The 104681-nt window shown below is 38.0% G+C and overlaps 6 protein-coding genes across 6 annotated transcripts; 3 read left to right on the top strand and 3 right to left on the bottom strand.

Moving 5' to 3' along the window:
- Nucleotides 1-20186: 20186 nt before the first annotated feature.
- LOC148156019 (heat shock protein 30-like) lies at nt 20187-20925 on the bottom strand. Its single transcript, XM_088010678.1, has one exon. It carries the CDS (start codon nt 20802-20804, stop codon nt 20190-20192), a length of 615 nt encoding a protein of 204 aa, XP_087866804.1. The 5' UTR covers nt 20805-20925; the 3' UTR covers nt 20187-20189.
- Nucleotides 20926-21736: 811 nt separating this feature from the next.
- LOC148156018 (heat shock protein 30-like) lies at nt 21737-22738 on the top strand. Its single transcript, XM_088010677.1, has one exon. The coding sequence runs from the start codon at nt 21810-21812 to the stop codon at nt 22422-22424; it is 615 nt and encodes a 204-aa protein (XP_087866803.1). The 5' UTR covers nt 21737-21809; the 3' UTR covers nt 22425-22738.
- A 1342-nt stretch (nt 22739-24080) lies between these two features.
- LOC106921621 (heat shock protein 30-like) lies at nt 24081-25343 on the bottom strand. The gene has a single exon (XM_088011044.1). It carries the CDS (start codon nt 24776-24778, stop codon nt 24170-24172), a length of 609 nt encoding a protein of 202 aa, XP_087867170.1. The 5' UTR covers nt 24779-25343; the 3' UTR covers nt 24081-24169.
- A 205-nt stretch (nt 25344-25548) lies between these two features.
- Nucleotides 25549-30651, top strand: stbd1 (starch binding domain 1). The gene is made up of 3 exons (XM_014993405.2): nt 25549-25840; nt 27272-27630; nt 27740-30651. The coding sequence occupies exons 1-3, from the start codon at nt 25549-25551 to the stop codon at nt 29717-29719; spliced, it is 2631 nt and encodes an 876-aa protein (XP_014848891.2). The 3' UTR covers nt 29720-30651.
- A 3317-nt stretch (nt 30652-33968) lies between these two features.
- LOC106921622 (phospholipid-transporting ATPase ID-like) lies at nt 33969-45635 on the bottom strand. Its single transcript, XM_014993412.2, has 26 exons — nt 45564-45635; nt 45094-45207; nt 44735-44833; nt 44560-44621; nt 44361-44433; nt 44134-44204; nt 43961-44043; nt 43444-43602; nt 42738-42826; nt 42271-42464; nt 41947-42155; nt 41817-41860; nt 41563-41728; nt 41024-41212; nt 40735-40850; nt 40482-40646; nt 40273-40384; nt 39028-39133; nt 38629-38779; nt 37890-38073; nt 37591-37814; nt 37388-37471; nt 37046-37291; nt 36494-36632; nt 35590-35720; nt 33969-35458 (listed from the first exon to the last, which is right to left on the bottom strand). Exons 1-26 carry the CDS (start codon nt 45633-45635, stop codon nt 35231-35233), a joined length of 3510 nt encoding a protein of 1169 aa, XP_014848898.2. The 3' UTR covers nt 33969-35230.
- Nucleotides 45636-68419: 22784 nt separating this feature from the next.
- On the top strand, nt 68420-101943 carry lpar1 (lysophosphatidic acid receptor 1). The gene is made up of 3 exons (XM_014993420.2): nt 68420-69144; nt 88302-89057; nt 101464-101943. Exons 2-3 carry the CDS (start codon nt 88319-88321, stop codon nt 101778-101780), a joined length of 1056 nt encoding a protein of 351 aa, XP_014848906.1. The 5' UTR covers nt 68420-69144; nt 88302-88318; the 3' UTR covers nt 101781-101943.
- Nucleotides 101944-104681: the final 2738 nt, after the last annotated feature.

Below are 104681 nucleotides of genomic sequence, written 5' to 3'. Positions count from 1 at the left end.
GATCAGAGAGTGGGCTGCAGCGCTTTGGAACCCTGTCGAGATAATTTAGAGAAGAGGCATCATGCACATAACCGATCAATCTTCTGTAACGTTGCTGCTTTCAGAAACAGAATGTTTTTTGGGTCTCGTACAACAGCCCCATATGTTGGCATAACGTCATTCTCACTCAGAACGTCAAAGAAACAAATATCCTCCAGTGCAAAAGCACAAGTTACATCCTGAAATGTCCTTAATACTTTCCAGATTATTACACTTGTCATACTTAAAGGGAATGCATTATGTATTTTCCACATACTGTAGTGCCATTTTGTAGCTAAATCAAGAAAATATGTCACCTTCAGTTGTAATAAAAACCCCGTGCATAACAAAAATAACAAAAGAAATTTGATTACCTAACGCCTTGAAATATGCCTCTGTCTCTTTAAGAAGCTCTTACTCTGCTTTCAGCAAGTCTTCACAACACTTAGAATAAGTCTAAATTATTTGCTTAAATAAATAAACAATGCATGCACATATAAAACACACATACTGTGGACGGCTCAGAAAGTTGAAAGCTGGGTCAGTGTCATTAGAGCCATTTAAAAAGCCTGTCTTCCTGCACCAGTTCACAGAACAATGTGTGGCTAATGTATGCACATCTGAATACACTGTGCTGCACTTTGTTGTTCCATAACTGCTCGCCTTAAATGGAGAAACATACATTATTAATAAAGCCTTGAGTGCAGACTGACCCTTGGTTTTTAGTGTAATTGCTCACTTTTCTCTTTGGAAGGGGAAAAAAAAAGAAAAGAAAAGAAATGGTAATCTGCAATGTGGTCATGCAGTGCAGGAAATGTTTTCAGATTCTGTTCCTTCGCTGTAGTTATTTTAAATTCTGACACCTCTAATTTTGCACGTTCCTGTTTTCTAAAACCTGCATTGCACAGTATGCTGTCATGACTGGGAACAAAGCATGGACCAACGCTCAGAAAAGACATCAAGGCTTGAAAGATCTTCACAATGCTTGAAAAAGTTATTTTTCAGAACGGTCTTTGAAGTGATTTGTAGAACATGTAAAAAAAATTTTTTTAAAAGTACAGTCAGAAAGAGTCTTTGAAAATGAAAGAAATTAGAAATATATTAAAAATCTTTTGAAGAGTACAGCCGGAGCTTATTTTTGGTGCAAAGTTTATAAGGAGCCTGTAAGAGCTGTTCAGCCTTGCAAAAACATTTACAGATGGGAGCAAACGAGCGGATACAGCGAGAACATGCAAAATAAATGTAAAGATGGACTGCGGGTTAGGGCAAATTCAGAATTTATGTGATTTATTTATATGAGGTGGAGAAACAGGATGCAAGGTTTTCAAAAGTATTTAGCGAGAACGATCTGAAAACTGTGGCAAACATTCATTTCTTCTGGCTTGATCAATTCTCGAATCACCCTTCATTGCATTTACAGCTGGAAGTCTTTTGGGGTATGTCTCTGCCAGTGAATCATATGTGGAGACTAAACTTTTTGTCTTTGCAAAATGGCTCAAGAGCCACCAGATGTGCTAGAGTCAATGAACATCAGTTTTTAAGATGTGGCATTGAACGCCTGGACAGTTTATCGTGTTATACATGTATGTGTTTGGCTGCTCTACTCCGGCTGAAGAGAAGTATCCCCCAACATGACACAGCTTGTATAGTTTGTCTAAAACAGAAGTAGATCCATTTTAGAATCATAGAAGTTTGTCTTTTAACCCTAAGAATCTTTCCTCGAGCTTTGATCGTTAACACATATATTTGGTACTTTACGGAGTAAAAACTGAATTCTCTAAACTCTTTCAAAAGGCTTTTAACAAATGGCTCTTTATCAAAGACAAATGTTAGTTGTGGTGTCAGTCTTGGAACCTCTTTTTTTGTCCCCTGAATGGCAAAAGCTAGGAAACCAAACTATAATGGTCTCAGTTCCTCTGGCAGAAGTGGCATAATAGCCTCAGTCGGCCGGTCTGTCAGCATTAACAGTCCATTCACAGTGTAGCTGGAGCTTAATAGCATTCCAGTGGAGTTGGATTTGGAGTTGGATCTTTGGACGCTGCAATCAAAACCTTTTCAGAGCAGAATTATTTTCTCTTCAGGAATAAGAAGAAGCCTGATGGCATCTCATTTTGCAACTAAAGTGAGAAGAAATGTGTCTTTTTAAGGCTAACCATTTATTTTTTTTCTATTTCTGAGGCATAGGGAACCAATCAGTTATTGCAATACAATATGATGTTATGAGCTACTTATGGAGACATGGACATGCAGCGCATCCAGAAAGTATGTACAGCACTTCACGTTTTCCACTCTTTGCTGTTAAAGTCTTATTTCAAATTTCATTAAACTTTACACACAAATATTCCATTATGATGATGTGGAAAACAAATTTTGAGTTTTTTGCATATTTATAAAAAATAATAATAATAAATCTCATTTACATAAGTTAGTATTTAAGTGTAGAATTTGAGGAAAGAGATTAATTTAATAGAGGTTGGAATAAAGCTGAGACATAACCAAGGGTGGGGAAAGTGAAGTGCTGTGAATAATTTCTCGATACGCTGCACATTTGTTAGTAAAAATTTTAAAAGTACATAACTTGATAGCATATGTAAAAATCTCCAAATTTTTTTGTAGAGGTATTCAAGCAATTTTTAAATGAAAGAAACGACCATTTCCTCATGTCATTAAGTTCTCAGAGACGGTCCGGTTTATTCAGATGAAGAAATGATTATGTACTGTGTAATCATTGTTTTTTTCTTTAAGACTACCAATATCTTTGAGCTTATCCCACTGTCGTGGTTTCACTACACATTGAAATGAAGTAGTAATTGGATTTTAATCTCTGTGTCAAAATCCGATAGACTGCTGCCAAATTCTAATATGCTGTCCACCAGCCCATCTCTGGAAAACTAATAACGACGACCACAGACTCATCTGGCTGCAGGTCTGATACTCGAGCGCAGCTGCTTTTTGTCACACTGTTGTGCTAATTCAGTGACATGTGACTTACTCTCTTACTAAGCGCAGTTGGAGGGATTTTATCCAGATGCTCCTGGTAAACGATGTTGCCTCAGCTTTCTCAGTAAATCAATTATTTTACAGAAATTCTGTCCTTTCATGGGGTTAGGGTTAGGGTAGTAAGTAGCAGATTTCCCTGCTACATATCAGGGGAAATCTAGGGATTTGCTGTGACAGAGGACCATTGTTTATTTTACTTTTTTTTTTTTTTTTCTGCTTTAAAAAAATTACACCATCCCAGCTTGTTCTAAATTGAAAATATAGTATGCAAGCTCATGGTCACTTCATCAACTCCTGACGTCAGTTAAATATTTCTGTTTCTCAGACAATTTGCCATCTTCTAGCAGAGCAGATTCATTATGAGTGTTGACAGTGGCCAATTATTCAGCATTGTTCCTCAGAGCTGACACAACGTGTTTGACGTCAAGCCATTACGAACCACAAGGATCCATTAGGACTACGAGAAGGGATTGCAAAACACAACAACTGACAGCTTGAGCTTTGAATCTAATTAAATGTGTCACAGGTTTCTGCCTATTTATGGCCTGGGAGAAGCAGTAGGGGCAGCCTGAGACTCTCGCCAGCACAGCAAGTAAATTTACTTAATTTAGTTCCCACTGTGCAGCAAGCCTACTGCAAAAAATTGAATGCTTGAAATGCAGAACTGAAAAGAGAACTTGTTTGCATAATAAGGAAAAATAGGGAGAGGATAAAATGCATTTTCATGGTGATATGTTTACTGAATACACTTGCAACTTAAGTTTCTCTGGGCTTTATGTTTTTTTTTTTTTTGCTTTGTTTTTGTTTTGCTTCTTTGCAGGTAAAGTAAAAAGCAGATGGGAAATAATGATGGCTCTAAAACGGATACACAAAAATGATTCAAAGTCTCGACCCAAAATCAAAATGACCATCTGTGGCTCAACTTTTAATATATATCACAGTTTTTTTTGGTGGCTGTGAACCACACACTTCAAATGCAAAAATTGCACTGCATATTTGAGTGAGAAGTCATGCAGCACCAAGTAACAGAGATTGTGTTTTCCAATGTGCAAGTTTCTGAATTTTGATAGCTGGACACACATAAACTTCAAGGTTTGGAGATATTGCCCACAAAAGTAGTCATTCTGAAACACACTTGCCATCACATAAATTATTCAAACTGACTAAATTTAACTTAAAAGTAAGACTCTTGGAGACTTAGACTTTTGGGAGCCACAGGAGCTGACTCTACTAAGTTAACTGAGAGAGAATGGGTGTATTTTTCACTTTCCCTCAGTAACCCTCACACCATGATGCTGCCACTCCCATGCTTCTCATTGGGTCCATGGTAATGTGCACTACAGATAGTACTGTACTTTGCTGTCAGACCTGAAAGTCAAAATTGGGTTTCATCTAATCAGAGCACATTCATTTACATATTTTGGGTGTCTCCAAAACGTAATGTTTCAAACTTTAAATAGGACTTTTGAAGATATTTCTTTTTTTACAGTAGCTTGCTCCCCTTTGGTAGAAAAGAGATTTGTGGATATCTGCAGAGTAATCAACTGTCTCTTGGTTGCTTCTCTGATTAATTCCTCCTTTGTAGTACTGCATTTAGGGCATGCTATTTCTATTTTCAGATGATGGAGTGTGGCCTGTGAGAAAACTTGGGGTATTGTTTCATAAGCGTCTCTACACATTTTCCACTAACATATATGTATCTATATATAGAATAAAAGAGAAGAAAATGGTGAAAGAGATGAAAGGAGATTACGTTCCTTTTGTGTGTCCCAACCGAATCCTGCGATGCCACTACTGAGGACTGTAAAAGACCAGACAGGTTTAATTAATAAGGCATGAGGTGACAGAAACGGAGCGTCTGTAGCCAGCAGTCAGGTGGAGATTCTATTTTCTTTTTACTGCCAGAAACCAGAAGAATAAGCGTGGGGGAAAGGTTTCATCTGTTTGTTTGTTTTTTTTTTTGTTGTTGTTTTTTTTTTTGTCCCTTGTTTATGAAGACTTTTCATACTACGGCTGATTTCAGAGCCCCACAAGGAAGACAGTAATGAAAGGAAAAGCCATTAGCTGTGTGCATAAGAACCACCTCCCTGTTTATTTCATGAGTAGATAATCAGTCTGAAATCAGACAGAGATAATGTTTGCAGTCCATATTTCCATGGCAGCTGCCCAACAGAGCATTTTAGCATGATTTAATATTTGATAAGGCTCCTTTTGTAATGGAAACATCACATTTTGTTTGGAGAAGATCCTAACTGGGCAGACTGGGCTGCTGCCATCTCATGGTGTCACACATTTCATAGAGTTTGAGGAAGACAAGAAGCAAAGAAGCAATGCAAGTATTGATTTTCTCATCTTCATCCCAGAAGCTAATGAAAAACATCAAACTATTCAGAAATCTCCACCTAAATTAAATTACTTATTGCTTTATGCTGTATGTACCCCAGTGAGAGGCAATCCCTATGAGTACTGAATAAAATCACATCCAATACCTAATGAATGGAAATCATCCAGTGCTGAGTTAATTATCAGTCACAAATAAATACATAATTGAACCTCTGTGCAGATGAACAGGGGCCTGACACACCCATTTAGAAGAAAGTAATGAAAACCAGACAGCTGGAGGCAAAACACAATGTCTCAATGATCTAATTATTTTCTTACGCACATCCTCCACAATTACAGTGCAGCTGCCTCCCCAAATCACTGGACATGTCAGCATGGACCGTAGCTCATGTTGCATGAGGAACAAGTGAACTCCAAAATACCTGATTTAACTATAATAATTAAAAAATATCAGGTAAGACTTTATATTGCATCTTTATTACCTTTTCATATATCAGGCTGTAAAAACACGATTTGCCTCATTTCACAATTCTTCTATTTCTTTTTTTGTCACACTTCAATGTTTCAGATCACCAAAACAATTTAAATGACAAAAAAAACATTAAAAAGTATCAATATGTTGTTGTGGCCTAGTCAAAGCCAAACCTCAAACTGACCTAAATATGGAATGACCTTAAGAGAACTGCACTGAAATGGTAAACTGGTGCTGTGTCGTAAGCAAATGGTAGGCAAAGTTACTCCTTACTTTTAACTGACAGTAAAAAGTTATTTCATCTATAAAATCTTGGTCATCATCCATTCAGCTCAAAACATCAATGCTTTTCCTCTCATATCCAAAATTTTATCTTGCATCAACATTGTTAGATTTAAATATCCAGTTAATTTATTATATTTTCTTATCTGTTATGCTTTATTGGATGATATTTCAGAAAGAACATCCTGTCTGCCTTGTGCCTTTGCAGACTTTTAACACAGGAGTGTTAAAGGAGTTTGAACTGAAACTGTTTTCTACTCTTTCTGTAAGCTGGATTAATCAACATATTCATAATTTTTAACAGTTAAGCCATAGAAAATTGCAAACAGGCAAAATAAATCTGCCTTGCACTGCTAGCAACCGAACAACGATGGTGCAGTCAGAATTAGGAATCACATGAGGTGTCTGAGGAGCCCAAAGGATATTAGAAGTCAGAGATCATGCTGTCGGCTGCTTGGTTCTGACGCTGTCATCTGCTCTGAAGCATCAGCTGTCATGTCTCCTGACTCTGAAACACAGTTTTTCCTAAAGTCATGAAAATATTTGACTCATCATAGACATCCGGATGGATCTGACCTGGTTGTTAAAGTAAGAAACGTTGGTTGTGGCTGGAAGTGAGGTAACAAATACATTCTTGAATGCAATCCAAAAATAGAGTTGTAATAATCTGAGCTCTGTAGCAGCAGTAGTATGCTCTTCCTTGACGATCTGAGCTGAAATGCGACAAAAATTATATATAATCAGAGAAAATCTAAAAAAAAAATTGAAGGGGTGGTCAAATTTTTGCAGTTCACAACATTGTGGCACAGAGCTGCAATGAGCATGTGTCGAGCAGAAGGTATAGTTAAAGTAAAGGTTTCACCCACAGTTAAACATGTTGTCATTACTGATTAAACTCAAAGCTGCCACGGTGACTTCAGTACCATTTAGAAGACACCTTGATATTAAAATCCAAAAATCTTGGCTCCACATTATGGCAACAGGCCGCTGTACTTGTGCATGCTCGAGTAAGAAAGGCGCGCTTAGCCTGCATGCATAATTGATCAAGTCACCGGGTTAGATAAAAGACGGATATGCCTTTGTACAAAGTGAGGAGGCGGATGAAAACACTTTCCTTTATACCAAGTCTTGATGTGAAAGGAAATGGACACCCACTTATGTCAGTAACAGTGCGAAGGATGTTGTGTTGCTTTTTCTGTCGCCAAAATGGCTACGCACTGGTGAAATAGTCAATAGGGTTTCCAAATGGAGCTCTCTACGAAACCTGATGGAGAAGATCTGAGCACTTATTTAATTAGGGCCGTCGTTTACAACAGCACATGCAGGAAGTTCCGAATCGGGGGGGGGTTCCATGTTTTCAGAGCATCGTCAGGTTAAATCCTGCTGCATGGTGTGTGTTGTTGTACAATGACGCTGTCATTCAATATCAAAACAAAAAATAAAAAAAATAACTAGTGAAAGTTTATACAGCCACAAAGATTCTGATATATTTTAGATTGATTATATTTGACACATTGAAGCAAAGTTGTACATAACTGAAGTGCAAAGAAAAGCTTTACTGGATGTTGAAGGACTTTAGAGTTTTACAGTTTAATGTAATTCACTGTGTGACTTTGCATCCATTATGTTTGCTTTTTGACAAAGTTTTTGAGGAAAATCCATGAACACTTGAATGTTTTTTTTTTTTTTTTTCAGCTAGAATTTCCAGAACTGTTTCTCATCCGTCATCACGGTACTATAGCGAATGTGCTTTTGTCCAGTTCTGGGCAACCTGTCATTCTTATGCCCACCGGCTCTATGTATTTTTGTTGATATTACCCCATAAAGGGAATTTGGGAGGTACGTTGGAGATAAAAGTGCCTGAATAATGTCCTATAAAGTTATTTTTCCAACATTTGACATACTGTTGCAGGAAAACTAAAATAAAAAAGAACAAAATTGACAAATATTTTCTTCTTCATTAAAAAAAAAAACATTTGTAGATTACAGTAATCAGATTAGAATAAATTAGATTAGAGTAATAGATGTGAGGAATAATATTTTCCCTTGATAAATGGAGGATGTCTGCCTTTATTTATAGCTCAGGCTAGTTCTGCAGCTACTGCCATGCACTTTCCACTCATCATATTGTGACAAAAAGACAAATTCACCAGTGTTGTGGCTTCTGGGAAAATGCAATTTGTCTGTGAACTCCTTCAGCTCTGCTATCCGTATGTGTGGTGAGGCCTTTAAATCAAATAAATTGAGTAAAGCTGAAAATTTACATCGTCGAAATCATCAATTTGTGTCTGGTTTGCCATTTTCTTCGGCTCTGCCTGGAAATATGAAACAGGTGAGATAATGGAAACCATTATTGCTGACAGATTGTTTCCGACCTTGATATGATAAATTCTCCGTATTTCAACCTGGAAAATTGACGACACGTTTTACTTTAAGTGCTCAAGTATTTAGACGTAGAGTTATTCCATAAAAGGTTAGGTTCCTTTTTTATTACTCTACACTTTGCTTAGTTTCGAGGTGACACGTGTGATGGCCTTGCTTTGGATTAATCACCACTAAAACTGTACAGTCGTGACATTTTCTGTCAAACTGATCCTAAATGAAGTAGAGGTTGCTCATTTCAAAAAGGCACACACAGTAGATATGTATTATTAAATAAAATCAAAACAGAAATCGAATATGAATATGGGCAAAAATAGAGTATTTTGAATTTGTTTCTGTGGTTATTTCCCACTGAGTGGAATACAAGCCCACACGACTCATCAGAGTGCTTTTAATTCCCTGCACACCATGCCAGTTTGGTAGGTCTTAAAAGCACTTTTCTGTGACAAATCTCCTTACTTCCTAGCATCCTCATTGGAGAAAGTGCCGAATACATGTTTGCTTAACTGAACTAAATTTGAGTTTAGTTTTGGATCCCTGAGTTTGGCATTGCAAAAAAGAAAAAAAGAAAAAAAACATTAATCCTCAGCTAGTTTTAGATATGTTTTGGCTGCTCCCTTAGCTTCATACCGCCATACTTTTTCTACTATTTACAATGAATGTTGTTATTAAACACTTTGTTTCTCTAGTTCATGTTTAAAAGAGATTTTTGTGAGCTTTTGCAGTCTCCACATCGGTCCAATAAGAAGAACTTTTGTCCTTGTGCTTTCTCTCAAAAATATAGCCTAAGCTCTACTGAGATTACAACTTTTATTGGGGTTATCATGTTTAGCTGAGCAGAAGCTGCTAGGCTGCAAAGCCTTGCTGGTAGTGGGATATTTTCAGGTAAGCAATTAGACACACTCTTCAAAAAAAAAACAAAAAAAAAAAATATATATATATATATATATATTTCTTTTTTGAAAAATGTCACTTCCCTCCGAGACAAATTAGCATGCCATCCACATTGCTGAGAATATCCACACATGCAGTTAGCCTGTAAAATATAAATTCTGGATTCCACCAAATGGAGGGAAAAAAAATATGTTTTATCTGTGACCAGGCCACCAGAAATGTCTGTGACCCATTGAAGCAGCGCCTGTGATTCCCTCAGGGAAGCCGTGGTACATTTTCAGAGGCATCCAAGAAGCTTTTTTGTTGCTCTCAACTGGGCTAAAAATATGTGCTCAGTTTATTTCCAATGGAAGCTGGGTGAAGCTCCATATTGCAGATGACTCAGAGGAAGTCAGACAGATGAATGCCATATTGATTTCAGTCCATTTTTAGGCAATACATAATGTAGAGACTTTTAAACGTTGGTTCACTAGAACACCTAAATGACTGGATGAGGTTAGAAATCAAGCAAACAGAGGATGCTTACCATAGAAACATTTTCTTAATTCTGAACTTAAGAAAACAATGAACTATGACGTATTACCAGAGGTTGTGAAATTATTAATTTTAATGTTTTTTTTTTAGAGATTTCACCACATTACAAAATTAATGGGCATAATTTTTGAGGGCATATATGAGCACAAAAATGTATGGATGGTGATGAGACATCAGAAGACGTTGATGTGTTGGCAGAGGATGTTTAAGCCTTGATTGACGGCCCTCAGCAAAACCTTTAAAAATGAAGGAGACATTTCAATACAAGCCTCAGAAAAACACTTTAAAATACCTTAATCATTTTAATCTTAACGTTAACATTAAACAGTCAGTTTTTAAAATCCTAACTTGGCTGTTAATCATAATTAATGCATAAACAGAAATCCCTTTCACGTTCTTAATTAAAAAGAAAATCCAATCAGTGTGAATAACCAAAAAATAATTAGTAATTTTCCTGTCAGACCTCAAGGCCTCAGCTCTGCACATGATGAAAGCCACACATTTTCTTCAGGTTGTAATTTAGGACTCTATAGATTTACAGTCCGTGCTTTAGAAAAGCAACGTCAAAGCTGTCACATTTCGAGAGGTGTATAAAACCAAAGCAGTGAAGTGGATGGAAATTGTTTTTAAACTTTATGCCAAATAAAGATCTGAAAAGTTTCTTTTTTGTTAAGTTTTTTCCCTCTCTACATTTTTTTTTATTTTTATTTTTTTTAAATTGTGCCCTACTTATGTTCCATTAAATAGTCGATGATAATTCATGGAACTGAGGATGTGACATGACAAAATCAAAAAAAGTTCAGTTTGTTTAAAGCACTTTTAAGGTTTGTTTAAATCTTGTTTAAAACAGATAACCAAAAACAAAGTAGGAGGATAAATTGCAAAAGGTGGAAGTATCATGTGAATGCCATCAGATACCACAGAAAATCAGTTTTGCCTTGCTGAACTGAATCATTTTATTTGCATAGTTGAGCCGACGACATGCTGTGCAGCTAAAATGGTTCAGATGTAACATGAAGAAAGCGTGAGCGATGGAGCTGAGCTGCTTTGTAACAGATATATGGCACTTTTTCTTTTTTTTACAGTGGGTGGAGGTGAAAAAGTACAAACATAGCATTCTCACTTGTGAAATCAATAGCGCAGAATATAATTTCCTAGTTTCAAAGGTAGAAAAAAAAAACAAGACTGAAAGAAGAAACGGAGCAGATTTCTGCGTGATGGATCATTCCTCTCACTTTAGTAAATCTCACTAACTTTATCGACCCTCTCTCTGTGGAAACTGACTGGCTATGGTGAGAGATCCTCCTCTCTGCTGTGTTGCTGTCAGCTGCCAACCACTGCAGTGGTAATATGGATGTGGCAGACAGCTCTGTGGTGTCCCCATCTCCCCAACGCTTGGACTTTGTTGTGATTATAGCTCCCCAAGGCTGTGTGAGATTGGGATCGGCTATGTGAATGTCATGTCATGACTTTCTAGATGAAAGAAGAAGAAGGAGGAAATAAGGAAATAAGTGACCCATTATTATTATTTTTAACTAGAAAAACCTAGTTAAAAATATTGCCTGACAAAAAGAAAAAAATCTATTATGTGCCATTTGTCCTCTAACATTTGACTCCTAAGAACAGTGACTGCATTAAGTCACTGTTCTAACATTAATGCCCCACTGAGTGATAAAAGCTGGAATTAGAAAGAAACTGAAGTCTGGTTTTTATTTATTTTTTTTTATAAAAAGGAAAATAAACACTGACTTGTCTATTTAAATATTGTTCTCCTAATCAATATTACATTCAACTGTGAAGCTTCAATGGAACAGACATTAAAACTTGCTAGGCATTAAAAGGATCTTGCCAGGTTGAAAAAAAAGGAAATCCACTAGAATTCCTTGAGGAAAAAGACTTCAACAACAGAATACCGGCACACACCTCCAAATTGTGCATAGTTTAGTTGCTGAGCCTGAATAATGTTTGTTATTCAGGCTGAAGTTTAGATACTAAATATAAAGAGTATCTCAATGATCTACCAAAGACAAGTCCTGCCATTGTCCTGCCATTGTGTTTAGCCATGAAGAGAACAATGAGAGCATTTTTGGGGGGGGGTTTGGAGAAAAAAAATTAGATTAAGAGCCTCGGTGTGAAAATCAGCCACATTCTGGGTTTTGTTTGACTGGATTTGCAAGGATTATGAGCACAGTGCTCAGCATCATCAAGTTAAAATTGCTGCACAGTGAGGCCCAGTCAGCAATGAGGAGCACTGTGGACAGACAACCTCATCAATTATTCTGTTATATTGATGATTAGGTGATGAAGGTGTTGATGTTGGTTATCACTCAGTGTTAAGGAATAGAAACCTCATGTATTCATGTATTCACATTACTGGTGCATATCTATTCTACTGCAATGGAATAGCAATTATGGTAAATAAAAGTACTGCTGGGAAGTCAGCGTGTGAATATGTTTTGATAAGAGCAGGTCTGAGTGGTCAGAAATATGTCATCTAAGTTAAACTTAAAGTTATGTCATTGTTTTTACCATAAAGTGTAGTAAAATCTGACTTTTCTGTATTCTTCTGGTTTTGACATTTATTATTCAACTGGAACCGTGAAGCATTAATGAAGCTCTCATCATCAAAACCTCGCAATGAGTAAAACTGACACTAATGTTGATTTCTGTGACTGCTGCTGGAAGCAAAATCTGGGCAAAAAAAAAAAAAAAAAAAAATCTGGAAAACGAGGCGAAGAAAACCTTGATATTTAGTTCAAGCTTGTGAAATAAACTGTTTGTGCCACTGTTACTAATGATTAAACTACAGCCTAAGCAGACAAACAACAAATCAGTTATTTGGCTGACAGAGTTCCCATTGGCCCTCTGCTGTCAGGTCGGGGCGCAGTGATGTCCCACGATAACAGCCGTGGTCCTTGTCTCGTCTCAGAAAGACGATTCTCTAAATACTCTAAATTAAAAGCCATTCTTCGCCCAGATAGACATTTTACTGCAGACCAAATAATTGTGCTTTTCATCCTTTCTGAGTGCAGATTCAATTTGAGTTGAACAGAAAACCTTCAACAGAAGCGCACTGCAGACACACTTCTTGTTTTTAAACGTTGCTGCCAATAGGTTTAATTTTAAGGTCTTCCCAAAATGTTGTAATAAAAATCTTACTTGAAAGTCATCATGAAATTAAACCCAAAAATAATAATGAAATTTGATTTGTTTTAAAATGTAGATACCACTTTATTTACATTTTCCAATTTCTGTGCAACTCTTCAGTCAGTGAAATTGTTCACTGAGCTTAGTTAAATCTATTTGACAATATTTATGGCATGATATTAACCTCCTCCAGGTGAGGAGTGGATACTCTTCAAAGTTGCGCCCCTAAAAGCATCTAGTGTATTCTCAAAGGAAGGTTAGCAATTGTCCGGCTTGCCTTGGAAGGTAGATGCATTAATGTGCAGAGGTTGGAGATGGAGTTTGGAGACTGTGGGGGCCGACAACCAGTCCATTGACATCATCCATTAGCCTAATGTATTTTTTTTTCCCCCACTCAGTACCCAATCCTCTCAATGCTGCAAGGTCTGCTTTATCCTGTGCTCATCTCCCTTCACTTTCCTGTTTTGCTTAGGGATATAAAATTAAAAAACAACAAACATTAAATCGTAAAAGGGAGCTATGCCTCTTCACTCAACAAAAGTTAATGTTCACATGCTCCCGTTGCTTTCTCAACTTTGCAGTAACACACAGAAACTTCAAAGTATTTAAGTAGAGGCATTTTGAGGTGGAGGTATTTTGCAAACATAAATTCTAAGGAATTCTGTGTCTAGATTTATAAAGCTGTTAGAGAAGTCACAACTAAATCTTACATATTTTTCCTTCAGTCTCAAGTCATGTACCAATGTGAGTCCAAACTGAATCCACAGTCAAGATGTCGAGTGAAGCCCAAGTCCTAAACTGTAAATTTTAACTAAACAAGCTCTTTGACTAAAAATGTAACCTGAACACAGAAAAATAATTAATATTTCACAGCATTTAGAAAGTATTATTACTATTATTATTTGGATTATGTTAACCAAAGACAATACAAACATACTTGTGACACTCTGATTGTGTTTCATAAACTTTTTCTCAAATGGAAAATCTGCATTCTGCTTCTTTAAAGTTGGGCAGATTTTTACTTGCGTCTTCTTACACAAATAACTCCCTAAATTATTAATATGGAATTCCACTTTTGTTCATACAGTGTGACAGCCCAAGCGTCTCCCCATGAGCTGTGGCTGCAGCAGCATATGCTTCACAGATGTCGGTGCAGCTGCGTGGTTGGCTCTTAGTGCTTCTCATCATAAATATGCAAAGACGGGATGGATAGGCATGCAAGACAGGAACTTCCCTTAGACAACCTTTACCTTCCTTCTGTGGCACCAAATCCAGTCATATGATGCATTCCTATGTGTGTTTGTTTGTTTTTCTTCGTTTTACTTTAATGGTAACGTTTGCCTGCAGGTATGTTTTCTACCTTTAAGTAACAGATAAAAACCTAGCAAAATGTTTCCGCTCCAAATAAAGGCTGGTCTCTAGCTACACCAGCTACACCAGCTAGAGACTGGAGGTTACTAATGTTATAAGCCAAAATTAAAGAAATATAATTTTACAACTATTAAGGTTTTGACAGTCTTTAGTTTTTAACCTTGATAGCAAACTCTGAGCATTCAACCTCAGGGTTTTAGAGGTTATATGCAGCAATAATGCACAGTTTGAAACATATACACACATAAAATCCATTACATTCATTCTGATATAAACCTCTACAGTCTAGCTCTGTTTATTTTGCCAGTTGTTAGAAAGTTTTCTGAAGAAGGGAAGCCTACTGGCTGCATCGCCACTGACTTTGTGGTAAAACCAAGCATGTAGCTACATTAGAGCATTGGCTGTGCCTTGCTGCTGACTGTGTAGCAATCCTTCACTCTGTGCGGAAAAGAGAAAAGGAAAGCTCCCCATTAAAAGAAGGAAACCTACAGCAGAACCTGGCTTAATGAGAACGTCCTTCTGCCACAACCGACTGGAGGTTTGAAAAGGCAGAGCGGACACAGTAAACGTCTGAGCATGGTCTGCAAAACGGAACTGCCTTAGTAGCTTATTTTTTTTATTTCTAAACAAGCAAATACTATTTAATGAACTAATTAGAACTATCGTTGCTAGATTTGCTGAAGGCAACAGACATCTGTACTGTGCAGAGTCTCTGAATCTTGACTAGGAAGGCTCGGAGAATTAACATTTCCCCCCCGGAGAAGAAGACACAGCAGCTGAGGCCAGTTTGTCAGATATTACCTCGCAGCTGGGGAAACTGGAACATACTTAATAACCCCAGAGTTTTGCTTTCCCATTAGTTACATTTCTAATCCATATTCATGTTTTCGTGGAGTGTGGGCTCGTTTATTTCACAGGTGTTGATGCCGTGGTGTTGGTGGCAAAATAAGGCAGCTTTTACTTTAATGACTCTTATTTAAAGACTCATTTTCTTTTCAAAGTCACATGTGATAAAAGTAAAACGGCACAGACTCTGGAGCTTCCAGAGAAAACTGACTCCTATCAGGAGGTTGGGTAATAAACAGTCACATTATACAATATTGCATGCTTTATACGGTAAGTAATGCAAATGCAGACATCAAATACTGTTTTGAGCAAAGTCAGGGAGTTTTGATTCAAATAGCTGTACATTTTATTTGAGACTTTTGACGTCAACAAGTCATCTCAAGAAATTGCAATTCATATAAAATTACGCTGAAACATATGTAATAGTGTATATTACTATGTTGGTAATAGTGGGAGCCATTAGGATTAGACGTTTTAATGACATGTTTGGTTCTCCCAAAGGGGGCAGTGTGTGGCATCTATGAAGAAAGGGCCTTTGGAGGTAATATGGTAAATGTATCTTGCCATGTTGTGGTGGTTCGAAGGAAACTGTGAGATCTCTTTTGAGTCTGCATGCCACTGAAATCGTCTCTCAGTGGCCTTTTTCATAGAAAGGTCTATGATTTGTCCCGACAGGAGGAGCGCAGGTGTGGCACAAAACATTAACAATGGATCCCGTCTGTGTGCCAGGAAAACCCCGGCGCACAGAAGAGGCTGACAGGGACCCCGCATGCCCGGCGCCAGGCTGGTGGAACTGGACCTTGTCAAATCTGCTAGATGAGCAGAACCTTTTTCTTTTTTGTTGTTCGTTTTTAGCAGATATTTCGACGCCCTTTGCCGTTGTGGTTTTCTTGTTTACTTTGATAACAGTTGGGCAGATTAGCTGCTTCATGCACAGTTTATCCATATTAAATTGCAGGCTGCTTTTACTGACATTCTAGCTCGTCCATTATTGAGCATTTCTGGCAGCTCCAAAGGAAACAACACAAGAGGCTCAGTAGTTTTCTCCCAGGCATAATAAAGACAAGCTTTCTGAATCTTCTGCATCCAAATATTTGGCTCACTTTTGTGGTGGAAGTAAAGGGGAAAATCTCCTACTGACACACAGTGCCTTACAGCAGTATTGGCTATTTTGTTACCTCAGACTCCAATCTGTTTTATTGGGATTTTACGTGTAGCATCAACACAAAGTAGCAAATGAATTGGTGAAGGCTGGAGGGAAATTCAAACATGTGTGGTGTACTGTGGTCGTCTTCAAGATGATGCTTCAGGAATTAAAGCTCTGCTTGCAGGGTTTCAGCTGAATGGTGAAGATTTCATTTCTAAGTGTAGCCCCAGTTAGAACAGCCAGGTTGTGAGTAAATCTTGGCCCGGTTGTAGAAAATCTACACACAGTCGCTTTTAGAGAAATTTTAGCAACATGTATTCAATACAGCATTTGGGATTTCCCATCATGTAGACCTTACAGAGGTTTTCGCATTCATACTTTGTTGGTTCTCTTCAATTCCAACATGTCGACCGCAAGCATTTCCACTCTGAAAAGTGCGGTATGTATTAAATACTCACTTCTTCCAAGTCAAAAATCTATAGAGCCACCTTTTGCTTCAACTACAGTTGAAAGTCTTTTGTGGCAGCACGTCCCCCCCCCCCCCCACGCTCTTCGGTTTGCAAAATAGCTACAGCTCTCTCAGATTGGACTAAGAGCACCTGTGAACATCAGTTTTCAAGTTTTGTGACAGATTCTTAACTAGATTTAAGTCTGGAATTTGAAAGTGATCAAAAACAAGAATTTAATTTGGTACAAACCCTTCAACTGTACAGTTGCTCTTGATGTATGTTTAAGGTAGAGCAGGGTGTAACCTCGTAATTCCATAAAATTGATTTAGTTTGTCTATAAGCTTAAAGACTTTATGATAAAATGTTAAAAGAAAGCCTTGTTACTAAGACTGGAATGCAAAGTAATGATTTTTCTCATCTAAAAGTATCCTAACTGTGCAGGTCTCAAATGGCTTCAGGCGTTACATTGACTTTAGACTGGTATTCTTAACTTTTATGATTTCTCTTTTCACTGGGAATGTAAACACAGGATTTTGTAGAGTCTTTTCTTAACGGCTATGAAACGTGGCAAAAACACTTTCTTGTGTGTGCCTCCAAGAGCTGAGTGTAAGGGTGTGCAACCGAGTGATAAGGATATGGTGTGAAGAGCCAGAGCCCCCGAACGAGAATCGAGCTCAAACGAACTAACCCAGTCTGAGTCAACTTGGTTAAAAAACCCATGCGTTTTTGTTTTTTTTTATCAACTACATTCTGTATTCTGTCAGTAAGATACACTTTCGGATTGCTTATCTTTGATTCTACATCCTAGGAGAGTAAGAGTCAAACATTCACTGAGCTAACATCCTGAGCAAAAGCTTAACTTGGTTCCCAGAGCGAACAGCTTCTGACCCACCTGGAGGATCTGTCTGTTCTCTCCTTTAGGCTGTTTACTGGCACCTCCAGGACGTCTTCTGCTGGGAATCCTCTCATGAATTCTTCCACACTTTCTACTAGATTCCAGACAGAAAATCCAAATTATGTGCATTCACTGTGTTTCCCTTTTCACTGAGAGAGAAAAGGTAAAAACCACACCTAAACAATTCCTCTCTAACTCATTTAGGAACTTGCTTCTCCTTGTATTGTGTTTGATAGATTACTTGAACTAGCTGGGAAACATCTGCCTCAAAACAGCTTGCTGTGAATGTTAGGGGTGTCAGAGTAGAAGGGGTCAATGTCAATGCACAACTAAAATATTAATATATTTATTTGTAAAAAAAATCTTGGAGACTATATGTCATTTTTCCTTAAGATATGTTAATGCATTTAATAAAAGAATGCATGCAGTTGTAATGTGAAAAAAAATGAAGAAATGTAAATGAGTAAGAACTGTACAGTTGTATGAGATTTACAGATCCATTTATTCATGATTCGTGTTTCTATTCAAGGTAATAGAAACACATCAAACGGATTTTATTTGTTCTAATTTGGTTCAGTGTAGTGTTTTGGAGTTGTTAGTTTAAGACAAGAAGAAGAATTTCAACAAGTATCAGTCACATGTTTTTTTTTCTTCTTCTTCTTCTTCTTTCTTGCTGTCTTTCCTCATCATCTGCTAACACAGCAGCTGCTTTGCTCCTCAGTTTCATGACCTTTAAAGAAAGGGAAACAGAGAAAAGCTGAATCCTCCTACATGCAAGGGGATCCTCAGTGGTTTATAAAGGCTGTCACCAACTGTTTTCACCAGCCACACACACATCAGTGGATGAAAAAACAACAAATCTCATATTAAGATTCATTTTCACATCCAAAGCGCCTTTGTTCATGCTAACACAGTTCTTCCTGTTTATTCAGTTTTTGGAAAAAACTGGTGTTAAACATATAAAACGTTGCTCCTCTGGCGCACTTAGATGAATAAACATAAATATATATATTTGTATTGAGTGACAATTTTTGCCCCAGGAATATGTCTGTCATTTCTGAAAAACGTTGAGAAAAAAACAAAACAAAACAAAGGACAGCAAAATGTTTTAAAGGAGATTATACAATCATCTGATTAAGAAAAAAAAGATTGTGTAGACTTAATGCAAACAGGTTTGATGGAAAACAAACATCTAGTGGTGGTAAGAGTTATATTTTGTGGTTCCTTACCATCACTTTCCGTTTTGACAATCAGGGACTGATAATCGGAGATTCTTTACAGTCTTGACTCGGTGACATGTGGTCTCCTAATCACATTTCACCATTTAGGTCCAAATTAAACATTTCCTTTAGGGTGCTTAATTGTTTTGTCAGAGGTTTACATGGATCTGGTCCAATCACCTCCAACACTGACAGTTTATTGCTGCCATCTTGTGGAGGGATAAAAAACTGTGGTTGCTCGGTATTTTACCGTGAAAATACTGTAACCTTTTAATTTTTTTTTTTTACAGTGTAGTGTTCACCATGCTTGTTTCAAATTCTCTACTTGATTCTGGAGATTAACTGTTGGGATAATTCCTGACCCAATTTAGTCCTCAGAGTCCACCACAATTTTTTGTCTTCTGTTTATCCACCAGCTTTCACCAACCATGGTTTATCAAAGATGTGGAAAGTTTCCTAGTCAAAGGTTCAATATTTTTGCTTTATTGCTTGTGTTTTGTATCAGCATGTCTCATTCACAATAATTAGGATTGTTTTTGTCAACTGATTTCATTTATTATGTTTTGAGATCTACATTCTGGCCTTAATCAACTTAAGCATTAATTACGTCCTCCTCCGATTCAAGCTGAATATGAACATTTTATTTTTATGTTTGCTTGTTATTCTTACTTTTATTTTCTTATTATTTTTCTGTCTTTATCGACTGATGTTTAATGTTTTTTATCACTTTACTTATATAAACATGCTACAGACTTAGTTTGTACTTTCACTTTTTTTATGTAGAAGTTTTATTTAGTCTATTATTGATGTATTCTGACATTTGTCAACACATTTAAAATGAATATTTGTTTTTAACAAATGAAAAACTTATAAATTATGTTTCATTTCATAATAAATCTTTGATCTGTTCCTTAAATTCATGCTGTAAGTTTAATTGATTTAAGCCCATGTCTTATTTAACTGCAGAAAAGGTTAATTTCAACATTTGCTTGAAGTATTATTTGATTTATTAGACTTGTATTTAATAACACATTGACATGACAGAAACAAGGAACTTTCACAACTTTTTATAATTACTTTTACAGTTTATTTTACAAAAGTTAGTTTTTTCTTTGCTATAAAATGGAAGAGTTACATTCATCTTTCCATAGCAAAGGCAACTTATTACACCATGTAAATTAATTGATTTTTATGATCCATTCTGTGTTTCTGCTCTGCTGTCCTTTTCCTGTGAACACACACTCTGCTGTGGTTCCTCCTCTGAGCTCCTCTTGATAGTCAGCTCTCTCTCTGTTCCCTCGATACAAGGAACTTTGGCCGCCTGGATGTGGAGCTTTCCATCAGGAGAAAGGTGGCAGCTGACGTCTTCATGGTTCACCCCTTCAGGCAGATCAAACTCCTGTCTGAACTCCTGCAGGCTGTAGGAGTAGGAGCCTTTCCCGTCCTCTTGTTTCTTCTTCGTCTTCCCGCTGACTCTCAGCTTCCTGCCCACCTGCCGGACTGACAGATCTTCTGGAGAAAAGCCCTGAGTGTCCAGGGTTAGGCCAAAGTGCTCTCCTTCTTTGTCCAGCTGGTAGGAGACTGGCTGCAGAGCCACGCTGCTCCTGAAAGGCTCTGTGTCCTCCAGGATCTGGCGTTGAAGTTTGTCCATCAGCTGCAGACTGCTGCGCAGCTCCTGTAGGTCTCTCTGCATGACATGCTGCTGGTAGAACAGAGGTCTGACCTCTGGCCACAGACTGCGAACAGGCCAGGAGAAGTCCATGAATGGACTGAGGGCAGACGGGAATCCATGAGAGCACAGCATCTTTCTTCTGTTTAGTCTTGAGTCTTCTTGTTGTTCAGGCGTCTCTTCACTCCTGTGTTTCTTGTGCAGCTTTCTGTCAGTCAGTGGGGCTGTCCCAGCTTTATATTCTAGAGGAGGCACTCCAGAGGCTTCAGGAAGTTTCTGGTAATTACCACACATTTCCACTGGGTGGAGCTGTTTCACAGATTTTATCAGGTCACTTTTTTCTCAACCTCCACTCCAAACAGTATAAATGTATTATTATTGGTGGCCCTTCTCTGTTTTGAGAGGCTATCAATATATTTTGTACGTTACATTTCTGACACGAGATGCACATGAACTATTACGTAAATATCATCCAGATTATAAATAAATTAATTAGACCACAATTTTATCTTTTTTAACAAATAAGTCACAAAATAATGACAATCAAATTAAGTCTCACATATAAAACATTGCATAATAAGAGGTATTTTTTTTTACCACTGTTTATTTACATATTTAAATTATCACACAATGTTTTGTTGTGGAGAAAAAAGAAGCACTGCATGTTGGAATCATCTTTACAACTTACAATCCAAAAGTTTTAAATTGTAAAAATGATATTAAACTTTATTTGTAGAATTGTGGTTAAAACAAAACAATTATTGTGGACAGTTTAATCTTTCTCTTTGCATGTTTTCGTTTCATGTAGAAAATGATGATCACAACTCTGACACACAAAGACAAAAAAATGGATTTCACATGATAATCAGATGTTTATTCGCATCGACAGAGTTTATTTAAGCATCATTAATTAATCATGCTGCTGAAAACGGAAATAACAATGACTTGACAAAATCTGTGAAACAGCTCCACCCAGTGGAAATGTGTGGTAATTACCAGAAACTTCCTGAAGCCTCTGGAGCGCCTCCTCTAGAATATAAAGCTGGGACAGCCCCACTGACTGACAGAAAGCTGCACAAGAAACACAGGAGTGAAGAGACGCCTGAACAACAAGAAGACTCAAGACTAAACAGAAGAAAGATGCTGTGCTCTCATGGATTCCCGTCTGCCCTCAGTCCATTCATGGACTTCTCCTGGCCTGTTCGCAGTCTGTGGCCAGAGGTCAGACCTCTGTTCTACCAGCAGCATGTCATGCAGAGAGACCTACAGGAGCTGCGCAGCAGTCTGCAGCTGATGGACAAACTTCAACGTCAGATCCTGGAGGACACAGAGCCTTTCAGGAGCAGCGTGGCTCTGCAGCCAGTCTCCTACCAGCTGGACAAAGAGGGAGAGCACTTTGGCCTAACCCTGGACACTCAGGGCTTTTCTCCAGAAGATCTGTCAGTCCGGCAGGTGGGCAGGAAGCTGAGAGTCAGCGGGAAGACGGAGAAGAAACAAGAGGACGGGAAAGGCTTCTACTCCTACAGCCTGCAGGAGTTCAGACAGGAGTTTGATCTGCCTGAAGGGGTGAACCATGAAGACGTCAGCTGCCACCTTTCTCCTGATGGAAAGCTCCACATCCAGGCGGCCAAAGTTCCTTGTATCGAGGGAACAGAGAGAGAGCTGACTATCAAGAGGAGCTCAGAGGAGGAACCACAGCAGAGTGTGTGTTCACAGGAAAAGGACAGCAGAGCAGAAACACAGAATGGATCATAAACAAACCTGAAAATATGAACTCACATACATGTTGACATGCCAATAACAAGTTTTCTTGTTTTTCAATGTTGACTTTCTACTTTTTGCATTGAAGAAAATACTTTGTCAAAATTAGGATTAATACCATTTATGGTGGAATTTTTGTCATTTTTTTAGTTTTTAGCTTTGTATTGTAAAAAATTGAAAGTTTAAAATGATAATTTAACAGAAGACATATGAGGAATATATAAAACTAAAGTAATCCATAAATAAAACTGTTTAATATGATTTATGAAATCTTCTAAAAAATAAAGTGTTTACAGTGTTAAAATCCACTTTGTTCATGTAAATCATATGTTCTTTATTTAAGGATCACCATTATACATTAAGCACTGCTGTAACAGTTTATACTGCAGGCTGTTTCATAAACTCATGATATTTTTTTTGTTTTTGTAACATAGACATATAAAGAGATAATGTTCAATCATATTTTAGTATAAACACATCTTAACATAATAGCTTAAAGTGAAATTATTGAATTATTCATGGTATGAGGGCTGCACAGTGGCGCAGTTGGTAGAGCTGTTGCCTTGCAGCAACAAGGTTCTGGGTTCAATTCCTGGCCCTGGACTTTCTGCATGGAGTTTACTTGTTCTCCCTGTGCATGTGTGGGTTTTCTCTGGGTACTCTGGCTTCCTCCCACAGTCCAAAAACATGACTGTTAGGTTAAGTGGTCTGTCTAAATTCTCCCTAGGTGTGAATGTGTGTGTGCATGGTTGTGTGTCTCTGTGTTGCCCTGTGTCAGATTGGTGATCTGTCCAGGGTGTACCCTGCCTCTCACCTGGCACGTTAGCTGGAGATAGGCACCAGCACCTCTCCTGACCCCACTAAGGGATAAGGGTGTAAAGAAGATGGATGGATGGACTCATGGTATGAATTTTTTGTTTGTATCTAATGGATGTTTTTGTCATCTCTACATTTGCACCCAGTTTCATTACAATTTCAGACCAGCTTTGTTTCCACTATAAAATGAGTTAGTTGTGGTGGTTAGAGCATCTGATCAGGATGACCTGTTGGTACCGCCAAGGTTTTCCAGGCACAGTCCACTTGGAAGAAACCTCAGACAAGACCCTCAACTTCCTTGAGGGACTACTACCCTGGGGAGACCTCAGAATGGACTCAAACTTTGCAAAGCAACATACCATGGGCAGATGGATGGATGTATTGGACATTCTTACTCATGACTCCATGTGAATTTTCACATTTTGTTATTTTTTCAACACATATTTGTCACAGATTTGGTCTGTTTTTATTTGTTTTTACTTTTATTTCAGATGCGTAGGATTTTAATTTCATGTTTAAGTGAATTTCACAATTGGTTGGACTTAAACAGTCTTCATTTATAAGCTGGATATCTTATTTTTATTTTAACACAAGTGAGATTTTTGTAGTAAAAAAAAGAAAGAAAAGCACATGTCTTCATTGAAAGTTGATCATCATGTTGCTTGACTTTTCAAATTTTCAGGTTTAAATAAATTGTTCCCTTGTGTTTATATTTACCTCTACTGCAAAATAAAAACATTTTCAAAATGTTATGTTTCAAAATGTACATAAATTAGTATTTCATAATGGAAGATGGTGGGACAAAAGTAAATAACCATGACTTATTTCTTAAAACAAAGTTTAAACTTTATTTAAAAAAGGTTTTTTCCCCAAACAATTAAAAGTACAAAATCAGCACTTAAAAACAAACAACTAAAACGTAATTATATTTCTTTCTCTGCTCTGCTGTCCTTTTCCTGTGAACACACACTCTGCTGTGGTTCCTCCTCTGAGCTCCTCTTGATAGTCAGCTCTCTCTCTGTTCCCTCGATACAAGGAACTTTGGCCGCCTGAATGTGGAGCTTTCCATCAGGAGAAAGGTGGCAGCTGACGTCTTCATGGTTCACCCCTTCAGGCAGATCAAACTCCTGTCTGAACTCCTGCAGGCTGTAGGAGTAGGAGCCTTTCCCGTCCTCTTGTTTCTTCTCCGTCGTCCTGCTGACTCTCAGCTTCCTGCCCACCTGCCGGACTGACAGATCTTCTGGAGAAAAGCCCTGAGTGTCCAGGGTTAGGCCAAAGTGCTCTCCCTCTTTGTCCAGCTGGTAGGAGACTGGCTGCAGAGCCACGCTGCTCCTGAAAGGCTCTGTGTCCTCCAGGATCTGACGTTGAAGTTTGTCCATCAGCTGCAGACTGCTGCGCAGCTCCTGTAGGTCTCTCTGCATGACATGCTGCTGGTAGAACAGAGGTCTGACCTCTGGCCACAGACTGCGAACAGGCCAGGAGAAGTCCATGAATGGACTGAGGGCAGACGGGAATCCATGAGAGCACAGCATCTTTCTTCTGTTTAGTCTTGAGTCTTCTTGTTGTTCAGGCGTCTCTTCACTCCTGTGTTTCTTGTGCAGCTTTCTGTCAGTCAGTGGGGCTGTCCCAGCTTTATATTCTAGAGGAGGCACTCCAGAGGCTTCAGGAAGTTTCTGGTAATTACTACAGAACTCCACTGGGTGGAGCTGTTTGACTGGGAGGATGATATCGCTCTTCCAGACCTAAACGTCTTTATGTGACTATTGATATCAACAGATGCGCAGTAAAATTTTAAATAGTCTTTATTCATAATTTACTCTTGCCAGATTTGCAATTGGTTAGTTTAGTTTTTTTTTATCAAATACATAATTTTTGGGCTACTATAGAAGGTCTAATATTTTACCTTTTGCTTTATTTAATAATTTTTTTCTAAAAGCATGACGTCACCTGTAGTTAAATTAACTATGAACTGATAACATCTGAATAAATTGTGTATCAAATTCAAAAGAAGTCTTACTTTTGATGAAAATTGATGGAATAATCAATGAGACACAATTTGCACACATTGGAGTGATTCCTAAACGCCAGTTCTTTCATTTATTTCATCAATGAAATCAGTTCCCCGTGACTAAGTTCAGCCAATGAGCTGATCGCACCTGCAGCCACTCACAGCTTTTTAGGAGCAATTAGGAGCTTCCATTCACTGACTGCTGGGGCAGACAGGAGCCGGGATCCACGGTTGCCTGCTGCAGGAGGCATCTACACGCGTTTAAACGGGACTCGGGTTTAGTCGAACACTGTAATGCAGCTGAAACATAACAACCCGATGGAGAAACGCACGGACCTGCCCTCGCTGTTCTGCATGATCGGGCGCCACGGACCCGCCGTGGCCGTGGCTGTGATTGCCGTGGTATCGGTAGTGGCAGGGTTCATTATCTACCGGACCGTGAAGGGGAAGCGGAGGAAGGCCGAGGCTGGAGCCGGAGACGTGAGCGGCGGCAGCAGCAGCAGCCAGGGTGCGCCTAGAGACGCGGTGCAGCCGGAGAAGGAGTCGAGTCCGGAGCATGAGGCAAGCAGCCGTGTGGAGTCAACAGGTACAGTCACTGGTGGAGAGGAGGAAAACAAAAAACTGTTGCCTTTTAAAGGTAACAAAAAATATAAGTTTTTGTTTAAATGTCTTTTGAACTACATGGGTCATTTGTACCCTACAACTCTATCCCGCTTGTCTCTGAGCATGATGGAAGTGGTGAGAGGTTTCCTAATTTCCTCGTAGTATTAACTAATTTTAACTGATTGATAATCCGGGGCAAACGATTTATTTTTTTCCCCTGTAGTCCAGTTGGCACGGACACAACTTGGGCTTCTCCTTTGATCTCCTTAAACCTGAAGTTATTCACTTCCTCTATGAAGATGTGCATTTCAAATGCTTAAGGAAAACGATATAGATTACAACTTTTCAAAGTAAACGGTTGTAGATGTAATGACTTCTTTTTTAAAAGAAATTCATTTGACAAATACTGTAGTGCAATTAAGATTATGCCTCTGTCAAAGTTGCAACCATTGATGCAAAATTTATTAAACCATTCATCTAGAATGAATTTATTTTAGTTTCAGTTAAGTTTTTTCAAAGAACTTTTTGACTTTTGATAACAGCTCCTGTGACTTACTAGTAACTTTCATATTAACTTTTCAAGTAAATGTGGAATATTTTAGCTAATGTTTCTTGTTGCTCAGAAAATATTTAATGACCAAATCATGCAATTATGTGAAAACCCACCCCAGGACAAATGCCATCCAGAGCCTTCACTTGGCAAACAATTGAAGCAAACCGTGGCTCACTTTTTGATTTAAATCCATTTATTTTGTGGTCTGGAATACAAAGGCAAACATTAAGTTTTAAAAAGACAAAATGCAGATTATCTTTTTTCAAAGCTGGGCAAATAACATTTTATAAACAGACTGGGTCAAACATTTTGTCAAAAGGACCCAATATGATTAAAAAATATCCTAACATGGGAGTTTATTTCTTTAATGTAGACCTAACTGGTCATTCCTGAAAAGAACCTGAAGTCACAATTTGCTTCCAAAAAAAAGTTTGTCCTCACCTTTGATGCCTTTCCATCATAATTGTGCAGATATTTGCTAAAGATGTTAAAAGTTGGGCAATGGCAATATTTTATAAACTTGCAGTTTTAATCAAATTGAATACTGATTTTATAAATGCATGGAAAATAAATGATGTAATTGACTCTTGTTTAAAGTAGCAAATAACTTTTGTTGGCTATTTGCTCTTAAATTATTTGCATCATAATTAGGAGTCGGTGATATTTTAAACTTAATGCTCAACTTTATTCTTCTAGAAACTTTGACATCATCACAAATCTGAAACTGGCCAACTTTTGATGTAGATTGAGTTGAATACATGGGTTAAGTTAAAGTTCAGTCACCACATCTGAAGTTGTAGTCTCAAGATTGCAACCTAAACATCTGTTGAAGTTAAAATGGCTTTCATTTTTGTTTTCTAGATGTGTGTAAGGAGGTTTCAAATGCGGGGGATGGAGCTGTAATTCGAAGTCGCCGTAAACTGAAGAATCGCCGTGCCACTGCTAAGGAAAGTCCTCGGTCTTCTAGTCCGCTTAAAGAAGTAAAACCAGAGAAACTCCAGAATGCCTTGAAGGTGGAGGACACTTCCGGTGTTACTCAAACAGCTGTGGAGGAGACCATGAAGAGCCTGCAAGATGGCACTTGTGAAGTTGGGAATTTGAATGTGGAAGATGAAGGCTACAAACATAATCTTGTTGAAAGGCCAAATGATGCAGAGGGAAAACATAATGGGTCCTTGGAGCCTGTAGTGGTTTCTGAGAATCTTGCAAATGAAGAAAAGGTGAGTACCAAATTTAGACAATTGTCATGATCTGATGTTGGTGGGAGACCAATTGCACTGTGGTATACTTGGCCTGTAACTAATTGGGTGTAAATTTTTTGCTGTTTAGGTACAAAGATCACAGAAAGAGGAGGTAACTGTGGAAGATGTGTCAACTGAAATTCCCTGTAAGGATGAAGAAAATCTGTGTGCTTTGAACAGTCCAATCTGCCTTGAAGAAAATGCTTCAGTGAGTTCAAATGGAAACTATAAACTAAATCAGGCCACCTCAGATTCAATCAAGCCTGAGGGTTACTTTGAAGAGCCTGCCGTACACATGGATGAGTCCATCTCTACCAAAAATGAAGATGAGATTTCAGTACTTGGCATCGCTGGCTTAAATAAACCACACCCTGCCAGTGAAGACTCTCAAAATGTGGCACTGCAGAAGCACATCAGTAACCAACATATGACTAGTCCAGCCATTGACTGTGCAACTTCTAAACAGAGTCCAAATAGTGATGCAACTGAAAACAATCTTGTAGAGTTGTCAGCTAACTGTGCTGTTCTACTGTCTAGCAAAGAACTGAAACTTGAACAAGATTCTTCTACCTGCAGTAAGAATGCTGAGGATGTTAAGATGGCTTCATTTAGTGAATCACAGGAAACTGCTGTCGTGTTAAGTCATGTCCCATCATGTTTGTCAGTTGAGCCAGAAACTATTAATCATGAATATCAAGCCCTGCCACTAATTGGTCTACTGCCAGAAGACAAAATTAAAGATGACGTTACTTCTGAATTGGCTAAAGCAACAATTGATGCCCTCTGTGGTCTTGCATGTCCTCAAGGTGAAGTTGATGAAACTACAAATGGCATCCTGTTTTCTAAAGAAAATGTGGAAATTCTGTCTTCACCTGATGCAGCTGTTGGTGATGTCGGTTCTGCTGCATCTTTGTCGTCTCGTCCAGATGACAATGTCTTGTCGTCTTTCCAAGACCAAGAAGGTGAACAAATGCAAAATGCAGATCTTGAGGTCCCTAGTGATCCTGCCCCTGTCATGGCTGAGACTGTGGAACCTCAGCCTGAGGAAGTCAAACCGATTTATGAAAATCCATGGAAATTATCTTGGTATGATTTTGGAGTAGAGAGCGGGATTTCGAGCATGGCCGTCAGCCCTGATTTGCCTGATGTTGAGAGTCCCTTAATCTCTGAAGTCTTGTTGCCAGTGACTGTTCCTCTACCATCTGAGGGCCAGGCTGAACTTCAAACTACAATGGCCGAGTCATGTGCTGTCATCAAAGAACCAACAGATGCAATACCTGAATCTTCAAATGATTCACAACCCCACATCAAGAACACCGATGAAGCCAATGATGACTCTTGTACAGTCAGTGAGACATGCTGCGAGATTGAAAGTTTCAACACAACAGTTGGGAAACTTGCAAAAGATGCAACCACTGATTTCTGCTTGAATGTAGACCTGGGAAATATGGGCACAAAGATGGTCATTGAAGGTAAGCGTGAGGTAGAAGGCAAGGAAGAGGACAAAACCACAGAAATTAATATCATGGAGGCAACTATGGACAACAATGAGTGGATCACAGATGGTACTGATCAAGTCCTTCCTTGGATGAAACCTCCCAGTTCACAAATCAATCCAGTGTCTATAGAAAATGTTCAAGTTTCCTCTTCTGTAGATGTCACACATGCAGATGTTCCACCTGTCAATGAGTGTGAAGAAGACAACACGGTTCCCCTTTCTGACGAAGCCACAGAACCTGGCAAGAGGGTGCTGGCAGTTCAGCCTATGCCCCAAAATGTCAGCGTGACCTTCCAGATCCACTATCTCACGCACTCTCCATACCAGAAAGTGGCTATCGCAGGAAACCATTTTGAGTTGGGGAACTGGAAGGATTTTGTTCCCCTAGAAAAGGTGAAAGATGGGTTTTGGGCCACTGTGGTCAGCCTGCCTGCAGAGAGTCATGTGGAGTGGAAGTTTGTAATAGTGGAGAGGGGAGAAGTGTGCCGCTGGGAGGAGTGTGGCAATCGCTTATTGGATACAGGCAACAGAGAGACTCTGCTTGTGCACAAATGTTGGGGTTTCTTGTAAGAGGTGTTAAGGCAAAAACTAAAGACACAAACACTGAGGCTAGAAGGATCGATGAGCTTATGGACTGGACCAGGTAAATGATTCATTTACTCATTGATTTTTAAATTCGACCAAGCATTGGTTTTTGAGTAACATTTCCTGAAAACTGGGCCAGATCTGGTTGAAAGAATTCTCTGGCTTGCTTGTAAATGTCATTTCAAAAGTTAAGTTGGTGTATTAGGGCTCAATCAATTACACTCACAATAGTTTTTAAAACTTTCAACATTTGAGTTGTCTTAGACTACACTTGTTCTACCATAGGGATGATTTTATAGATGTATGATCAAATTCCCATAATGTTCACTTTATATACACTTTCTCTTGAGTTGTATCTTTATAATGGTACATTCGAGGTTTTTCTATTGTACATTTCAACCAGACTTGGCCCATCAGTATTAAAAGGAATATCCCTACATGCCGTACTGATGGGATGTCTTAGAATTTTGTACATTGAGAATGGTGGGTTCTGTTTGAACTGGTAACATGTACTACAAAGTCCCTGCTGTGGCAATATCTATAATTATGCAAACGGTTCTTTTTAAAATGTGTCTTGCAACTGTTTAGCTTCAGACTGTGTTCTACATGCTGCTTCACTTACTGTGAGAAATGCACATAGTTCACTTTTATTACAGCAATAATCAAAGCAATAATTGTTCTATATGCTGTGACAGGTGTTAAATCAGGTACAATGTGTTTACCACTGAACTGTGGAGGTGCAACTACTGCTTTTATTTAATGGGGTTTTGTGCATGCACATACATCCCCCTATTCTGTAGGTGCACCTTTTAAGTCATTTGTCATTACAACTTTATTGAATTGCTGTTAACATTTGTCCTTGTCTTGGAATATGTTGAATGTAATTAAACTTAAATAAACTAATCTTTTCAAATCTGCATGTTGTCACTGAAACATGACTGGGAGGGTGTAATTTTATGTGACTCACCAAATAAACTCTGGTTTTAACCTTTACACTGCTTGATGGGTGGGATATGTGATCCCTAGTGCAAACCTATTAAAGTGCTAACGTGAGCTGATGCATCTGAAGATCAGGAAATGATTAACGAATGTCGAAATGGACTAAAACGACCCCAAGCATTGTGAGCGGACTCGCTAAGAAAACCTCAGCCAATGTTCAAACAAAGGGACATGGTTCTGTCCTTGTTTTGAGTCCAGCTGGCTTGAAAAAGGCTCACAAAGGGAAGAGACCATAATTGGCAAATATTTTCATGTCCTGCTCAAATCTTCTGCCTGCCAAAGGTAACAATCAGGGAGGGGGAAAGTGCTTTTTCTCATTCACCATCGCTAACTGGGTTTCCTGGAGTATTCATGTAGTTTGTTTTAGAGCTGGGTGCATGATAGAATTCCCTGTTTAAAGGGTACAAAACTGAATTTTAAATGACCCAAAACTGAAAAGTTTCTATTTATAGTTTTCTGGCAGACTAATTGGGAAATCATGCACAATAATTCCAAACAAAAGCCTTTCAAAATGTTTCAAAGCTACACTGTTCAATGAGGGGGGTGGGAGGAAAAACACTCCTGTTATAAAGGGACTGCAATTTGTGTGGTGTCAACATGTGTTCAGTCTGTGAAATGTGATATTTTTAGTGGTATCGCATGTGGAAGTCTCCTAGGTCCAAAGGGAGCTCCCCCTCCAAGCGCCAAGTGGAAAACGGATCAATATTGTGTACCTCTCAGCCAAACGAGGCCTCAGAATCTTTTGACCTCATTTCAAATGAGGACATGGCCTGGCTGGAAGCCACCCGATTCTTCTGGTCATTTGGGTTTCATGCTTCAATCATGCTTTATTTATCTAGACTCCTTTGAGAGGCATTCACTTTCAAGTGCGTCAGTAGAAATGACAAAAGGTAGCTAATGTAAATTAAAAACTGATAAAGGGGATAGCTCTGTGCAAAACAAAACAAAAATCCAAATTTAACACGAGGATTTGAAATCACACACACAAACTTGCATGCTCATTGGAAGAAAAGACAGAAGGGACATTTGCAGCACAGAAACAGGCAGATGTATCAAAACATTTTATAGAAGTGATAAAACCAGTTGAAAATGTAGGCTTAAAAGATTAGCTTTGAAGTTTTGTTTTTTTTAAGTCCTGACTAATAAAAAAGTACAAATGAATGAAATGCCACAAGTGACAAGATCTCAATGCAAGTTAAAAGACAAAAAAAAACTCTTCTACATGAATGCTGATTCTGTATGTGGATCAATCCCCCCACTCACCCCAGGCTGGTGCTAATGTGGCAGGTGGTTGGGTTGTCTTTCCACAGCTAACGGTAAATTGTACAAGGATTACAGCTGACATTTGCATTCACTTTCTCTCAGCTATATTTATACATCTGTCATACAGACCTCTTAGGCCCTTGTCAATGCACTGGTTAATCTCAGAGCAGTTAATAAAGGAGTCTTCCCATCTCTCCCCTTTTCCCCCTTCTTTACATTCAGATTTAGATTCATAAGAGGGAACAAAGCCTTCAGATCAACACCCTAAAATGATTTTTCAGCTGTTGTGCGTCCCTGTCATCGGTATCCATGTGCCGTGGAGCATAAATAGTGCATCACATGCAAATGGAGCTATTTGAGACTATGGTTTACAATTATTGTGTAAGTGAATCCTCCAAATGGCATCTAATAAAATGTGAATGCCTGTGGATGAGAAAAAAACAGAACTGATTCAGTTAGCTTTGATCAAATCGAATGTAAATTCAGCAATACTGCTTTCTGAAATTTTTTTTAGAAAACTGGAATATTTTACCAATGCTTTCAGTAAGATGAGAAACTGTTTTCTCAAATTTTATCCAAAATTGTATCAATGTTGACCTGATGCACAATTTGCCTAAGCTCTCTATGTTGGTATTTAGTATTCACCTTTGTCTTCCCTTAACCGATCCAGTTATTTACTAACAGGAATCTGCCTTAAATTATTTGTTTCACAGTCCATGACTAAACTCAACTCCCAAACTAGTTATTGGTGTACTTACTACGTTTGATTTTTATGTCAGCTCCATCGATTTTAAGGTGCATGGCTTGAAAACCTGCATTACTGGCCATCCACATATCCTTGATCAAACAAATCTGAGTTTTCCAAACCGTCGTAAAGTTTTTTCCACCTTTACAATGACAGTCATTGTAACAGAGAGACCATACTGGTTGGTTCAAGTTGATGTGTGTCAGTGACACGACCTGCACTGTGCAAAATTTGCCAAAACCCAAAGCGCATGCATAAACATCAGAACATTTTTTCCCATGTTTTGTCCACAGATGACTGATACACCCTCTCTCCATTGTCTGATAAAGGCCACTGGAAATGTAGCATGAATGCAGGTTAACTCAACAAAATATAACATTTTATTATGAGAATGATCAGTTCTCATCTTTCCAGTGGTCTGCTTTTACTACAGAAAAACAATAAATGAGAAGAAAAAAAAAACATTTGGCATAAACTTTGAATATGAATTGCCCCTCTATGTTTTCAGAGTCTAATATTGTTCCCTCAGAGCAGCTCCCTCTTCTAGTGAGGCTATAATGTATCAGTCCAGCTTGGACTGCTATGTGTGAAATTCTCTTTCTCTTATATATAAGACCACTGGATCTTCTTACGCTCAGTAAAAACCAGGCTGCTGCTTTTCTCTTGATCTTTGACCTAGACAGATTGTGTAATACTATCAGAGAGACTCCCTGTATCTGTGAGTGCTCATGTTCATTTGGACTTTACTTTGTCATTGCAATATCTTGCCTTTGGTCCCCCCACCCCCCCAAAAAAACAAACAAACAAAAAAAAAAAAACCCTGCTGCTGTCTCTTTCAGTCCCCCTTTTTTTCTTATCCATCCTACTTTCTAAAGCTGCACGTTGGTGTTTTAAGACATGAATAATTTTCTTCCAGGTTACAAAAACATAGTAAAACCCATAAAATTATATTTTATTTGCTATTTTTACAATGCTTCCTTTGGAAAAATGAGGAAGATCGCTGTTGTAATTCATGTCATTGATAGGGAAGTGCTACACGTGGAGGCTATTAATACAACATGCCAGTTCTCATTCCTATTTCATTCTAGGGGATCACACAGTGACCTTCACTGGAGACAGTCAACCCTGCTGACAGTGCTACATGACCAGATGGGAAGGAGTAATGAGTGGGGCTTATGCTAAATGGAGGAAAAAAATGTTATATAAATTCATGAAAAACATTTAACATTTTTGTATTTAAGTCAATGTTTTTATTGCTAGATGACATATAAACCTTGACGCTGGTGTCTTTTGTCTGCCAACCGAGACCTCGCTGTGTTTCTTCATTATGCATGTCTGCACAGCGCCATAAAGTGTGATCTACACCATCTGCTCTGGCGAAGCTGCGAGCAAAATGAAAGCTCTTCTGGATGTGTGCCATAGCGGGACAGCTTCCACCAGTGAGGTCATCACTTACTGGCTTAGAGGACACTGCAGTTGTGGGCTGAATGGAGTTATGAGCGGCTCTGCAAATGCACAGTGCAGTAAGGATATGTGGGAGGAGATGGAGGGAACAGAGTGAGTGGGAGAGGAGAAAGAACAGGGAAGAGAGCTTGTAGCTGCATGCAGTATGCAAAAAAAAAAAAAAAAAAGCCTAGCGGAGCTATTGTGTATTGGTTTTCCAAACAATATCTTGTTCATAAATCTTTATGATAACCAAACAAAATTTCCGGTGCTTTCATCAGTCAGCCTACATCAATGGAAAAAAAACAAAACAAACAGAATCGATTTTGTGGAAGAAGAAAAAAAATGTTCATGAATAAGCTTCAGCTAAAACGTGTAGTAAATGTAATAATCTTTTATAATCCAATAGAAAATGAATCAGTAAAAGTGGCAATATATTGGTTTCTGTATGAAACAAAGATTTATGATGAAACAAGATTGAACATACACTAAACCAGAAGAATGACATGCAGTTTGTTGGAGGCATTATTTAACAGGATGAAAATTAAACTTTAGTTCATCTACATTTCCGATGTAATAGGCTTAAAATCGAGTTGGAAAGACAATACTGCCCCCTGTCTGTGGTTTAGAAACACAATCACTGTTCTACATGGTCACGTTACAACTTCTTTAACAGTATTAGATTAGAATAAACAAAAGAAAAATACAAAACATTAACACACAGTTGTGTCTCAAGTATTATTAGGAACAATATATGTTTTTTCTTACATGTCTGGTATGTTTTGAAAGAGTTTAATAGTGATGCACTCTGCAGGAAATGGAAGATAAACCAGTAAAAACAAACCATACTAGAACTAACACTTAAGGCGTTAGGTTTTCACGGTGATGCCATTCATTGCAAAAGAAACATTAAGCATAAACTGTTCCAACCAATGTACCCAGTATATCCAGTGTTTGTTACATAAATACTACTAGTATCAGTTTTCTGCAAGATGTTAGTCCCTACATGATTTTTCCTAATTCTGGGATCTCTGTGAGCCCTCTTGTTACTCTGGAATGGGACGGAAGAGCTGAGGCCGAGGCGTTTCTGTTTGGGCAGAAAAGGCAAGAAGACCTTTCAGGGGTCGCTTAAACAGGAACCTTTCTGAAGTGACCAAAGCACCGTAGCCTTGAGAATGGGAGAAGGCGTAGCCTGATCGCCGGGTGCTGACACGCCTCACTGGACGGCGAGGAGCAGGTGCTGGCGGCGCTTCCACTTGCGTCTTATATCTCACCTGTAGAAGAATTAAAAGCAATACGACTTTCTGTAAAAACACATCCTTTCTTAGGTTTGTTGTGGCTCATTAGGCTGTATTCATAACCACAGAATGCATAAACAATATTCGGTCTCGGGTGTTTTTCTCACCTTGTCATTGATAGTTGGACGAATCTGCATGAGGATGAAGCGCAGAGCCACCACAGGCAGCACGCAGAGAAGGGAAGTCAGGAATATGGTCAACCAGACATTTGGCTGACTTAAGGAATTCCTTACGGTTCCTAAAGTCAATGAAAGAAAAGCCAAGAAAAAAAAAATCCTTAAGCATTACAAACTTAGCAGGTGGAAAAAAGCAGTTCCAATCAACCGTGTCTCATTTAGGCAAGATCTCAACAATTTTGTTACTTTCTGACGTGCTCTTGTTAAGTTATCTCAAATAACTTAAGTACTGGAAGTATTGAACTTGAGAATAGATACGAATAGATCGAAAGGTCTGGTATAGGAAGTACCAGTATTTCAGTATCAATCCGCACATCACTAGTTGTGAAGGGGTAGAGTTGTTGAAGGTGCTGCAAAACTAAAGGTTAAGGCTCACAAATTCCAACCAAATGAATAATAATTTCGCCTACATAGTGGCTGAGTCACTGCTTTTAAATTTAGTGTCCATAAATCATAACTTTTGCATTACATTGTAATGACAACAAAAATAAGGGTGCAAAGAGTGATCAGACATTTAAAGTACAAGTAATATTCCATATTCCTGTTTTATACTTACTTGTAACTACATACATATTAAAACCAGTTCAGAATTTTTTATTTTATTTTGTTAGGATATCTTGTCTATTATGACACCTTTTTTTACACACTTGAATTCTCATGTTTGCTTATAGTAAACTTCAAAGATCTCTTTGTCATGTCTTGAAAATATTTGTTGCTGATGAGAAAGAACATCATGAAAGACAACATATACAAATTCTTGAGGTTACTTTCTCATATGCAAACAGATGTACCAGAAGCTATTGTTATATGTGATATTTGTGCTAAATGTACTCACCAATGAAGGGGAAGACGGAGGTGAAGATCAGAAACATGCCATTGCTGTACATGGTGAACGTGATAGCTAAGTAGGCAAACAAGCTACCCCACACAAAAAACTGGTTTACGGTTGTCCAGGCATAGGTGTCAATACATAGCTGAAATATTAAAGTTGGAGTTGTTCAATCTTTTTTTTTTTACATGCATAGAAAATTATACAAGCATTACATTTAAAGAGCCATTTAAAAAAATGCTAGTTCTCACTAAACAGTTGTTGCCAAAGGTTTTGATTTAAGGAGATCTTGCTCAGTACAAACATCATAGCACTACTTTCCATTGACCATAGGTTGCAAAGACATTACAGAAAATTCCTGATTTAAAGCACCCAACTGTTTCTGCACATTCCACGTTTTCAGGGAGTTGGTTCTTGAGACTGAAGACAACAGACAAGAAATGCTGCCTCCATTTGTGTAAAAGACCTTCGGCCACAGCTGTGTCTTTTCCGTAACACTCATCCTTCAACTCTCATCATCATTTAGAATGTCCCGAGACAAGAACTGTTTTTTCTCACCTGAATGCTCACCACGACAAGCAGACAGGTTTGCGCCAGCAAAGCAAATGACTGGTAGTCTGCAAGATCTCTGCCGTCATCTCTGACTGTGTCGTGAATTGCTCCCCAGGGGATAAAGAAGAGGACCAGGGAGCAGTAGCAGCTGTGCACCATGCAGTGAACGAATGCTTTTTTACTGAAGTACATGTTGAGCTGGCCAGGAGAGTAGAGCTGAGGATACTCAAAACTCCAGCGGTCATTTACGTCCTGCAGAAAAGAGAAAATAGGGTGTTAAACCTTGAATAAAATCATGGAATTTCTTATAGTTTTCAGGAAACTACTTATTTTCTATTTATTGTATACCTGGTCAAATAGGCCCAAACTGAGGATTGGGAGAGATGTGTAGACCAAGTTGTACAAAGTGATGAACCATTCATCATACACAGTCTAGCAAAGACATTTAAATCATTAGTAAACATTAGACTTGTAGATCTTATATGGAGTCCATTTTTTGTAGAAAGACAGAATATGAACCTTAAAGCTATGCCTCAACACGTTTCACTTACCTGGGCAGAGAATCCACAAAAGAAGGCATACCAGAAGTGTACAAATGTGAAGGTGAAGTTTTTGTAAAAGAAATATTGTAGGAACTTGCACATGCGAAGGTACGACCAGCGCCCGTGCACCAGCAGGAGGCGCTGAAGGTAACGGAACTGGGCAAAGGAGAAATCACTGGAGAGAACTGCCTGCATACCCTCTTGACCGCTAATTCCTACACCAATATGAGCAGCTGAAAGACAAAAGAACAAGATAAATTATAAGATTTGCCATAGCCTTTTGGCACAACTGAAAATACAAATTTTACCCTTGATCATGCTGACATCATTAGCTCCATCTCCAATAGCCAGAGTGATGGCCTGCTTGTATTTCTTGACCAGCTCAACAACCTGGGCTTTCTGCAGAGGAGTGACCCTGCAGCAAATCACGGTCTGACACATGCATGCTGTTCTCAGCAACTCTAACTCCAAGTCCTTCTCCAGTGCAAAGGCCTAAAGATGAAACAGGAAGAGGACATACAGTTATACAGACTTAATTTTAGGGAGGTAAAGAGATCTAAAAATATGGCCATAATGACGTGTCTAGGACAGTGCAGTCCAGTCACTATCATGATCTCTGGTGAACTAAGTCTAAGCTAGTTAATGTTCTACTAATATACACTCCACCGTCCAAGTCCCAAAGTAGCATTAAAGGATTAGATGAGTGCAGGCCCTTCGCCCTGACATCTGTGATCATGCAATCCTTTGAGCGACTGGTGTTGAACCCTCTGAAGAACGTTACAGGACCCCTGCTACATCACGGGCAAACAGGTCAGCGGTTTATGCACTCAATTTGAGATAACACGTTTTCTTTCACCAATTTAACCACCCAGGAATGTACACCAGGATCCTTTTTGTGTCAACTCAGCCTTCAACATCATCAAGAAGAAACTTACCTAGAATGGCTATCAAACATCAAACATAGTTTGACACACTACTATTGACTTGGATGGTTTTAAACACATTTTCGGAGATTTAAAGACAAATAAAACAAAACTGTATATCTACCAAGCTGTGTCCATTTATTATCAGAGCATAATCCCCTTCAACTTGTTCATCCTGCACCGTCTCTGTTTTCTGAAGCCAGAACAGGCCTGCACGAGCTTTAGTCACAGATGGCTCCTCTGCTGATTCGGGACACATTTTCCTTCTGGCATACCTGGAAAAAGTTGTCTTATTTTACAAACAATTACTCAACAAAAACAATTCTGTTGGAATTCAAGTTTGGGGGTATTTTGTGGTGTTTTTATCTTTAGAACAACAAGGTATAAAATTATGAAAATAACTTAATTTGCAGTGGTTCATTCAAACAATTTTTAGGAATACAGGCTTAGTGGGGCTGAGACAACAACATTTTTTAAATGTTACACACACTTCATTGCGATAGTAAGTTAAGGATTGACTTACTGGAGCTCCTGTTTGACCCCGTCAGGTGTATTGGCAGCCACAATAAAAACCTCCTTCATCTCCTCCCTTAGCATGTTGCAAGAGTAACCAATGTTTTCTGCTGTCTCTGTTTAAAGAATGACAATGAAAGTAATTGTGGTATGAGTAATTCCCCAGCTTTGGAAACTGTATAGGTGTTGAACATTTGTTCCGTTGTAGTTTATGACATATACCAGCAAAGTTTTACCAATCCTTAAATACTTGATGTAATTAGTTATATGTATTAGGGCTGAAACGATTCCTCGTTTTGAGTACCTCGATTATTAAAATATCTCCAGGAAATTTTATCTGCCTCGAAGCTTCGTTAAATTATGTTTTATTATTTAATGTTCCGACCGGGTTATTAATTGCGTTGCACAGCGCTCTCACTTCCGCCCGGGTTGTTGACGAAAGCTTAGTGCTAGCAGCATAACGTCCAATTTTCAAGTTCGACCTGGGAGGATTTTATTGTCGTTTTTCGGGGGAGCAATAAGCATCCTTAAAATGACGGGGACGATGCTTGGAGTACGGCAGCTTTTCTCCTCCCGGAGCTGCTGGTTCAGAGCGAACGGCGGGGACGAGCACGGCGGGATTATTTATACAGGTGAGCGGATACACTGAACACTGCGGGGTGCTGTGCTTTAGATGTAGCTTTACTGACTATCCCGAAAATATTTCAAATCATCCCGGTCGCAGCAAATGGTGGCGTAGCGCATCGTGACGGTACTTAGCTGGTAGATGTGTTTCTGTGTGCGACAAATGCAGCCAGGTGTCAAATCCCGTTGCTAACATGAACACAAAAGCTATAAATGGCTGAGAAAGGTGAGAATTCATATATTAAATTGACTGAAGATGAATTCATAAACCGAAATCTGGAGTATAGACATTTTTTTATAAGCCTATATTTGTGAGCCTGCCTCTTTATAATTAAATTGAATATAATTTCTGATTTTTGTATAACTTTTCTTCAGGTTAACTTATAAAGTGAGCTATTATTGTTACAAGTTAATTTTCTAAACTACATAAAGGTTGTTGTTAGGGATGCTCAATTGTGAAAAATTGGACTAATGTTGATATCCGATATCAACATTAATACTGCTGTTAGATTTACCAATGTTTTATTTAATCCTTTTTAAAAAAAATCAGATTAATTGTAAGAATAATCGATAGATTACTCGATTGCTAAAATATTCGTTTACAACAGCTCTAATATGTAGCAACTCATACCTTGTTTATCGCCAGTCAGCACCCAGATTTTGATGTCTGCTTTAGCCAGCTGCTCAATAGTCTGTGGTACACCGTCTTGCAACTTGTCTTCAACAGCTGTCGCTCCCAAAAGCTGGAAACCAAAGGTTAATAGGAAGTGAGATCGTGATGGAAATTGGGTTTAGCCTTTTATTACAACTATTTAAACTATACTCTGGAGATGAACTAACAATCATGTCTTTCTCAATCTCTTCATAAAGTTGATCGAGTCTCTCCTCTCGTCCTTCCAGGGCTGTGCTGGCCTCATGGTGGCGCTGTGTCCACTCCTCCATGTAGTTCTCCTTCAAGTGCTTGTAGGCCAGAACAAGAGTGCGTAGCCCATCTCCTGCATATTCCTAGATTGTTTATAGAATTCAGAGGACTTAAAAAGAAGCAAAACATATAAGAAGTTCAAATAAGAATCACAAAAAATGCATAGCTTACATTTAGGTGTCCTGTTGTAACTTTCATCAACCTTTTACAAGAGTGGTCTAATCTTTCATAGATGATGGTGTCAGCACCTTTGCAGTAGAGTGTCATCTTCCCATCAGGGCCGCGTACTAAGAAAAATAACAAAAAATACTTGACAAAAATATAACAAAATACTCTGATTCTGATTAGTTCCTGACTTTAAAATGCAGCTGTTGAACGCTACATAATACTATCTTACATAGAGGTGGTAAATGCAGGAAATATATTTTCTGTACATAAAAATTTGACAATTTTCTCTGACCTATTACTGACATCCTCTTCCGTACATTATTAAAGTCCAGAACAGCCAGAAGTTCGTATGTGACTTTCTCGCCCATTTCCATGATGGTGATCGTCTCGGGTGTGCGAGAGCGGAACACAAATCCAAAGTTCCTTGCTGCGGTGACCAGAGCGCCCTCATCAGGAGACTGCGCCTGGTAGTTTAGCTCACCTACCAGGTTGTTAAGGAGACAAGACCGGAAACTTTGTGAGGAGAGAGGCCAAAAAAAATTAATAAATAAATAAAAGTTGTATATTTTAAAATTATACTTGACTCCACTCATTCTGTAAAGATTATAATCATATTAAAGGCTTCTCTCACTAAATATCAATTTCATGGTGCACTGTCAGGTCATTTATTCTACCAGATAAGTTACTAAAAGATTTAAAGGATTTATGTCACAAAAATGTTTATATGTGTTTCTTCTCTTTAGACCCCTTTTTAAATGTCTTTAATATTGACCTCAAGGAATTTCTCCTTTTAAAAAATAGTGCTGTTTATAAAAACTGTGATAATCTGACCCTCTTTCTTTTCTTCAGGCATGACGGTGTGGCACAGAGCCAGCAGGCGGAAGAAGGCCTGAGCTTCAGGGTTTCCCTCTCTCACAGTCTCCACTAGATTATAATCATGGAAGTCAAACTTCGGATCTGCCAGCTTGTTCCAGGAGAAGTCCACTTTTTGTGTTTTCTACACACAAAAAAAAGGTATAATGAGGCAATATTGTTAGATCCTGTTAAATAAATTCATGAAGAAACACTGGAATGTGCCTACTTGCCTCTGTTATTTCAACTCTTTGTCCAGAAAAATCATACAGCTCCCCTAAATAAGAGAGACATACTGTATGTTAAAGAATCAGACATCCAGCCAACCCGAGTGTGACTTTGGTGTTTATTCAAACTGCCTACCATAGTTTTTTCCATTGATGGAGCACTTGTTGAATGTCATGATGTTCTGTGTCAGAGTGCCAGTCTTGTCACTGAAGATGTATTTAATCTGGCCTAACTCCTCGTTGAGTGTGGTGGTCCTGGCCTGAGCAGGAGTGTCGTTCTTGGGATAATACATCTTCCTGTCCCAGTTTATGAAGAAGCTGTTCCCAAGACGGATAACCTCCACACTGACATTCATGCACAACCAGATGTTAAAATCCCAGACGCAGAAATGGAAAAGTATAATAAGGACTAAATTCACTACGTGTTTCTGTTTGACTCTCTTTCTGTTTTAAAGTGTACCTGACATAGAGGGAAATGGGCACCACTGCGTTGAGGACAATGACATAGGACCAGAAGGAGAGGAAGGATGAGAGAGCAGCATTAACACCCGGTTCCCGTGGAAGGAACACAGTGAACACGGAGCCCTCCTTCACCTCCCAGACCGCATTGCCGATGGCCAGAATGAAGCACAAGGTAAACAGGAAACCAAAGATCTAGTGAAGTAGACACATTGCTAAACTTATTATTGTAAAAAAACAAAAAAAAAACATGCACAGCTCACATAGATGAAATAAAAAATACTTTCAACTTGACAATAACAAAATCAGAAGTATAATTGGACGTATTCTCATACTAACTTCATTTCAAAGTGTTGAGAAGTCATTACTATTTCAGACATACTCTGCTGATGTTAGCTGTTTTTTGGTAAATGCGTAGTGGCACAGAAATACAATAGCTTCAGTGTATTTGTGTGTGCAGACACTTACACACAACACAAGGATGTTCATCAGATGATCAATGCTGGTGCGCTTGAATTTTGTCTTTCCACTGTTTTGCATTAGCTTGGTGTCGGGACCTAAGAACATTCTCCGTTAGGATCAGACATGCACATGATTCTGCAGAGGACGTCCAATCCTTTTTTTGCTAGTAATTTTATGTTTTTGTTAAATATAGAATAAAATTACCTTTTTTTTTAATTTTTTATTTTTTGTGTTTTGGTTTTTATTACTGGTTTCTAATGAGAACACAACTGTCAAAAACATGCATTGATTGATCTGCTCAGCACTTGATGACGTTACTTGTTTCCATATTTCCAAAGTACACATTTAAAGTACAGTATACATTTAATTATTTAGTACTCAAACATAAATAATAATAACAAAACATGCCTTGAATTATTGCTACCTGAATTTTTACCTTAATTGGTTCCTCAAAAGCACATGAGCATTCCAGTATAGCATTAGTGCCCTCTGGTGGGCCCATGTAGACTTGACGAGTAAGAGAAGAGATTTGGTTTCTTTTCCCCACATTGGGATTGCCAAGATTCTTATCTTGAACAGCTAAGCTCAAACAAGTGTATCTCTCAGCGAAATGAGACACTACACAACAAGCCCTTTTTCACTTGAGGAATTTTGACTTTGCATAGTAGGACAAGCAGGTGTGTCAATGAGGGCTGCATTTCAGTAGATTTACCTCCAAAGATGACCAGACCGAAGCACCACTCTGTGTTTCTCAGAGTGCATCCTCTCAGCAGTATCTTATCATTGTCCAAGCCATAATTCTGTCCATTCACGGTCAAGGTTCCCTTGAATTTGTCTAAGCGATTGTTTGGAGGCTCACATCGCACTTCACCTGAAAACCATAGATCCCATCATTATGTTGTACACAACGGTTATCAATCAAAAAGGCCCATCATAAATACTCTCACAGGTATGCTAAGTGAGGTTTATGTTTTTTTTTTTGGTTTGTTTTTTTATAGCTGCTAAGCTAACATTTATATAATTAGCATTGCTCCAAATTCCAGGAAAACCCTAATAATTTGGTCTGCATCTTGAAGAAGAAAGTTCATTTCTCCTTTTATTGATCTTGCTTTATTCTCTTTAAAATGTAGGTCAGATTTATACATAGTACATCATTGTTGATTTTTTTTTTTTTGCCTTGATATTTGTTCTGAATCTTGAATTCATGATTACATGAGGTCATTTCTTACCTTTGAAGGCAGAAAGAGCTTCAATGGAGTCTCCCATCTCTCCTGTGAGAGTCAAGGCTTGTTTCACTTTCAGGTTTGTTTCACTGGGGATCACCGATATGGGATGTAAGAAGTTTGCAACTAAAGGGAAATCATATAATCTGTGAAAGGAAAGCAGCTTGCACCATACTCACCCATCTAACTCAGCCGTTTCCACATAGACTAGATTGAGAGGTTCACTGCTGGACAGCAACAGGAGGTCTGCCTGAAAGATAATAGTCTTTATGAATGCTTTTATTGAAACTTAATATAAAAGTTCAGTTGACATTAATAAAGTCAGTATTGTAGGGTGAGTGACATGGGTTAGCTTTTTCTAAAAATTAAAAATCTCTTTTCCAGGTTTGATTAAGCCAATACTTACTGTAACAAACTGATTGCTCTCAAGTTTAACTATGTCCCCAACCTGAACATTCATCCATTTTTCATTTTTCAGTCTGTAAAGAAAAAGCAAAACGAATTCAAAAAGGTACTGAACATGTCCCGTTTAATAAATACTTCCTCATAAACTGTAAATAATTAACACATCTGTAATCTAATGTTTGACTATTAAAATGACTCACACTCCATCGATGAGGACGTTCACCATGCGGTTGTTCACTTGCCGATCACTTTTGTGTCTGTTCTGTTCAGTTGGCAGAAAAAAAATAATAAAATATTTGCTCAGATGTTTGTTCTTTCATCTTTGAGCAGGTTAGGGTTAGAACGATCTTTTAAACTGGAATGCTTTTATCTTACTATGTCATCATTGGCATCTTTGACCGCTGTCATGGACAGCACCAAAATTAACGGCAGAGCTGTGGTGAACCAGGACAGAGAGGATATTTGTGGGATTAACTGTGAATACAGGAAACAAGGCAGAGTTAGTACTTTGCTCCATTTACAACAAATGTAAAACGCTAAGAGAAAATGTGAAATGTATTAACTTGAAATGAAAAAAAAAGTTTCACTCACAAAACGATCAATTTATGCTTATGTTAGAAAATGTTTCTTTGAAAATACAGAAACTAATTTGTATCAATAATCAGTGGCGTACTGACATTTAATGATAAAGTCTGATGTTGAAATGCAGAGATAGAGAAAGGGGAAAAAGGTACCTGGAGGATGAGGAGGAAGAGGAAGTAGGCATTAGCCAGCCTCCTGAACTGCTCAAACAAATTAAGAGGCAGAAAGGTGATTATGTTGTACTTGGAGGTCCGGATGGCATTGTTCTGAGAAAGAGGAAGTGACATAATCGTCAGTTAATCAGAAAATACCTACAGCGCACATCATAGTATATGAATACTTAGGACTTTTCAAAAGTATTTATGCCCTACTAACCTTTAACATTTTGCTACAACCATAAACCTTTTTGACATTTTATGCAGCAAACAGACACAAAACAGTGGATAATTGTGGACTGCAAGGAATATGTGGTTTTTACGTTTTGTGTGTGTGTGGGGGTTACTACTCATGTGCTTGAGTCTTTGCAAATAATATGTAGCTATGTCATATTGGGTAGAGAAAATCAGAAAAAAAAATGAATTAAATGTTAAAGGTGTAAATCCTTCCAGTAGTGGGGACTTACAGCGTAGTTATAAGACAAGTTGGAAGGTCTGTCATTGGCTCGAACATATCTCTCCTCCTCTGAGAAAAACATGAGCAACAGTGGGATTAAGGTGCTTAACAGCAGCAGCAGGAAGACAAATGCTAATTTTAATCTCAGCTGACAGAAATTTACTATATATATCAAAAGCCTTATTGCAATGATGAATACTTAATTGACATGTAATACAAAAGTAGACCTTACCTTGCTTTTTCTCTTTTACACACAAGCTGCCAAAATGTGACTGCACTGATCCCATCTTTAGCTCAGATTTCCATTATTTACCCCTAAAAAAAAGCACAAGTATTTACATCAATATAATTGCACAGGACACTGTGATCTGAGGCGTCTGCAGTTCTGGAAGTGACTGATTGCTCTACTTCTTCTTTAAGAACGATAGAAAAATTAACATTTGAATTCTTACCATGGAGGGTGGAGTAGCAATGCCCTAGATGTACCATACAACAGTTCAATTGAAAATAAAAACCTTTAACATTGTCTTCAGTTAAATAGAAAGAGCAATAACTATAACTTGGACATAACTTTCATCACTTTCTCTTGATCTTTCTACTTCTCAGAAAAATCAATGCTAACTCAAACCCAATCTCATGTTTTATACGTTATATGACTCAAACAATTCAGGATGACGACTTATCACAATATATGACATCAATGTTTTTCTAGAGTTATAAACTAATTAAATTCACTGTCTTACCTCGAGGAAAAAATGTGGATTTCCTTTCAGACCTGTGCACATGGGCACTGGGTCAAACAAAGATGAGGAAGTGTCTCAGGTCTCCACCCTCCCTTTGCTTGTGTCTGGCACCAAATTGGCTCAACACGGTAAAAGTCGTTTTATTGACCCTCTGGCAAAATCTAAGTTGGTGCGGTTAACTGCTGAGATGCTACAGAGGTCGATAGAAGCACCTTATGAGTTAGACGAGCAACGAACCAGAATCCTTCTGCCCCTAGCAGCTCAGGCCTAGAGCAAACAATGCAGCGATCTTTGGACCAGGATGGTGAGTCAGTGAAAAGGCGGTAACAGAAGGGAAAGAGTGAAGTGCTGTGGCCAATCAGAGCCAACACCTCGCTTGCAGTCAGGTGTGTTATTCACCCTTTGAACGACACGCATGCTGTAATGAACTACTTTTACAACAAACTTCAACGGTTTAAATACTTTTCTCTGAAAACAGTGTTAAACTAAATATATCTCAACACTTTCTAAAAAAACCCACATTATTAAGAAGTTATTTAGCAGTTAACAATGGTCCTTCGTTATCCCATTTAAAACTGTTCCCCAGAGCGTTGGACTAAGAAGTATTTTCCATGATAAGCTCAACAGGTGTGCACTTCCTCCAGGTGTTTGCTAATAGCTGCTGCTGCTAGTCTGGAGGAGCTTGTTTGAAAAAGGTTTGGGGGAAGGGTGAGGCAGAAGCTGTGTTAAATAGGCAGCGTTTGTGTGAGGAAGTGTTTCTACCCGTGAGCGGTTGCCACAGGAGATTCAAGAATTAATCCCCCAAAATGTAGGCTGTATTTGACAAACTGGTGCATTTTAAGGATTAACTATATTCTTAAATAGGGTTGTATAGGTTATAGAATTTACTCGCTTTCTGAAATCTGAAAAGTGAAACGTGGAGGCACGGAGCTAGAAGAAAATTAATTTCATTAGCCTGTCTGTAGCTCATTTAAGTCAGATAGTGGCATTTTTCATTCTCGTTTAGTATGTGAAATATTATAACTTCCTCTGACTGCGTTTTAATTCAGTCGTTTTGATATTAGACTTTTTTTCGTTGCACTTTAAGCTTAGTTTGTTTATTTTATGAGGATGCATTCATTTTATTTGCTGAGACCTGAAAAGTAATAAAAATTAAAAGTTCTTAAGATGCCAGGGTTCAACCTCGTCTGTCCTTTCACACTTTGCAAATAATAAATTGTTCACAATATTTGTTTCATGAAATTAAGATTTAATTATGTAATTTCCTGTCTCAAAATGTGTCAAAATTCACAAACATAAAGTGGTAGAATATAGTTTTCTTCTAAGCTTCGTGCACGTTAAATAAATCCGATTTGTTCAATATTTGTTGTTTCATCTTTATTAGATATCCGATTTGGATCTTGGATATGTACTTTGAGAACGTATGGGGAGAATCAAAGTTCTAGTGATCAATAAATGGCCACTAGATGTCAGGCATATGCAAACATGTTATTGGGAGAGCTGGGAAACTTCTCCAAAACTTGTATAACAACTGCTTGAGATGGCGAAATAACACTGAACAACCTCTCCCACTAGAGGTCATGGCAAAACGTGGGTTTTTTCAATAAAAAACCCACTAATATTAGAATCAAAGTCTTTGTATTCAAAATTGTATATTTTTTTCCCTCGAGTCAGTTCTGCTACTACATCTCGGATAGAAACTTTCTTACAGATATCAGCTTTTTTTTTTTTTTTTTTTTTTTTCCTTTCCTAACAACACAATTAACTTATTCAGGACAATACACAGAAGTTTAATCCCTGATGGGAACACCCATTGCTTCTCGCAACACAACATAACACGGCCCACCCATTTTTCTCTGACTTGAACTCCATTGTTCCAAAGTTAATGTCAGCCATTACCACGGGTGCTTTGGCTCTCTCTGGCTCCCATCAGGCCGTCAGGGCTCGTCTGTTCCAAGAATAGATGGATTGCCCCGTAAACGTGGCAGAACTGAGTTGGATGAGGGGAACTGCATTTAGTTCCAGCTTTCTATGTATTTTCTATTTGTGGAACTGGCCTTTGTTTTTCACTACGGTGCTGGTGGAATGTTTATTTATACTTTTAAATATCAGAATTCTGTTTTTTTTTTCCTCCCTCAGTTTCTCCATTTCTCCCAGTGGAGTATTTTGTTCCTACCTCCTTGCATGTGCTCCTGCTGTCAGTACTCTCAGGAAATCAGGTCCACACCATTGCTTAATCTTGCAAGTTGCATATTATTTTTTGCTATTCACTTGCAGCATGAGTTTTTTTTATATTTTCAGATGTCTTCTGCCATTTTCCTCTACAGCTAAATAATTATCTTTATCACCCCATTTCTTAAATTATCAGTTTTTTCTCACCTTTTGCCTTTTTAACCCTGTTGTTAGACAAATGAACTGACTCTTACATAACAGGATGTGTTTGAGCCAGACGGCTTTTATTCACGCTGCAAACCTCCATGTGTCTAACTTGTTTTTAACAGTGCAGTTTTGTGTGGTTTCTGTCCTTACTTATAAACAGTTATCCAGATAGCATGGGAAAACCATGCCAGATGGCATACAGTTCAGTGTTTGGAGTTCACATCTGAAGTTGTCCCGAATGCATGTGAAACGGGCCCCAAAGTTCCGAATGCATATAAAGCCACAAAACCCTGCAGCGTCTGACACGTGCTCTTTGCAGTTTGATGACCAATATCACACCTAATAAAGCCGTCAGTTTGGCTTTCCTCCAGAACGGTGACGACAACGATAAAAGGCTTGAATGTTTGAGAACCGTGTCAGAGGGAAGTGTAATGTTGCAGGTCTTCAGATTATCGTCACACGGAAACAGTTCTCGTCGTAGTTACCAGAATTCTGTGAATTTTCTTCAGTTTTAGCAAGTAAATGGTAGTTGAACAATTAGTCTCTGTCCCACTCTCATGATATTTCAAAGGGATCTCGACACAAAGGAATTAAAATAAATTAAAAACTTAAACTGTTACTTTGTTCTTTAATGTATTCAAAATGTGTACTTTAACTGGGAGTCAACACACTCATAAAAGTACACAACAGACACATAGCTGTGTCCAGCATATTGAAGACCTGAACAAAAACATAATGAAAAATAACCCACACCAAGCAAAGAATTAAATTAATAAAACACAAGCCAGGCAAATGTTATGTAACTTGAATAAACATATTCAAGTTACAGGGCAACCAGCTGCTTTCAGGACTCACCTAATGGGTATAATTTCATCTTAGTAAAAATACACATGTACTATAAAAACCCCAGAAATCTCTTTGAGGACATTTATGAACTTACAACATCATGAAGATCAGGAAACACACCAATGCTACATATCAAGAGTTTAATTACTTTTGTAGAAAAAAACAACAACTTGACATTCTCACAAAATACATAAAATGAAATGATCAGTTTCCCAGTGTTTGAGTAACTTTGTTTTTTTACAAAACAGTTTTACTTTTTTTTTGGGGGGGGGTGGGGGGGGGTAATTTGTTGGATGGCTATCTTGTACAATTGTATCAATGTTTTTTGAAAGAATTCTGAGTTTTGCTGCTTAAGCTTAGATAAAAACAAAATAATTCAGAAAGGAATATTCTGAGACAGTCATGTGACCTAGACATAGCCTGTAGAGAACAATAGGGTGGTAAAAGTAGCCATACAACAAAATTTATTTTTAAACAAATAGGCCATTCTCTGTGGAGCAGTACTGCAATGACACAATGTGTGCAGGGTTAGATGAAATCCTACTTCCATCAGGGGAGAAGTGGAGGTGGCAGAGAAAAATACATACCGTGGAGTTCATGTGGACAACAGACTGGACTGAAGACCCAATAGTGAAGCGTCTACAAGAAAAGACGAAGCAGGCCGTACCTTTTGAGGAAGTCAAGATCCTTCAAGACTTGCACCAAGAAGCTACATAAAAAAGAAAGTATTTTTGAATAAAATTCTATTAAATTGAACTGCCATTGATCATCTGTTTTGGTTTATGCTTAATAAAAATCATACTAATATCTCTGCACAGTGCTCCAACTGTTTGACCTTATCTCTTTGCACCACTGCTATTGTGTCGTCTGCTAATTTACAATCCGTTTTTCTCACGCATCTCATCTGTTTGCAGTGTGAACCGCAGTGGACCGGGCACCCAACCCTGAGGGGTCCCAGTAAGGAATTATTGTGGTTTCACAGTAGCAAAGTTCAGAATCAAGAGACAAGAAGCAGTGTTCAGACTAAAAGAAAAGTGTCAAAGCAACCTTTAGTCGTCAGTGATGTGCTTTCTCAGCATTAGTGTGCTGTTTTTTTTCTTTCACCGCATGTAGATGACTAGTTTTCTGTAGTTTTGTGGGAACAGGTTGTGCAGTGAAAGGTCAAATAATTTTATAATCTGCTCTCACAAAGAACCTATTCTGTATCATTCACACACACATGCATATATGTGCTCTCATTTCCTGTGAGGCTTTGACAGCCTTTGGTATTTGAACAGATGTGGGCAGACTAAGTGTGGGTATATCTCCCCTCCTTTCTGACCCGAAGGTGCACTTCCTGCTCCGAAAGCTAACACCCAGAGAGAACAATCATAGTCTGTACCTTCTGAACACACACACACACACACAGTGTGCCCAAACACCGGCAGTCAATGTCGCATATTGGGCCGCTATGTGCAAGCCATAAACACACGCTAAAACAATCTTTTACAAAGGAGTTACTGTGTGTAAATCTTTCATGAGGTGGAAGTCGGAGGGAATCAGAATTACTCTCCCAAGATGCTCACCTCACATTTCATTATGTAATATTCTTTTTTTATTAGCTATCTGTGGGTCTTCTGTTGTGCTTTGTGGTTTTGAACTCAAATATAGAGACAAAAACACCTCAAGTGTGTGCTCATATTTATGTTGGCTTTTGTTAAATGTCAAGGGAAGTTCTTAGTGGCTGACATGGTTCAGCTCGCTTCTACCTTAAACAGAAGCAAATTGTACTGTGCCGGCCAAGAGAGTAAAGAAAACTGAAGCAAGGGAGGCGGCACCGATTTGAAAAAAACACCTAGCCAGGTCAAAGAAGCTTTCTCCCTCCTCCTGATTAACAAATGTGCTGCTGAAATCACTACGACATGCTATTGAGTCAATGAAGAGTCAGCTATATGAATGGCCTAGTCAAAACATTTTCCTTGAGATTTTTTTAGTTTTGTAAAGCCATTTTGCCCCCCAAAATTCAGAATCAGTAACTACATCAAAAAAGGGCATTCTACAAAGTATTGACACATGGTGGACACAGGCATTTGTATGCCACACTTTAAGATTTTGTTTTCAAGATATTTCTATAATATATAACAATAAGGGATATTTTTATTGCTTAAATTTTATATTAAATGTATTGAACTTCAAAGTTGTAATGTGAAACAATGTGAGATGTTAAATCCTAACGTTTTTCTCCATAAATGATTCCACGTGTTTGTGTTTTGAGGATGGAAAGGGTAAAGAGAATAATATAAGCAAGCACACCTGAGGTTACAGCATGTGGATTGGTGGCCCCCAGAAAGAGTGTGAGCCGAGCAGACATGAAAAAAAAACTTTGAAAGAAAACAACATATAATGCAAAAGATAAGTTTGATAATGGAGACAAAAACAAAGACGAATATGAAAGAATGAAAGAAAACCACAAGCAGCAGGAAAATAACAGAGAGGTCATGGACTGTAAAATAAAACTGGCAGTTGAGGGAATTTAAATGTCTGGTCCAACAACAACAGCAGGGTAAAAAAAAATTAACAGCATAAAGATATTAGCAGAAGAAGAAGCAGGGGGGAAAATGGCTGCAGCAGGATACAGGCCGATCTTGGAAGAAGACTTGTTAGAGACTACAGAGGAACGGATCAAAGGGATGTTCCTGGCATTGCTTTCAGTCTCATGAAAGCAGATGTAACTTTTCAGTAAGAGAAAAAACATCTTGTTTCTTAATGTGAATTAAGCAACTGTGCACATTTCTTTTTCAACCTGTTGTGTTAGTCAGAGAGCAAATGTCTGTCAAAACCAAACTTAAATGCTGGAGCCTCAAAGGCGACACGCTACATCACAGGAGGAACCAATATTCTGCTTCTTTAACTGATTTAACTGCCTTATTTTCCAGTGTTTCGCTAATTGCCACTGGTTTATTGGATCTTCAAGTTCAACTTCAAATTAAGGCAGTTTCAAACAGTTGTAGCAAAGTATTTCTATAAAATGCTTAAGACATTATTTATAAAAGGCAGAACGTTGACAGGAAAATGGCTGATTCCATTAAGTGCTTTCAAATTCAGATTATTGAAGTCAGTTATTCAAGTATTTCACACTTGTTTAATTTACTAATTAAGAATCCATTTTTGTATCACATCGTGTTTTTTTGCGTGTTCACCTGGTGTTTCAGTTGTGTCATTTTATCAGTTGTGTTACACTATTCTGTCTTTCTTGCAAATTTTCTGATCTCATTTGTTAAAATACTTTGCAGTTTCTCAAATGTAGGATAAGTTAGCTTGAATGTTGCTTGAATGGTGAAATTATTCAGCTGACTGCTTTTCATATTTTGTTCAAATAATAATGTCAAAACATTAAAAAAAATACAGTGTACTTCTTGGATAACAGACTATTTTTCTGTGGTTAAGCACGCTCAGATTAATTGCATTGTGAAACATTCCTCCACAAACACTCTAATAAAGTCTCCAACAATAAAACAAGGCTGTATACAGCTCAGCTGAAGGCTATGTTAATGACATTAACAGAGTGTTTGCTAGAAGAAGCTGATTTATACAGACGATGCTCGTGTGTTTGCACATGCTTGAGTGCATGAGAGAATGAAAAGTAGATTACCGTGACATCACTGTTTTCCACAGGAAATCATGTTTCCAAAACCCTGGTTTTTCACTCATGGTCTACCTCATACGCGACCTTTTTCTCTGACTATACTCTCTTCCCTGTGAATATTGTTGCACAGTAGATCATGTATCTCAGATTTCTTGGGCTCGGTCAGCAGAGAAGATGATGGAAAGTTTTCTTTTTTTATGTGCATAAATAACACGACCCCCTTCAGACTTATTCCTATCCCCAGTAAAGATGTGTAAATACTTCATACTGATAAAGCTTTTTTTTTTTTTTTTGAAGTGTTAGAATTGAACATCAAATACAAAAAAAAAATTATTAATTAAAAAAAAACAACTTTTAAGTCCTTAAAAGAATTTGGACTCTAATAAAATACTTTCTGTGAAATAAATGTTGCGTAAAACATTTCAAGTTTATTATGTAATACTTGATGTGCTTATCATACAAAGTACTTCTCAGTCCAACTTTCCTCATTATGGAAAGTTATTGTTGTCATGACGTTTTGAAGGCGGGGTCTCGGGAAAGAGCAGGAGTTTCTTAAAGCAACAATTTCAATGCATCAAATTGCAACATCAAATTTCTAAGTAATGTTTGACATATATTTCTCATTTTTATAACAACTAAAGGTAACATAGTTACTTAATTGTGCTATAAAATGACACTACGTGCCTGGAAAATACATAACGCTGCCCCTTTAACATCTGCCAGATGGCTGAAAATAGGTTTCTAATAGGTCTTTCAGTACAACATGGTCCTCTGGTTCATCGGACATAAAACCAATATCTTTCTGTGGTCAGCCAAATCCTCAAGTTCCTAACCCTAAAAGATTCCTCCCCTTGTCTGTCTTTTCTTGAAACATGTAAAATCGTACAGGTAACGCCTATTACTGTTATATGGGTGAAAGAAACTTTGTTTTTGCACATAAACTCTTTTTCTACACTCATCAGGACTCCTGCTTGGACAAGGAAAAAAGCACACCAATAATATAGTTCACAACATATTACGTTCATATGCAACAGCAATTTGAAAACAAATGAGTTTTATGTTTTGTATTTTTTTTACATTTTCACCAGGGGCATCAATGAGTGTGGAAGGGACATTAATAGAGGAATATAGCATTTATTTTTCTCTTTTTTTTGTTATTTTTGCAGAAGTGATGGGAGAAAATGTAGAGGATATGCATTTCATATTCCTGACATTGTTTTTGTAACTCTTACACAAACAGCAGAGACATGAAAACATCAAACTGATCTGTGACTGATGGTCCAATAACGTCTAGTTGAAACAAACCCTGGATATCGGTCATTTGTGTATGAAGCTGATGTGTGAAATGGAACCTGCAATCACCTGACCATGTAATGAATGCTTAGTTCATCCTAGTAACACTTGAATAATATCTGGTTACTTTGTGCAGCTGATTCAGGGGTTTTCTTCTCTGTGAAAGATGAGCTCTGGGTGAGACATGGCAGATGGTGGTGGAAAGTAAAACAGAGGGGAAGGGAGGGTGGAGCAAATTCAGCTAAACGAGTGGCGTGCTGTCCTGTAGTTCCTGACACAGCAACTGATTGAACAGTTAAGTGTCTCCAGAGTGGCAACTGAGGAGAATCCCAAAGGAAAACCAGATGTATCCTAGTTGGGTGGAAAAAAACAACCAAATAACAAACAGTGGGAACAAGGAAAATAATGTTACAGTGGGATTGCTACATGATTACTGATGTTATTTTAATCAAATCCATTTTATTTTATTGCACTTTCTTAGTTTTGTCCATACTTTTTTGATTTATGGACTTTTTTTTCCTTTGTGATAAAAAAAAAAGATTACAAGATTTAGACAGTTTCCTTTAGACTGTATAGCATTTTAACTACACAATATCAATAAATCTCAACAAAACTTGCATATTCATATTTTAACCCTTTATCTTTGTATTGCATTTGATAATCTAAAGATTTTACACAAAAACCTTTTGCATACTGTATAAAATGTTATAAGTTGGTGAAAAAAAACCCATTAAATGCTTTACAATCTTTCCATGTTTGTCTGCAACTCATTGTTATAGCACTTCCTCCATTAATGACAGATTTTTTTTAATATATGCATTTGCATCTTCTCAATACAATATTAGTAGCAGAGATTATTTAGAAAGGACAGTTTTTATATGCCAGGGGTTGCCTGCTGTGTGCAGCTCCCTCACTGTGAGCAGAGTTAGGCTGTAAAACAGTATTCCTGTAATTATCCTTGGGTTTGCTGTGTGTGTGTGTGGTCTTCTTGCTGTTAGATAAAATAGCTAAATCAAAAGCAACACAGCACTCTGCCTGAAATAATGTACTGCTTCGTGAGAGTAACTTGCAAATTTTTCTTGCTGACCTTGATTTGCAGTGAGGGAGGACAGTTGATCGATAAATAAGTTTTTATATAAAGTAGTCTTTTGGAGTGTTTTTTCTAGAATAAGGGGTTATTCTCAGTCTCAGTCATTTCCGGTGTGATGATGACTTCATAAGTTATTGTGGCTGTTACATTTGTTCTGATAAAATCTTCTACCTTCATTCTTTTGTCTCTCTTTCTATTAGCTGGTGAGCACATCTTCATGAAATTTTATTCAGACCGTCTATGTCAGGTTCACTTTTATTCTATGTTTATGGAATCCATATTGGTACAACGCCGTAGTTCTTATCTTAAAAGGCAGTCAGTCACACTCCCATGTTCCCAAATCTTGAGAAAGCTCGTACAAGGCCGGATGAATAAATTTAGATGGAAAGTCAGGTTTCTGTCTGTCTGGACTCTCAGAAACCAAATGCGCATACGGGAAACTAAGCTAGGAAGGATGCATGAGTTTTTCTCTGTAAATATTTACAGTTCTGCTATATAACATGATTGTTGTAGCCAAAAAGAGTTGTTTGGGTCAAACAGACTTCCAAGCCAAACCCCAAACTCGGCTAACCTAATCAGATTTCCTTTCTAATTAAATCTACGTTTGCTATGAGTTGCTCTGGGACAAAGGTTTGCCTTGCTTGGATGCCTTCAGTAAGATGTGCAACAATATGAACTGGTTCCTGGGGAATCTAAAGTGGTTTAGCACAATCCAAAGGATAAATTACAATAATATTTCATTTGTGTCCCTTAAGTGGGACTGAACACATATTTAGAACCATATTTTGGGCTTTCTGGAGGTTGTATAAAGGTTTTTCGGTGTGATTGACTGTCTCAGAGGTATGGGTTTTGTTGGCTTAGCCTCTTAAGACCGAGTTGTGAGATACTGAAAAGGAGCAGTGCTGCTGCAATGAAAATAAAGAAGGGCGACGAGACAAAAGGTACAGTCTCAAAGGTATTCCTTATTGAAATGACTGTTGGAACAGGAACAACACTGTAACCCCATGTTTACCTCTTTAGTCTGTGTGTGGAAATGGAAATAAATCGGTCAGTTGCTACAATATTGATGGAAAACTTTACATGTACCATTGAAAGCTAATTTTAACAGAGAACTATGAAGACATACTCCTACTTCCTTCCTCTTCTCTAATAAAGACCTCACACTTGCAAACACACATGCAAAAGAATGAGTGACATTCTCATCTTCACTTTGTCAGTGGGTGTTCTGACCGGGTTGACCTCTTATTGAAGCAAAGAGCAAAATGTCACTACTTTGATGTATCGGCAAAGCCCCTCCTCTGCTTGCGCATGTCTGTGTGTAAAAATTTATGTCTGCCAAACTATTGAACTACTTGTAGATATTCTTACCAATTTTGGGGTACCACAGAAAAACATGACTACATGACTCCTGAGTCAACCCCCAGACTGACTAGTCTAGACTTGGTCTCTATAGAATCAATCTGTTTGAACAATAGAGATCAAGGATGCTACAAACAGACTGTACTCATATGTCCATGCTTCAAAAGAAGATAGAAGATTCTTCTGCATTCTAATAAGTTGTTGGCCCAATCAAGAACCTACAAGCCAGAAACTCCCAAATCCTTAAAAAAAGCAAGAAGGCCTTCTGTTCAGGCACGTGAGATTAGTTGTGATACCATTTTAGGTACTGCTGGCAGTCAACCCGGGTTAGTGCAATTGACTGGACCGCCCTGGAGCATTTTTATCCCGTCTGAAACACTGCAGGGAAGGAAAATCTCTCAGCGGCTGTTTGATCAAGCAATCTTATACAAGTAATACGTTTCTTGAATCCTCAAATATGTTCTATTTTGTTTACTTTTCTATGCATCAGTTTGACTTTTGCATATTATTTTACCCAATATATTGCATTTAGGTGGGATTTTAATTAAAACATTGCTGAATGCTACACATCTAAAGCAACGCAACACTTACTTGCAGGGCTTGGTTAATAGGTTTAAACTGTATGTTTAGCTGGGTAAGATTATTTATGTAGTTCACTGATCAACTCAAGTGACATCAGATATCAAATATTTATTTTTCAGCCGGGCCAATTCATTCTGCCATCTTACATAGAACTTGTCAAATTTGACTTTTGGAGAATAAGAACAACAATATCTTGTTGTATATAGTGATGCTGAAACAAATATGAAACACTGGGGAAAGTGGAATAAGTGAAAACCTGTAATAAAGTGACTGAATTAGAAGAGAGCTGAAATGTTGCTTTGTTGAAACAGACAAGGGTTTCTTTTACCTCTTTGGGCAGGGATCATTTCCTCTTCCTCGTCTTCCTCCTCCTCCCTTCTTCTCACACTCCCATAATTTCTCTTTTATATCTGTCGGCTCCTTAAACCTTGTTTTTTTGTGCCATCTGCCATCTATTGACTTCAAGTCTTCCTGTGTCTGTCAGCATTTTGATAGGCTGACTCCATTTAGTTTGCTGGCATGCATGCAGACAATCTAAACTTAAGTCAATGGGCTCTCTGTCAGATTTGTGTGGGTCGGTTAGATGTTCTGAGGTCGGTTCAACTTCAAAGCTGAAACTGGAGTCTTTCCACCGTCTGCAACTTCTCTCTTCATCTCATTAACTGTACGGCAGGGGACACATATATTTACCTGTCCACAGCCACTACAAAGAAGCAGGGGAGGACTTGGTGAAAAATATATTGAAATGCAAACAAATACTGTAGGAAGATGCAAAGAGGTGGAGGATAAACCAAAATTTAAATCCAAGAGAGGGTCAGACTAGAATTAAATAGAGAAGATGAAAGAGTAGTGTAACATGAGAAAAAAAGCCAGCCTTTCATTAAATTTCCCATAGAATAAACAGGGTGTTGCCAGTCAAGCCCTAAGTAATTTTATTTTTGCAGCAAGAATCTCACTACTTCTATGTTGCTATGCAGCCAAATGAAACATATCTTGTGAGGCAAAATCATTTCTCCTGATGGGAGACGAAGCAAAATGATGGATAGTATTTGAATCATTCATCCTGAGCATCTGTGGCAGAACTAACCTTAATGTTTACACATATTCTTAATCCAATTTGACCGGGTTTGAACAATTTTGCAAAAAAAAAAAAAAAAAATGTCCAAAAACGTTATGCTCTAAATGTGAATATCTAGCAGGGACATACCCCAAACGGATTAGCAGCCACACATTTTAGATTGTTTTTTTCTTGTAAAAAGAAAAACTGAACGGCTCTACCATTTTCCTTCCTTATCGTAACCCTGCAGTCCTTTGTGACGGCGTGTCGCAGTGAAATACATGTTTTCGCTGCGATTTTACAACGTGTGAAAAAGTTCAAGAGGTGTGACTACTTTTTTCCAGCTGTTTCTGTGCAGTGTACGCGCAGTCGAGTGTCTGCAAAGTACATTTTTAAGGGCCAATTTTCGACACACATTATCAGAGAACTGCAGAAGTCAGCAGACAAACACAATGGGAGGCAGATACACATCCACCCGTCTGCTAGTAAAACAGCTGCTCTTTGTCCAAGCTTGTGTGTGTTTTCGTGAGCGCTTTTTTTTTTCTGAAGGAAAGGTTTATAAAATAGTACTTGGTCTGTACTTGAAATATAGAGTGCTTTTAGTCTTTCAGTATGTCTCTTAAAGCACACAGATCTGTTTTTATTTTTGAATTTATTTACTCTGACACAAACCAGAGAGAAGAGAGTGAAATGAAAGGCTGAAAACTGGAGGATTAGAGCCTCATCCAACCGCAGTGCCTAAACCTTTTCTCTTCATCGCAAAAAATGTTTAGAGGAAAAATAAATAAATAAGAAATACATTTAAACAGAAAAAAATGTGGAGCTCCTTGTTAAGTCTTTTTTATTATCCTTTTAAGTGACAAATACATATTTCAAATTTTAAGCTGCGTCTTCACTATCAGAGCTGGTAGGAAATGTTCACATCAAATGACAAAAACAAAATAGAGCCACTTTGCCAATTAAAGCAAAAGAAAGACGAAGTGAAAAAGAAACACAGACAGAACAGTAAGTACCATGTGGAGTGTGAGAATTGCCACAACTATACCACAGAGCGGTACGCTCGTTGCTCACATGCTACCAAACCACAAGGCTTTTTGCCACAGATTGCCACAGAACTGCTCCGTGTGTCTTGGTGTGCAGTCTATCCAGTTTTACTGAAACAGTGACCACATGTAAACCCTTTGATTTTATTGCTAAAACCCTGTTTTGGCTAAGTTAGGGGCTAATTTTCTTTCCCAGGCAGGTGAAGTCTGGGCCACAAGGCCTCCCAGTCGTGTGTCAATCATTAGTGATGCTGCTAAAAGCCTGTGTATTTGGAAGTTTCACCAGAAATAGAAGCATAATTGTGTGCTTTTGCAAGTGAGCCGATGTGACGTTTTGAAGTATTTTATTTTTAAGTAAATAGCTTAAAAGTATAACGTAAGTTCAAATTTCTTGTAAAGATTTGTGCAAAAGTATAAAAATAATTTGTACTTTTCCTGATTTAGTGATGCGAAGATGCAAAAATCCTTCGTCTTTTCCCATAGAGCAGGCTTCTCCTCAGTTTTTTGGCACATTAGCTTTATATGGCATAAAATATTCTGTGAAGTCTTTCCTTGGTTTTGAAAAAGTATTTCATAACCTTCTATTTTGGCGAGATTTCCCTTCTAAATGTGTCCGTCTGAAAAGAATTTATGACCCAAACTGATGTTTTCCTGGGTTTTCTGGGCTCTCCAGCATGTGCTAGTTGGACATCACTAAGATGACACTTGAAAAGGCTCATCCAATCAGTTTTTTAGATTTTGCGACTCCACATATCCTCACAAAAAGAAATTATCAGCAGACGGGAAGAGCTTACACAATATTTCCAAGAAGTGACTAATCCCATGTTCTGACAAAGCATGGTGACCTTCATAAGGGATCTGAAGAATGTTGTGTGAAAGTCTGCGTTAGACTGAAACAGCTGAGTTGCATTAAACCAAATGTTCAGCAGAGAACAATTTATCTCCTTTTGGGAGTGCAGGTGGAAGCTGCACTCCCAATAGAGAAAAGTTAGGAATACCATCAATATTTATTTATTTATTTATTACAATTGAAGCTTGGGAAAAAGGAAACATTTAGTAAGAAAATAAAAAAAATCTGTTGCATATCGAGTTATTCACTCAGAGCAACATTCATGCAAAAACCACAAATTAGATGTTATAACATAGAAATCTAAAGCAGTGTAAAAAATGTCCAGTTTGGTGGAACGGGAGAAAATTGGGAAAGTCTGGAACTACTTCCAGTTTTTTTTTTTTAATTACTGAAAAATTAAGGGAAACATACAGTGTAAGGTGAGCTAGCAGGATAGGGTGGGGTAGAAAAGAGTGGAAGCACATTTTAGGGAGAGACAGGAAGGAAAAAGGAGGGTTTGCTTAAAAAAAAAAAAGTAGAGCCAGCAGGACAGAAGGCAACAGACAGGGAAGAAGACAGGAAGGAAAAGAAGGAAAAGACCTTTAAAAGATGGGAACACTGCTGAGAGACAGAGAAAAGGTGGGGGAGGGATGCAGAAGAAGGTGGGCGGGGGAAGGGGTCTGCATCTGCTCTCTGAAGACGGCAGTTGTAGGTAATTGATTCCTGATGTGAACCTGAGCTCAGCTCTCCAAATAAAAGGCCTTTCTATCAGCTGTAATGGCTTTTCCATGCCACACTGCTCTAGTGGGGGCTACGTTAGAACCTTTGCCTGGCAATAAGGAGAAAAACAGAAAAAAAAACCAGCCGCTCTCATTGGCATGATTAGCATCTTGCTCTGATGACGTTATCGAACACGGTGGTAACTAAGTAAATGGTCGAAGCGTTACTTCAGATACGGCTGTGCAACAACATACAGCTGCTACGACGCAGCACTGATGGATTCTGCAGGTTTTGTTGCTATGTTTGGTGTTTTGTAGCAAAGTATTGTTTGGGAAAGTTTATTATGTCATCAGAAAAGATGGATGGAAGGAATGTCAAGTTTGTTTGTTTGCGGATGGCCTGTGGGAATGATCCAAAGGAAAAACAAGTCACAAAAACTAACAAACCTGCAGTTTTTTTTCTGTCCTGATTTATCAGTATCTCTATAGGAATATGCCTGTACTGTGATGCCTCTACATTACACCAATAATTATATATTTTCATGTTGACAAAATTTGTAATCATGTTATATTTTGATAGCATTCTTGTTTTATGCTTCGCATGTAAAATCTGTTAGGATAAATAAAATAAAATATTTGAATTGAAGTCTAGCTTACCGTTTTGATTCCGGCAAGGGCTGGGAAGGCTATATTCTGAAATAGTTAAAAAGGAAATGGCTAAGCGTGTGTGAACATTACACACACACTAAAGTGAAGTGACCCCGAAGCCACAATGAAAGTTTGAGCCACAAACACCAGACCCCACTGACCTTACTGACTCGATAACAAACAGCTGTCATGCCAGCAGCCTGTGTGTGTGTGTTTCAGTGTGTGCAGCAGTGTGCATTCACACGTGGTTAAGTGCTTGGGTTCTTCGCTGTGAACGCAAATTGATTAATGAATAAGATGCACATATACGCACATTTATGTTTTTGGATTGAAGAGAGTCGAAAAAAAATGATCATGTGATAAAGATGCTATCAGAATAAATGATACAGTTGTTATAACCTTTTTTTTTGTGATGAAAAATGTCCAAAAGAAATCATTTTAAAACATTTAACGTATGGTGTGACATTTAATTTAGTGTTATACAATGACATTTATGCAAGTGGAGATTCTGAATCTTCCAAATAATAATGCAAAATGGCACAAAACTGATAGACTGTCCCTGTCATGATTCGTGTTTCTATGTATTTATTTTAAGGTTTTTCTGTGTTCAGTTTCTGTCCTGAGTCTCTGTTGTTTCTGCTTCCCAGGTGTGTCTCATTCCTTGATTACCCTCCCTGTGTATTTAGTCCCACCTGTTGTCTTTGCCTCTTGTCGGATCCTCATCGTGTGTCATTTGTCGTCTGTCTGCCTGCCATCACAGTCGTACTGTAAAGTCCTGTGTTGGTATAGCTCTCGTTTTCAGTCTTCAGTTTGTTTTCAGTTGCTACCGGTATTTAGCTGTGTGCTATTCTCTCTGCCTTGCTGCCTGATCTGGACTGTTTTGAGCATCTTCATTAAATTCATCATTTTCTTCTACAACCTGGGTCTCTGCGTCTCTCCTCACCACCTCTCAACCACCACATCTGACATCCCGTTTATTTTATGTTTTTAGAATATAATGTGCTCATGTAAAATAAAAATGTAAAGTCTAAAGAGAAAGATACGCTTTGAGTCAGTAGTGAAATCTATAAGATGAAAAACAGAGAACATTAGAAAGACGGCACATATTTTAAAGCACAGCTAGCATGTGTTGAACATTCTTTTTACTCTTCGGCGTTGCCATGGCAGTCTTGGCAAACTCTAACTGGTTTCAGGCTCATCTTTACTTGGTTTTAGGGAAATACTTGATATTTTTACAGGGCTTCATTTTAGCAGGGGTGTGAACACATTGGGGAGCCGTGGTAGGTTTATGATAACAATGCAATAAAATTAACCGAGTTGGAAAAACCAAAAGGGCTTTCATGTAAATTTTTTTATCCGTTTTGTGGTTCATAGATTCCAGTCCACAACAGCTTTAGTTGGCCTTTTTTTCTTTCACAGTGACACAAAGGAGATGAAAATAATAAAGGAAAACCGTTACAACACCATCTAAATTTTCAGTACAACACGAGAAGTAGGTCCACTGACGGCCATTTGAGCTGCAACCTAAATCTTGAATAAAATAAAATAAAATAAAATAGTTCCTAAGGCAAACACAGAAAGATGGAAAAGATTAGCCAACAGATAAATCACGCCACAACAAATCAGCTATGGCAAAAGGAAATTATTAATGTCATGTTTGCATTGCTTCCAAGTCCTTTGAGAGCAGAGCTTCTACCCACAAGTCCTCTCCGTCAAGAACTGTAAATTATTTATTCTGTTGCTTAGAATAAAAAATATGAAGAACAATAAAAGACTCCCGATACGCGTGTTGCTCAATAAACCTTCATTTGGAATCAAGCATGAGGTCATAAACCACATTAGACATAATGATGATGACATTGGCTCTTTGTTCTTCTGGACTTATTACCCACCGCTTTCCATAACCAAACACATGCATGATAGCTCAAATTCACAATTTTTTTTCAGTTCTGGCGCAGCGTTTTGTTTACATTGTGATGTCATCCACCCCGCTGCTCCTGAGTTGTTTATGTACCCCCACACCCCTCCTCCTTTTTCCCTCCATTTCACCCAAACTAACCCCCTCTGCTCTTTGAGACAGAAACTCAACTCTCTTTCCAAACCTCTGAGCCTCTGTGTCTTTTTTCATCTCTCGCTGGTCTAGACTTATTTATACTCTGTATGCTTTTGCTTTGAGTTATCTCACAGTCAGTACGGTGTCAGTGTGTCATGTTAATTAATACCTGCCTTTTAAAGCACACAGTTACGACCTTACTTATCTCTGAGAACTGCAGTGGGGTTATGATGATCAGAACTGTAGCTAAATGCAAGGAAGAGACCTTTATCTAATATAAATACACTGAAAATGTCAACTGCTTATGTGTGTAGCTAAATGTCACAAAGAGAGAGGAAGACAGAGAATGAGTACCTTTTTAAGACATTATGTTTGTGTGAGCAACACACAGTGAGCTAAAAAAATGTATTAATAATCACAAATGTCTCTATTTTACTATACTGGGACTTTATTTAAAAAGCCAATGCAAAGGGGTGCAAAAAACAATTCCTTTGACAGAAGAAAAATCTGAAAACTGTGGTGTGGCTTAATATTTAGCCCAGCTAGGCTAATACTTTTGAAACAATGTTTTTCTGTGATAAAATTAAGTCTGTTCCATCTCAAAATATTGTCTGTTCTCCTGCTGTAAGGTAAACCTTGAACCTGTCCCAAGTCATTTTTGGCTTTTCTTCCAGGATTGTCCCATATTTAGTTCCATCCATCTTCCTGTTAACTTTGATTAAATTAAAAAAATAAATTAAAAGTTGTGCCATTGTGTCATCCTCTCTATGTTTGGGTGATGAAATAAATTTGAGATTTTCAGGCTTAGCAATGAAATCAACTGGTTGCACTGGATTTTGTTTTGTTTTTTTAGGGACATCTTTAAAACATTTTAAAGCCAGTGGATTATTAAAAATATGGTTCAAAAGTAAGAGCTGAACAAACATTTCCTTAAAAGCACCTGCACCTCTACACTAGACCGGGAAATTGTTTAAGAAGAGTTTTTTTACTGAAAATTTGCAAGACTAGGACAAAAGGAAAGCTTGAAATCCCCCCGCCACCCCCAAATAAAAAAAAAAAAAAAAAAACATAGGGTAAATGTCCATACACAAAAGTAGCATTTTGTAATACAAAATGATGCAACAAGACATAACTCAGTAAAAAAAAAAAAAAAAAAAAAAAGCCGCTGAGCTCCAGTCAAGAAGAGACAGCAAAGTTCCTGCAGTGCTGAGGCAACGGGACTACATTTCCAACAGTCTTTCTTCCTGGTCTAGTGTTTACTAGGTGATTTAGTGAACCTTACATAATGGCTTGTTTTTCCACCATCTGCTCAAACTGAGGGTTAATGCCCAATGGCCCTTACTATTTATCACGAGCTGCAATAGGAAGCTAAAGACAAGAAAACTGTATCTTCTCGATAAAACATGTTTTAGCTATTTTGTTTTTTTTAGACCTAAAGTATTGGCAGTATCTCACAAAGTGCAGTTGGTGGTTTTGAGTAACAAATAGCACAGAGTCATTCATAAACATCGTCTATCTCAATTGACGTCCACTGGAGCTCCTAGTGGAGTAAAAGAGGCTATGTGGGGATATTTTTTTCATGTTGAGATTTATATCAGCAAGTCAAACTGAATCAAATAAGGATCTGGACTCTACCTTGATTTTTTTTTTTGTAGAAAACTATCACAGACAAATCATCTCAAACAAACTACAGTGTATGTATTATTGGGCTTGTATAAAAACTCCAGTTTCCTTTTTTTTTTTTTTTTTTTGGCGTAACAGGGATCATTTTCTTCAAGGAAATGAATCTCCTTCTTCGAGGCGTACAACTGTTCTCTTAGATTCTTGAAATTAGGGTGGTTTTATTTACTACCAACACCTCTATAAATGTTACCAGATGCTGCAAATGTCAGTGGGTGTGCCGCCTTAGAAACAATGCATGTAGTTGGGGCTACTGATCCATGTGTCTGCAGAAGAATGCCCGGCTTCCTCGATAACTATTTTAACCACAGTCTAATGTAAACGGTCTTCATTACTGACGCTGTTCTCGCACAAAACTCGGTGTCCATCAAATTTTACACAGTGTGGCGTCTGTTAGGTCTAGACTAGCAGTCGTTTGGGAGTGGCTAATTTTAAAGATCTCAAAATGGTGGAAGGAAGTAACATAAGCCTTCCATGTCCTCAGCTGTAGAGCTTATGTTCCAGAAACCAAGACGGCATGTTAGTTCACTCCCAGCGCAGGCATGACAGAAGGCCAGCAGCAGTTTCTCGTTCAGATCGTTTTTCCTCAGGACACGCAGAAAATGTATCACTTGCTGGACTTCAACAAAGGCCTTGGTGTTGTGGGACCGGTAGAGGCTGGCCGAGACGAGAGTGCCCGGGAATCTGAGGTTATGACAGTTTCCAAATGCTCTCCGGTTTCAAGGAAGGGTTGTGGTGTTGTCTCTTCTTTCTGAAGTCTGTGGTAAATTATTTTGTTGTATGAATAAGATTCAGGTTGTTTTCTGGTCGCCAGACGAAAGGTTTTTCCTCCTTAAGCCCTTGGACCATCTAATCTCAGAGATGAAGCTAAACCCTGTGGTATCTGTTGATGGCTGTGTTTGTGTGTGTTGAACATCAACGATAGCCAAAGTAAATACAAGATTTCAAATGATGATTTTATTGATAAAAACTACCAAAACCCCAATGTAAAAAAAAGAAAAAAAAGTTCTGTATTAGGAAACCCAGCCAAGTGAATTGAGTGACAGACTTCTTAGAAATCCCCACCCCAATCAGTTAGCGACAGTAATCGGTGGATTTCATCAGGTGATTAACTTTGAGAAATTTCCTCATTCTAAGCAAACACTGCAGTATGAATTTCAAGCTTCCTGTGTGAGATTAGTATTCTGCAAAAAAGATTCATCTGATTTCAAGACAATGTTTATATTTATAACGAGTACAAACTATAGGATGTGTAATGCAACTGTTATTTGTGTAGTCTAACGTTATTTTGTTTTATTTGTATCTTTCAGGAACCAAATTTAAAATGTTCTAAATGTTGATGTCCTAATGTTTAATTTTGCAGAACACATTTACCATGCATACGCAAACTCGACATTCCTCATTTAAAAGAAGTCATTAATAATCAACTTCTGCTTCACAGTATTTCTGGGAGGTAGCTGGGTCATAATAATTTCAGATAAAAAAAAAAAAAGTAACATTTGTACAGGAGCACAGCTTAGCATACATAGGCCTGCAGCAGTGTGAGCATGGGCTTCCACTAGCACAGTAGGTGGGATTATTCTGTGGCCAACACATAGATGTTTGCCTTTCATTGTGGGACACCATGGTTTAAATTTGGTCTGTTAGACTCGTGTGAAATAGAGGGGCTTCTGTAACAACACAAGCCCAAATGCAGCACAGTGGTTATGGAAGTATTTCTACAAATCACTCAAAGCAAACAAATCCCCCCGCCGCCTCCCCTCCTGAAAGCCCCATCATCACTGACTTCTTTGTGGTTGCTGTCATTCCTCTGCAAACCTTGGCTGCACTTCACTACTCTTAAAGTGACTTTGCAGGGGATGCCATCCAATTTTTGGTGTTCACGTTTGATGAAATGTATTGTGATGTATCTTTTCATAAACCGCATTTTGCCATTTTCACTATGCAAACTTCTCTAGGTTTTGAGCCAAACCACAAAGGAATACAAGAGAAGATGAAGGCCACAAACTGAAGTCACACTGAGCTTTGGGCCGAGTTCAGAGAGATTTAGATTCTAACAATAGCATTTCTGTCAAATGGAGTGATCTCTGTACTTTTATACCTCACTCAGAAGGCTTACAAAATGAATACTATGGTATTCAATAAAGTCCTGAGAAAAACAAAGTACACCCTACTTATTACATCAAACTTAAGACTGAAAGAAGCAGCCAGGTGCTGTTAAATAAATGCACTTTTATTACCTACCATCAGAAGATGTGACTAGGTTCGTGCGAACACAATGCTATGAAGGAAAGACATCAGCAATGACTTTTGAGAAGCAATGATAAACTTACCAGTATATAGACAGTAGCCATGTTTGTAGGTAGAGTTAGAAAAAAAATAATTAAGAGACATTCTCACATATAATATTAAATACCAAATATGTGTTTCCCATTTCTCTGTTAAGGTGCAGTCTTGTTGCCTGAAACTGTATAAAATGTAAATATTATGAAAGCAATTTAAATGCAATGTCTTCCAATACAGAGAGCTTCTCACAAGGCTTGACTGCTGATTGCCATGTTGTCAAGAAAAAAAAATGCAGCAAATCAACACTTCATACTAAATATTTAGCGCAGTGGAGGATGTATGGTCATCCTCTGATACTCGTAATGCTCATGCAAAAACGTTGGTTGGTTTAGTCCTAACACCTCACTAAGTGTTCACAGATGGTGTGAATTGTGCAGACATAGCTGTTCTTCTGCCAAAAACTCTGAGATCTCCACATGTGAAAGTTTTACTTTCAGAGACAGCAGCACCAAGTCCAGGCTGAAGGACACTTTATAAAACAATAATAAAAATGTTAATTTGTCAGTTTGTCCCTGTGTAAGTCTCATGGTTGCTTTTCATCTCTTCCTCACTCCACCCCTCTTAGCCCTCTTCCTGTCTTTTTTTCTTTACAAGTTGCTGACAAAATGTGTTTCCAATTAGGCAGGGAGAAGAGAACGACTCAGATATTCTCTTGGTAGCCGGGCTTTTACATATTTGACAACGTCTATGCACTTGTTGCTTATGTCTTCACTTGTGTTAACTTGAAACAGATTTACAACAAACTCTCTCTTTTGTCGACCTGAAAAGGGCAAACGAAAAGATGTTTTACACAAAATAAAGGTGCGCAACGATCCTCAGCTGTGGCATCTTTTAATACCCTGTGCAAGTGCGTTTATGTGACGTCACACCCCTTCTCGTGCTCTGTGTATCAGTGTGTATGTCATGTGCGTGTGCGGGTGTGCGTGTGTTTGTGTGTGGCAGTCGTTCAGTGAGGAAAGGAGAGAGACGCGCCAGCACAGAGAGGCACGGAGCCGGAGCGGAGAGCATCAAGTCGACTGCATTTGGGGAAAATCCTAAGCCAGCGTAGGAATCAAGAAAAGTAACAAAAAAAATACTAACAACTCTAATGTACCGATAGGACGCGTTAGACTGGGGACTGTGTTGGTATTTGGACATAAAATGAAAGGTTTACCTGTCTCTTTATTGGATTTGGAGTCCTATTTGCGGCGGCTTTGACAGAGGAGTTGCGCATGCAGAGTGGGCTTTCGAATCGAACTTGACTTGGACATCCAGGATCCCTAAAACGACCTTAGAAAACCCGCTGGACATCATCAAACTGTAAGCATTAATGTTCAGTATCTAAGATGAATTTACAGTTGATGCATAAAGTGCGGAAAACTGTTTTTATTTTTTCTCTTTCTGCATTTGAAACTATTCCATCTTCTTTCGCACACCCTGCATGAATAATGTAGGCATCTGTAGATAATCAAAGCATACCTGCCACGTAGACGCAGCGAGGCCGTGTGCGGTTCAGATAAGGGTTTTTAATGCCGCCGGCAGGTACTTGATGGGCGAACCGTTATTTTAGCACGGGATATGGTGTGCCACAGCGAGTGAGGCACTTTTGAGGACTTGTTGCGCCAGAACATGGTTCTTCCTCAAGCCTCTGGGAGTAGAACAGCACTTGAATGAGGGAGAAAGCTGAGGGAGGAAAAGAAAACCGAGTTCTGGGACTTTAAAAAAAAGTTTACATCTGTCTGTGTTTTTTTTTTTTGTTTTTTTTTTTGTGCAGACAGGAATTTCTTTCAAACATATTTTCTCAGTTTCCTCCTCTGCTAAATGCACGAGCCATCCCGGAGTTGTAAAAATATGTTGTTCCCCTCAACATTCAGCATTAGTTAGCCAAGAGGAAACCCTTAGTGGTGGGCTGAAAAAATCACAGAAACACAATAGCCATGCCAGAAACATCGCTAAACTCTTTCTTGTGGTGCTGGGACCCTCTTTAATGCTGTCAACTGTTTGTGGGAGTTAGAAAACCCCCAACCGAGCCGTGAAATTTAACCATTTTAAATTTAAAACCATTACAGTCAGTTGGAATTGCAGCACAGCTAAAACTGACAGACATTTCTTTGAAGTCGAGATAAAGAACTCAAGATGTATGAGCCGGCAAGGAAAGCTGGCCAGGATGTAGATAACTAGAGCTTCTTTCTAGATCAGTCATAGTGTAGTAATGAAACCCTTTATTTAGGAAAGAAAGAAATGCTGTGTTGGATCCCGTTTCCCCTGCCTCAGTAAAGGTGATGGATACATTATGGACAGCAACAACAATCATGCAGGCTGTGGTGTTTGAACAATGCTTTGTTGGTACCAAGAGGCTCAGAGTGCCAACAAAGTATCTATTACACCACCACGCCCTCTACCACTGATGCAACGCAAGGTGGAATACAATTAAATTTTTTTTTTAAATTAAATTGTTTCTGTTGTTCTGATGAGCCTGTTCCACTGTAGCCTTAGTTTCCTGTTCTTATCTGTCAGGAGTGGCACTCGGTGTGGTCTCCGGCTGCTGTCGGTCATCTGCTTCCAAGTACGACATGTAGTGCATTCTGAGGTGGTGGTCTGCATACCTCGGTTGTGACAAGTGGTTATTTGAAACTTTTTTTTTTCTTTCTTTTTAAACCAATCTCCCCAATTCTCTTTTATCTCTGATTTTAATGAGGTATTTTAGTAAACACAACTGTTAGCAAATTTACCATTTTTGGACCATTCTGTAAAACCGAGAGATGGTTGCGTGTGGAAAGTCCCAGTAAATATATAATTTCTAAACTTCTCAGATCACCAACAACCAACCCTCATTCAAAGTAAATTTATTCCCTTTTTTTCATAATTCTGATGCTCTTTTTTTTCTTTTCTTTTTCCTTCTTTTTACTTTAGCAAATTATCTATACTATGTGTAGATGTACCAAGTTGGATTCACGTGTCTGACTAATTGGGTATTTTTTCTAAGAAGCCATTGAACAAACCCAATAAATACACTGTTGAGTGAATATCATTGATCCTCTTCTTACATTAGAGTGGAAAAAGGTTTAAAAAAAAAAGCATGGTTACTCAGAAGCCAGTAGAGTGTTTAGATGTGATCAGTAAATGCACGTCATACACGTCATATATTAAGATGATAACATCAGTAGCATGAAAACACACTAGAAACTTATGCTTGATGGTGAAGTTTGATTGCATATTGGTGAGGAAAGGGAAAAAAACAGTTGTCAAACTATGGGAATTCAGGTCAATATAAATGTGCATTTTCCACACAAGAGACTGAACATTTTTGCATAACACAGAAAAGCAAAGGCTAGATGAATGAAAAACAGTTCTGTAGAAAAAAGATCTGCAGGCAATTGTTTTCCCAGCAGGAGTTTGTCTTGCTGTTGTGGAGTTGTCATATATCATTTTAAATTAGCACGCACGGAATGCACAGATGTTTGCAGAACTATCCATGACTAAATGTCCGAATTAATAAAGCTATGGGAGCATCTGCAAAACTCTGTAAGTCCACATAGAGGGATGCAAGAAATGTGTTTGTATGTGATATCCCATTGTTTGATATTTCAAGATGTGATGTGAATTACAACCATGTCTCACCTTTGGTTAACAATTTGCCTGGTCATGCATTCCAGAAACAACCAATTGCCATATGTTCTTGCTGGAAACCTGAGGATTCTCAACCTTGATGCAACAGAAATATGTTTTCCTCATTCTGAAGAATTAGTTTCCAATAGCGCCAGTAACTTCTGATCTCTCAGTTACCAGCATCTTGTTAATTTTTCAACAAATTAATATTTTTGCTCATAAAAAAACAAACAACAAATGGTGTGGTTTATCTCCCAACATGTTGCTTTCTGTAGGTAAATCATGTTAAATATGATAACAGCAGAAACATATCTGTAATGCTCTGTATTAATAAGTATTAGCATGCAACAAATTTCATAACATAGTGAATTCCCAGTATCGTCAGCTTAAGCTTACTGTTTACCATAGTCATTATTTTTGATGTAACCTAATGAGTGTTATCTCTTCATGACCTCAAGCAGGACTTGTTCAAATAGCTGAGTGTGTTTATTAGTTTGTTCACAAGAGAACGCGAGGACACTGTTTTCCGCCACCCACTGCTAAGGACCGCAGGGGGTCTTTGATGCCACAGGCATCTGTGAGGGTCATTTGCACTTTGGCAGATAAAGTAGGTCAGTCACTTTCAAGCCAGTTTAATTGGAGGTTACATGATTTATTTCTCAAGTTATCCACTTTTGTTCACATTGGTTTTGAAGTTAAAGTGAGTGAGGTATAAGGACATTTTGAGTTAAAATACTTGTAGTTTGAGGTGGGATCATTTCTTCAGCTTTTTGTACATTGAAAAGCATTTCACCTTTTTGACAGTTTTGACCTATTGGGACATTCCTAAGATATAATTAATGCTACTGGCCAATTGATGACCAGGACTGTTACTAAACAGACATTTACAGTACCTTGCTGAATCCACAGGCACAAATTACAGTGTATTTTACTGAATTTGTCTGTGATTGGCCAGTACAAAGTACTTTTGAAGTGAAAATAAATAATGCATGTTTGTTAGTTTTTTGTTTGTTTGTTTGTTTGCCATTTGGACATCTAGGGACCAAATTGTTTCCCATATCTTTTTTTTCTAAAAATTCATGTCATGCCTTTTAGATTTTTATTTGTGAAAAAAGGACCTCAATCCATTTCCTTTATTTTCAGAATTAGTTTTCCTTTTTATTGTATCTGTCTCATAAAATAACAGGTACATAAATTGAATTTGTGGTTAGCACACGACAAAAAAGTAACAAGTGTTAATTACTGGTGCATTAGCCCTTTACTACCATCTCAGCCATTGTGGAGGTTCATAAAAAGTAGAACATTGAGTAGGTGAGAGGTAGAGTTCATAAGGCATGTTTTTAGAAGTTCACATGGCATAAGGTCTTTCTTAATATGTCTTGGTAATGTTATATTTTTTTCACTTATGTTAATTTTAACGTAAACAATTAGGTGTCTTTTATTCCACATGTGAGAAAAAAAAAAAAAAAAAAAAAACATTAAATGGCCAATGCACATAGGGTCCAAATACTACTCAGCAGCTCATTGGTTTCCTGATTTGCTATTGAGCAATACAGGCAGCGAGTCCTTAACATTCTCACCGGAAGACCTGAAAGGATTACAAATGCATGCTCATCTGGGAGTTATTCTGCAACTTGCACGAGGCTTTAAAAGGAAAACAAAATTCGAAGAGTGAAGTTGATGCTTCTGACTTTTGACCTTCTTACCAAGGCTAAGCAAAACTCCTGTTGCAAAGATGCGGTATCTCCCCTGCAGACAACTGCTTTATGTTTCCCTACATGAGCCCTGACATTCGTCAAGCAAAAGGGTCCTTGAAACATCTGTGTTGCGATTGCTGAAGAGCTTGATCTTTTCCTCCCCCTTGTCTAAAGACTTGCATTCCACCCATTCTTATGCCAGAGGTCCAGATTACTTCAGCGCTCATGCAGGTAAGAGTGCCATTTGTGAGCTAGTGTTGCAAAATTAGATTTCCCTCAAGAGCAGGGGGATGACTCAGGGAAAGTGCTTCCTTTGCAAGTGAAATCCATTTAAGGCATGCCAGATAGTTTCACTTCCACGTGCATATTCTCATTGGAATACTGACATTTACAATACAGCAAAATTGACAGATACTGATATCGTTGAATAACTTCAGTTTAGTTTTAGTAGACTATAAAAAGTGTTTTCCATCTACAATGAAATACATACACTAATGATAAAATAAATTCTATACTGATTTCATTCATTTATCTTTATGCTGCTGACAGAGTTCTCTACTGCTCATTCACCAGCTGTAGGTGTTGAACAACTTCAGCTTAGTATCAGAAGACTACAACAAGCTTTCTCCAAAGTGTATCTACAGGTGAAGTCATGTGGTTTGGCGAGAATGACTGTCAAAACTCCCAAGTGTCTCCATTCAAGACGGGATTCCTCTGTGCTAGATTGCTGGGTTATACACCCTGCTGTCCATTTCAGAGCAGACTGACAAATTATAAACCAAGGTTAAATCAAGATCAAACTAAAAATTTAACTTTCTGTATGGAAGCTACGCCTTTTCCACTTCTTCTAGTAAAAAACAAAACATTTATTCAAATGACCGTCCTCTCCATTTTTAGATTATGGTGGTGACATGTACAAAGCAGCATGTAAACACTCTGAAAACACAACCTCCTTGAACACTCTGCCATTTGGGTTTTAGCTTTTAGCTCTCTTCGAAACTTGCTACTGCACTCTATATTCCTTCCTTAGCTGGTCAGTAAGACCTTCTGGAACATTATGAAACTTTTCATGGACAAACATGGTTGTTCAGACTGCTAGTCCACTGTTTCTTGGTCTGTTTGGTTGACTGTATGTATGTTTTTATTGCCTTTGGTAATGATTGCTTTGTGTAATGTTTATATTCTTTTTGTGTGCTGTTGTTTACATTTTGTCTGCTCTTACAGTGTATAGCCATTTCCTTACATTTTCTGCTTTTTGCCTGGCTGCAATTGCAAATACCAAATTGTTCTGAATATGTCCTGCCTGCATGTACGCATACATTATGTGACATCAGTTCTTAGTTGTCTTTTGCATAATTTCAAAGCTAAACACCTGATGTTAACTGAGTCTTTGCTGCCAAACTATATTGCACCTAAATTTAACATTACATAAATTCCTATGTAGGCATTAGTATTCTAGAAGATGGAGGAATTGGTCTACCCGTGTAAACATATAAATAGACATCGCAACAGTTAAACATTTGGTCACAGGTACACAAATTCACATCTTGAAGACAGAAATCGCAAATAGTAAACAAGTACATTTCATGCAGACAAAATGACTATATTGCACTGCATTAAGAGCACAATTGCTGTGGCGTGATGTTGGCAAGCACTGGAACGAATCAGCTGCTTAGTTCAATGCCTCAAGTCTTGTGCTCTTGTGGTTTGACATACAAACCTCAAAATCACCCATTATTTCTCCGATAGCCATCCATTAACTTCTCTTATTCCAATTTGTACGTCTTCAAGTTGTTTTGATTTTATCTGAAGGATTCAAATCACAAAATCCAGCTGATGTCAGTCATGAGAGAGAAAAAATAGGAACCAGAATATGTCAAAAGGAAACTGTCTTTCAGTACAGCAAAATCACAAATATGTATTAGATTATTGTGTGGTCATTATTCTGTTTTTTGCTTCTGTATTTGAGCAATTTTGAGTTAGGGAGCTGTGGCAGTGTTTTTTTTAATGAATTATAGAGTATCTAATCAAAAGGTACCTTTTTGTAAATAAGGGCATATTTTATCAGATTCTTTCATCTTTAAACAAAACAAAAAATCTGACATCCAAAAAGTTTAAATCCCAGCGGTTGCTTTGGCACAGGAAGCTGACCATCTACAATTTGGAATGTTGATGGTTTTGTCTTCCATGTGTTGAAGTGTGCATCCGCGAGATACTGACTTCCCTGCTGCCCCTTCATGCTTGAGCATGTTTGTGAAAACAACTTGTTTTTTAGAGGGTTATTGTTCTGCTGCATTGGTGCTCAAAGAAAGATCCTGACTGTGCAAAAACACATTGATAGCTTATCAAACCTTGTTTTGTAGGATGGTTTATGCAGGTTAACAAGGTAGAACTGCAACAGAGCAACCGCAGTCTTGTGAATGGTGTCATTTTGTGTCTTTGTCATGTGAAGTAATTTTACACTTTAAGTAATTTTATAGTGGACCACATGATGTCATTCAGTCAAATGCTGTAAATGAGATTATAGATTATCAATATCCTGGTAGTTAAGTTTATAGTAGGTAAATTTTATGAATAAATTCATGCTAAGAATGGGTAAAATTTTGGGAGATTGAAATTTGATCAGAATCTGACATCTGTGTTGCAAACAATCTTTTGTTATACTGTAGTTGCAGAGACATCATTGTGTGAGCGCTCTTAGCAAACAAACTATCTTTAACACATTTCTCTTTTAACATTGTCAACAGGAAATTAGACAGTCAGGGGAAGTGAACAGCTCATTAACACAAACTGTACTTCATAAGCTTTGTACCATGGAGAACTTTTGTCTTTCTAAGTATTTGTGTTTGGAAGACACTTTGGCCTGTGTTGTTATTTTTTCTTTGGTTGATAAAATGTAGAGTATGTGTGCGTAATTTTTTGAGTGTACCATTAAGGTATGTGTATCAGCTAGTGATGTATTTTTCTATACACTATGTTTCGGTTGCAACAATACTTTGAGTGTTGCATTAAGATGTGTATGTTAGCTAGACAGTAAAATATGTTTCCCCTGTTGTATTTCAGGTTCAAAAATCCATTTATAAAAGATATTCAGCTAAGAAAAGGAATCCTTGTGTAAAGAGACCTTTTATTAGCTGTTTGCTAGCTGCCTACCTACACAGTCACGTGTTGTGACAGACCCAGACTCCAAAATCACACAGTTTGAGATTATGACTACTTTATTCTGTTTGTGAAAACACAAAAGGGAGAATTCTTCTTATTTTCTGGCAATTTGACTACCTTGAAATTAGATAAGTATTATCACATAAATAGACTGGAATATAGTACTTTAATTAGACTCAGGTTATGATTTGTCAAGCCTTTACTCTGTGAAAATCAGGCTTGTTTAGTTGACTCTAAGATATTCCTAGAATGTTTTCAAGTCTTGTGAACTTAACATTGTGTATTGTCTTGTCTCTTGAGTTAAATGTTGCGCAATTGAAAATAGTAAGTAGCTTTTTGTCTAACATTTAGGAATGTTAGACACACTTATCAATTCTTATCATGAAATACTATGTTTCTATTTTACATAAAAATTCCTCTTGTAAGCCAGCCTTACCAAACTTAACCTTTTGAATCTCAGCCCTATTGCAGACACTTATGGTCTCCTTCACTTTTTTTACTTGCTGAAAAGCAGTAGTACTTTTGAAAAGCTGGAGCATTACATGAGTGATGAATATGAATACTTCTGAGTCAAACATTTTGTGGGATAGATCACTGATGCAATGCTTTATTGCATCCAGGCCCATGTGATGTAATCTGTGGAATCTGTGTCAAAGAGTGTGATTTCAATACAAGATGGCTGAGCACACCCTACAATAAACTGAGGTTGAACATGGCACATATGGCAAAAGCTGTTTATTAGAAGAGCTGCAATGACCTTCTAATAAACCTGAAATTATTGGTCGAACTGGTTGGAGAAAATTGCATTTACACACCTTTATGTTGCTTAAACTGCCTGCACAGATGTTATGATTTAGTGTATAGTGTGCTAAAAAAAAAAAGTCCTGCATTGTTCTGCTTATGTATCGTGTGGCTGGCAAAGGGTTCTTCTGAAAACTTCCCAGTGAACATGTGCATTTCTGCAAGGTGTTTCATGTGTTTCATTTCTCAGTTCCCTGCTTTTAGGGTTTTTCCATAGTGATGAATGATAATTTTTTTCATGCGAGCTGACCAAACAGAGCTAGCTCAAGAGTCAAATGTAAGCACTTTTTGTACTTTGTCCATAATTTAATATGAAATATTGTTTAAAATATAAGGCAAAAGCAAGCAAGTACACATTAACCAATGACAGAGAAAATCTTCAATAAACAAACAAAAAAACTTTTAGATATTGATTGATGAGGTCATTAGATATTATTATTTGGCATTTATTGGCATTTTCCATTTTCCCTGTTGTGTAAATTATATGGTTTTCCCACAACACAGAAAAGTTTAAAATTTTGTCCTCTAGTAGGACTATGTAATAATGTTATTCCCTCATCAAAAACATACCTGGAGTGCCATTTGATTCTTTCATGCATATTTGGAAAAATTAGGTCATTGTGACTGATATTAGTACTGCATCTCACTCACTGCTGGTATTTATGTGAGGTAAATGGGGGGAAAAAAACAGATTTTGGAAATAGCCGCTAGGAGCTAACACATGAGGGGACGCTTATATTGCTGTTTGTCACCATTGTCAGTCAAACGCTGCATAAATGTCACAATATTCAACCAAACTGGAGTTCTTTTTCAGGGAATAAGTTCGTTTTCCCCTCGCTGGCTGCCTTTCAGCCTTAAAGCCTGCTTGACACAAACATTTGAAACAGATGGGCCTGAAACATGTTTTAAACTCCACTCTACGCGGCTGATAATAACCCACAAACTGCAAGTTTTGTTATCACTTTCCCAAGTGATGATATTTGAGAGAATATATGACCCAAATGAAACTGCTATGCCTTTTAAAAAGGAATTATTATTATTATTTTTAAGTAACCCACTCTCTCTGTGACCTTGGACAAACCAATGCTACACTGAATCTAACAAACCTCATCTATGTGCAGCTACAAGGTAACTCCTCTTCCTTTGGGAGTAACATTTTATCTTGCCAGAATGCGTCCCAGGAATGCTCCCAATGAGCTACTGTTTTTGAAGGGTGACAATATTATGATTTAATGGCCTGCAGTGAGATTCCGCATGATCAAACAGGACTTTACTTTTCAGAGCTACAAAACAGGCCTTGTCACTTCATAATGGTAATTATTTATGGCTTTGGCTCCATCACCTCTCACAAACCAATAGTGCTTAAAATAGATCTAGCCTTTTCCCAACAATAAGTCACTTTGTGTTCTATTTGAAGTAGTCAAATTTAATGACAGTTTCAGGCTTTCTGTATGGAAATACTCAAGTGTTTGCAAGATATCATCCACAGACATGCAGTGAATCAGCAGCCGCTACATGACTCTGCGCCAACTCTCTATCCATTCCTTGTCCCGGGCTTTTCGGTGCTCTCCAAGTGTATGACAGTGTATGCTGGTGTGAGATGGTTGGGTGCATGTTGTTAAAGAGAAAGTTGTAGAATGAAAGCGTCTATGTGAGCGTTTGTGAGTTATGTGCTTGCAGACATCCTTTTTTCTTTGCTTTCTGGGGAACGACCGAGGGAACAATGGGCACATTGTGCGGACTGCTGGCAAAAGGCAGGAAGAGAGGGGGAGACGTCGGGGGAGACGTGTAGAAGAGCAGTGAAAACTGTAGGAGTGAAATGACATGAGATTTTATAGGCCATGAAGGAGACGCATGAAAAGACACTTGAAAAGAGATGAAAACAGAAGACAGAGGAAAAATAAATGTTCACTTTTACCTCACTTACCGCAGTCAGGTTGCCATTACTGTACCAGGTTAAAATAATGTCAAATGAAATTGCTTGTCCATAAATGGTTTAGATACATGTTTAGAGCAGTTAACATCATTTTTCTCCTTAAATTATGCATATGAGCTGTGATGTTTGAAACATCTTCAGTTCATTTCAAAAACTAAAATCTGGTGTAAAAAATTAAGCTGTTCACATTTATACCGATGGGCTTAAATTATAACATACAGTGCCACTACTGTTTAAAAAGAAAAAAAATCAGTAATAATTTCGGCAGGCACAAATTCAACTTTTATCAGTCTCAACTACATAATCAGTCCAGTAATAATCAGTTCTTTCCTTAATTTCAAAACCGGTTATGATCTATTTGTCTTGTTGGAATGCCCTCAGTTACAAAAATGTATCTGTTTTACTACCATCACTAGATGGTAGTTAATCATGCCAGTATCCCTGGCAGTAAAACAGCCCCACAGCATGATACTCCCATCACCATGCTTGACAGGTCGTACAATATTTTAAAATTTAAGCGCCTCACCTGAGTTTCTAAAAACGTATGGCTTCTTAGTGTCACACTAATATGATACATATGTGTTGTGATAATATTCTCTTAAAACAGTGAAATAAATTAAAATTTCAATAATATTCAGATTTATTAAGATGTTTTACAACTTTTATGGTATGACTGAGGTAAAGGTTATATAGTAGCAGGGCAGCAACAGAGATATAGAGACATACCCCAATACCAATAATTCAAAATGCTTTGATCACGATCAAGATCCAATATTTTGGAAAAAATTGTTGCAACTATTCATACATGTTAACTTGTGGTTATAGCTGTAGCTTTAAAGCATTGAGTCTGAAATGTTGTCATTTCCATGCTGTTTTTTGGAGCTCGTTGTGACCTTATTTGTTTTTTTTTGTTGTTTTTTTTTGTTTGTTTTCCCCTCTAGCCATCCGGACATCTTATTTACTTCTTTGCCATCATAATTTTTATTCTCAACGGACTTTAAAAGAGGAAGGAGTTTTTTCCCCCTTACTTTATAATTAATATTACTTATTTTTCTTACTTAATAAAGTCTAGACCTATTTTTTTTCTCCAAGCGTCCAAACAACCGTCCACATAATCAGAAGTTGTGTTTACCCATTTTAGATGAATTAAGCTTCTTGTCACAGGAAAAGACATAAAGCTTAAAATGATATTTTCTTATGAGTAGAAGAATTCATAATTCTTTATATTTTCTGAAGTTGTTTTGAGAGGCATAGTCTCAGACATTTCTATGGAGTTGGTTTTAAACAGCACAGCTGCAGACTTAGTTGGAGACTTATTACCAACTGACTGTGGATGAAGTTCCTGTTGTTTTGTTTTTATTGTTTTTACATGCGTTATAGAACGGCTATAACTTTTTGTATGTTGAATTTTACAGCATGGCCCCCAATTTCCAAGTACGTATAACATGCATGGATGTTGCACAGATTGTACTGCGAAAAAGCAGCAAATATAAGAATTGATGATTCTAACTACTTTTTGTGTAAAAAACAAATATTTCTGTGAGCAGCTTGTCTACACTAAGCAGTTAGGTGTTTTGAATTGAAGGTATTTTAGATAGCTCCCATGTGCATTAATTTGGAATATAGATGTTTTACTTGTTCCAAAATATAGCTAATTGCAAATCTAAACATATCTTCAGAACAGTTTAGAGCTCTACAAATGAGCTATAGAGGTGGTGTGAATAAAAAATATTAAGAAACATGACTACTGACTTCTTTAATTTGCAAGTTGCACTTGTGTAATAATTTTACCCTTGGCATAGTATTGAAATGAATCATCACCAGCTTATCTGTAAGAGCACTTTGTGACCCAAGGCTTCTAAAAGTTAAGATATCAAGAGGTCTAAGTCTAAGATTAAAAGGTTATTGAAATGCCAAAACTATTTCAGGAGTGTCTGAGACACCATCTAGCACGTTGTTCCCCCTTCATCACCTGCTGCTATATCCAAACTAACTCTGAATAGAAACACTAGAAATGCTTGATTAGCTTATTTGATCTTTCCTTATAGATTGTCAGCATAATATAGAACATCAGTAGACATTATACCGGGGCAATAGGGATAATAAAACAATGTCATACTTCTTACCTGTTGAACGAGTTTGATAGTCATCTCAATATGGTTCCTAAGACAGACAGTGTCTGTTTCAACACAAACTGAAACAACAAGCTAAGCTAAGGTAATAAAACATTAATAATAACTAATGATAAACATGAGGGGTTTCATTGTCAAAATCTAGACATTATGACACTGGTGATGTGTGAATTTTAGATTAATGCCATGTATTCAAGTAACAATTTACTGGTGTTTAAAACCCAATAAAATCCAGCATTTTTACAGAATTCATAAAAATGCAAATATGTGTCAGTAAAACCAGAACATAATGCTAACATGGTTTCTTACTATGCCACCAATTCTATATCATGTAAAAATGCTTAATAAACGCCACATAACCCCTTTTTGGTCACATGTATTGTTGGCAGTTTTGTCTTTTTTGTGTCTTACCAATAAATATTTGCTTTTACTTTACAATAAAAACTTGACAGACCATAACTGACATCCTCAGTATGATATTCTATTTCAGCCAGATAGATAATTGTTACATTTATTTTTTGAATGAGATGAAAGTAGATCGTGTATATTTTGTTTTATGTTTTAATGCAGTGCCATGTGTATTCTGCAAATCAGAAACATCCACAAGAACAACAGGATGTCTTTTTTGTTGTTGTTTTTCAGTGGATAATGATTACAAACAGCTAATGTGAACTACCAGGTAAACAAGATTTTGGTTTCCTCTTTCATACGCAGCCTTTAGAATAGCACAAGCATAAAAATTCACACTGTGAAACGGCTTTGAATTTGTGTGACGTGTGTGTGAGTGTGAATTGTCCTTAATGTTCAGATGCAGCCTTGCTGTCAGTGCTTGAGTAATGACCTCACTCATATGGATTCCAGGGTGGTCCTTTCATAGCCCGCTGGACACACTTCCACACACAAAACACACTTACCCCCTTTCCCCCCACCTAGCCAGAGATTAGCAGACCTCACTAACAAGTATGAAGTGTGTACACACAATAAAACGTCGTCTATCTAATAACACTGATTCTCTCACTTCTACAAAATTCCTTCTTTCATTTCCACAAGAAAACCCGTCAGGTTACACCTAAATATGTCTCTCATGTTTTCATTTTTTTTAAAACATGTACATGCACACACCCAGGTCGGAGAAAGTTGGAGAAACCCAAAATCCCCTTTCTTGCTATGTCCCGTGTCTTGCACAATCACTCTCTCTTTTACAAGACACACTCCCCAGCTGTTGGACACAAACACAATGACATGATCTGCTTTCGCAGGCTCCAAGAGGCTGATGAAAGTGTCGGGAATGTGCACCAAAAGGCCACTGACACTTCATCCACTTTGTACTACTGGCTTTTGACCTGTATCAAGCGTCTAATACCTCCCTGACTCCTCCCAGATGTTTAGTGGCCTTACACCACACAAGACAAGCAGAATAGATTAGCTTTTATCTGCTCTGGTAGTTGTCACTGAGGCTCCCATGTTCTGGATTTATAGTGGGTAGGCATTACTGATATCATTCAGATGCTGGTTGTGCCGTCTTCTAATTGCTGATGCTGCTTCATCAAGATATAACGGCTGTTTGAAAAGCCCAAAATTACTTGCAGGTTAAAAAATTCCTTGTATGAAAAAACATGATTAAATAAAGATTACTACAGTCTCTACAAAGAGACAAAATTAAAGAACATAGATAGGAGAAAGATTCATTAATCTACATATTGTAAATCATACTTAGATAAATTAAGAGTTTGGAGATTTTTGATATTTATGTGCAGTAGCTTCAGCTACATCTAAATCTGTATTTTTGTTCATCTCTGTTTATGTACACAATTAATATATCCCTAGTAAGAGAACGTGAATCTTGAGACTATGGAGCTTGTTCCCTATATCTCTAGAATCTCTAGAAATGCATGTGGAAAAACATCTGTATTAAAAAATCTGTATTACTGTATTCGCAAGTACTAACCTGAGAAAAGACAAAAACTAAATGAATTTTCAGTGCTGCCAGGCTTCCTGGAAACGGCTCAAGAGTAGGGCTGGGCGATGTATCGAGTATACTCGATGTATCGCGATGTTTTCAATTTACAGTAGTTAAAATGGCTATATCACAACCATTGAGTATGAATTGTCGTTCAAATAATAAACTTTCGCCGTCAAATTCACTGTCAGCATGGTTTATCCGACACCCTATGAATGCATCACTAGTTCCTCCCCCTTTCCAACCTGAAAATTTTCTACCAATCACGTTGCGTGGAGAAAACAACCAACCGGCATGTTGTAACCATGGCTACAGCGAGAGTTTGAGGCGATCCGTGAATGAGACGGTAGCTGAAGAAGAATCAACCTAGTTCCGAAAAGAAACAGCGCTGGATCAATAATTTGGCAGTGGTTTACATTTTACATGGAAGATGTCGAACAAAATGAGGTAACTTGCGAAAAATGAAACTATTACCACAAATTTATTTCACCGCCCAGGTTCAGATATTCTTTTACCCCGCGCTGCCGGGGTAGAACGATTCCGTTACAGTGAAACCTGGAGACGTAGGTATGATTCAATTAATGATATGCAATGGGAAAAATAACTCAAAACCACTCTCTCTCACTCTCCGTGTCGGCTTTACACGTAGACACGTTACCATAGCAACTAACAACGTAACTTTATGTATCAGGATTCAGGACCAAAAACACTCAGAACAGAACATTCAGTTCGTTACAGTTTTATGCTTGTAGACTTGATGTGTATTTTGCGATTATTAAACACTGTGGTAGATTAGCCACCGCTGCTATTAGCCACACTAACACAGCGGTGGTTGATTAGCTAATTCAAGCACCTGCTTTAATGATGCTCTTGTCAGTTTGTGTGTAGGTCACCTTTTATATTTTTAAGCTGAACCAGTGTTGTGTTCAAGACCACCTAACCCGAGACCAAGACAAGACCAAGACCAGAGTGTATCGAGACCGAGACAAGACCAAGACTTTTGGGGTCCGAGACCAAGTCAAGACCAAGACCGAGGGGAGTCGAGACCGAGTCAAGACCAAGACCAGCGGCCCGCGCTACATGACATAATAAAATGTAAATCTATCTAGTTATCATATTATAAACAATTTAATGACTTATTTTCGTCAAAGCTTGTCGCGTGTACTGACAACTCCACTGACGGTCGGACTTCTTAATGCGCATGGGCTGGCATGGTACTCACTGCATGTATGCTATTTTGACAGCGTATGGCTATGTGATAGAACACCGGCTATATCTGTCAGACACGTCATTACCATAAGATTTCATTTAATCACCAACACAGAATCATGACGTAGATACACTTTGTTATTAACAGTTGTATGGCATCCTGACTTAGCGGTTAAGTGAGTTTTACACGGGCGTGTGTTGTAGCTGACTCCAGCTGCAGCCAGACCCTGCTTTAAATACACTTTGAAACCATGACAACACATGTATATCTATATAGTTATCATTGAAAACAATTTAATGACTTATGTTCATCATAACTTGCTGCGTATGGTGAACTGACAACTCCTCTGACGGTCGGATTTCTTAATGCTTAATGCATGTATGCTATCCTGACAGCGTATGTCTATCTGATAGAACAACGGCTCTCAGTGAGTGACACTCCAGTCCTATCTAATAAGTAAAGAGCCGTGGAGAAGAATCGACTGTTTCTGAATGTCACCTCACTATATTGCAGACTTTTGGACATAGCGTTGTCCCATATATGCGACAAGTCAGTCAACACCTCCGCACAATAATTCAGCACAGTGAGTGATAACATTTTTCATCACAATTCTTATGTGTCTCTGTACAGCTAGCTTTGCTAACATCATGTCAACGGAGCTTACCTTCTTTGAGCTACTTTTCTAAGTGACGAAAAAAGTTAGACGTTGTCCCCACCGTCTGTGAAAGCGAAGCGCTGCTGAGTTAGCTGTGGCCATCGGATTTCTTACTATTTATGCAGCGCTATTATATTACTGACAATTAGACAAACATTTTCTGCCGCTGAGAGGAAACCACTGCGCGTGTCCTGGAGCGCCGCGCGCGAGTGAAAGGTGGGGAGGGGAGGAGGAGGGGGGAGTAACAGAAACACGTAGTTGCTTGGATTTTAATTGGTGCGTTTTGCATCCACTGAAAACAAAGATGTTAACAAATAAAGTGGACAGTATGCTGTACGTTTAGTGATATTTTCACAGTTGCGGTCTTGACTGGTCTTGAAATAAAATGCCGAGTCCTCAGAGCCCGAGACCGAGACAAGACCGAGACCAAATGCAGTCGAGTCCGAGACGAGACCGAGACCATCAAAAAATGGTCTTAAGACCGGTCTTAAGACCAAGACCAACTTCGAGTACCACAACACTGAGCTGAACCAAAACACACCTTATTCCACAACACACCTGTTAAGTTAGTCAAAGTCAAGCATAACTGACCTACTTCCTTCTCCCTCGCTATTCTAGTTAAATCTTATTTCTCACCTTGTTATCTCGTCATAGTGTAGACAGTTCATAGCAAAGCACTGCATCCCTTTTTATATGAGCTTACATTTAAGTCTAGCAGGGAAATGGCAGGAACTTGCGTGGATGACATGCTGCAAGGAGTCTAGTTTAAAATAACATTGGAGCTCATTTAAGAACATTGTGATATTGTGCATCATGATATGGCAAAAATATAACCCACATCCTAATAATTTAACCTCAGTGTAGTGTAGCATGAACACAACTTCCTAAACAGCAAAGGACAAGCTATTTAAAGATGCACTCAAGAGGCCCTTTGTTTCTCTAGAGAAGTTGTAAAAATCAGTGGGAGACTCTGTCAACATAAGTATTTGATCTACATATTTTGAAAGAATGGCGCCTCACTGTTGAAAAAATAATGTAATATAAAAACAATATATTATAGAATAAATATTTATTATTTTGCAATAAGACATGTTAAAATGGTAAAACAAAACAAAACAAAATCCAATCATTTGTACAGTAAAACCAATTCCCATACTCTGAAGGTTCCTCTCTCGCCTTTTGACCTATGGAGATAACAGCTACAGATGACTGATGGGTGGAATTCCAACACGTTTGCATATCTGAATGTACCATATAAATTATATAGTACTACGCTGACTTCCTAATCAAATGCATCTGCAGATGTTTCATATAAGCCAGCACCAGGAAATATGAGACCTGACCTGCATCTGCAAAGCTCTGTATTTGACTTACTTGGACTTCCTTCATACTACCATTGGGGCACTTGAGTGCCGAAACACTTGTTACAGTTCAGCAGAGTAAGCATTTTTTCCACAATGTCAATATGCTGAGGAAGTTTATAGCTCATGCAGCACTGATTTCAAACTGTATCAGATTTTGTTTATGCAGCACTGACCCCTGAGGAGGAGGTCGTGACCTCTATTGTGGATTAAAGTCACTTTTCTGAACTATGTGACAATTCCCCTTCAAAACATTTCCTACAAATGACATTTCCACCTAAGGTTAAGGATAATTATCGGCACACTTCAGCTTGTGTTCCCTGTTGTTTTTGTAATGCTTTACATGTTTTCGTTTTACAACAGCAAGCAATGCAGCCTTTGTAGATTTTCATATCCATCAAAAGGAAACTTATGTTTAAATACAAACACTGGCCTTTGAACCAAAAACCTTTAAATCTAATCTTCTTATCTTGCTTTTCTATTCCCCTTCATTTTTTGCAATGCCGTCCTCGCTGCTGCGCTCTTTGTCTAATTTACACACAAACAAACCAACCCTCTTCCAACCCTGAGGTCTTGGTTCCGGTTTGGGGTGTGTGAGAGAGAGCAGCCTACGTCTGTGTAGGACTGGAGCTCATTACACCGCCACACACACGTTTCTGCGTGCTGTGTTTGTTTATGTGCGTGAGCTGACACTAAGCAGTAGGCTCCTGGTTCTGCTTAGTTTCCTTGGGGTCCTGAGAAGCATCTTACAAGGATAGATGCTCACAGTCTTTGATGAGAAAAAACATTTCTAGCTCAATTTTACACAAATGTTTATTGACACAGTTCAAACACACACACACACACACACACGCATGTAGCCACAAATTTATGGCTTGTCACACATAGTGGGGATGCATGCATGCACAAAAACACACCAGTCCTGTGCAGCGTCGCTGTAAACTTTGACTTTCAGACAGCAGCCGTTTTGTCTTAGACAATCATTTCAGACGCCTTGCTCTTATAAAGCTACTGCTTCTGACTTAATGGTAGCTGTTTTCCACATGTGAAGCAATCAGGGTACCACACACACACACACACACACACGCACACACACACACATTTGCTCACATAAACAGCAAGCAAATAAACTGAGTGTAATGCCAGAAGGATTTTTTTTTCATGCTTAAGGTCTTGCTTACCAATATATACATAAAACTGTACATAATGAAGAAGGAATGTTTCTTCCTGAAAAGAGACAAAATCATAGTTTAAGAAAGGATAGAAGGTTACTCAGTGGAAAACGGAGACATTTTGACAGCTTTACTTGATTTAAAATATTTAGTCTGAATGCACTTTTTAACCATATGATGAACATGGACTGAAATTAATGGGATAAAGGGAGATTCACACGATTATTCTGGTAAATTTGTATCAGACTAGTATGGACTCAGAAATTGAGATGCTCAATTACTTTGTCACTAATAGGAGACTGGTTTCTAGTATTATTTAGATAGCCCTGCTCAAACTAATCATCATCATCATCAACGTCTGTGACTAACTACTCCGGATTTATGCTAAATCAAGGCGTGTCACTCAACTATTTTTCCAAGATGCCAAAAATCTGCAATGAACTTAGCCCACCTATCATTCGCCATTATCTAGATACTAGTCGATTCATTGTCATCCACTTATCTGGGGTTGGGTCGCAGCCTGAGCAGGGAGACCCAGACTTCCCTCTGCCCAGGCATTTGGGCCAGCTCCTCCAGGGGATTCCCAATGTGACAAAACTTGACTTGCTTGATGAAGACAATATGTATTTATTGCTAAGTAAAACACAAAAAATGAAATTCTGCTTCGTACTAAAGTGAATGAAAACTTTTCTCTTTTTGTAGATTTCAAATGTCGAAATGTAAAAGCATTACCTATTTTAATCAAATCTCAATGAACCTCTTTTTTTTTTTTATCCTTTCAGCAACGATCGCCACCACCATGGACGAAGGGCAGTGCTACTACAACGAGACTATTGCCTTCTTCTACAACCGCAGTGGAAAGGACCTGGCTACCACCTGGAACACCGTGAGCAGGCTGGTGATGGGGCTGGGCGTCACTGTGTGCATCTTCATCATGCTCGCCAACCTTCTGGTAATGGTCGCCATCTACGTCAACAGGAGATTCCACTTCCCAATCTACTACCTGATGGCCAACCTAGCGGCTGCTGACTTTTTTGCTGGACTGGCTTACTTGTACTTAATGTTCAACACAGGACCAAACACAAGGTGGCTCAGTGTTTCAACGTGGTTGTTGCGTCAAGGCTTGATCGACACTAGTCTTACAGCTTCAGTGGCCAACCTGCTGGCCATCGCCATAGAGCGTCACATCACTGTCTTCCGCATGCAGCTACATACGCGTATGAGCAACCGACGTGTAGTGGTGGTGATCGTTATAATCTGGACTCTGTCCATATTGATGGGGGCAATCCCCAGTTTGGGCTGGAACTGTATCTGCGCCCTGCAAAGTTGCTCCAATATGGCACCGCTTTACAGCAACTCCTACTTGATCTTCTGGGCGGTGTTTAACCTGGTGACGTTTGTCGTGATGGTGACGCTTTACGCCCACATTTTTGTCTATGTGCGACAGAGGACCATGAGGATGTCGCGGCACAGCTCTGGGCCACGGCGCAACCGAGATACAATGATGTCTCTGCTCAAAACTGTGGTCATCGTGTTGGGTAAGAATGATCTCTTAGCATTTACCTGTTTCCTTTCCTGTTTCTCTTCATCTACCCACAGTGCCGTCCAAGAGTTTTTATGCTTCCCAAGTTGTTTTACCTTATCACATATTACACCACAATGATCACTAACCAAGTTTCCATCCAATTTTTTGACTTTGTTGCTGGACTGTCATAAGATTATGGAGGAAACTTTTAAAATGTCTCAAAAATAGGAAGAAAGAAAAACATTCAAATTAGTCATGTTTTCATCTACTGCTTTGGAACAAAGGTGAGCTCTTTTCAATAACTTTGAAAGCATACATTTTAAATGGTTTTGACGAAAAGGTACACATATAAGGTTTGAATGCATAACTCCACATTTCTCAAATTTGTGTTAAAATCAAGCAACATTTTTACAATTATGGAAAACTTTGTGTTAGTCTCTTCTATAAAATCTTAGTAAAATACACTTAAGTGTGTATTTGCCATTAAAATGTCAAAAGATCTAAATGTCATGTAAACTTTTTCAAGCTAACACAGTGGTCTGTCCTTGTGTATTTTAATTGTATACCTTAATTTCTATTGGGGTTTTTTTGGAGGGGTTTCAAAGAAAGGATCATTTTAAGACCTATATCCTTTAGTGAAACATTTTCTGAGATGAGGGTGCTATGTCCCTGCTCAAAATATGTTTATGAAACTGATTACATAGAATGTCAGACAGCATTTTCAGCCAATATTGAGACATCAAATGTAGTGCACAATTAAGGCCCTCAATCTGTTTCAGATTGCAGTAATGTTTCTTTTTTCACAACAATAATGAGACAGCCCCTACTCCATTTTCTGTTGATTCCCAGTGATATTGAAAGATCCATGTTTATATGTTGATCTTCATTTAGCAGTAAATGTCTGCATCTCTGTCTTGTTAGACATTTTGTTTATCATTCTAGCACTGAGTGCAACTACTGTCATCAGTCATCAGTTTCACCAAAACAATGAAAGTGTTGAATGGTTCATCTGCAAAGCTTCAGCATTCAGACCAAACACAGTGTCTGCCTAGTACGAATGCAGGCGTCACATACAGTGATCTCATTCTGTGCTGTCTTTTCTCAAATGTGTCACAGAGTTGGGATTCAGCATGAGCGGTTAACAATGAATGTGCTCTCGGTGTGTTGGGGTTTTCGTAAGAACACTTTTCATTGCTATTCGTCAGTGTAAGTCCAGTTACAGTCTCAAGTAAACTATTTTAGACACATGTGAAGTGGGACAGATTGGTGGTCGAGACCTCCTCTATCCAAAATATTAGTGTTTTAGTACAAAACTGATCAAATAATTAGTTCCACCTGTGACATGTGAAGTCATGGACCAAGTTGGCAGTCCCAACATACACATTATTTGGTGTTGGAAAAAGGCGCGACTAGAAAATGTCATAATACAGTCCTATCTTGGTATTTCAGTCAATTTGCAACGGTTACAAAAACACATTAAAACCTGTACAGTTTCTCATCATAACACACACACAAAAACCTTTCTTTCCTCCATTTTAACAGCATACCGACCAAACATAAAAGAACAGCAAAATGAAACCAACTGTTCAGGGCTGTATTGTACAGAACTCCTCCAGGCCGTAAAGATGTCACACACTTTCTTCAGCATGTGCAGCAGAGTTCCTCCAGCTTATCCAAAACAGACACACCCCTCCTCCCCCCTTCAGAAGGCCAAAACCATTACTTCAGCATAACCACTGTTCAAATGTGTGAATCCCTGCTCTCCCACTGAGAGATCTCAGGACACACACTTCAGTGTGGAAAATTTCTGCACTACTTGTAGCACTGAACGTTCAGAGTTCCTTCCTTTAAATGCAGTTCTAGATTTTAGTGTATGACCGTTATATGTTTTGAAAGACTAAAGAACTGATAACCCCGTCAGGTTTTCTGGTGAGAAATCGCCAGCACTTGTTAAATTGCCTTACATGCAGGTCATGACCTTGTTGCTTGGTGTGTTTAAATGGTCTAATTCAGAGGCGACACAGATCAAATAAATTACATGGCTTTAAGTAAACAGTGATTCTCAGGAATCCTGAGCTCAGTCACTAAAAATAATTCAAAAAGGAGGAACTTTAGTTTGTTTAGTTTACTTGTGTTTGTTTGTTTCTATTTCCTTTGGAAATCCACAATTTTATTTTTCTTTTTTGAGCTCAGATCTACTGAGATGGCCTGGATTTGTATTAATTATTGAACATTTCTGCAATTGGAGAAAAAAAAAGAATGGAAATCATTAATCAAACATGACGTACAAAACACGCTTTGTGGAATAGGAATATGGTCTTAAAGCTCAATATACTTGTGTTTAAAGTGATCAATTTCAGTTTCTTTGTAAAATTGACAATTTTTCTGGTTGATAAATGACTGCTATTGTGCCTTAGCTTTAGACAAACTAAATATTCATATAGTTACGTCATCACCATATCCATTGTGAAGTTCATCATTTTGGTTAAAAAATAACTTCTCTAGCTGTTGGATGTGATTAAGCATATTACAATATGCTTTATGTAATAACCTCCCAGGCTTATGAATTATGCTATAAAGAAGTAGGACATTTTATCTAATACTGTTGTGTCTAAGTTGATTTTGTGCCTGCCAGCGCACGAGTTAGACAGCATCCATTTCTAATAAACATGCTCTGTTTTGTATTTAAGTTCAGAAGTGAGCAGAGCCTGACGTTTTCATGTCTGAACATTTACCAGAGCAAAAGGCCCCAGAACTCTTCAGTGTATAAAATTGCTTTTCGTCTTATTTTATTCATTTATATTTTACGTAGGTTCACTCAAACCTCATAGTCGACCAGCTCAGTGGCTGCAAAGAAAGTTAGTGCAAGATTTGTGGGGGGAAAAGGGCTCCGGAGTGCCTGAAAACAGGATATGTTGGTCCCAGACAAAACATACCAAAGGATTCCACACGATTTGTCTCCGGTGTTCTATGTTATCTCATCCTGATGCATTTGTTGTCTTTGCACCCAGTTTTAATACAAAACAGTGGAGAGCAGAATGTTCTCTCAGTAGAAGCAGAAAACATATATTCTCAGCTGCTTGAGAGATGCTTGGTTTTATTTTTGCTTGCTTAACCCAAGAGGAAAGGGGTTTCGCTTTCTGCCTGATGGTGTGTTCTCTTTAAGTTTGTGGGGTCCAGATGTGGCAAAATGTTAAATATGAAACATATGAGTGCTTTGTTTTTGCACTGCACTTTGAAAATGTGAGCGGATGGTGAGAGGAAATATACCATAGTCTGCGTTAAGGCACTAAGAGTTACCGCTTTCTCTGTTGTCATATCTTCTTTTGAAATTATTTCAGCAAGACTTTACAAAAACTCACGAGAAACATTACACATGGGGTAAATGGAAATCTAAACTCATCCCAGCGTAACTCCAGCTGCTTCTGCCTTCAGCGTTCCAAATGCCTATGTGAATTGGTTACCCTTGAAGCAATTGTAAAAATTTCCTGATAAATTATTGCACACATGTTTCAGATTCAGAGCAAACAGCTGTTGATTCCTGAGAATAGAACTTTTGGTTCATGAGATAATTTTTTGTCTTATTAGACACACTAAGTCATAATATAAAACAGACTTGAAATAATTTGGTAGGATCTGATTACGCTTTTACATTTAGGCAAGGACCGTTTCCTTTATACATGGGTTGATTATTTCCCACTGCTACTTGAAACTGTTGTACCAAAAAATATGTGTTTTACTTAATCAAATTTCCCACAGTAAGGTGAATTAAAAACCCCTCCTGGGTGGAGATTGAACAACAAAATTTAGATAAAAAAATAATCAGATTTTAACCAGTTTGTTTAATTTTGCAAACTTGTGGCAATCACAATTTATGCTTGATTAATAAAATGAAATATAGCTTTAAGACTTAACTATATCCTATCTCAAACTCATTTGCAAATTTGCTGCATTTTATGACTTTTAGATGTTATTGTCTAAAATGATTACACAGATAATTTACAGAAAATGTTTCTGTAGCTTTTTGGATCTCTGACTCTAAAGCATCATTTTTCTATAGTAGTGTGTGTAGTATATTACTGTGTTTGGAGAATATCAAACATCACAAGTAACAAGACTTTGTATATATATATATATATATATATATATATATATATATATATATATATATATATATATATATATATATATATATATATATATATATATATATATATATATATATAACTGCTCATAAAAAAGAAATGGACCAGTGTTACTTTATTGTTTGATTTAAAGCAAATTTCTACAAAGTCACACTAAGTAAAATATTAGTGGCAAATTAAAGCTTCCCAGAGGGTGTGATCCGTTTTTGTTCAGCCAGGAATCCTCTCCAGGTTCTGAGTGAGGTCATTTGGAAATACCACAGGGGATGCTGAATATTACGTCTCCTGCTCTATCTATCACTTTCCTCTGCCAATTTTGACTATGAGTAGTGAGTCACATCTGTATTAACATTGCTCCTGGACTCTTTGACAGGCTTTAGAGGATTTATTAAACCAAAAAAAAAAAAAAAAAAAAAAATCACATGATGTCAAATCTCATATGACGTAACAACCTTATGTTACTGGTTTTGATAAATTGCTTCTCAGAGAAGAACTGCTGTAACTTCTCCCATAATCGTTGCTGCCCTCCTGACTTTTGTCCTTCCTTCAGTTGTCCCTTGGGGAAACTGAGGGAAAAAAAAATAAAATTTTGGTTACACAAATGCGCACATCTGCATAAACAGAGGTAGAAAAAAAGCTTGCAAATACAAAGTCTCCCACAGTCACATAAACCTCTGAGCTTAATAGAGAACACTCCAAAACCAGATTGGCTTCATTCACATAAAACTGATGAAAAAAAAAAAACCAACAACCACAATGTAGGTTGTTTATGTGTGTTGTTTAGTTATCAGATGAAAACACATCTGGAAATAAAACAGAAACACACGTTAAAATAAATACATGAAGAAAATGGAAAAAAAAAATCTTGGACTTGTGAAAATACTTGTGAGTTATAAAGATCTAAATGGTCGAGTTATCTAGTCATGCAGTATTTTTTGAAGAAAGATTGTAAAATCACATTGTGAACAGAATTACATGGTAGTGGAAGGTATTGCAGCTCATGTTGACTCATTAAGATGAAAGTAATTCATCTAGCAGAGAGGACACATCAACAATATCTTTTCAGAGGACAGATGAGAAGGGCACATAATTGGATCAGGAGGTTGAGCTTCATCTGTAAAATCTATTTCTACCTTTATAAGATGATTCAAGTTGTTTACAAAAGCTTTGCAACGTAAAGAGGAATGATGAGAATGAGTAAAACAAAAGGGGAAGTGAAAAAGAGCAGTCTTACAAAGAGAGAACAAGAATGAGTACAAAGAAAGCGGGTCAGATGGAGTGTAGACAAGTCACTCAGGTCATGTTCAGCTTTCTTTCTCTTTTTTTTCTTAGCCATCACAAGATCTATGCTAAACATAGTCCAGTCGTACTTTCTATTAATGTCTAAGCAGAGTATATTTTTTACAACTTTATATCTTCACAGAATCACATTAACATTTGGACTACAGTTAGCTAATTTAAAGGCACTGCATATTAAGGCTATCTATGCTAGTAACATATTTTATACTTTGATTAATGTAGGAAATGTTTTAGGTGGACGTGAAGATGTTCTCATGCAGTAATTAATAAATGGCAAGTAAGCTATATTATTGCTAATTCTGCAGATGCAACCATATATAGGGCTTATGTACAATGAACAAACAATGATACTATAGTTGACTTAAAACTGACAGTTTAGTGTCTGTTTCTCTAAACCTAAGTCTCTGCTTGCAGCTTTAGTTTTGACAAAGAATATTGCTTTGCGTGAAAACGCAAAACGCTCCAATATGACAAATCTGTATCACAAGAAAACCAAAGTTCAGAAATGCCAAACGCCTGGTAAATCTGACTACAGTTGAAGTGGATTAGTTGATGGCGACATTGTTACAGTAGCACACTTTTGTTTGTAGAATCATCCAATGAGGCCACCCCATATGCGAGGGAACAGTTACACATCCTACTGCTACAATTTGGCAATCCATCAGGAGAACATTTTGTTTGAATGACCTGAACAGATACACTTTACATTCATCTCCACTGACCCAACAGCCCTTTCTAATTAGCCATGGCAATTCCTGGATGTGTGGGCGTCTGTGTGTCAGTTGTTGGTCGTTGCAAGAGTCTTTTTGTGAATGATTTGATTATCTTAAAGCTTATGTTGCAGTATAAAGTCGTAGTATCAGCCAATGTGGTGTGCCAAGTCATACCATCCCCAAACACATGCATCCAGATGGCATATCACTAACTTACATTTGTTTCAAAATCTCTCAGTTCGAGTGAACAGAAACAAACCAAGAACTCTTTTATGTCTGGATTTCAAAGGGAGAACTGAAAGAAATTGTTAGATGTTCCCAAATGTGTCTTCCAGACCCGGGCAATTATGTGATTTCTTTGCTACAGTTGCATATGTGGTTTCTGGCAAACTGAGACCTGAACCAATCAGGGCTGCTTGTGAGCCAAACTCTACAACCCAGCATAGGCGTTCAAACGTGCCTGGTATGTTGATCATAATGTCACCTGTTTCCGTGTGCTTCTGTGAATGTTTGGGTGTTGCCAAGAAGTCTTTTTTTTTTTTTTTTTTTTTTTTGCACTGTGAGACTTTTCTAATCTCTAACAATGGCTGCATCTGTCTGTTAGAGTCCTGTTTCAGCAGCATCAGTCGCTCATTTTACCAAACTCCAAGTGCTGCCTGAACATTGTGGTTCTTAAAGTTTTCATGGAAAATCCAGTGTGTTTTGGGTCAAACCTTGAACCAACGTGAGGTTTCTTAATAATTCAGGAATACGTATTTGGTTTACAATCAATCTCCCCAGTCTGGTGTTTTTACTGTTGACTTCTTCTAATATCAGGGTTTTTTTTCTTAGATTCATTTTGACAGCCTATTTTACAGATATTTTGGTGAAATGTATACTTTTTTTATACAGTTGTTGAAAACAGCTGGCCACTTACTTTAAGAATAATATGTTTAACTCAGTAAATAATATGTTAACTTTGATAACCGATGGTATTGGTTAAGTTAATCAAGTTAAAGTTATTTAAAGAGACGGATAATTTCTGATTGGTATAAGCTTTGAACATCCTGAATTGATTAGGTTTTAAAGGCAGACTGCGTGATCTTCTGAACTTTGTTGGGTTATTTTCATTATGTTGTTCCATCTTATGTTGCTTTTTATTTCTGTTCCTGATTACTAATTATACTTTTACATTAGTGCCCCAGTTTCCTGCCCTTGTACACCTGTTTTCCACCTGCTCATTTACTCACCTGTGTTGCATCCAGTAATCAAGTCTTTATATATACGCTCCACAGTTTGTTCACTTGATGTCTGATCCTCCTGTTTTCCTCATTCTGTCCTACATGATCTGTTATTAAAATATTTAAATATTCTTTACCATCTATACCATCACCCCCTGGGTTTTTTGGGGGTTCTCCACAACCTGAAATTGTGAGACCAATGTTTGAAACTGGGCGTCTTTGCTGTCTGAATACAAAAGCCAAGTATGTTCGGAGTAAGGCACTTATGGTTGCATTGCATAGACTCGGAGTAGAAACCACAAGTGTAGACATAAAACTACCCACAGAAGCGAGGAGTTACAGCAATGTGTTTTGATATGTAGGCAAAAATCTATGCTTCAAATCACCTTTGGAAAAATAGTCACAATTTGGAAGCTATATTTGTCGAACGCAAAAGATACCATTACTCTGAATTTGTCTTTGTTTGCTTGCTTTGAAGAAAAAGGCAGAAGTCGGATTCAAAAACCAGAAGCTTCACTTACAAATGAGTCACTGCTGAGCAGCAACTCTGCAGATAAATTATGGACTGAGAGGAAGAACAAAATATTACTGTAAAGGAAGTCGGTGTACTTGGAGCCAAAAAAGAGTTTGACACTTTGTTCACTGATGAAACCACTACAGGAACCCCCACTCACAGCACACCATAATCCTCCTTATCATGAACTATACACCCAGTGACTAAATATATGAACTCTTATTTAAGCTTCATTTTATTTGATACAGAAAAGAGTAGGAAAGAGAGAAAAAAAAGCACTTCTGCAGAGAAGCCACTGAGCTATAAAGAGATGATGGTCACAACCACAGAGGATAGCTTGGTTTTTAAAAAAATGAGTTAAATTGAGAGTGAGATATAGACAAAAAAAATGACAGGATGTGCCAAAAGATTATGGACAGAGAAGTAACTTGAGTAGGCAGGGGATGACATGAAAAGCTGAAAATAAAAAAAGCAAGCAGTAGATAAAACACAGGAAACCAAAGCAGCTGTGGAAAAGAGAAAACGGCAAACAAAAAGATAAGTGGAAGGAGAGCAACAAGGGAGCAGTAATGCCATAATGAGTTCTTATGAATTTAAAAGCACAAAGGAGTAATCACTTTAGATGAAACCTTAGCTAACACGATGACACATGAGGAATAATTGGAAAGCTTCATTAAAGTAAAATATTGCCAAAAGCTCTTCTTTGACTCAAACTTGTTTTATGTTTCACATGAACTTATTCGATTTTTGAGTTAGAAATTCAAATTAATTATTTGTATATCGACAATACGCATTAGCTTTGGAAAACATGGAGGTTTAGATTCTAGATCTTTTCATAATTCTATAAGAACACTTGCTATCAGCACATATCTTTGTATATAACAGGAGCAAAGGGAGTTTAGCTCACTGGACCCACCAGAACACTGACGGATCCGATTAGCCGTCAGCATTAATGTCCTGTGCCGGGACCACGATGTTTTCCAGTTATTTACAGGGTAATATGTGTCTGGTTCAGGCTGTTAGCTGCAGGGCACTGACAATGGGAGAGGAGATGGATGTTTGTCACACAATGGATGCAACATCTGCACTGCCTTATAGTGATTATCATGGAGTTTGCTTCAGACAAATACTGTCAGATATTTCCCTGTAATGCCTCGGAACAAATGCAGTACTGCGTTACTTGACAGATGTTGCTGTATTTTCTTTTATCACAACCACAGCACAAATAACTTGTAAGTGAATTTCTGCAACTGTTGGCATCAGTGTTTAGTCTGAGTTCAACACTTGATGCTTAGCCATTTTGAAAGCCTCTTGGTATTAAGGAAGCTAAAAACTACTATATTTATCCCAACATGAGGTTAAATATTGTCGTAGCTCACATCATCCAAGTAGCTAGAAAATGATTTTTATGGATGGTGATTTTGTAGGCAGAAAGATTTTCCAGTAACGGTCAGTCTTGCACTGTTTTTGGCAAACACTGCTAATCCACCTCATTTGCTTTTGCAGCTCTTCTCTGTTTCTGTGCATCTCTCTTTGGTCATGTGGATATTAGGCCGGGAAGAGAGACACTGTAGTCGGGGAAATGAACCTCACCCATGTTCTATGAAAATAATAGCTTGTACTTTGTCCTTCTCTATCTGATACTGCTCTGCATCCAAGAATAATTGTTTTCAACTCTTATTGCCACTGTTGCACATCATAAAAATTTTCTGAATCAAATCTGAACTGATGCAAAAATCAGCTGAACCCCCGTGCATGCGTTACCTTCCCAACTTAGAACTTTCTAAAAGTGCACGATCAGGACCAACATATATTGACTTGAATCACGTCCCTTAAACCGTTTTCACATTTTGCCTCAACCACAAATTTCTATGTATTTCATTGTAATTTTACACTGTATTATAGACCAAGACAGTAAGTAGTAGTACTAAGCAATGGGTTATTTTATCTTTAATCTGTTTTAAAGGCTAACAAGGTTTTTTTTTTAAAAAAGTACCTACAGTCATAGCAAAGAGTATGTGACTGTAAATCAAGAGATGAACAATTTTTTTGCTAAATAGCTACAGTGTCTGGTAGCAGCAATTATTAGGTCTAACAATGGATTGTCTATTGGATTTTAAGCCACACTTTGAGTTATCTGTTCTCTCTTGACCGTTTCTTAAAATCCCAATAAAACACTTGGAAACCACGTGTAGTCATGTGGCATAGCATGTAAAGGTTGAAAGTGTATAGACAGCTTTGCACTCAAACATTCTTGAAGCTTCGCCAAACTGATATATTCCATATTCTTAGGGTATTTCAGGAAACAAAAGACTGTGATGTCTCGTAAAAGAAAAGCAAATGCATTCCTGAAATGTGAGCAGTCGCTGTGACTGAACAGAACCACATTTCGGTAACAGATAAGACATCCCAACGATGAAAAGCAGAAGAAAGACAATGCTCCGACCGTTAGAGGAAAAACTGTTGCGATCAGCGCCAAAACAGATCTCCTTTTACCAGCAGCAGCAATAACTGCTTAGTGATTAATTTTCCAATGAAACAAAGGCTTATCTGATATCTGTACGACTTGCAGATGTTCTTCCATCTCTGTGTGTGTCATGTTTTTGCATCACTTTGCTTCCCTCAGTTCAGAAAGTGCTGCTGTATTTCAGTAGGTTTTGACTGCCTGGTGTTGTCACCCTGGTCTCTATTATTTCTGTAACATCATGCCAACGTCTGCTAAATATATATTTGTTTTGAGTTTTCTTCCATCAGTGTTGCTTTCAAAGTAGTTCAGGTCTTTCTAAGAAGCTCTAAAGGTTCTTTCCAGACACTAACAGCATGCAAAGTAGATTACCATACATTTCAACATTTTCCACGCCAGCTTCAGTATGTTTATTTACTTTTCTCCAGTGACTTTCCACTCAGCCTGCCCCTTTTCCCTCCTTGTGGCATTTTCAAGAGGTAACTAGGCAAAAGGAGAAAAAAAAAGTTAGTTTTTTTCTTTAAACTCTATGAGCAAAGGTACTTTTTTTTAATATATACTACATGGTGAACAAACTCATCGCAAATATTTGATTAAAAGTCGTCTTTTATTTTATTCCAAAAGATAAACGTGCTTCGTTCATTCGCAGTGCAAGAGTACAGTATTAGGATTCTTCTCCTTTCCTTATTCATTTCTTTATTTTTGACCATGTTGTGTTCAAACGCAAGATGTTTCCTTGGTGATAGGGCTTCGGATATTTTGTATGCTGGGTTGTGAAGCATTTAGGAAATGCAACCAGTTCTGCAGAATCCAGAGAGTCTGCTTGCATAGCTGGGAAGTGAGATCAAGCCTTTTGCTGCAGCTGCTGCCTGAAAAGCGCAAACAGATAACAGGCAGGCCTGTCAGCTCTCTCTTTCCCAACTCTTTCTCCACTTGCACAATTCCTAATTGAGTTTTTCTTTAATAGACTCAAGAGACTAAAGTCCTGCAGTTGTATTGAGAAAATGACAAAGTACCAAAGCTTGACAGATCTAAAAAAAAAAAAAAAAAAGAATTGGAACAAAAGATGCAACAGTAAAAAAGTGTTTGAAAATTGTTTGGAAACAACATACATTTGAATATTAGTAGAACGAGGTAGAAACCCAGATTCATTATGTCTTAAAGTGCTAGAAGTGGCTATTATTTAAAATGTTTCATCTCAGTGGGTTATGAGGACTCAAAGGTTTAAAAGGCTGGTAACATTCAAGCAGTTTGTGGAAAAAAGCGATCAAGACAATAAAATGACACACTCAGTATTATACTATCCTCAATCAGCTTCAGTGGACACAGGTTGCACATATGTAAACAAGTTCACAGAATTATCCCAAAAGAAAACAACTGGGCCGTCCCAAACATGAGAAACGATGGGCTAAATGCCTAGAAGTGAGGAGCATGGGGTACGTTGGGATTCTGGTTTTAAGTTCCTCAAAGCTTTGTTCTGATCAAATCAGTGGAAAACAAACCTCCTTCCATCAAAATCATACTGCCAACCTCGGGATTGCTTCTTGTTGACATCCGCCTGGTCAAAGTTGTTTTGCTGGCCAAAAAAACAAAAAGAAAGAAAAGATTGTAAAACATGGGCTGTGTGCCCATATTTTACGAGTTAAAGAAAAGCTGTTTTTCACTTGTGGCGCATTGTAAATACCCACTAATGTACTGCAGCCATAATTCAAAACATGTCAAAGGCACTTTGAAACAAAAGCACTTTCCTTTCATCCTACGTTATTAGATAGAAGTGACTCAGATGTGGTCAGAGAGTGTCGCAGATTCCTTTTATTGTCAATTAATAACAATGTGGTTATTAAGTGGTGGAGATGTGCTAACAGCAATCTTGCTTCTTAGCAACAGACCAAAAAAAGAATTTCCTTCGACGATACTGTGGCTTCCTGTTGATCGACACCTAAGTAGTTGTTTGGAAGAATGTTCTCAATTTCTTCAAATGAATCCAATCTGTTGCCTTTTAGCAACTCCTAATGACAGCTTTGACACTTGCACACACCTCTAATACATGTTTTGTGTCTTTAGGTGCCTTTATAATCTGTTGGACCCCAGGCTTGGTCCTCATACTTCTCGATGTCTTCTGCTCCAGCTGCACCGTCCTCAACTATGAGAAGTTCTTCCTGCTCCTTGCCGAGTTCAACTCGGCTATGAATCCTATCATCTACTCATACCGGGACAAGGAGATGAGCGCCACCTTCAAGCAGATCTTGTGCTGCCAGCGGCAGGAGAACGTCAACGGGACGGTGGCGGACGGATCCGACCGCTCGGCGTCTTCGGTCAACCATACGGTGCTGGGCGCCGGCGGCGTCCATCACCATCACAATGAGCACTCGGTGGTTTGAAATGATTGCAAAAAAGGAAGTCTGAAAGTTGTAGTTGTTCTGCCTGAGACTAGGTAGATGCTAAACGAGGGATGTGAATGTGACGGATCGTAGACTGCTGTTTGAATTTACAAACAGGTGACACAAACTGATGACCAGCATGATGGAGAGATCAATGAAGAAACGGCAGAAGAAGAATGGAAGTAAAAGGAATGATGGAAAGACCATATGAAGGAAGAGGGGAAGTCTAACGTTCGGGGACTCTGACAGGGTGTTCGTATTTTTGTTTAGCTGTATGTTGGGTTGTTTTGTGTTAAATGTGTTTTTTTTTGTTGGTTTTTTTTTTACAAGCAAAGATGATATGAATTATTTAAGTAATCTGTGAAATGGTAATGCCAGTATAACCATTCTCTTTCTCCATTCAGTCTGTTTAACCTTGGAACTACTACACTTCAAGACACACCAAGACAAAACTGTTGAGAAACATTTCCATGTTACCTTTCCCCATAACTGAGGCATAAAAAACTCCTCATAGATTCACCACCATTCTACTATCTGAACAGAAGCTGCTTCATGATTATGTCAAGTGATGGAGCAGATGGACTGTGCTGTGAATAATCAAAACAGTATCAACTTTGCACATCATCAGTTTAAATCTTTGATCATTTTCAGAAAGTCTTGAAAAAGTCTAGCATCTGTGAGAGTTTACCTAAAGAAACCTAGGTTTTTTGGGGTTTTTTAGATCTGCTACACAGTTTTGACATATTTGTTGCATTGATCAGCTCAAGACTCCAGAGGAAAAATAGTCTTTTCGTTTGCAGAACCAGCAGAGTGAATTTAGAGGCATTTGTATCCATTTGCTGCCATTTTGCTCCTTCCTTCTTTCATTTTGAGATAATAACCTATTTCATTTCTATGCTCATAAGCCGCTGCATAATATTTTATTTCTTTGAAATAAGTCAAAAGCAAATATTTCCATACAGAGTATAAACACTAGCATATTTTTCTCCACTGTCTGGCAATAAACCAGACTTTAATTTTTTCCTACCAATGTCAGAATTACCTAAATTATTTCTTATTCCGGTATTTCGCAAATGGTAAAAATGTTATGATTATTTCAGATTTATCACAGTTCTTCTTCAGACAGTGTCAAAATATATATATTTTTTCTTTTTACTCTGCTGGCCTTATAACCACAGTGTATAAAGATTCAGTTGTGTGTGTTTCTTTATGCTAATTATGAAGACATTAAGGGATTGTTTAAGGGATTCCACTGCATTGCAGTAAAGCGCAGTGACAACTTAATATCTTAGAATGCAACAAATTGGTAAATGTGCTACATCATTAGACCTGGTCTTTTATCTGTAGAGATAAAACATGGCTACGCTCCTACTGTTTTTTAATCTGATTTAACCCACTGGTCTGCATATTTTAAAGAAATATTGGTTATTCCAATACCTGTAACTTGGTTATTCCAACTTATAGGTAGGATTATACTTTACCAAAGCGTTTACATTACATTTTTTATCATCCGTTTCGAAACAAACTGAAGGTGATGCTGAGATGAAGCTCTGCTCAAACCATTTGTCCTAAGATGACAGCAGGTTGAGTGAAATAAATAAGCGCAAACAAATTTGCACTCAGACAAAAATTTTGACAAAATTCTCCAAAAATGGAGGGCTTATAAAGTCACCTACTGGCAGAGCAGAAGCATGACTAAGACTCTGCAGTCATGCTTGGAGCTGTGTCACACTCACTTCAGACAGAGTGGTGCTGTGAGTGTGCCACTAGCAGAGCCAATAAAACTCCAGTCACACATAGTTCTGATGAGCAATTTCCTCAAAGGTCTGCTATTTCAAGATAGCAGTCCGTTAGTGTCGCAGACATTATGCCAGGCTTAAACAAAAACCATTTCACCTTTCTGTGAAAATGTATGTTTTCTAATAAATGGTCTCAGCAACTGTTCCTTTAGGGAACCACAAGCTTGTGTTAAAAACACCCAGTTGAACGTCATTAAGTTACAAGAAAGGGAGTTCCCTAAACTTTTGCTGCAACAGTGTTACTGATCACATAAGCAAGGTTACATGTACATAAAAGTATGTAGTTTGGTGACGTAGCAGCAGATGAGACGAGCTGACAAACTCTGCTTGACATCCTCTTCTAGTATCCGTCAAACTAATTTGTTGAAATACACTAATTATTATCAACGTTTTGACTTTACTTTGATGTCCTGTGCTAGACTCTCTTGGATTGAGAAAATAGTAATTTGTTAGTCTTTTAGCAAAACCTAAAATAGACCATGAGAACATTTGTTTTTGAAAGGCACGTAGACTGAATCAAAAGAGGGTCCAGTGAAAATAAATCAGTGAATAGATGTTTTATTTTTTCTTCATTTTTTTTTTTGCAACTGTTCTGCATCAGGTACATTCTGGAGCATTGATATGATTCATAAATAGAGTCAGCTATGCCACACTTTGTATAGTAAAAACTCATGTATGAATAAAGTATGTCTGTTTCAAAAAGAAGGGGTTTATTTGCCCCTTCACCAATCTGATAAATTATGGAGCATAAAATGTTTTTGCTACTTTCCAAGACTTCTTTTGGTTTTGCTATTTCTCAAGCCTAAATGATTCAGATCATTCATTTTAAACAAAGATAACCCGAGTAAATACAAAAAAAATATGTTCATGTAATAATTTAAGGTGTTGTTAATTGCATCTAAACCAATCTGACCCTAAATGTAATTACCAACATTCTGGATGAACTTTTTTGTAGTTGTTTTTTTTCATCTCACTGGAGACTGAAAGAAGCATTTTAGAGCATAAACATGTTAGGTAATGCTAAAAGATTATGTACATGAAAACTTAACATAGCTTGTCTAACTAAATGATGGATTTGGTGGTTTTAACTGTAATCTAAACT

Source organism: Poecilia mexicana, unplaced genomic scaffold (assembly GCF_051168715.1).
Source record: "Poecilia mexicana isolate PSO_F unplaced genomic scaffold, ASM5116871v1 scaffold_12, whole genome shotgun sequence".
NCBI lineage: Eukaryota > Metazoa > Chordata > Actinopteri > Cyprinodontiformes > Poeciliidae > Poecilia > Poecilia mexicana.
Note: the sequence above shows the minus strand (reverse complement) of the source record. Positions and strands in the feature narration are given on the sequence as shown.

Coding starts and splice junctions, on each gene's coding strand:
- LOC148156019 (XM_088010678.1), bottom strand. CDS start 20,804: ATGCTGTGCTCTCATGGATTCCCGTCTGCCCTCAGTCCATTCATGGAC.
- LOC148156018 (XM_088010677.1), top strand. CDS start 21,810: ATGCTGTGCTCTCATGGATTCCCGTCTGCCCTCAGTCCATTCATGGAC.
- LOC106921621 (XM_088011044.1), bottom strand. CDS start 24,778: ATGCTGTGCTCTCATGGATTCCCGTCTGCCCTCAGTCCATTCATGGAC.
- stbd1 (XM_014993405.2), top strand. CDS start 25,549: ATGCAGCTGAAACATAACAACCCGATGGAGAAACGCACGGACCTGCCC. Junction 25,841..27,271: donor CAGCCGTGTGGAGTCAACAG/GTACAGTCACTG, acceptor TTTGTTTTCTAG/ATGTGTGTAAGGAGGTTTCA. Junction 27,631..27,739: donor ATCTTGCAAATGAAGAAAAG/GTGAGTACCAAA, acceptor TTTGCTGTTTAG/GTACAAAGATCACAGAAAGA.
- LOC106921622 (XM_014993412.2), bottom strand. CDS start 45,635: ATGTTTTTCTCAGAGGAGGAGAGATATGTTCGAGCCAATGACAGACCT. Junction 42,156..42,270: donor CCCATTTCCCTCTATGTCAG/GTACACTTTAAA, acceptor CATGAATGTCAG/TGTGGAGGTTATCCGTCTTG. Junction 36,633..37,045: donor TTGTCGTGGTGAGCATTCAG/GTGAGAAAAAAC, acceptor TTAATATTTCAG/CTATGTATTGACACCTATGC.
- lpar1 (XM_014993420.2), top strand. CDS start 88,319: ATGGACGAAGGGCAGTGCTACTACAACGAGACTATTGCCTTCTTCTAC. Junction 89,058..101,463: donor AACTGTGGTCATCGTGTTGG/GTAAGAATGATC, acceptor TTGTGTCTTTAG/GTGCCTTTATAATCTGTTGG.